This window comes from Oncorhynchus tshawytscha, linkage group LG24, assembly GCF_018296145.1.
Source record: "Oncorhynchus tshawytscha isolate Ot180627B linkage group LG24, Otsh_v2.0, whole genome shotgun sequence".
In the NCBI taxonomy this organism is placed as follows: domain Eukaryota; kingdom Metazoa; phylum Chordata; class Actinopteri; order Salmoniformes; family Salmonidae; genus Oncorhynchus; species Oncorhynchus tshawytscha.
The window spans coordinates 8,095,131-8,228,519 of record NC_056452.1 but is presented as its reverse complement, the minus strand read 5'-3'; the positions used below and the strand labels follow the sequence as shown (position 1 = coordinate 8,228,519).

At 42.8% G+C, this 133,389-nt stretch overlaps 3 protein-coding genes across 6 annotated transcripts; all 3 read right to left on the bottom strand.

Moving 5' to 3' along the window:
- Positions 1-20,813: 20,813 nt before the first annotated feature.
- Positions 20,814-62,677, bottom strand: itgb3b (integrin beta 3b). Of its 4 annotated transcripts, none has more exons than XM_042305274.1 (15): positions 62,499-62,677; positions 58,023-58,108; positions 56,078-56,285; positions 55,411-55,663; positions 42,578-42,740; positions 42,319-42,480; positions 42,122-42,217; positions 41,872-41,961; positions 38,779-38,913; positions 33,456-33,915; positions 30,637-30,859; positions 30,235-30,335; positions 29,609-29,728; positions 23,618-23,784; positions 20,814-22,498 (listed from the first exon to the last, which is right to left on the bottom strand). In XM_042305274.1, exons 1-15 carry the CDS (start codon positions 62,578-62,580, stop codon positions 22,427-22,429), a joined length of 2,418 nt encoding a protein of 805 aa, XP_042161208.1. In that variant the 5' UTR covers positions 62,581-62,677; the 3' UTR covers positions 20,814-22,426. The 4 variants fall into 4 exon arrangements, with proteins under 4 accessions (XP_042161208.1, XP_024242729.1, XP_024242730.1 ...); XM_024386961.2 differs by lacking the exon at positions 62,499-62,677 and adding an exon at positions 60,287-60,450; XM_024386962.1 differs by lacking the exons at positions 56,078-56,285; positions 58,023-58,108; positions 62,499-62,677 and adding an exon at positions 55,928-55,931.
- A 6,518-nt stretch (positions 62,678-69,195) lies between these two features.
- Positions 69,196-73,864, bottom strand: LOC112223306 (phenylethanolamine N-methyltransferase). Its single transcript, XM_024386318.1, has 3 exons — positions 73,471-73,864; positions 71,129-71,339; positions 69,196-70,717 (listed from the first exon to the last, which is right to left on the bottom strand). Exons 1-3 carry the CDS (start codon positions 73,670-73,672, stop codon positions 70,276-70,278), a joined length of 855 nt encoding a protein of 284 aa, XP_024242086.1. The 5' UTR covers positions 73,673-73,864; the 3' UTR covers positions 69,196-70,275.
- A 21,371-nt stretch (positions 73,865-95,235) lies between these two features.
- LOC112223307 (protein phosphatase 1 regulatory subunit 1B-like) lies at positions 95,236-133,013 on the bottom strand. Its single transcript, XM_024386319.1, has 5 exons — positions 132,575-133,013; positions 98,116-98,199; positions 96,750-96,822; positions 96,019-96,150; positions 95,236-95,562 (listed from the first exon to the last, which is right to left on the bottom strand). Exons 1-5 carry the CDS (start codon positions 132,671-132,673, stop codon positions 95,423-95,425), a joined length of 528 nt encoding a protein of 175 aa, XP_024242087.1. The 5' UTR covers positions 132,674-133,013; the 3' UTR covers positions 95,236-95,422.
- Between the last annotated feature and the right edge of the window lie 376 nt (positions 133,014-133,389).

Sequence of the window (133,389 nt, the reverse complement as noted above, 5' to 3'; positions counted from 1 at the left end):
CCTGTGGCGGACTGCAATAGCATCAAATAGTCCCCGCGATATGCAACTGTTCAGGGAAGTCAGGAACCAATACACGCAGTCAGGCAGGAAAGTCAAGGCCAGGTTCTTCAGGCAGAAATTTGCATCCAGTAGTTCTAACTCAAAAAAGTTCTGGGACACTGTAAAGTCCATGGAGAACAAGAGCACCTCCTCCCAGCTGCCCACTGCACTGAGGCTAGGTAACACGGTCACCACCGATAAATTAATTATCGAAAACTTCAACAAGCATTTCTCAACGGCTGGCCATGCCTTCCTCCTGGCTACTCCAAGCTCGGCCAACAGCTCCGCCCCCCGCAGCTACTCGCCCAAGCCTCTCCAGGTTCTCCTTTACCCAAATCCAGATAGCAGATGTTCTGAAAGAGCTGCAAAACCTGGACCCGTACAAATCAGCTGGGCTTGACAATCTGGACCCTCTATTTCTGAAACTATCCGCCGCCATTGTCGCAACCCCTATTACCAGCCTGTTCAACCTCTCTTTCATATCGTCTGAGATCCCCATGGATTGAAAGCTGCCGCAGTCATCCCCCTCTTCAAAGGGGGAGACACCCTGGACCCAAACTGTTACAGACCTATATCCATCCTGCCCTGCCTATCTAAGGTCTTCGAAAGCCAAGTCAACAAACAGGTCACTGACCATCTTGAATCCCACCGTACCTTCTCCGCTGTATAATCTGGTTTCCGAGCCGGTCACGGGTGCACCTCAGCCACGCTCAAGGTACTAAACAATATCATAACCGCCATCGATAAAAGACAGTACTGTGCAGCCGTCTTCATCGACCTGGCAAAGGCTTTCAACTCTGTCAATCACCATATTCTTATCGGCAGACTCAGTAGCCTCGGTTTTTCTAATGACTGCCTTGCCTGGTTCACCAACTACTTTGCAGACAGAGTTCAGTGTGTCAAATCGGAGGGCATGCTGTCCGCTCATCTGGCAGTCTCTATGGGGGTGCCACAAGGTTCAATTCTCGGGCCGACTCTTTTCTCTGTATATATCAATGTTGCTCTTGCTGCGGGCGATTCCCTGATCCACCTCTACGCAGACGACACCATTCTGTATACGTCCGGCCCGTCCTTGGACACTGTGCTATCTAACCTCCAAACGAGCTTCAATGCCATACAACACTCCTTCCGTGGCCTCCAACTGCTCTTAAACGCAAGTAAAACCAAATGCATGCTTTTCAACCGTTCGCTGCCTGCACCCACACGCCCGACTAGCATCACCACCCTGGATGGTTCCGACCTAGAATATGTGGACATCTATAAGTACCTAGATGTCTGGCTAGACTGTAAACTCTCCTTCCAGACTCATATCAAACATCTCCAATCTAAAATCAAATCTAGAGTCGGCTTTCTATTCCGCAACAAAGCTTCCTTCACTCACGCCGCCAAACTTACCCAAGTAAAACTGACTATCGTACCGATCCTCGACTTCGGCGATGTCATCTACAAAATAGCTTCCAATACTCTACTCAGCAAACTGGATGCAGTTTATCACAGTGCCATCCGTTTTGTTACTAAAGCACCTTATACCACTGCGACCTGTATGCTCTAGTCAGCTGGCCCTCGCTACATATTCGTCGCCAGACCCACTGGCTCCAGGTCATCTACAAGTCCATGCTAGGTAAAGCTCCGCCTTATCTCAGTTCACTGGTCACAATGGCAACACCCACCCGTAGCACGCGCTCCAGCAGGTGTATCTCACTGATTATCCCTAAAGCCAACACCTCATTTGGCCGCCTTTCGTTCCAGTTCTCTGCTGCCTGTGACTGGAACGAATTGCAAAAATCGCTGAAGTTGGAGACTTTTATCTCCCTCACCAACTTCAAACATCTGCTATCTGAGCAGCTAACCGATCGCTGCAGCTGTACATCGTCTATCGGTAAATAGCCCACCCAATTTTACCTACCTCATCCCCATACTGTTAATATTTATTTACTTTTCTGACTCTTGCACACCAATATCTCTACCTGTACATGACCATCTGATCATTTATCACTCCAGTGTTAATCTGCAAAATTGTAATCATTCGCCTACCTCATGCCTTTTGCACAGAATGTATATAGAATCTTTTTTTTCTACTGTGTTATTGACTTGTTAATTGTTTACTCCAAGTGTAACTCTGTGTTGTCTGTTCACACTGCTATGCTTTATCTTGGCCAGGTCACAGTTGCAAATGAGAACTTGTTCTCAACTAGCCTACCTGGTTAAATAAAGGTGAAATAAAAAAATAAAAATATGCAGCAGTTTGGGTCGCCTGGCTTGTTGCAAACTGTGTGAAGACCATTTCTTCCTAATGTAGGATTTGGCATTTTGAACATTGAGATATTAAATAAATGATAGGAAAAAAGCATAGAATCAAAGGAGAAAGAGAATGGGCCTCTGTAGAAAGACAGATAGCTGTGGAGTGTTGGAATGTGAGCACCGTGTTGAGTCAGGGGAGACGGATGGACATCTGTGGATTTGATGGAGGGGTTGAGGTCAGGAGGTGAGGACTGATTCCCTTAAGGGAGTAAAAAGGGTTTGGTATCCTGTTACCCTCTTTCTGTTGAACCATAAGATGTAAGGATTGGAGAGAAGGTGTGTCTTAAGTAGGATGTATATAACTGATGGAGATGCACGTTTTGGTGTCTCAATACAGCTGTACTGAACCTTTGGAAAGAATTTAACTTGGTTAAAGCTTCTCTAGTGTCCGTGAGTTATTTACTCTGAAAAATAAGAACCTAACAGATGGTGAGCTTGCCAGGAGTTCAACACGATTTGTAGTCAAACCAAAGAGTCCAGATCAGTGGAGCAGAGCTGGCAACTAACAAGGTAGGCTAATTCCTATATCTGTTTCCACTCATTTTGAAATCTTAGGGAGATGAGAATCGTTGGCTGAACTAATTATGGGATACGGACCTGGAGAGCCAAAGTTAATTCTATAGACCCATTGTGGAAACGACCGGTCGTCGCTTTATAGTAAATGGTCAGTCCCGGAAGGTGAACTCATACAGGCTGGTACCTGTAGGGTAAGTCCTAGGGGGTAACTCCCTAGTAGGTTGGTTCCTGCTAGTACTATAAAGTCAATAGTAAATCCCAGTGGGTTAATACCTGCGATTACTATTAATATAGGGTGAGTCCCGGAAGGTAAGCCCGCACAGGTTAGAACCTGCGAAGGGTAAGTCCCAGGGGGAAAATACCAGCGGGGTTGGTTCCCTGCATAAACTACAAGGGGGTGAGAGCCTAGTTGTAGTAGCCATATAAGTATATAATAAGTCCCGAGCAGGATAGTTCCTGTGGAGGGTAGAATCTCATAAAGTCCCGAGCAGGATAGTTCCTGTGGAGGGTAGAATCTCATAAAGTCCCGAGCATAAAGCCTGTGGAGGGTCAAATCTAATAGAGAGAGGGGATGTCCTGAACAGGGTAATCCTGTGGAGGGTAAAACAATAGTGTAACAGTATATAGACCCGTAAGAAGGGTAAAAGGCCCAGTAACAGTGGCCGTGAGAGCGCAGGGTGTGAGTGTGTGTGTGAAAGAGGTTGGTTTATGCCTTTTCTGTTGATAGAATGCTGACTTCAAAACACTGGTATATTGAGGCTTTGATTCTGGTTTTATGTCCTTGTGCCAAGTCATGGGGAGAGGGCACGATGAGAGATGATGTGGGTTATCAATAATAGTGATATTTGAGGAAGTACTGGAATAAGTCAAAGTCCTGTCAATATTCTCCAGTAATAGATTCGCAGACGCTATGGTATTGGTTATAATACAAGGTATTAAGTGCCCTGACCAATTAATTATTATCCGGGGAAGTGTGTCTTAGAAAATAGTTAATAGAAGGTGTGTATTATAGACGGGAATGAAGAAATCTAAAATAACCTGAACACCGTCGGGAGTGTTCAGGGAATAATAACTATTGATATGGCGACAAACGGACTCGTTGCTCCCTGTAATATAGAGATAGCGGAATTTAATAAAGCCATGGAGGCGCTAAAAGAAGTGCACAAGCATTCTACCAATTCAGCTGGAATATGGGAAAAATTTAGCAAATTAGATTAAATTGGACAACATTTTCCTGCTGACGGTGAATTCAAATCAAATGAAGAATTCAGGGAGTCAATTATGACTTGGCACAAGGACATAAAACCAGAATCAAAACCTCAATATATACCAGTGTTTTGATGACAGCATTCTATCAACAGAAAATGCATAATGATAAACCCAGAAAGTGTAACACCAGTGAACTAACACAGAAGGACTGCGAACAGGAGTGTATTGATAGAATTTGCGCTTCTGCTTTGATGACGGGGTTGAACCCTGTGATCAAAACGATAATTGCGGGGGTAGTAGAGTTAATTCAAGACTATGTTTTTTGAGAGTGGAATATGACTCCGCTCACCTCGCAGATGTGCGAGGGGTTAATAGGGCCATAGAGAAAAGCACTAACTATAGTTGCAATGGCAGAGATAAGACTTAAGAAACGTAGTGAAAAACAGATCGTAAGGAGACAGCTCCCTGTTTTAGATGTGGGACTATCGGACATTGGAAGAATGAGTGTAAGGTGATACTGGAACCTACTGCATTAGCAGGATATGCCGCAATACAAGAGTTTGCATCTTTTTCAAAAGAGCAACAACTAATCGTTTTGAGGTCAGCAAGAATGGAACTTTCACCTAGCGGTGTATAGATTCTGTTCGATCGATAAGTGGTTCATAGAGATTACAGTTTCTATGTGATGGAAGACGTTTTGATCACGTTTTACCGAGTACCGAAGGGATTTACAAATAGTCCCACATGGTATCATTTTGCATTGAAACAATCGTTAAAAAGGTGTCTATTGTAGGTTCCGTGTTGGTACAATACGTGGATGATTTGTTATTAGCGTCGAAAGACGAATACATTTATATGCGAGACCTCACCATGTTGGTAGACTATTTGGCGGAACATGGTCATATAGCATCGTATGTGAAAGCACAACTAGCAAAGCAAGAGGTAACATATTTGGGGTTTTCGATTTTTAAGGGCAAGATACACATGACCTGGGATTGGGTAGAAACCACGCGTTCTTTGGCACGGCCAAACACTCCTCTCACGTTCAGGAGAACGTTAGGAGTTTCAATTTTGTTAGACATTTTATTTTGTCATTCTCTGAAATTGCTGAGCCACTTACAGAGTTGGCGGGAAAGGGGGAAGGGTCCCCAGGAGTGTGAGGAAGCGTTTGTCGAGTTAAATAAGCAATTGGGTCAAGTGCCAGCATAGGGATTGCCAAACTTAAAAGGACATTTTAAAAATGTTGTTCATGAACAAGAGGGACATAGTAGCACGGTGGTTATGCAAAATCATGGGGGTGGAGAGAGACAAGTAATGTACTGGAGTAAATCGCTAGACTCTGTGGCAAAAGGAATGCCACCATGCCTTAAGGTGGTACAGGCGACTGAAATAGTGTTGCATAAGATGGCTTCCATTACGATGGGTAAAAAAGTAGATGTGTATGTTCCACACGCAGTAGCAACCATAGTGAACAGCACGAAAGCACGTGTTACTAGTGCAAGATGGACAAAATGGGAAGTTAACATTAAATGGGGAAAATCTAACATTTTTTAAAAGATTGGTGCTTTGAATACTGCGTCGTTAATGTCGTTGCATGGGGAGGGTGAATCGCATAGATGTGACCCAGATCAGAGTACTCTAAAACCTAGGCCTGTTTTGCAAGAGACAGCATTGGAATTGGGGAAATGATTGTCTACAGATGGCTCTAGTTACATGAACACAGAAGGGAATCGATTAAAAGGGGTACGTTGTGTGTGGTATGCATGTAACGATCGTCGTTGGAATGAGACCAAAGTGCAGCGTGGAAATTGTTCATATTTAATGTTTACAAAAAAAACACTCAAACAAAATGACAAAATGGAGAAAACTAAAGCGCACAGTTCTGTCAGGGAAACAACCTAAACAGAAAACAATCACCCACAAAACACAGGTGGGAAAAGGCTACCTAAGTATGATTCTCAATCAGAGACAACGAAGGACACCTGCCTCTGAGAACCATACCAGGCCAAACACATAAACACAACATAGAAAAAATAACAGACTACCCACCCCAACTCACGCCCTGACCCAACTAAAACAAAGACATAACAAAGGAACTAAGGTCAGAACGTGACAATGCATTTGGAGTAGTTCATGATTTCGGTACATTGTGGTCACCACCAGGCATGTTAACAGTGACAGGAACACCAATAAAAATGGTCTTGAGGTAGAGGTATTATTAGAAGCATAATTTACCCAGTAAATTAGCATTGGTGAAATGTGAAGCTTAGATTAGCAGACTGAATGGCTAAGGCGGCTGCCTTGGGGAGAGAAAGTGTTAGGAAACGACATGTATATATTGCGGATTCCTTACGATGAGAAATTGGCTAAATTTGCCGCACAAAAAAGTATTTTGGGTTGAAGATTCTAGGTGAAATGCCAGGGGAATGGATTCTAAAGGTAACACATTTTAAATGATATGGCCAAACACTCCTTGCAAATGCAGAAGGCCTTAGGATTTGTTTAAATCATTAGACATTTTATGTGGTTTTATTTTTAAATGCATTTACATTTGATGTCGTCTTATTCTGGAATGGGATCCTAGAATGGACGAAAGGGTGGATGGTTCACGAGGAATTAGCATTGGGGTTACCAAACCTAAAATTAACTTGTTTTTTTTATGTGGTATGATGGTTATGGAGAACCAGCAGGAAGATGAAATGTTTTGAAGAGGTATTTAAATGGTTTCTGAAGGACAAGGAAAGAAAGGGAGAGGAAACATTTGAATGGAATCGAAAGCCACTGAATATGAAAAATTCTTAAAGAATGATCAACCTCATTATGAACTAAATAGACGCAACTTCATTATGAATTAAATAGACGGGGGATTTCAGTATCAAATCATGAGAAACACCATTCTCTATCCAAATTGTACCATTACTTTAGGAGATTAGTATTATTTCCGTAGGGAGTTATAAAGAGTAGTAAAATTCTAAGTTGATTAGTTATTCGAATTGGTTTATTTTTGATTTAACATGTTTTTTTTAAAATCACGTGTTTAAAAGGGGAAAATTACCAGTTCCCTGTTGTCCTGGTCTTTGGGGTACTTGTACAGTGGTACTGTGTTCAGGCTGCATATAGGAAGGAAAATATGTTAATAAGGAGTGACAGTTACTTCACATGGATTGTGATATATGTATTGCTGATTTCATGTTGTGTTTTTGTTTTGATACAAATTTCACCAGATTGGGATCGTGTGTGGGAATTCTGTGAGGGGTTCGGGTGTTATCTTCATGATTTGGGAACTCTTCCTAGGTCGCCAGTAGAATAAGGGAGTACAGACAAATTCAGAAAAGGTTTTTTAGCAGTAACATTGTTATGCTCTTTGACATTTGTCTTAGAGATGTTATAAAGAAAAGGTTAATGTCATAATTCGTCATATAGTCAATGTTTGTCTGGTTTCCTGAAACAGAAATTTAACTGTTATGATCTGTGTTTTATTTTAGCTTATCATGGAAGGTGATGTCAGATCGTGTCTTAATGCATGTTAGAAACAATTTGACCATAGACGGTGTGTGTAAACCTCAAAACCCTCCCTAACCGGCTGAAGAAAGAGCGACGAAGGTGTGCAATGAGAGACAGTGACTTACCGCTCCTATCTGAGTCCGAGCCATAAAAGAGGGCCGGGGTGGCGAGAGTGCGTGTGGAGTGAGCGTGTAGAGAGAACAAGTTCAGGTGAGAGACTCGTGTATGTGGGAGAAACGGAAGTATCTACTTGGATATTACAATTGGGACATTATCAAGGGCCATGAAATGTGACAGTCAAAAGTTACATGTGACGTTGGGAAAATGAACTGTAAACGATATCTGAAGAAGACACGCTAGAATGATAAGTGCCGAGTAAAGGAAAGGGAGGGGGGGGTGGTATACGCCCTGCTAACTATTTAAACTAAGAATGCGTTGAGATACTGATCTTTCTTTACCAGGCCACTCAGGACAGGGAAACGGATAAAAGGAGGCTGTAATGAGAAGAGTAATGACCGGCAATAAAAAGTTGGGATGAAGTGTGCGAAATTGATCAACTGGAATTTGAGCCTTAGTCTCAGAGTAAGCACTAAGGTCAGTCATTCTAAATTCGAGTTGGATCATTTATAAAATGTTTTAGTTGTGATTGGGATACAGCGAGAGAGAATTGATAAAGCACGATGAGGGGTGGGGGGCACTGCTAACATTTATGTAGCCGAGAGAGTCTCCAGACTCTTATCTCTTAGTGTTATCCCGAGGGGAGGTGGTTTGTTTGGGGAAATCACTGGATGATACCGTGGGACAACCATGAAAGTTGTTTTTGTTTTACCCTGTATTCAGAGTTTTTTTTTATGTTACATCGCATCAATGAGTGGTGATAAGTTATTAAACATGTACTTTGTCTCTCTTTTCTATTCAAGTCAATATGTTTTTAGGTTTGGTGGAACATGAGGGTGTTCATTGTTCCAGAGGAGGGAATGATGTATATTGACTAACTGATTTGAGAATGTGTTAGTATGTTTATAACTGTAGAAAATGCATTAGGAGTGTAGTGTGTTATGGGTTAGATGTAATGATTGAGGAGTATCATTCCCCAGAGACTGTATATTGTTGCAGGAGATAGCTGCTCTCCCTCTTCTATGAGCTAACTGTACACAATATGGGGATTTAATTGAACATTACACATACCTAGATAATGGTGAGAGTAGAAGAGATAGTGGTGGCATTTCAGACACTATGGTAAACTGCATAGTTTTCACGTGAAGTGAGGTCCAACTGCTAAATGGGTGAGTGAAGACACCAAGACAGAGGAAGCGGAGCGAGAGAGAGACTAGAGTCCACTGTAAGACATACAGATGGGTTGGGTCTGGGAGCTACTATAAACATCATAGTTGGTTTGGGGTTTAGCTGCTTTATTGGTTAATGCATCATATGATGGAGGATAGAGGGGTAATTGTACTGTGAACAGAATGTCGAAGGCATTGATGTGAAAGCATATACAGTGCTGAGTTACCTCAAGAGGATGGAACGTGGATTAGGGATATGCACTTGCATAGCCGGTGATGTGCTTATCAGTTGAAATGGAGGAGATGGGGAACAAAGTGAAAATGACATGACTTGGGAACACCTCTCAGGACCTGGGGCCTAAAGGGGAAGACTGGGTGAAAGCATGAGGAAGCTTTTTAGAGCTTCCCCAAGAACAATTGTATTTTTCATTTGAATTAGATCTGTGATAGTGTAGTTATTTTTTTTTTTGTTTGCCTGTATGTGTTCAATAGACAAATTACTGGTATGTCTTGTCTACACAACCATTAAAATGATCAGAGAGAAAAAAATGAGAAAATCCTTTGTGCCGTAGTAGTTGCTCAGTGAAACATTGTTGACAGTATATTGAGATGTTATTCACACTACACTCAGAAAAAAAAGAGTGCTTTGGGGCACCACTTGTACCTGTAGGGCAACACTCTTAAAAAAAAAAACAGAATAATAATCATTTAAGATGAGATAAAACTCTTTATTTTTGAGAGTGTAGATTATTCATTGTCCCACAGCTCACTGTCTAACCCAGTCTAAGTAGGCTACTCCTCAAGTACGGTCATAGGACAATATTTATAAAAAACTTGCTTTAGGTATAACGGACCTCCTAAATATTTATGTTGAGCACTTTGGCATTACAAGCCAGTTGCTACAAGTACTCCTAGGGTCATTGGAAGTACTATACAGATATCCAGTTTCTGTCTGGTTCTCTACTCAGTCATGACCTCCAGAGAGTCTGGAGTGAAGCCAATAACTAACTCTAATAACTGAATCAGCCTTCTTAATGTAATATCCAAAATAACCCTTACTACCTCAGTCTGGAATTATGATTCACATAATATGACATGATGGTATGAGTATGATATTAAACAATTAGCCTAGGCTTTTGTGCTCATATTGACATATTATAAAGATGCACATTATCTACAATTTCAAAAATGGCGAGATCAACAAAAATAAACGTGTCCAAACTGTGCCCAAACCCTTGGGATGAGGGTAAAAAAAAGTAAGTTCTGTGGGGCCCCACAGCTTGAGGTTTGAAAAAATAGGGGGGGAAATCTAACAAGGGGCCCAGGACTGACTCTAAATTCGTCAGACTGTGGATAATGCGTACCTCCATATAGGGGAAAATATTGTCGTCACAAGCATAGCGGGTGATATTTTCTTCGTTGAGGCAGACTGTAAAAACGTTTTACATCCACAAGCAAGGAGACTTGTGGCTTTCCTTTGAAATTGTACAGAAATAATGACCATTACATACTTTGTGGTTTCAGCTTGTTAGTCTAAAGGCAGCAGGGTATGTCCCCATCCTGCTTCTCTGGAAAAAGAAGATGGGGGCCGGGGGGGTTTAAAGACCAGGCTCTCTCCCCCTCTAGGAACCTGTCAGAGGAGGAGACGGTGGATCACACTGCCTTTAGATTTGTGTTTGAAAAGTTACTCTACTGTTACTCTACTGTACTCATACTTGATTGATATATTCTGAATGTACAAAACATTATGAACACCTGCTCGTTCCATGTCATAGACTGACCAGGTGAAAGCTATGATCCCTTATTGATGTAATTGTATTTATTATGGAACTCTATTATTTCCTTCCAAGGCAGCAGCTACTCTTCCTGTTGGATGGGGAGCATCGCTACACAGCTATTTTCAGGTCTCTCCAGAGATGTTCGATTGGGTTCAAGTCCAGGCTCTGGCTGGGCCACACAAGGACATTCAGACACTTTTCCTGAAGCTACTCCTGCATTGTCTTGGCTGTGTGCTTAGGAAGGTGGACCTTTGCCCCAGTCTGAGGTCCTGAGTGCTCTGGAGCAGGTTTTCATCAAGGATCTCTCTGTACTTTGCTCCGTTCATCTTTAACTCAATCCTGCCAAGTCTCACAGTCCCAGCCGCTGAAAAACTTTCCCACAGCATGACTCTGCCACCACCATGCTTCGTAGGGATGGTGCCAGGTTTCCTTCAGACGTGACACTTGGCATTCAGGCCAAAGAGTTCAATCATAGTTTCATCAGACCAGAGAATCTTGTTTATCATGGTCTGAGTCCTTTAGGTGCCTTTTGGTAAACTCCAAGCGGGCTGTCATGTGACTTTTACTGAGGAGTGGCTTCTGTTTGGCCACTCTACCATAAAGGCCTGATTGGTGGAGGGCTGCAGAGATGGTTGTCTTTCTGGAAGGTTCTCCCATCTCCACAGAGGAACTCTGGAGGTCTGTCAGAGTGACCATCGGGTTATTGGTCACCTCCCTGACCAAGGCCCTTCTCCTCTGATTGCTCAGTTTGGCCAGGCCAGCTCTAGGAAGAGTCTTCTTCCATTTAAGAATGAAGGGGACCTTCAATGCTGCAGGAAATGTTTTGGTACCCTTCCCCAGATCTGTGCCTCTACACAATCCTGTCTCGGGGCTCTACAGACAATTCTTTCGACTTCATGGCTTTAAGTTTTACTCCGTTCAAGTTGTAGAAACTTCTTAAGGATGATCAATGGAAACAGCATACACCTGAGCTCAATTTTGAGTCTCATAGCAAAGGGTGTGAATACTTAAGTAAATAAGGTATTTCTGTTTTTTATTTTTTATAAATTTGCAAAATTCTAAACCTGCTTTTGCTTTGTCATTATGAGGTATTGTGTGTAGATTGATGAGGAAAGAAATGTATTATCCATTTTTAGAATAAGGAGTAATGTAACAAAATGTGGAAAAAGTCAAAGGGTCTGAATACTTTCTGAATGCACTGTATACTTCTGATGCCGTTGACCCTCACAGCCTGTCTGTTTTTCTCTAATTTACTCACATGTATTCTGTTCCCAGCGTAAGCATGCTCATTCACACACTATAAAAAAAAAGGCTTCCCGTGTGATTTGGGCTTTTACCCATAGTGAATCAGCTAATGCCAGTTCACTCCCTAACTCTTTCCCTTGGCCCTAACACTTCAATGTTTGTATATGTGTAAGGTGTAAGCAATATGGTGTCAGTTCCACCACGTTCCTGATTATACCTATCCAGACCCTTCAGAAAAATCTAAAGGTTAGGTCAGGGCCAAGGAAGAGGGGTTGGGAGTGAATTTGGACCAGCAAATGATGTGTATGTGCCACCTAAGAGTTTCAATACCAATCATGTCTGTGTGTTCATTGAGGTTGATGTTCACATTCGAAAAGATGCAGGGGTCCATTGTGACCATGGTGGAGAACACTGGCACTGCAGAGTGCCAGAAAAGACCGAACTGAAGAAGTGCAAAGGTACATGGACCTATCTATTTTCTTTGTCTCCACTGTCCACAATGCGAGTGTAGGCTGTCATCTCTATAGTATAGCACATTATCTTAGTTGTTTGTTATCATACCAGTAATGACCGTGAAAATTGACTAAGTTTTCAACAGCATGTATTGCTATGTTTGAGGCAATTACTAAAATACATGACCATTCTATCAGGTTTAAGAATAAAATGAAGGATGACTGAAATAAAATGTGTCTCTTCCCTCACCCCTCCATTTGTGCATTCACTCGCGCCTCTGTCATATGCACAAGTGTCCCAAAACAGAGGAGTATGTAAGTTATGTATTCAAACATAAAGGTTATTTATTGAATTCTTCCATTTGACCTATCTTGATGTGGTTTGTTCATTTTGTTGTTGTTGGTTTCATTGCAGTGGCAGAAAATGGCGGAGCACCTGGGTCCACCTACTCACTATCACCTAAAACCCCCTCCTGTCGCTACACCTGTGAAGGATCTCTCCCATTTGTGAAGGAGCCCCCGCTTATCTCCATATAATAAATCCACTTCATTGGTCTGTGCTTTTATGAAGACATTGTGAAGAATTAGAATCCTATATTAATGGCATAAACATTTACATGCAGTATGACAGATCTACAAGTTGTACAATGAATCAGGAAAGCAGCAGATACGGCGGTCAGCAGAGCCAGGAGGACACAATGGTAGATGTCAGACATGTAGCCTGTCAATATGCAATGGGACCAGGGAGGACAATGTGTCCCTCCATTACACTGCAATTGTTGAAATCTACCATATTAATATTAGTTTACCAATATATTACCAAAGTATTGGCCTAGTATCAAAATTTGTCTACCATCAGGGTTAGGCATAGTAAAATGTACTTATATTGAAATTGGATTAAATCCCAAGAATATTCTTAGGTCTCTAAACTGCTAAAATATGTATAGGGCCTACATTCATTAGCTGGCAATAAGTCATACTTCATCGGTATGTTTCTTGTCAATTTTGAATTATTGTTATAGTTTGATTGTACCACAGACACGATTGCCTCTACATTTCTACATGACCGTTCTGTAACGTTGTGCCCTGCTGAACAGGTCCTGTATTTTTGGCAACAACGACGTTTGCTAGTAAAGCTCGCAATTATTAAAATGAGAGGAAATTAATGGTACATTTGACAGGTTATGATCATAACTACAACTGACTATCTGACATATAAAGAGGGAGAACGGTAAACATGCATTTCGAATTGTCCTTGTGGTTTGGGTCACTGCCGTGTTTTTTCGAAACGGTTGCGTTGCGTGATGTTGATACTTCCTCTGTAGGAAGGGTATCATGTTATCATGTCACATTTGTTCTATTACTTTTTGATAGTTTTCAGTAGCTGCATCTGTCTTCAATTTGAATCACGTAAACTTTTTCTTATGTAATATCCGTTTTTATTAAATAATTCATTTAAAATTGTACCCCTTTTTCTCCCCAATTTCGTGGTATCCAATTGTTTTTAGTAGCTACTATCTTGTCTCATCGCTACAACTCCCGTACGGGCTCGGGAGAGACGAAGGTTGAAAGTCATGCGATACTCAACCCAACCAAGCCGCACTGCTTCTTAAAACAGCTCGCATCCAACCCGGATGCCAGCCGCACCAATGTGTCGGAGGAAACACTGTGCACCTGGCAACCTTGGTTGGCGTGCACTGCGCCTGGCCTGCCACAGGAGTCGCTGGTGCGCAATGAAAGGATATCCCTACCGGTCAAATGACTCTAGGCTGTGCGTCGCCGGTTACGACAGAGCTTGGGCGCAAACCCAGGGTCTCAGGTGGCACAGCTGGCGCTGCAGTACAGCGCCCTTAACCACTGCGCCACCTGGTAGGCCCTTAAATAATTTATGTTTAAAAAATTACACATTTTCTCCCCACATTTAGGAATGTGTAATGTCAGAATAATAGTAAAGATAATTATTTATTTCAGTTTTATTTCTTTCATCACATTCCCAGTGGGTCAGAAGTTTACATACAGATAGTATTTGGTAGCATTGCCTTTAAATTGTTTAACTTCGGTCAAATGTTGCGGGTAGTCTTCCACAAGCTTCCCACAATAAGTTGGGTGAATTTTGGCCCATTCCTCCTGACAGAGCTGGTGTAACTGAATCAGGTTTGTATGCCCCCTTGCTTGCTTTTTCAGTTCTGCCCACAAATTTTCTAGGGATTGAGGTCAGGGCTTTGTGATGTCCACTCCAATACCTTGACTTTTTTGTCCTTAAGCCATTTGCCACAACTTTGGAAGTATGCTTGGGGTCATTGTCCATTTGCAACCAAGTATTAACTTCCTGACTGATGTCTTGAGATGTTGCGTCAATATATCCACATAATTTTCCGTCTTCATGATGCCATCTATTTTGTGATGTGCACCAGTCCCTCCTGCAGCAAAGCACCCCCACAACATGATACTGCCACCCCCGTGCTTCACGGTTGGGATGGTGTTCTTCGGCTTGCAAGCCGCCCCCTTTTTCCTCTAAACATAACGATGGTCATTATGGCCAAACAGTTTTATTCTTGTTTAATCAGACCAGAGGACATTTCTCAAAAAAGTACAATCTTTGTCCCCATGTGCAGTTGCAAACCGTAGTCTGGCTTTTTTTAATGTTGGTTTTGGAGCAGTGGCAGTGGCCTTTCAGGTTATGTTGATATAGGACTCGTTTTACCCTGGATATAGATACTTTTCTACCTGTTTCCTCCAGCATCTTCACAGGGTCCTTTGCTGTTCTGGGATTGATTTGCACTTTTTAGCACCAAAGTATGTTCATCTCTAGGAGACAGAACGCGTCTCCTTCCTGAGCGGTATGATTGCTGTGTGGTCCCATGGTGTTTATACTTGCATATTATTGTTTGTACAGATGAACGTGGTACCTTCAGGCATTTGGAAATTGCTCGTAAGGATGAACCAGACTTCTGGAGGTCTACATTTTTTTCTGAGGTCTTAGCTGATTTCTTTAGATTTTCCCATGATATCAAGCAAAGAGGCACTGAGTTTGAAGGTAGGCCTTGAAATACATCCACAGGTACACCTCCAATTGACTCAAATGATGTCAATTAGCCTATCAGAAGCGTTTAAAGCCATGGCATAATTTTCTGGAATTTTCCAAGCTGTTTAAAGGCACAGTCAACTTAGTGAAAGTAAACTTCTGACCCACGGGAATTGTGATACAGTGAAATAATCTGTTTGTAAACAATTGTTGGAAAAATGACTTGTGTCATGCACAAAGTAGATGTCCGAACCGACTTGCCAAAACTGTAGTTTGTTAACAAGAAATTTGTGGAGTGGTTGAAAAATTAGTTTTAATGACTCCATATACTCAAAGTATATGTAAGCTTCTGATTTCAACTGTACATAGACATGGAATCACTGGTCACTTTAATAATGTTTACATACTGCTTTACCCATTTTATATGTATATACTATATTCTATTCTACTGCATTTTAGTCAATGCCACTCTGACATTGACTTGTATCTATTGTTGTGAATTGCTGCACTGTTGGAGCTAGGAACACAAGCATTTCGCTACACTGCAATAACATCCGCTAAATATATGTATGTGACCAATACAATTTTATTTTATTTCCTGTGCTCACAGTTAAGTGCATAATGTAAATACAGGTGTGCAGGTCTGTAGGCTACTGGAGCAGGGTTTCGTTCAGGACAGTGCAACTTTACGGAACTTTACAATATATTATTACATAGAACAGATATGCTTGTCTGTCTTGCAGAATAGGGAATCGTGTCAGCTCTATTTGTTACATTTCTAAGTGCAAAGTTAACGTTTCACCTCACAGTGACCATGTCTACATGTGCAAAGAATTCCGGATAGTAGCTCATATCCCGCTAACCCCTAGAGTTGATTTACGCACTGGTGCTAAAAAAATCTCCATCAAAATCCGTCAATTTCATAGTAAGTTCGTGGCTCATTAATTGGGGAGGACGGGTTAGTAGTAATGGCTGGAGTAGATTCAGTGGAATGGTTTATTGAAACTGTGCCACGCCATTTTCTCTACATTTCTCCCTACATAGGCCAGCCAGCCCCCTAGCAATTTGAGTTCTAGCCAATGAGCTTCAGCCCCTCGCATCTGAATGACAGCTAGCACATAACACCTCTAGACATTCCATGGTGTTATGATGTGCTGATGTGCTCATACTTGAGTAAAAGTATAGATACCTTAATAGAAAGTTACTCAAGTAGAAGTAAAAGTCACACAGTAAAATACATTTGAGTAAAAGTCTAAAAGTATTTGGTTCTAAATATACTTAAGTATCAAAAGTAAATGTAATTGCTAAAATATACTTAAGTATCAAAAGTAAAAGTATAAATCATTTCAAATTCCTTCTATAAACAAAGTAGGTGGCACCATTTTCTTGTTTTAAAAATGTATGGATAGCCAGGGGCACACTACAACACTCATTTACAAAAGATGCATTTGTGTTTAGTGAGTCCACCAGATCAGAGGCAGAAGGGATAACCATGTGTTGTCTTGATAAGTGCGTGAATTGGACCATTTTCCTGTCCTGTTAGCATTCAAAATGTAACGAGTGCTTTTGGGTGTCAGGTAAAATGTATGGAGTAAAAAGTACATTATTTTCTCAAAAATAATTGTCAAAAATATAAATAGTAAAGTATAGATACCCCAAAATACTACTTAAGTAGTACTTTAAAGTATTTTTTACTTAAGTACTTTGTACCACTGGTTGTTAGGTGTCTTGGTTGTCTTTGTGAGTGACTAGTAACAGACGAGACCACCGTGAGAGATAACGGCTGTGCATGTTCAAGAGAAGTTTATAATGGCCATGACTGTCAACGCCTGACGATTCTCTGTGTTCAGACCCTCTGCAGCTGTTGTGCTGTGGTCAAGGTCAGGTAGCAACTTTAGTGTTCAACTTCAGGTCAGTCTGGGTTGACTGGTCCTCGTCCAGTTATGGCCTGCAGTAACATCACATAAAATAAGCGTTTGATTGATTTCATTCAGGTGACGTCGAGTCTGAGGCTGTTTAAATATCACATAGACAACATCATTAAATAATAAAATACAATTTTATTGATCTCATACACGTGTTTAGCAGATGTTATTGTGGGTGTAGCGAAATGCTTGTGCTTCTAGTTCCGACAGTGCAGCAATATCTAACAATTTCACAACAAATACCTAATACATACAAATCTAAGTAAAGGAATGGAATTTAAAATATATAAATATATGGATGAGCAATGTCAGAGCGGCATAGACTAAGATAGAGTACATGGTATAGAATACAGTATATACAGTGGGGCAAAAAAGTATTTAGTCAGCCACCAATTGTGCATGTTCTCCCACTTAAAAAGATGAGAGTCCTGTAATTTTCATCATAGGTACACTTCAACTATGACAGACAAACTGAGGAAGAAAATCCAGAAAATCACATTGTAGGATTTTTAATGAATTTATTTGCAAATTATGGTGGAAAATAAGTATTGGGTCACCTACAAACAAGCAAGATTTGGGGGTACAGGGGGGGGGCTGAGCAGGAGATAGGAGATGTTGCTTCCTACCTTCACCACATGGGGGCGGCCCGTTAGGAAGTCCAGGACCCAATTGCACAAGGCGGGGTTCAGAGCTTAATGATGAGTTTGAAGGGTACTGTGGTGTTGAATGCTGAGCTATAGTCAATGAACAGCATTCTTACATAGGTATTCCTCTTGTCCAGATGGGATAGGGCAGTGTGCAGTGTGATGGCGATTGCATCGTCTGTGGACCTATTGGGGTGGTAAGCATATTGAAGTGGGTCTAGGGTGACAGGTAAAGTGGAGGTGATATGATCCTTGACTAGTCTCTCAAAGCGCTTCATGATGACAGTAGTGAGTGCTACGGGGCGAAAGTCATTTAGTTCAGTTACCTTAGGATTCTTGGGAACAGGAACAATGGTGGCCATCTTGAAGCATGTGGGAACAGCAGACTGGGAAAGGGAGAGATTGAAGAGGTCTGTAAACACACCAGCGTTTAAATGTCTTTCGTCGGCCACAGAGAAGGAGAGCCCACAGTCCTTGGTAGCTGGCCGCGTCGGTGGCACTGTGTTAGTCTCAAAGTGGGCAAAGAACGTGTTTAGCTTGTCCGGAAGCAAGACGTCGGTGTCCGCGACGTGGCTGGTTTTCCTTTTGTAGTCCATGATTTTCTATAGACCCTGCCACATGCGTCTCGTGTCTGAGCCGTTGAATTCCGACTCAACTTTGTCTCTATACTGACGTTTTGCCTGTTTGATTGCCTTGCGGAGGGAATGACTACTCTGTTTGTATTCTGCCATATTCCCAGTCACCTTGCCATGGTTAAATCAAATAAAACTTTATTTGTCTCATGCGCCGAATACAATAAGTGTAGACCTTACCATGAAATGCTTACTTACAAGCCCTTAACCAACAGTGTAGTTCAAGAAGGGTTAAGAAAATATTTACCAAATAAACAAAAGTAAAAAGTAAGAAAAGTTATACAATAACGAGGCTATTTACAGGGGGTACTGGTACTGAGTCAGTGTGTGGTGGTACAGGTTAGTTGAGGTAATTTGTACATGTAGGTAGGGATGAAGTGACTATGCATAGATAATAAACAGCGAGTAGCAGCAGTGTACAAAATAAATGGGGGAGGGGTCAATGTAATAGTCTGGTGGCAATTTGATTAATTGTTCAGCATTCTTATGGCTTGGGGATAGAAGCTGTTAAGGAGCCTTTTGGTCCTAGACTTGCCGCTCTGGTACCGCTGGCCATGTGGTAGCAGAGAAAACAGGCTATGAATTGGGTAACTGGAGTCTCTGACAATTTTATGGGCTTTCCTCTGATACCGCCTATTATATAGGTCCTGGATGGCAGGAAGCTTGGACCCAGTGATGTACTGGGCCGTACGCACTACACCCTGTAGCGCCTTACGATCAGATGCCGAGCAGTTGCCATACCAGGCGGTGATGCAACCGGTCAGGATGCTCTCAATGGTGCAGCTGTATAACTTTTTGAGGATCTGGGGACCCTTGCCAAATCTTTTCAGTCTCCTGAGAGGGAAAAGGTTTTTTGTCGTGCCCTCTTCATGGCTGTCTTGGTGTGTTTGGACCATGATAGTTCGTTGGTGATTTGAACACAATATATGCGGGGAATATATGCGGCTGTGACAATAATCGAAGAGAATTCTAATGGGAGATAGTACGATCGGCATTTGATTGTGAGGTATTCTAAGTCGGGTGAACATCAATGTAAGACATTATTCTGGTGAGCACTACTTTATTTAGTCTTCTGGGGCAACAAGTTATGACAGAAGGGAAGCCCCATGTATCTAACTTTAGTTGAAAAACAAATGTCCAACCAAATGTTTTTTTAAGTGATTCTTTTGACAATCAGATGAAAATATCACTACACAACACCCACGATATGCGAAACCGATTCTGCGCAGACCGCGAAAAACAAAAGGAAACGGGATAAGATGTTTACATGCCACAGTATCCCGTAGAAAAAGTTGCATATCTCAAGCCTTTTATTGTAAACGGGATATTATGTTTATGTGTAAACTCAAAAACAGAATACCTGAGTAAGCCTATCCCGAATAATAACGGGATATTAGCGTGCATGTAAATGTGGTCACTAACTAATTACATCGATTTCAGGGGTTGGGACTGAGTACGTCACTAATTCCAGGGTTTGGGGTGGTCATCAGTCATTGCAATTATCTGTCGTGCATGACATGTCTACCAAAAGGCCTGCAATTTGCATACAGGCCAGAAGAGGGAAGCATTGTTCTACACAATATGAATAATATGCTAAACAAACTGGCCCTTGGCCTCCTCGCTTTAGCCCCTGAAACAGAAGCCCAAAGAGGAGGAAAGGCTCTTTGACAAGCCCTTTTCACAAGTAAAAATATTGAGGGGTTTATTTAACCAAAACTGCTAACATGCTTTCAGGGGTAAACTAGACAACAGTCTTCACACACTGCAAGAAACCATAGTCAACCTAATATATTTCTAATATATTAATTTAGTTTTACCCTGTAAACACTATTTTGTTGAGTATTCCAATCATGCACTCTCACAGTGCAATATGAAAGTTGTTTTTAACTTTGAAACCCAGTAGCCAATCATTTTGCATGCAGTGTTCTGCTATATTTAACTTTACAACAATTACTTACTTAAGCAATAATGACCGAGGGGGTGTGGTATATGGCCAATATACTACAGCTAAGGGCTGTTCTACCAAATGATGCAATGCAGAGTGCCTGGCTTACAGCCCTTAGCCATATACCACAAACCCCCGAGGTGCCTTATTGCTATTATAAACTAGTGATAAATGTAATTAGAACAGTAAAAATAAATGGTTTGTCACACCCGTGGTATACGGTCTAATATACCACAGCTTTCAGCTAATCAGCATTCGAGGGCTCGAACGACCCAGTTTATAATAAGAAATACATATCAGACAAAGTCGGTATCCATTTAAACCCATTATTTATGTATTTATTTAAATGTGTCCCTTGCAAAAGTGGATATGAAAAACAATGTAAAAGAATTACAAACTGTTTTTTTTACAATGCAGACCCTGTGAATTTGATATGGAATGATGTCATCATAGTAAGAGTAAGAGCGTACTCTGTGCTTCCTTACTTTTCTGGTAATGGGGCTGTTTTGAGCAAATAAAAACGGTGTCCGGAGTCCGTGAAACCTGTCATCAGTGACATCTTGGCTGGAGGTCGAGTTAAAGTTAAGTCTTACAAATGATTGACAGCTTAACTGGCCCATAATCCACAAAGGGCAGTTGATTTAAAGGAAACAAGTGCAACAATATATACAGTGAGCAAATATCTTAATAACACGTCACATTTATGAATACAAGACACCGACTATGATGCTTCCACTAAAGGAGTGAATGTATTCATGTGATTGAGAGATGATTTGTGGTGTTGTGTCTGAAGAATGGTATACCTGAACATTATATTGACAATAACTGGGAATGTAAGAAGGGAATGCTGGTTTCACATACAAACAAAGACTCCACACCTCTTTACCAATAGGTCATTTCAGAGTTGGAGTCCTGATCTAGGATCAGGTTCCCCATATCCATGTAATCTTACTCATTATGATCTGATCCTAGAGCAGCACTCTTACTCTAATACGCTATGGATATGGGGCAATGTGCGGTACATAGAATCATAATATACAACACGGCTGGCGTAAAAACATTTAAGCATCATTTTTTTGCATTTCTGAGAGATATGTTGCAAGTCAATGCCAACAGCTGAAGGAAACTGTTTATCTGTGAAATGAGAACGTGGGAGAACCCAAAGGCATTTTTTTGTTTTAGCAAAGTGACAGATCGCTAAACCACATGTCTCAGAAATGTTATTTGGACAATGTGCTTATCATGCCAGACTCTTACAAACAGGAAATTACAACACGCTGATGAGTAAGTGATGTCATGCGTATGCTATGAGTATCATTATCAGTCAATCAATCAAATGTATTTATAAAGCCCTTTTTACATCAGCCGATGTCACAAAGTGCTGTACAGAAACCCAGCCTAAAACCCCAAATGGCAAGCAACGCAGATGTAGAAGCACAGTGGCTAGGAAAAACTCCCTAGAAAGGCAGGAACCTAGGAAGAAACCAAGAGAGGAACCAGACTCTGAGGGGTGGCCGTCCTCCTCTATTTGTCCTTCGCTTCTCCTCTGTCACCAAAGAAAGTAATGTGCCTAACTCGAGTCACGTCTACTGTCGTACATTTATCTCTCAATGTAGCCGACTCTACTTTCATTAATGGACAGCCTAAGTTATATTTATGGATTTTGAATGAACTTGTTGGTAGTTAATGTTGAAATGCCTCCGAAAAACACATTTGGTATCGTTTAAATACATATGTACAACAAACCACTACACAAATATTACATCTTCGTCTTGTGACAGTAGAGCCAGCACATGAAATCGTAACATTCCAGAGGAAATTGAAAGAATCCAATGGGATGCAGTTATTGTAATGATCCTTCAAATGATGCAGTCATTTCAGTGATCCTTCAAATGATGCAGTCATTTCGGTGATCCTGGTTGCCATCACTCCTTGTTGCCTCTGTATGTGATGTTTGTGAAGGTTGAGGTGGCTCCTTTGTACAGGGGGTTATGGACCTACAGTTCAAAACAGAGAGTTTCAGAATGAATGTTATGGCGTCAACTACAATTCAGCTCAAGTCAATTCAGTTGATGAACTGAAATTCATTTCAGGAATTTATTAGCGTGCATTAGATTTCAAGATCCACTCATTCCTGAATTGACCTGAATGTGGATTGTGAGGTGAACGTGGGCCTCAATTCAGGAGCTCTATGACGAGTTATGAACAGTAGCCTTACTTCAGACACATGGTACACCTATCACTCATGTGGCTCACATGCCGCCCGGCACTCGAGTTACAACAAATTGAGCAAATTTAAGCAAGGAGGATGATGGGAGTTCTGGCATCCCATGCGCAGGATTAGGGACTCCAGATGAGCTCAGGACGGGATGTCTGATGGGAAGAGTGTGTGTGTGTGTGAGGCAGCCCCTGCCACTGCCTGTAAAAGCTAATTAGCGTTAGCTAATTTCAGTGCCAACCAAGCCACCCCTGGGGAGTGGAGGCTGCTTTTTTTTCTGTATAGGGAGGAACATTGCAGCGAAAAAAAAATCATAAAAAGCATAATGAGAGAGAGAGAGAGAGAGAGAGAGAGAGAGAGAGAGTGAGAGACCCGACCTCTGCTTCCAACCAAACAATAGATGTTTCAACAACACAAATGAACAAATATTTATGATCTTTTTTGCCTTCTTTAATACATTGCTTTGTATGGTAGGGGAGCAGTAGACACCATGGTATACCTGGTAGTTCATAGCCTTGCACTGTGACACCCTCAAATTCAAAATTAAGCATAGAAAGCTGGCTGATTAATCTACTTGTAATCTACTTGTGTTCTAAATGGAAGATTGTGTCCAGTTGAATGGTTGTAGCTCCCCAGGACTGGCGTTGTTGGCCACCCATGGACTACGGGTTGGTTTCAGCCTAGCAAGCCAAGAATGTGTGTGTGCACAAATGTGTGTGTGCCCAGTGCCCTCTTTTTCTTTTTTTTCTTTGAATTGAACCTTTATTTAACTAAGCAAGTCAGTTAAGAACAAATTCTTATTTACAATGACGGCCTACCCCGGCCAAACCCGGACGACGTTGGGCCAATTGTGCGCCGCCCTGTGGGACTCACGGTCGGATGTGATGCAGCCTCTTACCGTATCCCACTTGGCGCGAGCACGCTCCTCCTCAAACTTGGCGAACTCGCGGCGGTCATGAATGGTGACCAGCAGCTTCCAGATGAGCAGGCCGGCCAGACCCAGAACCAAGATGGCCCCGGCTACGGACAGCAGCACCACCAGGATGTCTGGACCCTTAGGGCAGTCTGGGGGAAGAGGGGCAACCAAGGGATGTTTATTTTATTTATCTTTTATTCAGGTGAAATCGAATTGAGATAGGAATCTCCTTTGTGAGAGAGCCCTGTCTACAATAATAAAATGTCAGCAAACTTCCACATAACACAATACAGCAACACATGAGGGCAAGACATCAAACATCAGTTGCCAGAAGCACAGAAAGACACGCTTTTAACATTTGAGCCTTTCACAAAGCCTATTGTCCCTAAGCACTGTTCACAAGTAAGTTTTACGCTTTGCGCATATGGTTAGGATTGGGATTTGGTTAGGAGAAGCTGTTCTTAGATCAGGCTGAAAACAATACCAAATGTCTCCAATAACTCTGTTGGAGTGTGAGAGCTGGTAATAATGATTCTGTTGGTGTATCTGGTCTAAATATGTTTACATTATAAAGGCATTAAGGCATTATAAGGAACAACAAGAGGAACTGTAAGGTATTTTATACCATGGCTTTGTTGAATACTCGTTTATGATACTGAACTAACTGCTAAATAGTTTGTTAAATGGTTAACCAAATAGCTACCCAGACTATCAAATAGCTACCCGGACTACCCCTGGACTTTTCCCACATTTTGTTACATAACAGCCTTATTGTAAAATGGATTAAATTACTTTTTTTCCTCATCAATGTACACACAATAACACATAATGACAAAGCGAAAACAGGTTTTTAGGGAAAAAAACAGAAATACCTTATTTACATAAGTATTCAGACCCTTTGCTATGAGATTTGAAATTGAGCTCAAGTACATCCTCATTAGCTCATTGTTATGGGTGTATCCAAATAAATGTCACTAGAAAACAGCTTAAACAAATGCAAACGCGATACTGTTATTCTGGCTGCACTGTTTGACGTGACTGTAAGTTAGCCATCGTTGGCTAGCTAACATGCAAGGGATAAGATAGTTGCCAGCCAGTATGGCAATGGAACATTTAGAACGAACGACTGGGTCGCGTCCATAGATAAAGAACAAAAAGAATGAACGACTGGGTCGCGTCTCTGGCAACTGAATCAATAGAACAACCAGCAGACTTGGGTAGCACCCCTAGGTTCGTGTCGGGACTATATCTTGTGGAAGGATGAAATAGTATGAATAAATGAATCAAAATAAAGTTTTGAATGAAACTATGTAAATCATCATTTGAATACGTTGGTAACTCATTGTATAAAAGTGATAATGCTCTCGAAGCCGGTGTTAGGTGGATATATTGGCACGGTTTCCCGCAACACCCTTGCCAATACAGTGCATTCGGAAAGTATTGAGACCCTTTCCCTTTTTCCACATTTTGTTACATTACAGCCTTATTCTAATATTCATTACATCTTTTTCCCCTCATCAATCTACACACAATACCTGTGGGATTCTGTGTTTTACATTATAGCCATTACCATATATATATATGATTAAATATGATCTGATGTTGGCTGTGTGAAGTATCTGCATTTTGTGCACTTGAGCATCATCATGAGATTAAACAACTGCTTGCTATATCTACTTCCCTGTTTGTGTGTGTGACAAGAACTGAGTAACATGGTGTGACATGCATGTTGCAAAACTGTAGATAACAGCCCAGAAGATGCTTTGTCCTTGTGTTTGTAGTTAACAATATTGAGCACATGGTGTGACTTGCTGTATCTTACAAAGTTGTGGTTAATCAGGTATAGGGAGGGGTGGTCATCACGAGGTCTAACTGAGATGGAGAAATACTGAACAACACAATAGCAGGAACTGAGCAAGTGTTATAACTAGGCTGCGATACCAGAACAGTAAGAATCTATACATCGATGGAGGGAGGACTCCAAGAAGCGCCAAGAGGCGGGGACCAGCCTGAGTGCCTGCGATAGGCTGAGCAAGTCTAAACCACGCTCAGCCTCTACTGTGATAGGCCAACAGATGGGTTGGAACTATGTCTATCACAGTATAAGAACACTGTTTACGTACATCCTGTCAGTTCCCTGTTCTGCCTTGCGTGGTATTACAGTGAGCCCGTATATACGAAAGTTGCATTTGCCATTTATTGCTTAGTTAATAAAAAATACATAGTATACAATCGGTGACTCATTGTCATATTTATCCTGATACCAGATTCGAATTTACGCAACTCTAACATACCCCGTAATGACAAAGCAAAAACAGGTTTAGAAATGTTTGCAATTTTATAAATAAAAAAATAAATGAAAACCTTATATACATAAGTATTCAAACACTTTGCTATGAGACTCGACATTGAGTTCAGGTGCAACCTGTTTCCATAGATCATCCCTGAGCTCTTTCTACAACTTGATTGGAGTCAACCTGTGGTAAATTCAATTGATTGGATATGATTTGGAAAGGCACACACCTGTCTATATAAAGGTCCAACAGTTGACAGTGCACGCTAGAGCAAAAAGCAAGCCATGAGGTCGAAGGAATTGTCCGTAGAACTCTGAGACAGGATTGTGTCGAGGCACAGATATGGGGAAAGGTACCAAAACAAATCCTGCAGCATTTAAGGTCCCCAAGAACACAGTGGCCTCCATCATTCTTAAATGGAAGAAGTTTGGAACCACCAAGACTATTCCTAGAGCTGTCCACCTGACTAAACTGAGCCATCGGGGGAGAAGGGCCTTGGTCAGGGAGGTTACCAAGAATCCGATGGTCACTCTGACAGAGCTCCAGGGTTCTTTTGTGGAGATGGGAGAACATTCCAGAAGGACAACCATCTCTGCAGCACTCCACCAATCAGGCCGTTATGGTAGAGAAGCCATTCTTCAGTAAAAGGCACATGACAGCCCGCTTAGAGTTTGCCAAAAGGCACCTAAAGGACTCTGACCATGAGAAACAAGATTCTCTGGTCTGATGAAACGAAAACTGAACTCTTTGGCCTGAATTCCAAGCGTCATGCCTGGAGGAATCCTGCCACCATCCCTATGGTGAAGCATGGTGGTGCCAGCATCATGCCGTGGGGATGTTTTTCAGCAGCAGGGACTGGGAGACTAGTGAGGATCGGGGGAAAGATGAATGGAGCAAAGTACAGAAAGATCCTTGATGAAAACCTGCTCCAGAGCACTCAAGACCTCAGACTGGGGTGAAGGTTCATCTTACAACAGGACAACAACCCTAAGCACACAGCTAAGACAACGCAGGAGTGTCTTCGTGACAAGTCTCTGAATGTCCTTGAGTGGCCCAGCCAGAGCCCAGACTTGAACCCAATCATCGAACATCTCTGGAGAGACCTGAAAATAGGTGTGACGCTAGCCATTCAACCTGACAGAGCTTGAGAGGATCTGCAGAGTTGAATGGGAGAAACCGCCCAAATACAAGTGTGCCAAATTTATAGCATCATACCCAAGAAGACCCGAGGCTGTATTTGCTGCTAAAGGTTCTTCAACAAAGTAAATATTTCTGTAAATGTGATATTTCCATATTTTTTTATATATTTTTTTATAAATGTGCAAACATTTCTAAAAACCTGTTTTTGCTTTTTCATTATTCGGTATTGTGTGTAGATTGATGAAAAACACGATTTAATCAATTTTAGAATAAGGCTGTAACGTAACAAAATGTGGAAAAAGTCAAGGGGTCTGAATACTTTTCGAATGCACTGTATATCCTCCAAACACCAGCTTCTCAGGCATTATCACTTAAATAATGCAGGGTCTAATTCAATGGCTATGAAGTTCATTCTTACATGTTCTTTGTTTGAGCTAGGATTTATGGTTTAGTTAGCTAAACTAGCAAGTCTGTTTGTTTGGTTACCAAGGCAACTATTGTAGCGATCTAGTAAACTTGCAGGTTAGCTACTTCAGTGGATGTTGAACACATTTCTACCGGCAACTGAACACATTTCTAGCAGCAAATGTGTTAAATTATACCCGGGGATAATCAACTCGTGGCTCTATGCGTTCTCTGGAAAATAATGCAACTCCGTGGAAGGTCAGTGCCACTACGCTAGCGCCTCGTGGAACACACCTTCCACGTCGTGCATTATATTTCATAGAACGCCCCTCCTTGATTATCCCCTACATAGCGAAACGGCTAGTGATGAACATGAGGAAGGGATGACCTATACCAGATGAGTTATACCTACTCTCATTCTGGTCCCTCGTTTGGGTCCATCCGTGTGTGTGTCTGTGCGTTTGTTTGTGGGTGTGTGTGTGTGTGTGCGTGCGTTTGTTGCGCAACATTCCCGAGGAAGCAGGCAGGGGTGTACTTTTACAGCTACATCAAAGCAACTTCTTTTCTCCCACCTTTCCGATTTCCCTCCCCTCTTATGTATCATTCTTCTCATTCTATACCTCCCTCGCTCTAACTCAATTTCCTGTCGCTCTACCTCTCCTACTCACTTTTCTCATCTTCACGGCTGAATAAGATGAGCCTGGACACTGTTAGGATATGGTTATAGGATATGATTTTAAATATTGGACACACAGTTACACTGGTTAAAAGTTATCTTTTTTTTGGTGCCGCGTCACGACTTAAAGAAGTAAGTCTTACCCCATTCTAGCATTTCAAGTGTCTTTGAATGGGTGATATGATCCCCGTCTCCTCATCAGAATACATTTTGATTCCACAAGTTGGTTTTATTTAGCCTGGTCTCAGATCTGTCTGTGCTGTCTAGCCAACTCCTACGCTATTGACATAGGCGTTGCTACACAGCACAAGCAGATCTGCGACAAGGCTCGGGTTTCATTAGTGTCTGTTGATGAAACGTATGAGTCTGTACCGATTGTGTATGGGATGATGTTTCAGATTGTAAACACACCTTGTTTATGGCAATATGTACCGTATGAGTATACAATCTTAGAAAAAAAGGGTTCCAAAAGGGTTCTTCAGCTGTCCCCATAGGAGAACCCTTTATGGTTACAGGTCGAACTCTTTTGGCTTCCATGTAGAACCCTCTGGGGAAAGGGTTCTACATTGAACCCAATAGGGTTCTATCTGGAACCAAAAGGGTTCTACCGGTAACCAAAAAGGGTTCTTCAAAGGGTTCTCCTATGGGGACAGCTATAGAACCCTTTTCGGTTTTAGATAGCACCTTTTTGAGTGTACACATAGAAAGTGAAGGATATAGTAATTTTGTGCTAACCAAAGGTTTGTTTATTCTACCTCTGCTTATGTGAGTTGGACTTCAGGAATTCCAGTTCTGGCAGGCCCTACACATCAACTAAACCTAATACAACCCAAAATACTTTTGGCGACTATTTGAGGCAGGTTCAACATGGCTGTTTCTGTTTAGTGTTCTCTCTCTCTCTCTCCCTCTCTCTCTCCCTCTCCCCCACCACTACCCCCCCACTTCTCTCTCCCTCATCCCTCCTTCCTCCCCAGAGGATTGTGAAGCGTCAGCGGGTTCCTCGGGAGCCGGGTGCTTGTTTACGAGCGTCTTTTTACAATGTAGGGTCCACACGTGGGTCCACTAAAAGCAGGCCCAGGGACAGGCTTTCTCTGCGGGCGCTGGCTGTTAACAGCTTTTTGCAACCAACGACTCTTTCAACATGGCCGCTTAACAAGCAGATGGATGGATGGGGACGGATGGCGATGGATGGGGGTAGGTGGGATCAAAGGGGAGCACTGATTGAACATGAGGCTCCAAAGAGTGTGGGCCTGGATGTGTTGGTTTGTGGTTATAGTGTCTTGTGGTGACTTTTACATTTGGTAAATAAAATAACAACAGCCATTAGTGTTCAAACACACTTCTACTAAATCTGAAGTTTAGCATTTTGGAAAATACCATTTAGCATTTTGCGGACACAAAAGATGTCCTCAAAAAGGTGTGTGTGCATTTGTGTGCGTGTGTTTGTATGATTCTTACCGGGCTCTTTGACCACAAATAGGATGGACTTGCCACTGGCGTCCTCATAATACTGGAAGCGCTCCACACAGTCATCCTCATCCTTATAGGTGCAGTTCACAGCATTTTTATCATGGAACTCTGGGAGGCAGAGAGAAGGAGTAGGGAATCATCTTTCTCTTATCTTTACACAAAATAGTCCTATCATTTGATACAATGTCAGCCATCTTGACTGTAAATAGTGTCATGCTAATGACAATCTCAAGACAGCGTCATGATGTTCATTTGGGTATTCATGTTGGATATTAAACAGAGGTGGTTTGAAGTGTGTTTTTCAGTCAAATATTTGGTGTCTTATTTGCCTAAATGGACAACCATTTGGCTTTGTTGGTCACATATGCTGTGAACTGTGTGGACTAGCCGGGTCATTTGTACGCCAAACTTCGACCTGGCACAGTCAGAGGAGGATGGGCCCCACCTCCGAGTCTGGTTCCACTCATGGTTTCTTCCTTCTAGGGAGTTTTGCCTTACTACTGTGCTGCTGCTTGCTTTGGGGGTCAAGGTTGGGTTACTGTAAAGTACTTTGTGAATGTAGCTGTAAAAAGGGATACTTAAATCAAATGGGATTTGAAATGGATTTGTCTTACCAAGGTCGTCCACCAGCTGAATCTCGTCTCTGCAGATGCGGGTGCAGGTGTTGTCATCAAACAGCTTCCCTCGCTTGAAATGCTTACATTCCACACACTCTCTGTACCAGTCCAGGCGCGCGCACACACACACACACACACACACACACACACACACACACACACACACACACACACACACACACACGTCAGCATCTATTACTCACGTTCTTCTCAACATGAGGTAATTACATTATTCAATGACTCAACTGTCTGTGAGTCAGTCTAGTCTGAGTTGAACTGTACAGTACTTTTTCTTAGGTACAACACTGTAGACCTTTTCTCTGTGTGAGAGTGTGTGTGTGTGTGTGTGTGTGTGTGTGTGTCTGTCTGTCTGTGAGTGTGTGTGGATACCACACTCACTTCTTCATGGTGCAGGCATCGGGGCAGGTGGGGCACTTGTCGCAGGTGGCCCCATAGGCCCCCGGCTGGGTGCACTCGCAGGCCCCGCACACACACTGGCCCCGGCCACTACACAGCAGGCCAAGGCTGGACATACAGGTGTCAGTACGGCGGGAGCAGTTACAGTTCTCCCCCTGCCAGTCCGAGTCACACTGGCAGAACCCACAGTCACAGGTGCCGTGGCCTGGGGGAGGAGAGAGCGAGAGGGAAGGAAGGAAGTAAGGAAGAGGGGAGGAGGAGAGAAAGGATGCAGAAATATGGGTGATGGGGTGAGGGAAGAATAGAGGGAAGAGGAGAAGAAGAAGAGGGTATAGCAAAGACAGGAAGGTGAGAGAGGAGAGGGAGACGAGGAGAGGGGAGTAAGGTGAGTAGGGTTGAGGGAGAAGGAAGGGTGGAAAGTTGAGAGGGGGCGGAGAAAGTCAAAACATGGGTAATCGTTCAGGTGACTATAGTCTCAAATGTGTTCTTCCTATAATATATTTACAGAAGTTCATAATATTTCGGTGCACTTTTTGATGAATCCCAGTGAATGTGACATTAGAGAATGGTACGAATGAACACTATTTCTGAACCATGTTGAATACAGTCATTTCATCAACAATCTATTTGCATTTCCAATCTCTTGATAACATATTTGATAAATCATTGGTTACATAAGGAGATTTGCCATACATTCCACACACATTGTCTTTTTTCCAAATGGCAGCCTATTCCCTATATAGTGCATGACTTTTCATCAGAGCCCTATGGGCCCCAGTCAAAAGTGGGCACTGGTCAAAAGTAGTGCACTCAATAGGGAATAGGGTACCATTTTGGACGAAGTGCATTGAACCCTATAAAGCATACTTGGGTGTTATCAAAAATTGCTAATCCACCCTAAATCCGTCTGGGAAAAAAACTGGTATTGGAATGGTGAGGAATTCCAGGAATTTTAAGCCAAATACTGGGAAGTAGCAAGTCCTGTTTCTGTAATAGTTGGAGCGCTGGAAGTGGAACTAATTCCATTGTTGTTTCTCTAGAACATAAAGTATGGTGTCAGCGGTGTCTGGGTGCTTTTTTAGCCTGTGTGTGCATGCGTGTGTGTGCGCGTGCATGTGTATGTGTGTGTTGTTTTGGACCCCTTGCCAGTAAGACAGTTACAGTGCAGAACATACATCTGCTGTTGTTGGTTTATCACCACAGACCAGACTCCAGATAAACAATAGGACAGGAAAACAATGGGCGCAAGTGAGTGAACCGCCTGGATGACAAAATTACTTGTCAAAAACAAACATTAAGGAAGCCACAAGCCTTCCAACCACCACTCTCCTGTCATTATGCCATTCTCTAACTGCTTCTCTCTAAAACGGTGTTATGTGGGCATTGTATCCCACCCTGAACAATACATAACACACACACACACACATACACATCAACTGCATTTCCAGCTCGTTACCTCAGGCCCATTTTACCAGACCAGGTTTATTTTTAGCTCTATGACAGCATCAGCCAATGACAAAGCAGAGAGGTATTTTCCTCAATCATCATTGCACTTTGGGGAATAGAGCAAATAAGGTTGTGAGGATTGGATTGGAGAGGGCAAATGTACAACGAAGCAGGCAGGGTACATGTCTTGCAGTGATGGTGTTGGTTATGAGGGGATACAGGAATATGGGATACAAGCTAGTGACATAGTGCTTGTGAGTGGATTTCAGTGAATGCAATGCTTTGAATTAAGCGTTATCAGAGTACTAAGTGACTAGATTTACAGTACCCAAAATCCAGCATTACAGAAGGCCTTAATCCACTATTTGACAGGGGCACAGATAATGCAGGCTTTACATGTGTTCCCTGTGTTCAACAGCCTTGTTGCCTTACCTCACAAGGCACCCACTCTGGCATCGCTTACAGTGAATGACCTCTAGCATTAGAGCTAAACTCTAAGGATGGTCATACACTAGACATTTGCTTTCGCTGAACCACCCAAACTTGAGCTCAAATTCACACCACACTAACTACTTACTGTAAGAACTACTGTTAACACATTTTTTAAAGCTTACTTCAACTTGTGGTGCAGTTATAATGTATACATAAGCATGTAAGACCGCCTGATTGGCCTTATTAGCTAAAACCCAACCCACACTAACTACGTACACACAAACAATAAACCTTTAACTACTTGTTCTTTCTATGTGACATATGCAATGTCGGAGCTTGGTAGGCACTTGTTCTATCATTACCTCAGAAGCTCAGCTCAAACACAAACACACCAGTCAAACGCATGTCTTAGCCCACACAGCCGCAGCTCACAGCACAGAGCCACATGTTTGTTGTGAATGGAGCTAGCCCTTAGCCCTGGGCAGAACAGAGGCAGGCAGACAGAGAGAGAGCGAGAAAGTGAGAGAGAGTCTGGCTGGCTGTTATGGTTGGTAATTCCTCCCATATGAGGTCTTCAGTAAGGTGAGGATTGAGGATGGCTAGTACTGGCCTGGAAAAAGCTCACAGATTTTCCCCCAGAAACTCTGACAGAAACAACTGAATTTGTTTTGAGAATGTCTAAGTTAATCTTGGGATAAAAAGTGTTATAAATTGTCTAAATGTAATTATTAAAGGTCAGATTGTGATGAAAGATTGTAGGCCACAAACACTGAAAAACCTATACATTTATAGAACTTGCCAGAAATAATTTTCCAGCTAACTGAAATGTAAACATGTGGCCAGACTAGACCAGCAACAAGTCTGGGCTGTAGTTATAGGCACTAAGCACTTTGAAACCCCTCCCTCCTTCCCTCTCCTCTCACCTGAGCACAGCTCGCCCTTGTAGCGCAGGCAGTTGAAGTCATCGCACTCGCACAACTTGCCCCACACCTTGCCAAAGTCGCTGCTGTGGCACACGCATTGCCCGCACACGCAGTCGCCCCTCCCAGTGCACACTGCTGCCCCAGGACCCCCTGCACCCCCAATGCCCACGGTGGAGGGGACACTACACCGGTCCTGTTCCGTGGTGCTGTAGTCACCCTCGGCACACTCGCACCGCGGCCCCAGTCGCCCCGGGTGACACAGGCAGATGCCACACTCGTAGGTGCCGTTGCCATTGTTACAGACAGGGCTGAGTGGCTCGGCGCGGGCCTGGCACTTGCACTCGCACTCGAAGGTGACAGTGACGGTCAGAGAGTCCTTGAAGCCCACAGGCTTGATGACGAACGTCTTGCGCTTGTCCTTGGGGCAGCCACGCGCCCGCGCCTCCACGCTGAAGGAGACCTGGGTGGAGGAGTAGAAGGGTGGAGGTGTGGAGGTAGAAGAGGTTAGTGCAGTGAGTAGATGGGTAGCACACAGGAGGAATGTGTAATGTGAATATGTGGTTCTAGAGAAGGGGGATGTAGGTCAGTAAAGTGTGTGTCTTGGGCAGGGTTTTGGTAGGTTACTTTCTAAATGTAATCTGTTACAGTTACTAGTTACCTGTCCAAAATTGTAATCAGTAACATAACTTTTGGATTACCCAAACGCAGTAATGTAATCTGATTACACCGCGGCCTCATGCCCCAGTTACTTTTAGATTACTTTCCCCTTAAGAGGCATTAGAAGAAGTAAAACATGTATGTTATCAATTGAACCACATCTATTGCAGGATGGATCCATTTTTAAGATTACATAGCTGGCCATATATGGATGCTAAATTTGGAAATATGTAAGTATAGATTAGCCAAATTGTTTAACCTGAGCATAACCCCAAAACTAAGGATTTTTTTTATTCAGCCCTACTCTGTTGTTTATGATTTTGTTGTCATGGAGGACAGATTGGGCTCATTGATTCGAGTTGAAAAATAAATGATGTGCTCATGGAATGGCATGCTTTGAGCACTACTGAAAGTGCTATTTACATGTGAAAAATGAATGCCATATGCTACATTTGCAATAAGCATGTTTACCTATTTGTTGGTGACACTTTGATATCTTGATAATATGCAGCTGTTTAAAGGGCAATCCACAGATGAAACAAAAGGACACCCCGCCCCTGTTTTGATAAATGCTGAGGCATGGGCCTGGAGAAATGTAACCACTCTTAGATTAATAGACAGGGCTCTGGATGCAAGGACTGACCATCCATGATATTAAAATGATTGTTTTAACCATGTTATGGGGCTATACAGTGTTTGTTTACATTTACAATGTTTACAAACATTGGAGAAAAACAAGCTTAAATTTTGGGTTCTTATGGAGTGTGACAGTTCAACTAAAATCATGAGGCATTTCTAAGTTATATTCTTCAAGAATCAATGGATATATATATATATATATATATATGTACAGTGCCTTGCGAAAGTATTCGGCCCCCTTGAACTTTGCAACCTTTTGCCACATTTCAGGCTTCAAACATAAAGATATAAAACTGTATTTTTTTGTGAAGAATCAACAACAAGTGGGACACAATCATGAAGTGGAACGACATTTATTGGATATTTCAAAACTTTTTAACAAATCAAAAACTGAAAAATTGGGCGTGCAAAATTATTCAGCCCCTTTACTTTCAGTCCACAGTAAAAACAAGTTTTAATGACTCAATCTACGTGTATGTAAACTTCTGACTTCAACTGTGTATATATATATATATATATATATATATATATATATATATATATATATATTATATATATATATATATATATATACACACAGTTGATCAGATCATTGTCTTGTTGGAAGTTTACATACACGTAGATTGAGTCATTAAAACTTGTTTTTCAACCACTCCACAAATGTCTTGTTAACAAACTATAGTTTTGGCAAGTCGGTTAGGATATCTACTTTGTGCATGACACAAGTAATTTTTCCAACAACTGTTTACAGACAGATTATTTCACTTATAATTCAGTGTATCACAATTCCAGTGGGTCAGAAGATTCCATACACTACGTTAACTGTGCCTTTAAACAGCTTGGAAAATTGACTTTAGAAGCTTCTGATAGGCTAATTGACATCATTTGAGGCAATTGGAAGTGTACCTGTGGATGTATGTCAAGGTCTACCTTCAAACTCGGTGCCTCTTTGCTTGACATCCTGTGAAAATCAAAAGATATCAGCCAAGACCTCAGAAAAAAAATTGTAGACCTCCACAAGTCTGGTTCATCCTTGGGAGCAATTTCCAAATGCCTTTAAGGTACCACGTTCATCTGTACAAAAATAGTATGCAATTATAAACACCATGGGACCACACAGCTCAGGAAGGAGACGCGTTCTGTCTCCTAGAGATGAGCGTACTTTGGTGCGAAAAGTGCAAATCAATCCCAGAACAACAGTAAAGGACCTGGTGAAGATGTTGAAGGAAACATTTACAAAAGTATCTTTATCCACAGTAAAACGAGTCCTATATCGACATAGCTGAAAGGCCGCTCAGCAAGGAAGAAGCCACTGTTCCAAAACCGCCATAAAATATCCAGACTACGGTGTGCACCTGCACATGGGGACAAAGATCATACTTTTTGGAGAAATGTCCTCTGGTCTGATGAAACAAAAATAGAACTGTTTGGCCATAATGACCATCATTATGTTTGGAGGAAAAAGGGGGAGGCTTGCAAGCTGAAGAACACCATCCCAAACGTGAAGCACGGGGGTGGCAGCATCCTGTTGTGGGGGTGCTTTGCTGCAGGAGGGACTGGTGCACTTCACAAAATAGATGGCGTCATGAGGCAGGAAAATTATGTGGATATATTGAAGCAACGTCTCAAGACATCAGTCAGGAAGTTAAAGCTTGGTCGCAAATGGGTCTTCCAAATGGACAATGACCCCAAGCATACTTCCAAAGTTGTGGCTTAAGGACAACAAAGTCAAGGTATTGGAGTGGCCATCACAAAACACTGACCTCAATCCTATAGAACATTTGTGGGCAGAAAAAGCATGTGCGAGCAAGGAGGCCTACAAACCTGACTCAGTTGCACCAGCTCTGTCAGGAGGAATGAGCCACAATTCACCCAACTTATTGTGGAAGCTTGTGGAAGGCTACCCGAAACGTTTGACCCAAGTTAAACAATTTAAAGGCAATGCTACCAAATACTAATTGAGTGTATGTAAACTTCTGACCCACTGGGAATGTGATGAAAGAAATAAAAGCTGAAATAAATCCTTCTCTCCACTATTATTCTGACATTTCTTAAAATAAAGTGGTGATCCTACCTGACCTAAAACAGGGAATTTTTACTTTATATACATTTTTAAAAAGTCAGTAATTGTGAAAAACTGAGTTTAAATGTATTTGGCTAAAGTATATGTAAACTTACGACTTCCACTGTATGTACAAAAATGGATGACGCAACTACAGACTGCCCCTTAAGTGTGTGAGTTTGAGCATGTGTCCGTTAGGCCTATGGATGTCATTTTTTTGTCAGCATGAATTAGATTGAGCAATAAAAGCCACAATTTTATTCCATAGGCTGGGTTCCACACTGTGCATCTGTTGCAAGAGTACATTTTTCACTGGCTGTCCACTGGTTTCAAAAACAATGATTGATAGGCAGGTTAAACCTCTTGAAATCAACCACTATTGGGTTCAAATACACATTTAGATTTGTGAACAGCCATCCACAACAACCACAATCCGTAAGGGGCAAATAGCTAAATGAGAGAGCAGCAGTGTGATTCACATCAATTTGCAATGTAGATTACAATAATAATTGATAACCGTTTCGCCGTAGACTACACCACTGCTGTCATCCTTACCGCCAAGCGTTTATTCAAGTTGGATAATCTTTGGATGCTGACAGCAGTCGCAACATTGGAAGACATAGCTTGGACTGTAGCCTACAAAAACCTATTCCTGCTCTTTTCCCGCGATCGATCAAACCCCTTTGGTGTGTCACTATAGTGGTCTCTGACTTGTGGTCAGACTTGCTCAGGTGGAACAAACTTAAACTTTCACCTTTTTTCAATGCTGATTTGAATGTCATTGAGAAAACAGAGAAGTGTCAAACCTCCTTTCTGAATGTAAAAGTAATCCTCAAAGTAGTCTAGTTTTTCAAAAGTATCTGTAATCTGTTTACAGATTTTTTGTAATCCCTTACATGTTACGGATTACATGTCATCTGTTACTCCCCAACCCTGGTCTTGGGTGTGGGACTGAGGGTGTCTATGAGTATATGAGCAGTGTGTACGCACACATTTCTCTTTTCAGATGTTTTCTTTGTGCATATGACTGACCCCCTCCACATGCGAGTGTGCGTGTGTGACTGTTCCAAGCTAGACAGTTGGACATGGATCATGAGGCTGGCACGAGTGAATCAGAGCACTGGGGAAGTGTACAGGAAACGGGCTGGTGCCCAGACACACACACAGACACACCAGTTCGTAACACACCCATCAAAAGAAAAGGCGAAAGAGAGCAACGTACCCCCTCCCCCATAATAGGAATAAACAAATAAAACAAGTAGAGAGAATAGAAGTGGGAAGGAAGCAAGCTCCCTGGAGGAGCGCATGCAGATCCGAAATGTTCTCTCAAGAAAGTGAAATAATAATAATAAGAAGGACGGAGTGATACAAGAGAGTATAGGGGTCCTTGACCCTATTTGAATACTTACAAAATACACCCTTCCTTCGTCCCTTCCTTGAAGTAATAGTTGATCTGACATTACTAGATAGGTGAAAGTGTTTTAATGGAACCCTACCTAGTCTATCAATTTGGGTTAGATCAGTGAATAGTTCAAGGAAGGAAGGGAGGAAGGAAAGGTGCATTTTTTAAGTATTCAAACAGGTTAGCCCTGGGCAGAACAAAGAAAAGACAGAGACAGAGACAGAGACAGAGACAGAGACAGAGACAGACAGACAGACAGACAGACAGACAGACAGACAGACAGACAGACAGACAGACAGACAGACAGACAGACAGACAGACAGACAGACAGACAGACAGACAGACAGACAGACAGACAGACAGCAATTTCTCCCATATGAGGTCATCAGTAAAGTGGGGATTGAGAATGGCTTAAAAAAACAACATCATTTGATAAGGGCCCCGGTGAATACCGTGTCTCCTGTTTGAAGTCTAGAGCAGGAGCGTATAGGCTAGGGATGACCTCTCAGGAAAAGTAGAAAAAATAAGGAAAGATGAAGTGATCTGAGAAAAAGCCCTCTTACCGTGTCTCCTATTTTGAGTCCAGAGCAGGATTTTATGCCAGGGATGACCTCTCCATTGAGACAGGTGGCGTTGAAGGAGAGAGACAGCTCCTCAGGAACCCCCTGTGTCTCCATGTCAATCACTGAGCGGATTTTCTGTCCACAGAATTGCACACAGATGAAACAAGCCATAAAACACACACATGAAAGATAAAACACTAAATAATCTTCATTGGATAAGAATTCAACCCCCTGAGCCAATACATGTTAGAATCACCTTTGCAGCTATTACAGCTGTGAGTCTTTCTGGGTAAAATTCTAAGAGCTTTCCACACCTGGATTGTGCAACATTTGCCCATTATTCTTTTCACAATTCTTCAAGCTCTGTCAAATTGGTTGTTGATCATTGCTAGACAACCATTGTCATGTCTTGCCATAGATTTTCAAGCAGATTTAAGTCAACACTGTAACGTGGCCAGCCGGAAACATTCACTGTCTTCTTGGTAAGTGACTCCAGTGTAGATTTGACCTTGTGTTTTAGGTTATTGTCCTGCTGAAAGGTGAATTAATCTCCCATTGTCTGATGGAAAGCAGACTGAACCAGGTTTTCTTCTAGGATGTTGCCTCTGCTTAGCTCCTTTCCATTGAATTTTTCTCCTGAAAAACTCTCCAGTCCTTAACGATTACAAGCATACCTACACGTCTCTTGCGCCACTAGGGTCACTAGGGTTTTGCGTCACTAGGGTCGCCCATAGAAACGCGTACAAGGCCCTCCCTTCGGCAAATCTGACCATGACTCCATTCTCCTGCATACTGTTTACAAACAAAAGTTCAAACAAGATTCATCAGATCATTTGTTCTTAACTGACTTGTCTAGTTAAATAAAGGTTAAATAAAAAACATATTAAAAAAATAACATTGAGGAGTTTACCACAACAGTCACGGGTTTCATCAATAACTGCATAGACAATGTCATCCCCACAGTGACTATAAGAACGTGTTCCAACCAAAAACCATGGACTACAGGCAACATCCATTTTTTGGCTAAAGGCTAGAGCTATCCACTTACACTAAACAGGACACTGACATGGACGCATACAAGAAATCCGACTACGATCTCCGACGAGACATCAAACATGCAAAAGGACACTATAGGAGGAAGGTGGAAACCTATTACACCGGCTACGATGCTCACTGTATGTGGCAGGGCTTGCAGACGATAATGGATTATGAAGGGAAACCCAGCCAGGAGCTGACCAGCGACACAGAACTCCCAAACCTGCCATCCAGGACCTCTATATCAGGCGGTGTCAGAGGAAGGCCCGACAAAAGACTCAAGCCACCCAAGCCATAAACGGTTCACTCTGCTACTGTCCGGTAAACAGTACCGGAGCATCGGTGCTCGGAACAACAGGCTCCAAGACAGCGTCTACCCCCAAGCCATAAGACCGTTAAATAGCCAGACTGCTCAATAGTCAATAGTCAATGAGTGGTACCCAAACTATCTTGCACTGACCCTACACACACTCACTAGGCATTATATACATATCATATATACATAGACACTCACACACACTACACTGTCACACCCACACAAATCCCTCACACATTCAAACACTACATACGCATACACGCACACACACACACACACACACACACACACACACACACACACACACACACACACACACACACACACACACACACACACACACACACACACATACCGACACAACACAAACAAACATGCACAGGCACTCATAATTTGCTGCTGCTACTCTGTTCTTTATTTTATTTTACTATTATCTATCCGGATGCGTAGCCACTTTACCCTGCCTTTATGTACATATCTACCTCAGGTACCTCTGTACATTGATCTGGTACTGGTATATAGCTGGTACTATATATAGCTCCATTCTTGTGTATTCTATTTTATTCCTCTTGTGTTGGTTACTATTTTAAAATACTGTATATATTTTTTTCAACTCTGCATCATTGGGAAAGTTTCATAAGCAAGCATTTCACTGTAAAGTCTACGCCAGTTGTATTCAGCGCATGTGATAAATAATTTTTGATTTGATTTTGATTTGATAGCATGATGCAGCCAACACTATGCTTGAAAATATGTAGAGTGGTACTCAGTACTGTGTTTTATTAGATTTTCCCCAAAACATAACATTTTGTATTCAGGACAAAAAGTGAATTGCATTGCCACGTTTTTTTGCAGTATTACTTTAGTGCCTTGCTGCAAACAGGATGCATGTTTTGGAATATTTGTTTTCTGTACAAGCTTCCTTCTTTTCACTCTGTCAATTAGGTTAGTATTATTAACTACAAGGTTACTGATCCATTCTCAGTGTTCTCCTATCACAGCCATTAAACTCTAGAACTGTGTTAAAGTCACCATTGGCCTCATGGCGAATTCCCTGAGCGGTTTCCTTAATCTCCAGCAGCTGAGTTAGGAAGGACGCCTGTATCTGTGATTTGGTGTATTGATACACCATCCAAAGTGTAATTAATAACTTCACCATGCTCAACGGGATATTTAATGCCTGCTTTTTTTTTTAACCATCTACCAATAGGTGCCCTTCTTTGCGAGGCATTGGAAAACCTCCCTGGTCTTTGTGATTGAATCTGTGTTTAAAATTCACTGCTTGACTGAGGGACCTTACAGATAATTGTATGTGTGGTGTACAGAGATGAGGTAGTCATTACAAAATCATGTTAAACACTATTATTGCGCACAGAGTGAGTCCATGCAACTTATGATGTGACTCGTTAAGCACATGTTTACTGAACTTCTTTAGGCTGGCCATAACAAAGGAGTTGAATCCTTATTGACTCAAGACATTTCAGCTTTTCATTTTTTATTAGTTTGTAAAAATGTCTAAAAACATAATTCCATTTCACATTATGGGGTATTGTGTGTAGAAAAACAAATCGAATTTCAGACTGTAACACAACAAAATGTGGAAAAAGTCAATGGGTGTGAATACTTTCTGAAGGCACTATAGATATAAACACACACGGACTCATGCACGCACCTACCCACACGCAGATACACAGACACACACACACAGATAGACACATACACACACACGCAGGTCCACTCACCGCATAGGCATTTAATATGAGCTGGATGACATTGCCTGAGTCATTGGACAGGGTGCCCACAGTGGTCCCAGGAATCAGCTCACTGTAGTTCTGTCAAACAAAGAAATCATTCAATACATTTGAATTCCATTGTAAGTCAAAACATGTGAACGTGAAAATTGGTGCAAACTTTCCAAAGACACTGTAAATCAAATGTAATTGGTTGATTGATTGGTTGGTTGGTTGGATGGCTCAATTAATTGTTACTGACCTGGTAGAGGGGCACCACAGGACTGGTGACGGCAAAGATGAGGTTGATGTTGTTCTCTGACATCTTCTCTGTGATCAGAGCCAGTGACGGGTAGTCCTGGAAGAGGAAGAGTGAGAGTGAGGAGTTTCAAACACATGAGCACACACACACACACACACACACACACAAGCGACACATGATCCGCCCACCCGACTGACCATGATAGTAGACATGCTGTACATGTTCTCTGAGTTGAGGTGGCACTTCCCGTCATTGGGCTGCACGATACCCGCCAGGCGCCCATCAAGCGCCACGTGGGTCTTGGCATCGGTGGTGAAGATCAGGAGGTGAGAGGCACCCTGACGCCAACCGATCTTCTCCTGAGGTTGACCAACAAAGGATGGGTGAGTGAACAAAAATGGTAGAAAGATAAAGAGTAAGACACTGTGTGTGTGCGTGACGTTACACTGGCCTCACATTACACACGGCAGCCTGTATAATGGCGTCGAAGCCTCCCTCGGGGGCATCTCTGTTCCTGGACACAATTTGTTTCTTCACCTCCTCAGTGAAGCGGCCCACCTCCTCAGTCAGAGACAGCACATGCTTGTAGCCAAACTGGGGCAGGCAGGTGGTGTTGATCCTGCCAATCAATGAATTCATTAAATAATCCATCAGTGAATCAATTAATGAATCAATCCATCCATCCATCCATCCATTCACCCCACTGTTCTAGTTATACAAAGAGGGGGAAATGATTTACATTTACATCAGTGGAGGCTCCTCAGAGGATGAAAGGGACGACAATCCTCAGTGATATTCATAAAAAAAATAATAGTGAAACATTAAAAAGTTATCCTTTTTAGATAAAACTATATTAGGTATATTCATGTCACTAAATAATTGAGTAAAACACACTGTTTTGCAATGAAGGTCTACAGTAGCCTCAACCGAACTCTGTAGGGTAGTACCATGGTGTAGACGGAGGACAGCTAGCTTCAGTCCTCCTCTGGGTACAAACCTAGGAGGTTCATGGTTCTCACCCTCTTCCATACACTTACACAGTAATTATGATAACTTCCGGAGGACGTCCTCCAACCTATCAAAGTTCTTGCAGCATGAACTGACATGTTGTCCACCCAATCAAAGAATCAGAGAATGAATCTAGTACTTAGAGCATAAGCTACAGCTAGCTAGTTGTAACGATGTGCAGTGAGAGTAGGAAGGAAGTTTAGGGAGTGAGTGTTTTAATAAATAAACACAACATAATACAAAATAAGAAACACGAACAACGCACAGACATGACACAGGAACAGAAACAATAACGCCTGGGGAAGGAACCAAAGGGAGTGACATATATAGGGAAGGTAGTCAGGGATGTGAGGGAGTCCAGGTGAGTCTGATGAAGTGCAGGTGCGCATAATGATGGTGACAGGTGTGCGCCATAACAAGCAGCCTAGTGATATAGAGGCCTGAGAGGGAGCACACGTGACAGCACACGCCGACCAAAATGACGATCCCAGGATCAGGAGCGGAACGGTCACCTCTTCTGAGGTGTAACCCGTCTGAGCATGGCGCATGGGGAGCATGGCGACCTAGAGTGCCGGAGAGAGAGCATACGTGACGGAACCCCCTCCCCGGCCCGTTCGGCTCCAGCTGCAGGACGCCAACCAAATGGACAATCCCGGAGACCAGGAGCAGACCAGTCACCCCTGCTGATGCGCAGGAACCTGTCGCTGGCTGGAGTGCGGGAACCTGACAAACCGGCTGAGGCAGGAGAGCCTGGTCATCTGGCTGAGGCATGAGAGCCTGACGAGCCGGTGGAAGCAGGGGAGCCTGGTGATCCGGTGAAGGTATGGAAGCCCGACGAGCCAGCTGAGGCAGGGGAGTCTGGCGATCCGGCTGAGGCATGAGAGTCTGACGAACCGGCGGAGGCAGGGGAGCCTGGCGATCTGTCTGAGGCATGAGAGCCTGTAGCAGCTCCCAGACCCGATGTCATTCCCACCGAAAAAACTCCCTGATGCTTCCCTTAGGTGAGACGTTATTCTGTAATGATGTGCGCTGAGAGTCTGGAAGCAAGTTCAGGGAGTGTTTTAATAAATAAACACAACATAATACAAAATAAGAAAGACAAACAATGCATAGACATGATACAGGAACAGAAACAATTAATTAAAAAAAAAATGTATTTCACCTTTATTTAACTAGGTAGGGCCAGTTGAGAACAAGTTCTAATTTACAACTGTGACCTGGCCAAGATAAAGCAAAACAGTGCGACAAAAACAAACATACAGTCAATGACACAACAGAAAATCTGTATACAGTGTGTGCAAATGAAGTAAGGAGGTAAGGCAATAAATAGGTCATAGTGGCAAAGTAATTACAATTTAGCAATTAACACTGGAGTGATAGATGTGCAGATGAGGATGTGTAAGTAGAAATACTGGTTTGCAAAAGAGCAGAGAAAAACCAAAAACAAATATGGGGATGATGTAGGTAGTTGGTAGGATGGGCTTTTACAGATGGGCTGTGTACAGCTGCAGCGATCGGTAAGCTGCTCTGACAGCCAATGCTTGAAGTTAGTGAGGGAGATATAAGTCTCCAACCTCAGTTTTTGCAATTCGTTCCAGTCATTGGCAGCAGAGAAATGGAAGGAAAGGCGGCCAAAGTAAGTGTTGGCTTTGGGGATGACCAGTGAAATATACCTGCTGGAACGTGTGCTACTGGTGGGTGTTGCTATGGTGACCAGTGAGCTGAGATAAGGCGGGGCTTTACCTAGCAAAGACTTATAGATGACCTGGAGCCAGTGGGTTTGGCGACTAATATGTGGCGAGGACCAGCCAACGAGAGCATACAGGTCACAATGATGGGTAGTATATGGGGCTTTGGTGACAAAACGGATGGCATTGTGATAGACTGCATCCAATTTGCTGAGTAGTGTTGGAGGCTATTTTGTAAATGACATCGCTGAAGTCAAGGACTGGCAGGATAGTCAGTTTTATGAGGGTATGTTTGGCAGCATGGGTGAAGGAGGCAAGGAGGCTTTGTTGCAAAATAGGAAGCCGATTATCGATTTAACTTTGGATTGGAGATGCTTAATGTGAGTCTGGAAGGAGAGTTTACAGTCTAGCCATACACCTAGGTATTTGTAGTTGTCCACATATTCTAAGTCAGAACCGTCCAGCGTAGTGATGCTAGGCGGGCGGGTGGGTGCTGGCAGTGATCATTTGAAGAGCATGCATTTAGTTTTTCTGGCAATTAAGAGCAGTTGGAGGCCACGGAAGGAGTGTTGTATGGCATTGAAGCTCGTTTGGAGGTTTGTTAACACTGTGTCCAAAGAAGGGCCAGATGTATACAGAATGGTGTCGTCTGCGTAGAGGTGGATCAAAGAATCACCAGCAGCAAGAGAGACATCATTGATATATACAGAGAAAAGAGTCTGCCCAAGAATTTAACCCTGTGGTACCCCCATAGAGACTGCCAGAGGTCCGGACAACAGGCCCTCCAATTTGACACACTAAACTCTATCTGAGAAGTAGTTAGTGAACCAGGCAAGGCAGTTATTAGAGAAACCAAGGCTGTCGAGTCTGCCGATAAGAATACGGTGATTGACAGAGTCGAAAGCCTTGGCCATGTCGATGAAGATGGCTGCACAGTGCTGTTTTTTATCGATGGTCGTTATGATATCGTTTAGGACCTTGAGCGTGGCTGAGATGCACTTGTGACCAGCTCGGAAGCCAGATTGCATAGCAGAGAAGGTACGGTGGAATTCGAGATGGCCGGTGATCTGTTTGTTCACTTGGCTTTTGAATACTTTAGAAAGGCAGGGCAGTATGGATATAGGTCTGTAACAGTTTGGGTCTAGAGTGTCTCCCCCTTTGAAGAGGGGAATGACCGCAGCCACTTTCCAATCTTTAGGAATCTCAGACGATACGAAAGAGAGGTTGAACAGACTAGTAATAGGGGTTGCGACAATGGCGGCGGATAATTTTAGGAAGAGAGGGTCCAGATTGTCTTGCCCAGCTGATTTGTAGGGATCTAGAATCTGCAGCTCTTTCAGGACATCAACTGTCTGGATTTGGGTGGAGGAGAAGCGGGGGGGGCTTGGGCCAGTTGCTGCCGGGGGTGCAGAGCTGTTGCCCGGGGTAGCCAGGTGGAAAGCATGGCCAGCCGTGGAGAAATGCTTTTGAAATTCTCGAATATCGTGGATTTATTGGTGGTGACAGTGTTTCCTAGCCTCAGTGCAGTGCGGTGCAGTGCGCCACAGGATGTTTTTGTGCTGGTCAAGGGCAGTCAAGTTTGGAGTATACCAAGGGCTATATCGGTCCTTAGTTCTACATTTTTTGAAAGGGGCATGCTTATTTAAGATGGTGAGTAAGGCACTTTTGAAGAACAACCAGGCATCCTCTAACGACAGGATGAGGTCAATATCCTTCCAGGATACCCGGGCCAGGTCGATTAGAAAGGCCTGCTCGCAGAAGTGTTTAGGGAGCGTTTGACAGTGATGAGGGGTGGTCGTTTGACCGCGGACACATACGGATGCAGGCAATGAGGCAGTGATCACTGAGATATTGGATGAAAACAGCAGAGGTGTATTTAGAGGGCAAGTTGGTCAGGATGATATCTATGAGGGTGCCCATGTTTACGGATTTGGGGTTGTACCTGGTAGGTTTCTTGATAATTTGTGTGAGATTGAGGACATTTATCTTAGATTGTAGGACGGCCGGGGTGTTAAGCATATCCCAGTTTAGGTCACCTAACAGTACAAACTCTGACAATAGATGGGGGGCAATCAATTCACATATGGTGTCCAGGGCACAGCTGGGAGCTGAAGGGGTCAATAACACGTGGAAACAGTGAGAGACTTATTTCTGGAGAGATGGATTTTTAAAAGTAGTAGCTCGAACTGTTTGGGCATAGACCTGGATAGTAGGACAGGGACTCTGGAGGCTATCTCTGCAGTAGATTGCAACTCTGCCCCCTTTAGAAGATCTATCTTGTCGGTAAATGTTGTAATTGGGGATGGAAATTTCGGATTTTTTGGAGGCTTTCCTAAGCCAGGATTCAGACACAGCGAGGACATCAGGGTTGGCGGAGTGTGCTAAAGCTGTGAATAAAGCAAACTTAGGAAGGAGGCTTCTGATGTTAACATGTATGAACCCAAGGCTTTTCCGGTTACAGAAGTTAACACATGAGAGCACCTGGGGACACACGGGGCCTGGGTTAAGCTCCACATCACCACAGGAACAGAGGATTAGGATAAGAGTACGGCTAAAGGCTATAATAACTGGTCGTCTAGTGCGTTCGGAACAGAGAGTAAAAGAAGCAGACTTCTGGGCGTGGTAGGATAGATTCAGGGCATAATGCACAGACAAGGGCATGGTAGGGTGCGAGTACAGTGGAGGTAAACCTAGGCATTGAGTGAGGATGAGAGAGGCAATAACGCCTGGGGAAGGAACCAAAGGGAGTGACATATACAGTTGAAGTCGGAAGTTTACATACACTTAGGTTGGAATCATTAACTCATTTTTCAACCATTCCAAAAATGTCTTGATAACAAACTATAGTTTTGGCAAGTTGGTAAGGACATCTACCTTGTGCAAGACACAAGTAATTTTTTAAACAATTGTCAATTGGAGGTGTAACTGTGGATGTATTTCAAGGCCTACATTCAAACTCAGTGCCTCTTTGCTTGACATCATGGCAAAATCAAAAGAAATCAGCCAAGACCTCAGACAAAGTCTGGTTCATCCTTGGAAGCAATTTCCAAATGCCTGAAGGTACCAAGTTCATCTGTAAAAACAATGGTACGCAAGTATAAACACCATGGGACCACACAGCCGTCATACCGCTCAGGAAGGAGACGTGTTCTGTCCCCTAGGGATGAATGTACTTTGGTGCGAAAAGGGAAATCAATCCCAGAACAACAGCAAAGGACCTTGTGAAGATGCTGGAGGAAACAGGTACAAAAGTATCTATATCCACAGTAAAACGAGTCCTATATCGACATAACCTTCCAGGCTGCTCAGCAAGGAAGAAGCCACTGCTCCAAAACGAACATTAAAAAAAGCCGGACTATGGTTTGCAACTGCACATGGGGACAAAGATCGTACTTTTTGGAGAAATGTCCTCTGGTCTGATGAAACAAAAATAAAACTGTTTGGCCATAATGATCATCGTTATGTTTGGAGGAAAAAGGGGGAGGCTTGCAAGCCAAAGAACACCATCCCAACCATGATGCATTAGGCGGCAGCATCATATTGTGGGGGTGCTTTGCTGCAGGAGGGACTGGTGCACTTCACAAAATAGATGGCTTCATGAGGAAAGAAAATTATGTGGACATATTTAAGCAACATCTCAAGACATCAGTCAGGAAGTTACATCTTGGTCGCAAATGGGTCTTCCAAATGGACAATGACCCCAAGCATACTTCCAAAGTTGTGGCAAAATGGCTTAAGGACAACAATGTCAAGGTATTGGAGTGGCCATCACAAAACCCTATAGAACATTTGAGGGTCGAACTGAAAAAATGGGTGCGAGCAAGGATCCCTACAAACCTGACTCAGTTACACCAGCTCTGTCAGGAGGAATGGGCCAAAATTCACCCAACTTATTGTGGGAAGCTTGTGGAAGGCTACCCGAAATGTTTGACCCAAGTTAAACAAATTAAAGGCAATGCTACCAAATACTAATTGAGTGTATGTAAACTTCTGACCCACTGGGAATGTGATGAAAGAAAAAAAAGCTGAAAAAAAAAAAAAAGCTGAAATAAATCATCATTCTCTCTACCATTATTCTGACATTTCATATTCTAAAAATAAAGTTGTGACCCTAACTGACCTAAGACAGGGAATCTTTACGAGGATTAAATGTCAGGAATTGTGAAAAACTGAGTTTCAATGTATTTGGCTGAGGTGTATGTAAACTTCTGACATCAACTGTATAGGGAAGGTAAATCAGGGAAGTGATGGAATCCAGGTAAGTCTAATGAAGTGGAGGTGCACATAGTGATGGTGACAGGTGTGCGCCATAACTTGCAGCCTGGTGACTTAGAGGCCTGAGAGGAAGCACACGTGACCCTGGCCTGCTGTGCAAATGTTATAGAGAGAGACAGAGCTAGCTATATATATATATATTTTTTCACTTTCACTTAGCTAGTGAATCCAGCTAGCTAGTTAAGCCTACTCAAACACCAGGCTCAAATAGAAAGGGATGCTATGTTAGCTAGCTGGCTATGGCTTTCCCACACTGGAAATCTTCCAAATCAAGGTAAGCTAAACTGCTTGCTGACTGCACACTGTACTACATTATTGTAGCCGGTTTCCTAGCTAGTAGCTACAGTGCCTTGAAAAAGTATTTTGTTGCATTACAACCTGTAGTTATAATTCATTTGAATTTCGATTTCATGTAATTTTGCCAGCAGCATGCCACCCTGCATACCACTGCTGGCTTGCTTCTGAAGCTAAGCAGGGTTGGTCCTGGTCAGTCCCTGGATGGGAGACCAGGTCCTGCTGGAAGTGGTGTTGGATGGCCAGTAGGAGGCACTCTTTACTCTGGTCTAAAAAATATCCCAATTCCCCAGGGTAGTGTTTGGGGACACTGCCCTGTGTAGGGTGCCATCTTTTGAATGGGATGTGAAATGGGTGTCCTGACTCTCTGAGGTCATAAAAGATCCCATGGCAGTTGTCATAAGAGTAGGGGTGTTAACCCCAGTGTCCTGGCCAAATTCCCAATCTGCCACTCAAACCATCACCGTCACCTAATAATTCCCAGTTTACAATTGGCTCATTCATCCCCCTCCTCTGTTCTCAGTCAACTTACCTGGTAAAATAACAGATTTTTTAAAAATGGACAAACACAAAATATTCCAAATTTGTGATATGAAAAAAATAACTTGTTTCAAAGAGTTCTATTTTTTTTTTTAAATGAAAGTGGTGCCTGCATATGTATTCACCCCCTTTGCTATGAAGCCCCTAAATAAGATCTGGTGCAACCCATTACCTTCAGAAGTCACATAATTAGTTAAATAAAGTCCACTTGTGTGCAATCTAAGTGTCACATGATCTCAGTATATACAACTGTTCTGAAAGGCCCCAGAGTCTGCAACACCACTAAGAAAGGGGTACCACCAAGCAAGGGGTACCACCAAGCAAGTGGCACCATGAGGTCCAAGGATCTCTCCAAACAAATCAAATCAAATTTTTATTTGTCACATACACATGGTTAGCAGATGTTAATGCGAGTGTAGCGAAATGCTTGTGCTTCTAGTTCCGACAATGCAGTAATAACGAACAAGTAATCTAACTAACAATTCCAAAAAACTACTGTCTTATACACAGTGTAAGGGGATAAAGAATATGTACATAAGGATATATGAATGAGTGATGGTACAGAGCAGCATAGGCAAGATACAGTAGATGATATCGAGTACAGTATATACATATGAGATGAGTATGTAAACCAAGTGGCATAGTTAAAGTGGCTAGTGATACATGTATTACATAAGGATGCAGTCGATGATATAGAGTACAGTATCTACGTATGCATATGAGATGAATAATGTAGGGTAAGTAACATTATATAAGGTAGCATTGTTTAAAGTGGCTAGTGATATATTTACATCATTTCCCATCAATTCCCATTATTAAAGTGGCTGGAGTAGAGTCAGTGTCATTGACAGTGTGTTGGCAGTAGCCACTCAATGTTAGTGGTGGCTGTTTAACAGTCTGATGGCCTTGAGATAGAAGCTGTTTTTCAGTCTCTCGGTCCCAGCTTTGATGCACCTGTACTGACCTCGCCTTCTGGATGACAGCGGGGTGAACAGGCAGTGGCTCGGGTGGTTGATGTCCTTGATGATCTTTATGGCCTTCCTGTAGCATCGGGTGGTGTAGGTGTCCTGGAGGGCAGGTAGTTTGCCCCGGTGATGCGTTGTGCAGACCTCACTACCCTCTGGAGAGCCTTACGGTTGAGGGCGGTGCAGTTGCCATACCAGGCGGTGATACAGCCCGCCAGGATGCTCTCGATTGTGCATCTGTAGAAGTTTGTGAGTGCTTTTGGTGACAAGCCGAATTTCTTCAGCCTCCTGAGGTTGAAGAGGCGCTGCTGCGCCTTCCTCACGATGCTGTCTGTGTGAGTGGACCAATTCAGTTTGTCTGTGATGTGTATGCCGAGAAACTTAAAACTTGCTACCCTCTCCACTACTGTTCCATCGATGTGGATGGGGGGGTGTTCCCTCTGCTGTTTCCTGAAGTCCACAATCATCTCCTTAGTTTTGTTGACGTTGAGTGTGAGGTTATTTTCCTGACACCACACTCCGAGGGCCCTCACCTCCTCCCTGTAGGCCGTCCCGTCGTTGTTGGTAATCAAGCCTACCACTGTTGTGTCGTCCGCAAACTTGATGATTGAGTTGGAGGCGTGCGTGGCCACGCAGTCGTGGGTGAACAGGGAGTACAGGAGAGGGCTCAGAACGCACCCTTGTGGGGCCCCAGTGTTGAGGATCAGCGGGGAGGAGATGTTGTTGCCTACCCTCACCACCTGGGGGCGGCCCGTCAGGAAGTCCAGTACCCAGTTGCACAGGGCGGGGTCGAGAACCAGGGTCTCGAGCTTGATGACGAGCTTGGAGGGTAGTATGGTGTTGAATGCCGAGCTGTAGTCGATGAACAGCATTCTCACATAGGTATCAGGTCAGCAACAAAGTTGTGGAGAAGTACAGATCAGGGTTGGGTTATAAAAAATATCCCAAACTTTGAACATCCCACAGAGCATTATTAAAAAATGGAAAGAATATGGCACGACAACAAACCTGCCAAGAGAGGGCCGTCCACCAAAACTCACGGACCAGGCAAGGAGGGCATTAATCTGAGAGGCAACAAAGAGACCAAAGATAACCCTGAAGGAGCTCCACAGTGGAGATTGGAGTATCTGTCCATAGGACCACTTTAAGCAGTACACTCCACAGAGCTGGGCTTTACGGAAGAGTGGCCAGAAAAAAAACATTGCTTAAAGAAAAAAATAAGCAAACACATTTGGTGTTCACCATAAGGCATGTGGGAGACTCCCCAAACATATGGAAGAAGGTACTCTGGTCAGATGAGACAAATATTGAGCTTTTTGGCCATCAAGGAAAACGCTATGTCTGGCACAAACCCAACACCTCTTATCACCCCAAGAACACCATTCCCACAGGGAAGCATGCTGGTGGTAGCATCATGCTGTGGGGATGTTTTCATTGGCAGGGACTGGGAAACTGGTCAGAATTGAAGGAATGATGGATGGCGCTAAATACAGGGAAATTCTTGTGGGAAACCTGTTTCACTCTTCCAGAGATTTGAGACTGGGACAGATGTTCATCTTCCAGCAGGACAATGACCCTAAGCATACTGCTAAAGCAACACTCAAGTGGTTTAAGGGGAAACATTTAATGTCTTGGAATGGCCTAGTCAAAGCCCAGACCTCAATCCAATTGATAATCTGTAGTATGACTTAAAGATTGCTGTACACCAGCGGAAACAATCCAACTTGAAGGAGCTGGAGCAGTTTTGCCTTGAAGAATGGGCAAAAATCCCAGTGGCTAGATGTGCCTAGCTTATAGAGACATACCCCAAGAGACTTGCAGTTGTAATTGCTACAAAAGGTGGCTCTACAAAGTATTGACTTTGGGGGGGGAGTGAATAGTTATGCAAGCTCAAGTTTTGTTTTTTTGTCTTATTTCTTGTTTGTTTCACAATAAAAAATATTTTGCATCTTCAAAGTGGTAGGCATGTTGTGTAAATTAAATTATACAAACCCCCCCAAAAAAATCTATTTTAATTCCAGGTTGTAAGGCAACAAAATAGGAAAAATGCCAAGGGGGTGAATACTGTCGCAAGCCACTGCATGTGAACTATGACGTTATTATCTAATATGGTGACAACGATGTAGGCTATGCGTAGCAGTTAGAAGTTATATGGTTTGTCTTGAAATGTTTTTTTTAGTCTGGTCACGGACAGATGATTTGTTGTGTACTGAAGTCCACAAGCAAAGGGAGAAGGTGAGAGGAGGAGAGTGTGTAGATGCGAGAAGGAATTATGCAACGAGCAAAATGTTCATGCTGTAAGTATGTGGCTGCTATGAAAGTGAACTGTGTTTCCGTGTGATCAGAGGTGTATTCATTCCGCCAATTCTGTTGATGCAGGCAAGAGTGTGCAAGGCGGTATTAAACGTGTCACTCTCTGTCACCTTAATTACTCACATTTCTCACGACCTGTACACCTACGTTGTAAACGTTCATTGATATGCTAGATTGTAACGACCTCATGATGGGTATAGGGAAAATTTTAGTATCACAAACCTATCAATGTGAATGGAATATGAATGACAGTCATCCAATATGCTACAATAGAAATAAGGCCATGCTCATAAAAAAATGGCGTCCTCTATCATCTCATTGATTTACAGTCTAAATAAAGGTAAATAAAATTAATTGATTTACAGTGCATTCGAAATGTATTCAGACCCCTTGACTTTTTCCACATTTTGTTATGCCTTATTCTAAAATTGATTAAATCGTTTTTTACCCTCATCCAACCAACACACAATAGTCCATATCGACAAAGCAAAAACAGGTTTTTAGGCATTTTAGCAAATTTATTAAACATACAAAACTGAAATCTCACATTTCCTTAAGTATTCAGACCATTTACTCAGTACTTTGTTGAAGCACCTTTGTAAGTGTGCCTCGAGTCTTCTTGGGTATGGTGCTACAAGCATGGGAGACCTGTATTTGGGGAGTTTCTCCCATTCTTCTCTGCAGATCCTCTCAAACTCTGTCAGTTTGGAAGAGCAGTGTTGCTGCACAGCTATTTTCAGGTCTCTCCAGAGATGTTCGATTGGGTTCAGGTCCGTGCTCTGGCTGGGCCACTCAAGGACATTCAGAGACTTGTCCCGAAGCCACTTCGGCGTTGTCTTGGCTGTGTGCTTAGAGTCGTTGTCCTTCAATGGTGCAGAAATGTTTTGGTATCCTTCCCCAGATTTCTGCCTCAACACAATCCTGTCTCGGAGCTCTACGGGCAATCCTTTTGACCTCATGGCTTGGTTTTTGCTCTGAAACGCACTGTCAACTGTGGGACCTTATCATGTCCAATCAATTGAATTTACCACAGGTGGACTCCAATCAAGTTGTAGAACCATCTCCAGGATGATCAATGGATACAGGATGCACCTGAGCTCAATTTCGAGTCTCATAGCAAAGGGTCTTGTGTTTTTTATTTTGAATACATTTGCAAAAAATTATAAAAACCTGTTCTTGCTTTGTCATTATGAGGTATTGTGTGTAGATTGATGACGGAAAAAAAATATTGTATCCATTTTAGAATAAGGCTGTAACGTAACAAAATGTAGAAAAAGCACTGTACATATGCACTATATACAGTACTGTTCTAGTAGAGAGAGAGAGAGAGATGATGTGTGTGAGTGAGTGAGAGAGAAAGATGACGTGTGTGAGTGAGGGAGAGAGAGATGACGTGTGTGAGTGAGGGAGAGCGAAAGAGAGAGATGACGTGTGTGTGAGTGAGGGAGAGAGAGAGACAGATGGTGTGTGTGAGTGAGGGAGAGGGAGAGATGACTTGTGTGAGTGAGGGAGAGAGAGAGAGAGAGATGACTTGTGTGAGTGAGGGAGAGAGAGAGATGACTTGTGTGAGTGAGGGAGTGAGAGAGAGATGACTTGTGTGAGTGAGGGAGAGAGAGAGGAGAGAGAGAGAGATGACGTGTGTGTGTGAGTGAGGGAGAGAGAGATGACGTGAGGGAGGGAGAGAGAGAGAGAGAGAGAGAGTGTGTGAGAGAGAGAGAGAGAAAAAGATAACAGGAGTGTGAGGGAGCAAAACCTCAAACCAGTGAAAAGTTCAGCTAAACCAGGGTGGAGACAGCCAATCTTGTATTCGCTCCTTAAACCCCCGTCGAGATCTCTGGATTACTTGTGTCTGACTCCTACACGCTGACTAAGCATCATCACCCACAGAGTCTCAGAATGACTCAACACCAACAGCTAGCTTGTATACATGACAGTTTAAAGGCACAACCTACAATTTCAATAGCCTGACCTTGCCACTGTTTGGTGAGAAGAAGGACGGGCTGGGGAAACGTGACCACTCTCAAGTTTAAAGAGGAAGTCATACAAGGACTGATAGTTCTTGGTGTTTTATTGATAGAAGGGTGCAAATTTGGTGTCAATGTGGATATACAGGTATATTCCCCATTTTAATGTCATGAACCTGTTCAAATTAAGGATAAACAAAAATTAAAACAAAGTTATCCCTGGTTTAATAACCCTGGCTTACCCGTGACAGGGGTTGAGCAGGGCCTCCTTGGGGGAGATGTACATGTAAGGTGACAGTGGCTTGTCCACGAAGGCTCCGAAGCCCATACGCAGGTTGCTGGTGGTGCGTCCCATTTCCTTGGCCAGGCCTTTCCCCAGGGTGCGGAGGCGGAACAGGTCATCGTTCATGGAGAAGGACAGGTCCATGAGGTAATACAGGTCCACCGGGTAGTCCTCCACCTGGCGCACCTTCACTGTGAACCGCTTGGAGTCATCTGACAGGGGGAGAGGTGGAAATTTGGGATGAGCTGTTTGCATGTAATAACCTCATCGGGTCTCATGTAATAATATCACCTGGTCTGAGGGTGATGTGGTATCAGTCTAATAATCTCACCTGGTCTGAGGTCGACATGAAGTCTCACTTGTTCTGAATGTGTAATAATCTCACCTGTCTTGAGTGCAATAATCCCACCAGTGTAATAATCTCACTTGTTGTCCGTGTAATAATCTCACCTGGTCTGAGGGTATAATAATATCACCTGGTCTGAGTGTAATAATCCCACCTGGTTTCATTGTGTTAGTCCCACTTGGCCTAAATGTAATAGGCATAATCTCTTTTGATCTATGTGTAATAATCTCACCTGGTGTTGGTCTAATAATCTTACCTGGTCTCAGCCTAATAATCTCACCTGGTCTGAGGGTGATGTGGAGTCTCTGAGGTTGGATCTGCGTGGCGTCGGCTGTGTCTCCGGCTGCCTTGTTGCTGAGGGGCCGGTCCTCCTTCACCTGCAGCTTGCTGGTGGGGAACTCAAGGGCGGTCGGAGGAGCACAGCCCGCCACCAATAGGTTACGCTTCAGGTCACAACGAGACGAGCCTGCCACACCCTGCCCAAAGTCCTGATGGAACAATTCAGGAAGTTAGTGAGAGAAACAGGAAGTGTTAATAATCTCTACCATTCCCTTCAAAAAAGCTAGAAGTAGCAGTTCTAACACAGCCTATGTATTGTTTGGGGTAGGCCATCTTGTTTTTGGCCAGGCCATGGAGGTGAAAGGGCAAGTCCTGACATGCCCCATGCCATAGAAGGGTCGTTCCACTTTAATATTTGGATTAGAAATTGTGGACCAATATTGAATTTAAAAGCATGTTATAGTAAATGATTTGCTACTTAATATAATATAGACCATATGGAGAATTCCAAAAATCATATTTTTTATATGAATAAATGCTTGCTAAAGTGCCAAAATTCTTCATTTTGACATGTCCCTAAGTCAACCTGTATCACTTCTAAGAAGATTTTAACCCACTTAATCCCAAAGTGTCTCAAAATTTCACCATCTTTGTAAGTCATTTCTGAAGATGACTATTTATTTCATGTGATTAGTGAATCATTTACTTCTGTTTCTCATTTTAAGGTCAACCCTCTTACATGAACTGAACTCTCGTTTTAAAGGGATATTTTGGGATTTTGGCAATGAAGTTATTTATCTAGTTCCCCAGAGCCAGAAACTCATGAATACATGTTTTATGTTTCTGCATCTGGTATGAAGGAAGTTAGAGGTAGTTTTGTGAGTCAAAACTAACTAGCATGCTAGCAGTTACCATAGACTTCCAGTCATTGTGCTCACGCTAGTTATCAATTGCGCTAACGCTAGTTAGCAACTTCCTCCAAACAGAGAAATAAAAAACGTTATCCATGAGTTCATCTGACTTTGGGGAAGTAGATAAAGGGCTTCATTGCCAAAATCCTGAAGTATCTCTCTGATACAGTGAAACGATTCCTTTTTAAATATTTTGAAATATGAACATCTAATAATCAAAATCATAGAGTAAAAGTGAACTCTTTTTGGCCATTTCTGATTGTTTGTGGTGGAAAACTGAGTGGGCCGAGCATAGCACATCAACCCTGTTACCTAGAAATAGACAGGCTAAAATTGTTTCAACAATTTCACATGTATTTTCTTTTAGCTTGGATTCAATTGCCACTACCTGCTGCACACAACAAGCTTAAATTCCCCCTGTCACAAGTGGATTCATGGTTGATTTAAGAAGAAATCGTTAACCCTATTACGGTCAACCCTGTTACTTTATTTGGCACTTAATAGGCACTTACTATAGTCATTTTTCTATTTAACATCTTGAGATGTGAAAAGGTGTTTTTTATGAGGTTGAACATGTTCTCTTTCTGACACAATGTAAAAAAAAATAGGTCAATTCAGGTCTTTTTGACCAAGTTACACTTCTCAAAAAACACAGAATTAGTGGAGCAACCCAGAAATATAATCATAGGGATGAATACATGGAGAAAATTTATAAACATTTCGGGGAGGAAGGGAGTAACACATGCCAGGGAATTGCCAAAGTGCAGTCCCCATCCATTGCCATTAACTACAATTACAACACTATTCTGTGGCCCAATTTCCTTGATGTCAATCATCAGATTGATTACAACATGTCCAAACAGGAGTCGTCTGCGTGCCACAAGACTGTGTTAGCCTTCTGAGCTAAGCCTAGGCATTAGCTCAGGGGAGCTAGCGCACATATTTAGGTCATAGGCAAACCACCTCTGTTACACGGATCAGTGATCCCTCAGGAAAGGAGAATTGAAGGAGATATCAGGGAGAATTTAGACACACCTCTTGGGAACACCACGCACAGGTAGGATGTACAGCCAGACACTGCTTACATGTGCTGGCCCCTCGGGATGTACAGATGTTGGAACCTGAAATGACAGTAGAGTCACTCACCAAACTCTACGTAAACATAGCATGTAGACACTCATGCGCACACGTGCACCCACATATGCATAGTATACATACAGCAATCGTACATATTTAAATGTGCAAGGGCGCACACGAACAAAAAGTCCTACAGGAATCATGCAGGAATTCTACCCTTTGTGAAGGTGTCCTGCAGGAATCCTGTAGGATTGACAAAATCCCCAATGCTCCTGCAGGACTCCTGCAGGAGCATGACGTCCTACAGAAATGTTGAAATTCCTGCAGGACCATGACAATTCCTGCAAGACTAAGCAATGTGTGGATCTGTTGGGGCGGTATGCAAATTGGAGTGGGTCTAGGGTTTCTGGGATAATGGTGTTGATGTGAGCCATGACCAGCCTTTCAAAGCACTTCAGTAGTCATTTAGGGAGGTTACCTTAGTGTTCTTGGGCACAGTCACTATGGTGGTCTGCTTAAAATATGTTGGTATTACAGACTCGGACAGGGAAAGGTGGAAAATGTCAGTGAAGACACTTGCCAGTTGGTCAGTGCATGCTTGCAGTACACGTCCTGGTAATCCGTCTGTCCCTGCGGCCTTGTGAATGTTGACCTGTTTAAAGGTCTTACTCACATCGGCTGCAGAGAGCGTGATCACACAGTCTTCCGGAACAGCTGGTACTCTCATGCATGTTTCAGTGTTATTTGCCTCGAAGCAAGCATAGAAGTAGTTTAGCTCGTCTGATAGGCTTTTGTCACTGGGCAGCTCTCGGATGTGCTTCCCTTTGTAGTCTGTAATGGTTTGCAAGCCCTGCCACATCCGGCGAGCATCAGAACCTGTGTAGTACGATTCGATCTTAGTCCTGTATTGATGCTTTGCCTGAGTCCCGCACGTTGAAAGCAGCAGCCCAAGCCTTAAGCTCAGCGTGGATGTTGCCTGTAATTCATGGCTTCAGGTTGGGGTATGTACATACGGTCACTGTGGCGGGGATGTCATCGATGCACTTATTGATTAAGCCAATAACTGACTCATTCTTTTACCTATGCTTTTACCATATTTATTCATATTTTATGCAGTGATGGTGAAATGGACAATCAAACACACCCGCTGTTGCTGCATTGAATAATAACATTCCTATGCAATCAGATATCTTATGTTTTATGTCCATTATTTTAAAGGATGAGGAAGAGATCCCACAGGTGTCCTACAGGAAAATGGCCTGAAAATATTTTAGAATTACCTTCAGGAATCATATCTACAGGATATCAAAAGGATTTTGGGGCCATTTTGCTCTAGGACAATTCCTTCTGGTAGTCCTTCAGGAAAAGTTTTCTTGAAAGACTACCTGCATGATTCCTACAGGATCCTGCAGCATTCATGCAGGAATTGTCCTACAGGAAACTGGCCCTGAAAATCGTACAGGAATCCTGCAGGATTCCTGTAGGATTTTACATGCAGGATTCCTGTAAGACTTCTTTGTTAGGGTGTAGATAGCCTACAGTCATTTGGTGTGTGTATGACCTTTTTAATAAATAGTGGTAATTCTTGGCGATCAATTGAATAACTTTTGGCATGCTTATTGAACCTCAAGTAATGGGACACACCTGCACACACACGCACACACACACACACACACACACACACACACACACACACACACACACACACACACGGTACAGCTACTTATGACTTATGGTCCTCTTACTAGCAGAATGCTAAGCCTATAATTCCCCTTTGTCATCTCATCAGGTGATAAGGAGTCATAAGGGGAAAGATGGAAACTAGAGGCCAGTCTCAAACAGTCTGGGGAGAGCACGGGGAGCGATGTGGACAGATTTTGACAGATTACAACAAAACGAGTTTGGAGTTAACATTTTTTATCCATTTATCCAGCTATGTTTGAATTTAGTTTAATTAAAAAGATAATAATTTTCTATAATAAAAACCAAAATGATATTACTGCATGTATTAAATGTCCTTATTTGTAGCGATATTACCATTTCATGCGACCATTAAAGAAACTACAGTGCCTAACGTGTATTTCTAGCTGTAGTCTATTTCCCTGTCTGAACTGCGTTTTGCGCCCTCTTTCAACAATGATTCATTATTACACCGATGTTCAAGATGCAGCAACCGCACACCGCTAGAAGTAGCACATTTCCATCATATAGTTCAAACTTACCCAAAACATCAGTAACTGCAAATAAAACGAAATAACCTATCCAAAGTTGAATCCTTTGCGTTATGTGAGTAGGCCTACCCATCTTGGCGTGGGTACTTTGTCAGGACGCACGGCGCAGACGTTTGGCAAGACATTTCTTTGTGACTAGTTTAAATACCCCCCCTCCCTTCCGCCTTCGCTCAGTCTGCGATCTGACACAACTCCAAATACAGTAAATTCTGTTTTCCTCTGTCCGGAAAGTCATAGTCTACTTTTCAACGAGATGTGGCGTTTATAAGGGCTTTAGAGCAACAAAAAAGCACAAGCATTTTATGCCCTTTTCTTATCCTTAAATAATATTCATCCGAATGTAGTTCTACCAGTCAATATACAGTTAAACACATTTTAGAACACTATGTTTTCATATTTAAGCTTTTAAAATAGTTTTTGTATTGAGTATGTTGAATATTTGTATTAGGCCTATATAATAACAATAATAGCTATAATAAAATAATGTTTCTGTTTCTGAATCTTTGTCTCATTTGCAGCTCCATTAGTCCAGTAGTCTTCTATTTAAAGGTGATACGGTTTCCTTTACTACTACAGTATATCATTTGCACAATTTTGTTGCTGTTTTTCATGTAACACACACACACCACACACCACACACACACACACACACACACACTCACACTCACACTCACACTCACACTCACACACACACACAGTTCTGCAGTTATATTCGGAACTCTCTCGCTCTCATCTCTCTCCTCCCCTCCCCAGTTAAGACAGAGCCTATAAACAAGTGAGACTGACCACCACAGAAAGCAGCACTCGACAGTCCTGCAGGCAAAGGTACCACCACACATAGTTTCAGCCTCTCATTTCTCCCTTTAAAATGGAGCCTAACACACACGCATAGCAGTACTCACAGATGTTGTTGGTACCAGCCATATTAAAACCAACTATCACCAAGTTTACCATTGCAGACATTTGTTTCCCTTTACACCAATACACATAAGCTGTTCATGTGACGTCACCATTACTCTCACTCTTTTACCTATACTTCTGCCATATTTATTCAGAATCTCATTTTCTTTCTCCTAGGAATCATGTTTAATAATGCAGTGCTGGTGAAATGGACAATCAAACACGCCCGCTGTTGCTGCATTGAATAATACAATTCCTATGCAATCAGATATCTTATGATTTATGTCCATTATTTTTAAAGGATGAGGAAGAGATCCCACAGGTTGTCTGTCCTACAGGAAAATGGCCCTGAAAATATTTTAGAATTACCTTCAGGAATCTTATCTACAGGTTATCAAAAGGATTTTGGGGCCATTTTGCTGTAGGACAATTCCTGCGGGTTGTCCTTCAGGAAAATGACTATCTGCAGGATTCTTGCAGGATTATTTACTTGAAGGACTTCCTGCATGATTTCTATAGGAAACTGGTCCCAAAAATCCTGCAGGAATCCTGCAGAATAAATATCCTGCAGGAATCCTGTAGGATTCTTCATGCAGGGTTCCTGTAAGACTTTTTTTGTAAGGGTGTAGATAGCCTACAGTAATTTGGTGTGTACATGTGTGTTTATGACTTAAGTCACCTTTTTAATAAATAGTGATTATTCTTGTCAATCAAACGAATCACTTTTGACATGCTTATTGATCCTCAAGTAATGGGACACACCTGCACACGCGCTCGCATGTACACACAACACACACACACACACACAATTAACATGGTCCTCTTACTAGCAGAATGCTAAGCCTATAATTCCCCTTTGTCATCTCATCAGGTGGTAAGGAGTCATAAGGGGAAAGATGGAAACTGGAGGCCAGTCTCAAACAGTCTGGGGAGAGCACGGGGAGCTACGTGGACAGATTTAGAGAAGTTACAACAAAACGAGTTTGGAGTTAACATTTTTTATCCATTTATCCAGTTATGATTAATTTAGTTTAATAAAAACTACAATGATTTTCTATAATAAAAGCCAAACTGATGATACTGCATCTATTAAATGCCCTTATTTGTAGCGATATTACCATTTCATGCGACCATTAAAGAAACTACAGTGTCTAACGTGTATTTCTAGCTGTAGTCTATTTCCCTGTCTGAACTGCGTTTTGCGCCCTCTTTCAACAATGATTCATTATTACATCGATGTTCAAGATGCAGCAACCGCACACCGCTAGAAGTAGCACATTTCCATCATATAGTTCAAACTTACCCAAAACATCAGTAACTGCAAATAAAACGAAATAACCTATCCAAAGTTGAATCCTTTGCGTTATGTGAGTGGGCCTACCCATCTTGGCGTGGGTACTTTGTCAGGACGCACGGCGCAGACGTTTGGCAAGACATTTCTTTGTGACTAGTTTAAATACCCCCCCTCCCTTCCGCCTTCGCTCAGTCTGCGATCTGACACAACTCCAAATAGAGTAAACTCAAAAGCACTGTTTTCCTCTGTACGGAAAGTCATAGCCTACAACGAGGTGTGGCGTTTATAAGGGGGAGGGGGTCTTTAGAGCAAAAAAAAAATCACAAGAGTTTCATGCCCTTTTCTTATCGTAAAATAATATTAATCCGAATGTAGGCCTATCACTCGAAATATAGTTGTTTAAGCACGTTTTAGAACACTATGTTTTCATGTTTAAGCTTTAAAAAAAAGTTTTGTATTGAATATGTTGAATATTTGTATTAGGCCTATATCAAAGCTATAATAAAATAATAGCTATTATTATGTCTTGTTATATTAAATAAAGTTGTTTAAATACGATTACAATACATGTATGAAACATATAGAGTAACGTGATACTAAGTTAGCTAGGTTTTAAATGGTTGGCTTTGAAGTTGGAGATGGTCACTGACTGTATGACTGTATGACTCTAAAATGTGAATTTTCTTTGGTTTACTCAAGTCAACTAATATTGTAAAGTTATTACCGACAGTGTTGCTACAAATCATCCTAGTATAACAGAGCGCTACCTAGTTAAAAAAGGGCTTAAAAGTTTACAGTCAGAACAATATCCCATAGTGAACACAGTCATCAGTTAATTCTGCTGACATGGTCACATTGAGTCAGTATGAGAAGGTGTTGATTATGAAGCTACTTTATGATATGGCCCATCCAGTTTGGAGCCTGTGGAAAAGGTTGAGACTGAGGAAAATAGGCCCCATCCTCCCTCCAGAATCCCAGTACTGCAGAAGAAGAGGTCGTTCTGCAATGGGAAGAGTCAAGGACTGCATGTAGCTCCAACATCTCAGCAGTCAGGGAAGGCTACTGTTCCTCCCATCCGGAAGCCACTGCAACCCATCCGGACCAAGAGGGATCAAACCTGCGTGGTGAAAGACATCTACCTCCATAGCGCCAAGCCATTGAAGGCAGTTCATGGAGCCAATATGGTCACCAAGATGCCACTGCCTCCCATTAATCAAATCAAATCAAATCAAATCAAATCAAATTTTATTTGTCACATACACATGGTTAGCAGATGTTAATGCGAGTGTAGCGAAATGCTTGTGCTTCTAGTTCCAACAATGCAGTAATAACGAGCAAGTAATCTAACTAACAATTCCAAAAAAACTACTGTCATACACAGTGTAAGGGGATAAAGAATATGTACATAAGGATATATGAATGAGTGATGGTACAGAGCAGCATAGGCAAGATACAGTAGATGATATCGAGTACAGTATATACATATGAGATAAGTATGTAAACCAAGTGGCATAGTTAAAGTGGCTAGTGATACATGTATTACATAAGGATGCAGTCGATGATATAGAGTACAGTATCAACGTATGCATATGAGATGAACAATGTAGGGTAAGTAACATTATATAAGGTAGCATTGTTTAAAGTGGCTAGTGATATATTTACATCATTTCCCATCAATTCCCATGATTAAAGTGGCTGGAGTAGAGTCAGTGTCATTGACAGTGTGTTGGCAGTAGCCACTCAATGTTAGTGGTGGCTGTTTAACAGTCTGATGGCCTTGAGATAGAAGCTGTTTTTCAGTCTCTCGGTCCCAGCTTTGATGCACCTGTACTGACCTCGCCTTCTGGATGGCAGCGGGGTGAACAGGCAGTGGCTCGGGTGGTTGATGTCCTTGATGATCTTTATGGCCTTCCTGTAGCATCGGGTGGTGTAGGTGTCCTGGAGGGCAGGTAGTTTGCCCCCGGTGATGCGTTGTGCAGACCTCACTACCCTCTGGAGAGCCTTACGGTTGAGGGCGGTGCAGTTGCCATACCAGGCGGTGATACAGCCCGCCAGGATGCTCTCGATTGTGCATCTGTAGAAGTTTGTGAGTGCTTTTGGTGACAAGCCGAATTTCTTCAGCCTCCTGAGGTTGAAGAGGCGCTGCTGCGCCTTCCTCATGATGCTGTCTGTGTGAGTGGACCAATTCAGTTTGTCTGTGATGTGTATGCCGAGGAACTTAAAACTTGCTACCCTCTCCACTACTGTTCCATCGATGTGGATGGGGGTGTTCCCTCTGCTGTTTCCTGAAGTCCACAATCATCTCCTTAGTTTTGTTGATGTTGAGTGTGAGGTTATTTTCCTGACACCACACTCCGAGGGCCCTCACCTCCTCCCTGTAGGCCGTCTCGTCGTTGTTGGTAATCAAGCCTACCACTGTTGTGTCGTCCGCAAACTTGATGATTGAGTTGGAGGCGTGCATGGCCACGCAGTCGTGGGTGAACAGGGAGTACAGGAGAGGGCTCAGAACGCACCCTTGTGGGGCCCCAGTGTTGAGGATCAGCGGGGAGGAGATGTTGTTGCCTACCCTCACCACCTGGGGGCGGCCCGTCAGGAAGTCCAGTACCCAGTTGCACAGGGCGGGGTCGAGACCCAGGGTCTCGAGCTTGATGACGAGCTTGGAGGGTACTATGGTGTTGAATGCCGAGCTGTAGTCGATGAACAGCATTCTCACATAGGTATTCCTCTTGTCCAGATGGGTTAGGGCAGTGTGCAGTGTGGTTGAGATTGCATCGTCTGTGGACCTATTTGGGCGGTAAGCAAATTGGAGTGGGTCAAGGGTGTCAGGTAGGGTGGAGGTGATATGGTCCTTGACTAGTCTCTCAAAGCACTTCATGATGACGGATGTGAGTGCTACGGGGTAGTCGTTTAGCTCAGTTACCTTAGCTTTCTTAGGAACAGGAACAATGGTGGCCCTCTTGAAGCATGTGGGAACAGCAGACTGGTATAGGGATTGATTGAATATGTCCGTAAACACACCGGCCAGCTGGTCTGCGCATGCTCTGAGGGCGCGGCTGGGGATGCCGTCTGGGCCTGCAGCCTTGCGAGGGTTAACACGTTTAAATGTCTTACTCACTTCGGCTGCAGTGAAGGAGAGACCGCATGTTTCCGTTGCAGGCCGTGTCAGTGGCACTGTATTGTCCTCAAAGCGGGCAAAAAAGTTATTTAGTCTGCCTGGGAGCAAGACATCCTGGTCCGTGACTGGGCTGGGTTTCTTCCTGTAGTCCGTGATTGACTGTAGACCCTGCCACATACCTCTTGTGTCTGAGCCGTTGAATTGAGATTCTACTTTGTCTCTGTACTGGCGCTTAGCTTGTTTGATAGCCTTGCGGAGGGAATAGCTGCACTGTTTGTATTCAGTCATGTTACCAGACACCTTGCCCTGATTAAAAGCAGTGGTTCGTGCCTTCAGTTTCACACGAATGCTGCCATCAATCCACGGTTTCTGGTTAGGGAATGTTTTAATCGTTGCTATGGGAACGACATCTTCAACGCACGTTCTAATGAACTCGCACACCGTATCAGCGTATTCGTCAATGTTGTTGTCTGACGCAATACGAAACATCTCCCAGTCCACGTGATGGAAGCAGTCTTGGAGTGTGGAGTCAGCTTGGTCGGACCAGCGTTGGACAGACCTCAGCGTGGGAGCTTCTTGTTTTAGTTTCTGTCTGTAGGCAGGGATCAACAAAATGGAGTCGTGGTCAGCTTTTCCGAAAGGGGGCGGGGCAGGGCCTTATATGCGTCGCGGAAGTTAGAGTAACAATGATCCAGGGTCTTTCCACCCCTGGTTGCGCAATCGATATGCTGATAAAATTTAGGGAGTCTTGTTTTCAGATTAGCCTTGTTAAAATCCCCAGCTACAATGAATGCAGCCTCCGGATAAATCGTTTCCAGTTTGCAGAGAGTTAAATAAAGTTCGTTCAGAGCCATCGATGTGTCTGCTTGGGGGGGGATATATACGGCTGTGATTATAATCGAAGAGAATTCTCTTGGTAGATAATGCGGTCTACATTTGATTGTGAGGAATTCTAAATCAGGTGAACAGAAGGATTTGAGTTCCTGTATGTTTCTTTCATCACACCATGTCACGTTGGCCATAAGACATACGCCCCCGCCCCTCTTCTTACCAGAAAGATGTTTGTTTCTGTCGGCGCGATGCGTGGAGAAACCCGCTGGCTGCACCGCTTCGGATTGCGTCTCTCCAGTTAGCCATGTTTCCGTGAGGCAAAGAACGTTACAGTCTCTGATGTCCCTCTGGAATGCTACCCTTGCTCGGATTTCATCAACCTTGTTGTCAAGAGACTGGACATTGGCAAGAAGAATGCTAGGGAGTGGTGCACGATGTGCCCGTCTCCGGAGTCTGACCAGAAGACCGCTTCGTTTCCCTCTTTTTCTGAGTCGGTTTTTTTTTTGGTCGCTGCATGTGATCCACTCGGTTACACTGGTTGTAAGGCAGAACACAGGATCCGCATCGCGAAAAACATATTCTTGGTCGTACTGATGGTGAGTTGACGCTGATCTTATATTCAGTAGTTCTTCTCGGCTGTATGTAAAGAAACCTAAGATGACCTGGGGTACTAGTGTAAGAAATAACACGTAAAAAAACAAAAAACTGCATAGTTTCCTAGGAATGCGAAGCGAGGCGGCCATCTCTGTCGGCGCCGGAAGTAGGCGGCCATCTCTGTCGGCGCCATTAGAGTCAGAGTCACTGTGCCAAACAATGATGCCAAGAAGGAGTCATTACAGACTGTCAGACCAGATTTAAGCCCTCGTCCTGCTTCAAAGTTCAGAAGGCAGGTTGTGAAGAAACACGTCCAGTTCAAGACTCAGACCCTGACTGTACAGGATCTATCGCCATGCCCTGATAAGATGGTATGGGTTGTCTTCAACTTGGAGGCTGAGCAGGTGATGGAATATCTGTGTCACCCAGGAATTAAACCTGATCAAAGGTGGGGCCAACATGGATGCTCAGGCTTTGGAGGAGAGGAAAGCAAAGGAGCAGTTCAAGGTCAAGGTGAAGAAGTTCATCCAGGAGATCTGCCTGATGAAGGTGGATTCTGACCTATGGGAGATGTTAAGAGATAACGAAGAAGAGGAAGAGAGGAAGAAAGAGGTGATGGAAAATGGAGGGGAAGAGGGCAGCATAGCAAGTAAGCCGAAGCAGACAGCAGCCAGGAGACACGCGAGCAAGGACAGGGTCCAAGTCGAGAAGAGTGTGAAAGAGGAGGATGAGACAATGAAGGACAGAGAGGTAAATTAGTGCACTGCTGATCTAGTTCAGTGTTGTGATCATGTTTTAGGCTTATTTGTATTACATACTGTATATTGTATGTATGTTTCCAATTTAATTGTATGTATAGTACCTTTAGAGTGCCCAATATAACATCTGGCATGAGCTGTGCAATCATGTGTCCATCTGATAACGAGGAGTACCACAACGGAAATGTCTTTTGACTTTGTGTTTTTTGTCCTTGAGAATTTTCATGTGAGTAGTGTTGTATTCACAATGGCTGAAGCAACTCAATGTAGCATGTTTTCAATTTGACACATATATAAACAAATGAATTCCTTCATTCAGGTGGACACAAAACTTAGACTTGGGATGAGTGTAGCCAACTCCAAGCTGAAGCAGTGTGAGCACAGTGAGATCTGTGCTAAGCTCTCCTCCAAGAGCTCTAGACGGGGGGGTCTATGACTCCACCAAGCACCGGCTCAAAGGCACTGTACTGGCTGGCTACGTGAAGCGATCCGTGGTGTGATGCACCAAGGGACCTGGGTCTGTCTGGAAATTACCACTCTTTTTGATTGAGCAGACAGGCAGGACAGACAGACAGGCAGGAGGAGCTGGACAGAGCGGATGAGCGGTGGGGCTGGGATTCGAGAGCACGCCAAAACAGACATAGATGTGCTGTGGGCATCGGCGGTGACTGCTATAGACCAATGTCAGACCGACCGCTAGACCACCTGTTGTTCAAAAGATGACCTCTGCCTTGGAATCGGCGACAGCTCCAATAAGAGGCAGTACTACTAGGAGGCAGTATTGTATCCAGAAACGTCTCAGCCAACAGTATTCAGCAGTTCCTCAAATCTACAGAAACACCTGTAGTTCTCCAATAAAATAAAGAATCCCAACAACTCTTTCTAAATGTTTCAGTCAGTGTTGTTCCCGGAAGGTAAAGGAAATTCAATGTTATTGTGCAGTATTCCTTTAATTACTTATGCTCTCCATACTTGTGCATTTTCACTTCCTTGTCACGTGTGACCAGTGACCAGTGACCCATGACCCAACATATAGCGCTCTCTAGTGCAGGGTTTCCTAAACTGTTTTGCTTCGTGACCCAACCAATTTAGGTCTCTATGTAGTCGTGACCCACCGTAAAGGGTTGAGCGGTGAAAACACAAACTAAGACCAAAAATATCATACAAATAATGAACCCTCTTATTCAAAACATCCAACTGAATGTAGATTTGAGTGTTTTGAGCACATTTTTGGTTACAACCCACAACACATTTCATCCCCTGTATCTACCTGGACCTCTGCTGCTACCCACGTGTGGCCCCGAACCCACAGTTTTGGAACCGCTGCTCTGGAGTATAAATTAAGTGGAATATACAAGTTCTTTGTAGTAGTTGAGAACAGACTGGAATGAAATGGGACAGTCAGAAACAGGTTCAACGTTTTTATTTCACTTCAGGCAAAGTCAGTGAAGCCACAAGCCAAGTTAACATTGACCAACAAGCCAAAGGTAGCCAGAGAAAATAACACATAACACAATAAGAGACAACAATAAAAATATATTTTAAACATACAAAAGGATTTGTTAATGGTTTTGAGAGCATAGAACTTTGATGTAAAAAATAAAATAAAATCTAACTAATTTATGACTAAAAGCCTATTTAGTCCTTTCCGTGACAAACTAACACATTTTTTTTTAACACCTAACAATATGGCCAATCGCTGAGTAACCCTAAAAGGCTAACCATAATCCTGATAGAAAATAACTTCACTGTTAGATTTACATGACTTCTCGGGTCGAAGTTCAAGTATGAAAACATACTTGGGTCTTCCACCAAGCTAGTCCAATTCAGGCTCTATGAAGTAATTGCCTTTGAATGCGTTGGGCATACACCCAAATACTCAGTGGCTGCATTTACACAGGCAGTCCAATTCTTTTGACCAATAAGATCAGCTCTTTTGCGAATAATTGGGCAAAAGATCAGAATTGGACTGCCTATGTAAATGCACAACCAGTGGGATCAAGACTAAGATCATGACGCGTCAGAGAGTTCATTTCAACAGTAGGGGGCAGAAGTATGCCTTTTATTCTTTAAGTCAAATGTCAGTGAAGGGCCATAAATGTTATTTGGATTTCTATTGTGGAAATTGTTAGCAATCTTCCTCTCCTACTCTTTCTCCCTTTCACTTCTCCCATTGAAAATACTATTTTCTTTATGTGTTTTTAATCTCATACTATTGTTTACTTCCTCACTGTTCTGTTCCAATCTTTCCCCTTTCTCCTTCTCACTATTCCAACATCCTCTACCTCTTTCTCTCTTTTTGAACTCTGTATCTTCCTCATCATCTATTGTTTACTTTCTGACCTCATCTCTATTAGACTTCTACTCATCCTAGTGTCTTCCAACCTCTCACATCCTCCTCCTACTTCCACTACTCTCCCTCCCCTCCCACCTTCACCCACCTTCCTCCTCCTCTCCTTTCCTCCTCTCCTTTCCTCCTCCTTCTCCTCTATGGCTTCCTGGCCTTCACAAAGAACACGCCCGTCACGTCGTCCACCCCCACCATCATGCCCTGGGGCAGCGTGTACACCTCCAGCCTCACCAACGTGTACCCACTGGCCCTCACGCTGGCACACACCTGAGCCTCATCCAGGGGCACCACAGGGATGCGCACACCGGGCCCCCCCATGTAGTAGCTCTCACCCAGGGCCCCGATGAGGAGCAGGTGGCCCCCGGGCCGGAGAAGGCCCCTGATGTGGCCCAGAGCCCGGGTGAAGGAGGCAAGGTCAGGACTGACGCTTTCCAGGCAGAAGCAGGACACCAGGCAGTCGGCGCCGGCAGTGGGGAGCTGGGAGTCAGGGTGCAGGGGGCGGGGGAGATGCACGTCGATGGGGAGAATGTCGGAGACAACAGAACGCAGGCGCGCGGCTTTCTCGGTCCACGCTGAAGGGCTGATCAGGACAATAAAACAACAAACAATACAAACAATTAAAAACAATAAACATACATTATTTAATGTCTGTCCTCAAAAGTCAGCACTTACTTGACCAATCAATATATGCTAGGAAGTCAGTCCCCGCACCTGATTCCCCAGGTCTAAATCTGTTAGAGAGTTTATAGGCAAGAGTGAAAAGCAGCAGACTCTGTGGATGCGCCCCTCAAGGAGTTGAGTTTAACTCCTCAAATCATATTCATTAGGCACCAAATGGAAGAAAAGTGACTGAAACAGGAAGGGACAACCTGTTCAACCTTTTTAACTTGTCCAATATGAAACGCTTGCCTTTGTTTTCCGTTGCAAAACGTTTTGCGACGGTACGCACTAATGAGTACGACCCTGGTCTAACACTAACATCAGCACCCACCGTCGGCCCTCCAGCTTGCAGACATGCTGCAGGTAGGGGGTCCAGTCCAGGCTGCTGTAGCCCTCACCCTGCAGCCAACGCCTCAGCTCCTGCCTGTTCACCTCCAGGAAGTCTGTGAGAAACACAGTGTCGAACACCTCACAGCCGCTCAACACCTGGTATAGAGTGGGCCCTGAACCCACGTCCACCAACACGTCACCTCCCATGTCACCTGACAGAGAGGGCGGGGAAGTGAGGGGGAAGAGGAAAAGAGATTGAGGATTGGGGGAAGGGGGAGGGGTAGAGAGAAGGAGGGGGAGAAAGGGAGGTAGAGGAGGGGGAGATAGAAAGGGAGGGAGAGGCAGGGAAGGGGGGTAGAGGAGGGTAGAGATAAGAGGGTGGGAGAGAGAGGGAGAGGAGAGTAGGGGAGGAAATAGAGAGAGTAAGGGTGGGAGAGAGAGGGAGATGACCGAAGGAGTCGACAGACAGAGGAGTAGAGAGAGAAGTGATACAACATTAAACATACTCACCCTTCCCATTTACAAATCTACTGTACATAAACAAAAACACAGATATTGTACATATTTCAAATATCACACCCACCCTGAAAAATGTTAGTCATACAGTCGCTCATAGACAGACAGACTGATGCACACAAACGCAAGCACACGCACACACACACACACACACACACACACACACACACACACACACACACACACACACACACACACACACACACACACACACACACACACACACACACACGAGTTGAGTTTAACACCTCAAATTGTATCGGCACCAAATGGAATAAAACTGACTGAAACAGTTTTCTTCCACACACACAATGACGCAAACAAGCACGTTTAAGCTTAAAATGTCGAGGAGCTATCGAATTAGATATTTTTTCTGACAGCTCAAACCATTGCAACGTTGTCAAGGAGAGCGGTCACGTGTGTTTGTGAAGCAGAAGCTCACTGGTTTGAGCCCAGTATGTGGCAGTTGGAACATGTAGGAAGCTGTTAGCAACATGCTGACTGACCCCTGGTACAGACAGTGGTACCGTGGCATGGCTTGGCAGTTGGGCTCATCTCAACGGCTGGAGTAGCTCACTGTGTGGCGAGTTAAGAAGGGGTGAGTGTAACGGAGTTAAGAACGTACCACATCAAGCTTGAAATGTCGCGGATCGAGCCATCGAGATAGATTATTTTTCTGTGGCTCAAGCCTTTGGAACGTTGACAAGGAGGGCGGTCAAGTGTGTTTGTGAAGAAGAGGATCACTGATTCGAGCCCAGTATGGGGCAGTCAGACAGTAGAGTAAGCTAAGCTTACCCATTGGCTCCAGGTCATCTACAAGTCTCTGCTAGGCAAAGCCCCGTCTTATCTCAGCTCACTGGTCACCATAGCAGCACCCACCCGTAGCACGCGCTCCAGCAGGGATATCTCACTGGTCACCCCCAAAGCCAATTCTTACTTTGGCCGCCTTTCCTTCCAGTTCTCTGCTGCCAATGACTGGAAAGAACTGCAAAAATCACTGAAGCTGGAGACTCATATCTCCCTCACTAGCTTTAAGCACCAGCTGTCAGAGCAGCTCACAGATCACTGCACCTGTACATAGCCCATCTGTAAATAGCCCATCCAACTACCTCATCCCCATACTGTATTTATTTATTTATTTTGCTCCTTTGCACCCCAGTATCCCTACTTGCACGTTCATCTTCTGCATATCTACCATTCCAGTGTTTAATTGCTAGATTGTAATTACTTCGCTACCACGGCCTATTTATTGCCTTACCTCCCTTATCCTACCTCATTTGTACACGCTGTATATAGACTTTTTTTTGCCACTTTAACTATGCCACTTTGTTTACATACTCATCTCATATGTATATACTCTACTTGATACCATCTACTGTATCTTGCCTATGCTGCTCTGTACCATCACTCATTCATATGTCCTTATGTACATATTCTTTATCCCCTTACACTGTGTATAAGACAGTAGTTTTGGAATTGTTAGTTAGATTACTTGTTGGTTATTACTGCATTGTCGGAACTAGAAGCACAAGCATTTCGCTACACTCGCATTAACATCTGCTAACCATGTGTATGTGACAAATAAAATTTGATTTGATTTGATTTGATTTTCTACTGTATTATTGACCGCATGTTTGTTTATCCCGTGTGTAACTCTGTGTGTTGTTGCATGTGTCGAACTGCTTTGCTTTATCTTGGCCAGGTCGCATTTGCAAATGAGAACTTGTTCTCAACCTGGACACCTGATTAAATAAAGGTGAAATAAATTCAAATAAAAAAGCTGTTATCAGCACACTGATCCCGTTAGACACACACACTCTCACTCACCCTCGGTAAAAGCTCTGTGCAGACATCCTAGTTTCCAGGGTACGATGCTGTCTTGCCGGTCAAAGTCCGCTCGCGGTGGCATGTAGTTATACTGTAGATAGGCTGCTGGATCAAAGCCTTGGTAACAAGCTACCATCGCCGCCACCCCCTTCTCTCTCTCTCTATCGTTCTCTTCTTTTTCATTTTTTGCCTCCCTGTCCATGCCTTTTTCTCTCTATCAGAACCCCTCTTTCCCACTCGTGCCACTCCTTTCCTGTTCTCCCTTTTCTGCCTTTCTATCAGTGGGTCAGGGAAGGTGGGTGGAAAACGGTCTCTGTCTCCCCCAGTATTAATACCTGTGTGTGTCGTGTTGTGTGTGTGTGGTCAGTCTGTGCGTGTGCTTTGTCTATGTCTGTCTGTGTTCCTATGCTTTGGGGTAGTCTCTCTCTCTCTCTCTCTCTCTCTCTCTCTTATCAGACGAGATAGCGATCCCCTCTGCCTCTTTCTCGGACGGTGTGACCACCTGATACCTTTGGGCCATCCACTATTCCACTTCTCCTAGCACGGGGTACTGATACCATCATACAGAGGGCTTTCTCCCCAAGGAAATCCACTAATGGCTGCCCACACAAGCACTTCAAGGCCAGCAATCCCTGCTCTTATAGACTCTCTTATCTCCCCCATCGTAAAAAAGAGCTCTCAGGCAAAAAACAAACATAGAGGTTTAATCACTGTGAATTATCAGTCAGATGGCCATTTTGTTTTGCTGTACAGGGGGAGACCGAGAGGAAAGTTGGGCTGTTTGGAGAGATATTGAAGTGGAAGGCAAGGATTGTTGTATGGATGAGGTAAGAAATGTCACTTAAGACTTCTTCAACTCAAATGAAAAATGTCTAGAGAAATGTTGTGTCCATTTAACCCTCATCCTACCAACATATTTTACATACATGGATTACCAACGGGGGTCATTTTGACACCAAGAAGAAACTATTAGAAAAAGCAACAATCATAGCAAAATATTACCTTAATTCTGATCAAAACATAAATATTCATGTAATTACTGTAATCTGAAATAAAAACAAATACCCCAAAAGTTAATTTGCATATTCCATAAAACAAAGTTATAAACGTTTCCCTTAAATAATGTGCAGCTTTTTTCAAAGTACAGTCCACATTAGTACTAAAAAGCTGATTTACCATAATTTGTTGTCGTATCACTTAGTTTTGAGAATTTTGACGTACATTTTCAATATTTAATATTTATGTATTAAAAACGACTGCCATATAAAGGGGAGGTACAGTGGGGCAAAAAAGTATTTAGTCAGCCACCAATTGTGCAAGTTCTCCCACTTAAAAAGATGAGAGGCCTGTAATTTTCATCATAGGTACACTTCAACTATTACCGACAATTTTTTTTTTAAATACAGAAAATCACATGGTAGGATTTTTAATGAATTTATTTGCAAATTATGGTGGAAAATAAGTATTTGGTCACCTACAAATAAGCAAGACTTCTGGCTCTCACAGACCTGTAACTTCTTCTTTAAGAGGCTCCTCTGTCCTCCACTCGTTACCTGTATTAATGGCACATGTTTGAACTTGTTACCAGAATAAAAGACACCTGTCCACAACCTCAAACAGTCACACTCCAAACTCCACTATGGCCAAGACCAAAGAGGTGTCAAAGGACACTAGAAACAAAATTGTAGACCTGCACCAGGCTGGGAAGACTGAATCTGCAATAGGTAAGCAGCTTGGTTTGAAGAAATCAACTGTGGGAGCAATAATTAGAAAATGGAAGACATACAAGACTACTGATATTCTCCCTCGATCTGGGGCTCCATGCAAGATCTCACCCCGTGGGGTCAAAATGATCACAAGAACGGGAAGCAAAAATCCCAGAACCACACGGTGGGACCTAGTGAATGACCTGCAGAGAGCTGGGACCAAGTAACAAAGCCTACCATCAGTAACACACTACGCCGCCAGGGACTCAAATCCTGCAGTGCTAGACGTGTCCCCCTGCTTAAGCCAGTACATGTCCAGGCACGTCTGAAGTTTGCTAGAGAGCATTTGGATGATCCAGAAGAAGATTGGGAGAATGTCATATGGTCAGATGAAACCAAAATATAACTTTTTGGTAAAAACTCAACTCGTCGTGTTTGGAGGACAAAGTTGCATCCAAAGAACACCATACCTACTGTGAAGCATGGGGGTGGAAACATCATGCTTTGGGGCTGTTTTTCTGCAAAGGGACCAGGACGACTGATCCGTGTAAAGGAAAGAATGAATGGGGCCATGTATCGTCAGATTTTGAGTGAAAACCTCCTTCCATCAGCAAGGGCATTGAAGATGAAACGTAGCTGGGTCTTTCAGCATGACAATGATCCTAAACACACCGCCCGGGCAACGAAGGAGTGGCTTCGTAAGAAGCACTTCAAGGTCCTGGAGTGGCCTAGCCAGTCTCCGGATCTCAACCCCATAGAAAATCTTTGGAGGGAGTTGAAAGTCTGTGTTGCTCAGCAACAGCCCCAAAACATCACTGCTCTAGAGGAGTTCTGCATGGAGGAATGGGCCAAAATACCAGCAACAGTGTGTGAAAACCTTGAAAACGTTTGACCTCTGTCATTGCCAACAAAGGGTATATAACAAAGTATTGAGATACACTTTTGTTATATTGACCAAATACTTATTTTCCACAATAATTTGCAAATAAATTCATAAAAAATCCTACAATGTGATTTTCTGGATTTCTTTTCTAATTTTGTTTGGCATAGTTGAAGTGTACCTATGATGAAAATTACAGGCCTCTCTCATCTTTTTAAGTGGGAGAACTTGCACAATTGGTGGCTGACTAAATACTTTTTTGCCCCACTGTACATCTAATTTTGAAATATACATAATTTTACTGACAAAAAGTAATTCATCTGTTGATCCTGAGAGACAATGACCAAAAATATTTCTTTGTTTTCTTTATTTACTTACCCCACAGCCAGCATTAGCATCGCTGCTAGTGAAACAATGGGAATGGTAGGGCGGGACCTATCCTCAAAAAAACACTTCAAACCAAATGGTATAGCAACCCAAATACCATAAAAATACGCATATTTAGAATATTTAAGGATATTATAGGAGAATAAACACCAACACAGCACTATGTGTGCATATACCAGGGTAGCTGGTATAATGCTTCCTGTAGTTGTTGATGAATCTCACATCGCTGTGGAGGAATTTTGGCCCACTCTTGCATGCAGAACTGCTTTAATAAGCAACAGGTGTGGGTTTTCAATCATGAACTGCTTGTTTCAAGTCTGTCCATAACATCTCAATTGGGACTTGCCTAGTTAAAATAAAGGTTAAAAAGAAATATATGAAAATAAATTGAGGTCTGAAATTTGACAAGGCCATTCCAAAACTTCAAATTTGTTGCTTTTGAACCTTTTTCATGTAGACTTGATTGTTTGTTTTGGATCATTGTCTTGCTGCATGACCCAGCTGCACTTCAGCTTCAGCTCACAGACGGGTTGCCTGACATTCTCCTGTAGAATTCTATGATACAGAGCAGAATTCATGATTCCTACTAAGGCAAGTCGTCCAGATCCTGAGTCAGCAAAGCATCCCTCATGTTCCCTTTGTCTAATATTAGGTTTTGGTTGAAGATCTGACAATATTCAGTATCAAAAATATGCAAAAACAGGGAAAATTTGAGACAGGGGCAAATACTTTTTCACAGCACTGTAGATTTGCAGTGTATCTGAGTTCTGTATTGCAGTTCTACTCCACTACAGTCCTAAAAATATATATATATAATATATATATATATTTTTACACCATACATATTCCCTGACATCTAAAAGTACTTGTTATATTTTGAATGCTTAGCTGGACACGAAAATGGTCCAATTCACGCACTTATCAAGAGAACATCCCTGATCATTCCTACTGCCTCTGATCTGGTGGACTCACTCAACACACATGCTTCGTTGGTAAATTATTGTTTAAGTGTTGGAGTGTGCTGCTGGCTATCTGTAAAAACTAAAACTGGTTTACTTATATAAGGAATTTTAAATGATTTATACTTTTACTTTTGATACTTAAGTATATTTGAGCAATTACGTTTACTTTTACTTTTGATACTTAAATATATTTCAAACCAAATACTATTTGACTTTTACTCAAGTAGTATTTTACTGGGTGACTTTCCTTTTTACTTGAGTCATTTTCTTTTAAGGTATCTTTACTTTCACTCAAGTATGATATTGAGTCATTTTTCTACCACTTGTTATATCTCTGCAGATTATCTGTCTATCTGGTCTTGGAAGGAATAGAGAACTGCAGCTTTCTATCAAATCATTATGGGCACAATTACATGTTGGGAGCAATTAAGTGCTAGGTGCAAAATTACCCCAAAGGTGATTGGTTGCATCACTGCCTGTTATGGCAACTCTGCTTGGCCTCCGACCTCAAGACACTACAAAGGGTACTGCGTATGGCCCAGTACATCACTTGGGCCAAGCTTCCTGCCATCCAGGACCTCTATACCAAGCGGTGTCAGAGGAAGGCCCTAAAAATTGTCAAAGACTCCAGCCACCCTAGTCATAGACTGTTCTCTCTGCTACTGCATCCGCAAGCGATACCTGAGAACCAAGTCTAGGTCCCAAGGGCTTCTCAACAGCTTCTACCCCCAAGCCATAGGACTCCTGAACAGCTAATGAAATGGCTACCCAGACTGTTTGCATTGCCCCCCACCCCCCACTTTTACTCTGCTGCTATTCTCTGTTTATAATCTATGCATAGTCACTTTAACCTCTACGGGATCGGTGTCCCCCCCCTGAGCTAACGCAGACTAATGTGATTAGCATGAGGTTGTAAGTAACAAAAAAAATACATATTTGACATGGGCAGAACGCTTAAATTCGTGTTAGTCTAACTGCACTGTCCAATTTACAGTAGCTATTACAGTGAAAGAATGCCATGCTATTGTTTGAGGAGAGTGCACAATTAACATTTGGGCAGTCTTGATACAACATTTTGAACAGATATGCAATGGTTCATTGGATCAGTCTAAAACTTTGCACATACACTGCTGCCATCTAGTGGCCAAAATCTAAATTGCGCCTGGGCTGTAAAAATTCATTATGTCCTTTCTCTTGCATTTCAAAGATGATGGTATTATCTTTTACCAGATCTAATGTGTTATATTCTCCTACATCAATTTCACATTTCCACAAGCTTCAAAGTGTATCCTTTCAAATGGTATCAAGAATATCCTTGCTTCAGGATGCATATCCTTGCTTCAGAAATATCAATAGTGAAAAATCTACATTGAAGTAATCTATGTCAAATATGGCGGTGTCCTTGGCAATAAAATGATGTGGTGCATTTGGTATTTGGTGAAAGCAAGGCTACGGTAAAGGCTTCCTTTTATTCTACATATGGTAGAGCTTGGTCAGTCATTATGAGAGAGGGGATGATAAGGTTCTGCAAAAAGATGATTCTGAGATAATTGGTTTTGAAGGTCCAAACCCTCATAACACAATCCCAGTCCCATCCAATAACTACATCATAATAAAGCTACGGTCTGGGTTTTGGGAAGCTGTTCAATCATCCTTGATATTTGCCCATTTATATTTTGAAGGATATACTGTAACTCAACTCATGAGCTTAGTTTAACCGTCTATCTTTATCATAACCCAAAATATAAGGTTTTATTCATTGTTTACAAAGAAGAGGATTGTAAACATAACATATACAGCCTCAAAATATGGTTAAAACTATCATTACTGTGATCTCATGGAAGCCCACACCAGCCCAACACGGGCTAGCTCATCACAGGCTAGCCCACACCAAGCCCACACCAGCCCAACACGGGCTAGCTCATCACAGGCTAGCCCACACCAAGCCAACACCAAGCCCACACCAGCCCAACATGGGCTAGATCATCACAGGCTAGCCCACACCAAGCCCACACCAGCCCAACACGGGCTAGTCCATGCTGGTTCAACGGTTATGGGGCCCTCATTGGACCATGCATGTGCGGGTAGAATAGCATCGTCCCAATGGGGGAAAGTGTTTTATGCTGTTTCATTCAAATTTGGTGGCGTAGTTTGCAAAGAGTTTTTTTGTGCACTAGTTACTAAGAGTGTTCCAGTTAAAGTTTTCTGTTGTATGACGCCAGTAAATGTGGAACGCTTGTACACTGCCATTCTAAAGCTTTAAAAAATAAAATGCTAATATGAACGCATGTGACATATTACAAACGTATGTTGCTAGGTAGTAAAATTCAAAGGCTCGTAAATGTTGCAATTTATGAATTACTGTTACAGTATTTGAATAAACTTGCAATAAATGCATTTAAAGCAATAAATAACACCTGCTTCCCTCTCCAATCTCATCGGCACTGAGACGGTCTGAGATCTCTTTGTCTCACACACACGCCAAACACACATGCACGCACGCACACATGCACGCACACACACACACACACAGGGACTCTATTGACATGAATTTAGCAACGCTATGAAAGACAACAGTGCGAGGGCATCAAAGCACGACAGGAAAAATGTGCATAGCTTCTTCAATTTGCACCACAGTCAACGATGGTACTGTCTCCACATTTTCCCTGTTACTCAGACAATCCCCTCAGTCAGATGCCACAGAGATCCAATTTAAAGGGCTTACTCTGGGCTTCAATGGTATGAGGTCAGATCATAGAGAGGTCAATGCGTGTGCATTCTTTTTTGTGTAGATTGAGTGTCCTGTCAAAACATAAAGCTTACAAAGATCCGGGTATGAAACTAGCCATAAACATACTGTAGACAAGGGGCAGAGTGAAAGGAGTACACATCCACATATGCACATGTACACAAGCACGCAAGCACATTTACTTACTTCTGTTTCATATGAAGGTTTTCACCACCTGAACAGTGGAAAACACAGATAGGCGATTGAATCCAGCCCAAAGTACACAACAGTTGAGAGCCATTAGGCATAAATGCAGGCTTTCTCCAAAATCTGCTTTATATATCAAAGAAGAGATCCAGGGTCGTATTCATTAGGCACCAAAACGGACGAAAACATATTGAAAGAAGGAAGGACTACCTGACCAACTGTCGTATCCCATCACAACCCAAAATATAATCTTGATCTACTCTAATGTTAGTTCACAATGTAAACAAACACTGTATAGCCTGAAAACATGGTTAAAACTATAATGTTGATATCATGGATGGTCAGTCCTTGCATCCAGAGCTCTGTCAATGAAATTGAGAGTGGTTACATTTCTCCAGCCCCATCCCTTGGCTTTCACTAAAACTGTGGTGGGGTGCCCGCTTTGCTATTGTTTCAAGTGCAGATTGCCCCTTTAAGAAACACTTGTTTTCATTTTGCATATATTTTTTCTTCTTCTATGTTTCGCTACGTTGTGCACTAATGAATATGACCCTGGTTAGTTCCTTTAGCTCAGGGATGGCAAAATTAGTAGAATTGCATGAAATTAGTTATATTTTGCACCCCATGGAAAATTTTGTAGAATTTAAGCAAACTTGCTTTTTTTCTCTTCGCTCTCAAGAGGGGACCCGCTAAAATGTTTGGCTCGCAAGGTGGGGTGGGCCCCAACAAAATTTTGCTTAGGGCCCCCAAAAGGCTAGGGCCTGGTCTGACTGCATGTGTGGGTATGGATGCAGACCCACAAACCACAGCGACTCCTCATGAGTTTTTGTGCCCCCCACCCCCTTCAGAACTGCCCATCCCTGATCCTGTACTGTGTCCATTCTAGGACACCCGCAGCATACCGTTTATAGAATGGTAGTTGAATTGGTCATTTATTTTAAACCAGTCTCAGCAAAGTAGTTCTAACACCTCTCTCATCCTTAGTGTCTGACCCAGAATCTGTGCTGGGATAATCTATATGAGATAAGCTTCTATCAAACACACCACTGAGTGTCCCAATGAACACGTCCAAACCTGCCACAGCCAGCGTCCAATCAGGGCATGTCGGGTGGAGTTCGGAACATGATAGATGATATTAGAATATTTAGTGTAGGATCACAATACTATTTGAATGGGAGAGGTAAGGTTTTAATGAGAGCTGTATTATACATTTTGCTTTTGAATCCATATTTACACAGCCACCAATTCAGGGCCGGCCTTAGCCTTTTGGGGACCCTAAGTGAGATTTGGTTGGGCCCCCCCCCCACCTAAGGGGGACTAAAACCTTTTGGTGGCCCCCCTTCATTTCCTGCAATTCCACACATTTAGCTATGGATGTACAGAAATTTTTTGTTTTAAAGCAAGCATTTTACAATTCTACCCATTTTGTCATGGGGGTGGAGAGATATTTTTGCAGTTTTAAATTTTTTTCCTGCAATTCTACACATTTTGCCAAGACTTACACCATGTTGAGCGACTGCCCCTAAAAAGCAACTTCTTGTTTACAAATGACCTATGTCGCATCGATATGAGTCAGAAACATTTATTCTAATGTCAAAAATTTACTACAAAATGTAAATAGTATTATTTTGGTCAGAAAGTCAGTCTGTCACGTAAGGAAGGGCACCGTATGTAACGGCTGTTGTCGGGAGAAGAAGGTGAGGACCAAGGTGCAGCGTGGTAAGTGTTAATCATTTTAATAAACTTTACTGAACACTAAATACAAAGTAACAAACGAGAACAACCGAAACTGCTCCGTCAGGTGCAACACACACTAAACAGAAAATAACCACCCACAAACAAAAGTGGGAAAACAGGCTACCTAAGTATGGTTCTCAATCAGAGACAACAATTGACAGCTGCCTCTGATTGGGAACCATACCAGATCAAACACATAGAAATATAACACACAGAACAAAACATAGAATGCCCATCCCAAATCACGCTCTGACCAAACTAAAATAGAGACATAAAAAAGGATCTAAGGTCAGGACGTGACACCGTAACAGTTTTCCTTGGGTTGGGTTTATTTCAATCCTTCTCACATGCCCACAGTTGGCAGTGGCAGCACCCAAGTAATCGTCAATTCAGAGCACAGCTGCATGCAACCCAAATGTAATGCCCATGGTCAATTTGGTTAGGAATTCAATATCCCTATGGGGCAGGTTAAGGACCATCAGTTAATTACACAATGTACAGTGTGTGGTCTGCATATGGGAAGCAGCGGCTCTGCACACACACACACACACACACACACACACACACACACACACACACACACACTAACAGTGCCAGGTACGAGTTGGGTTACCCTTAGGACAGAGGGAGATGGAGAGATAGACAGCGAGCGGTAGGGAGGTAGAGAAAGGAGGAAGATAAGAAACAAGCAAACAATGAGAATAGAGCAGAAATGGACAGATGAAAAAGAGAGGGCAGATAAAGAAATAATGGACATTAATTAGACTCAATGACCTGAAAGCAGACGTCAAAATCATTTCTCAAAGGGATTGTGCAGCTCAATGACTTTGAAGTTACTTTGAGATGATTTGGGTATGAAATGTAACCCATGCTAACCAGTGGTGTAAAGTACTTAAGTAAAAATACTTTAAAGTACAACTTCAGTAGTTTTTTTGGGTATCTGTACTTTACTATTTATATTTTTGACAACTTTTACTTTTACTTCACTACATTACTAAAGAAAACATATACTTTTTACTCCTTACATTTTCCCTGACACCCAAAAGTACTCGTTACATTTAGAATGCTTAGCAGGACAGGAAAATGGTCCAATTTGCACACTTATCAAAATAATGTCCCTGTTCATTCCTACTGCCTCAGATCTGGCGGACGCAAACAAAATGTTTATGTCGGAGTGTTGGAGTGTGCCCCTGGCTATCCGTAAATTTAAAAAAACAAGAAAATCGTGCTGTCTGGTTTGCTTAATATAAGGAATGTGAAATTATTTATAATTATACTTTTATTTTTGATTCTTAAGTATATTTTAGCAATTACATTTACTTTTGATACTTAAGAATATTTCAAACCAAATACTTTTACTTAAGTAGTATTTTACTTGGTGAGTCTTTTTTATTAAGGTATCTTTACTTTCACTAAAGTATGACATTAAGTCATTTTTCCACCACTGGCTATATCTCTGCAGATTATCTCTGCAGAGTTTCAGGCCCCGGAGTGAACATAATTGTACACTCGTAAAACCGACTAAAAATTAGGGATATGGGGCTGACGTTGCAAACTTCCCTTGCTTGGCTAATCATTTAGACCACCCTCCAAGATGGCGACAGGGATTTCCCCCAAGGGCATATGGCAAGGGTAAGTGGACGAGGGTGTCTTTTAAGTGTTTGGACCGCAGCCCTTGTGGTCAGTCATTTGTCCTGCTACTGTCCTATACTGACATCTAGTGGCCAACAGTGATATTGCACATACTTTGTCCTGTGAATGTTACGCATGCACACGCACACATGCACGCACACACACATATTAGTATCAGAGCAATTGTATTATTAACAAACATGGGAGTATCCATATACTTTTAAAAAATGCAGACAATGCACATGGTTAAACAAAAAACTAACTTTTACTTTTCTTTAGTACCATGCTCAACAAGCTACATGCTAACTGTTTCATCAACGTTACAAAAAAAATAGTACTTCCACATTTCAAAGCAGGCGAAACTAGCCCTCAATGTCGTGGTCACGTTCCAGGCTGTGTTTATTGCATGCACCGTGCAGAATATCAGACCTTTTCCTAGCGAAGACAAGCTTAATTGCTTAACAGTCCTACAGCAAACCATTCTTGAAAAGTGCTTAACGTTAGCTTGTTTATTTGTTTTACGATGGCAGATGAAAGTTGCTATCAAAAGGTTATCACAGTAATACAAAATAAAAGGCCATAACACTGCAAATCAGCTTTTACCCGCCAATGTTGTACATCATAAAAATAAGCTAAACCTTACTATATTAAAGGCTGATTGAAGTGTATTGCAAGTAACTGATACCCAATCGTACAGTAAAACAATATACACTCTTAAAACAGATGCCGGCTTAAAACCTTGAACTAAGTGGTTGGCACAGTACAACTGCATGTCTGCCATTTTTAGCATGGCTGATAAGGCTCTAAAGCTCTATCTGCAGAAACATTCCACTTGCATAACATGGGACAGCTGTGCTAGTAGTGTATTGCCTTTGCTCATGGCGACTGTAAATACAATAAACACACAATAGGCTTTTTTTTAATCACCAACCCACTTTGAGTGTAATGATACGTTCTGCTACATACATGATACTGTACCTTCTAACACAAGAAAATGTCAAATACAGTGGGGCAAAAAAGTATTTAGTCAGACACCAATTGTGCAAGTTCTCCCACTCAAAAAGATGAGAGAGGCCTGTAATTTTCATCATAGGTACACTTCAACTATGACAGACAAAATGAGAAAAAAAAAAAACAGAAAATCACAATGTAGGATTTTTAATGATTTTATTTGCAAATTATGGTGGAAAATAAGTATTTGGTCAATAACAAAAGTTTATCTCAATACTTTGTTATATACCCTTAGTTGGCAATGACAGAGGTCAAACGTTTTCTGTAAGTCTTCACAAGGTTTTCACAAACTGTTGCTGGTATTTCCCCCATTCCTCCATGCACATCTCCTCTAGAGCAGTGATGTTTTGGGGCTGTTGCTGGGCAACACGGACTTTCAACTCCCTCCAAAGATTTTCTATGGGGTTGAGATCTGGAGACTGGCTAGGCCACTCCAGGACCTTGCAATGCTTCTTACGAAGCCACTCCTTCATTGCCCGGGTGGTGTGTTTGGGATCATTGTCATGCTGAAAGACCCAGCTACGTTTCATCTTCAATGCCCTTGCTGATGGAAGGAGGTTTTCACTCACGATTTCTCACGATACATGGCCCATTCATTCTTTCCTTTACACAGATCAGTCGCCCTGGTCCCTTTGCAGAAAAACAGCCCCAAAGCATGATATTTCCACCGCCATGCTTCACAGTAGGTATGGTGTTCTTTGGATGCAACTCAGCATTCTTTGTCCTCCAAACACAACGAGTTGAGTTTTTACCAAAGGTTCTATTTTGGTTTCATCTGACCATATGACATTCTCCCAATCTTCTTCTGGATCATCCAAATGCTCTCTAGCAAACTTCAAATGGGCCTAGACATGTACTGGCTTAAGCAGGGGGACATGTCTGGCACTGCAGGATTTGAGTCCCTGGCGGCGTAGTGTGTTACTGATGGTAGGCTTTGTTACTTTGGTCCCAGCTCTCTGCAGGTCATTCACTAGGTCCCCCCGTGTGGTTCTGGGATTTTTGCTCACCCCCCGTGTGGTTCTGTGATCATTTTGACCCCACGGGGTGAGATCTTGCGTGGAGCCCCAGATTGAGGGAGATTATCAGTGGTCTTGTATGTCTTCCATTTCCTAATAATTGCTCCCACAGTTGATTTCTTCAAACCAAGCTGCTTACCTATTGCAGATTCAGCCTTCCCAGCCTGATGCAGGTCTACAATTTTGTTTCTGGTGTCCTTTGACAGCTCTTTGGTCTTGGCCATAGTGGAGTTTGGAGTGTGACTGTTTGAGGTTGTGGACAGGTGTCTTTTATACTGATAACAAGTTCAAACAGGTGCCAATAATACAGGTAACGAGTGGAGGACAGAGGAGCCTCTTAAAGAAGAAATTACAGGTCTGTGAGAGCCAGAATTCTTGCTTGTTTGTAGGTGACCAAATACTTATTTTCCACCATAATTTGCAAATAAATTAAAAATCCTACAATGTGATTTTCTGGATTTTTTTCTTCTCATTTTGTCTGTCATAGTTGAAGTGTACCTATGATGAAAATTACAGGCCTCTCTCATATTTTTAAGTGGGAGGACTTGCACACTTGGTGACTGACTAAATACTTTTTTGCTCCACTGTATATGTATAAAATTGTGTGTAACATCAACCTTTTATCACTCTCTTCCCCATTACTTCCCATCCTCACCCCCGCTTGATCTCTCTCTCTCTCTCTCTCTCTCTCTTATTCGATCACCCTCCCTTTTCTCACTATTCTGCATTCTGTCTCTTTTTATCTATCATCCATCCACTATCCTCTCTCTGCCTCATTCACCCTCTCTGGGTCACAACCCGACCCGGGGCCATGGGGAGATTGGTGAAGCCCACCACGGTGGACCACACCGGGGTTAGATCTCTCCTGACCCACACCCCAACTATGGCTCTTTTCAGCCCACTGATGAAACACACCTCCTCCTGGGGATGCAGGGGCCCTGGTTGTGTGCAGCCCTTCAGGCAGATCTGTGGGGGCCTGAGATGCATTATGGCCTCCTGTTGCATGGTGCCTGAGAGGCAGTGCTGGAGCAGTCTGCGGGCCTCCCAATGTCTGGAGAGGGAATGGCGAAGGGAGAGATCCTCAGTTTTATTGCTCATCTCATGCTATTCTACACAATTTGCCATGAGGCTGAGTGAACATTTAGCATTTATAAAGCTAATTAAAGCTAAAATATACAGTAGGTGTGTTGACTGCGATACAGGCACTGGATTATGAGCTGTCTTGTTTGCTAAATGAACAAATGAAGTAGTCAGTGGCATGGTGCATATAGCCATAGGAGCACAGTGACATATGCCTTTCAGTTAGTTATTTTTGGCAACCCATCCAGTGAGAGTGAATGTCATTCCAGGTCATCTGTTCCGTTACATTTCATCAAGTCTGACTAACCCAGTGCACTGCTTGCTATGAATTCTATCTGATGGCTTTTAAATGTTTAGGTAAAAATACAAATAATGTCCTATTTGGAAAACTGACAAGTAAAGAGCATAACATTTCTATAGAAAAACATGAGTGGGTGGGCCTTCAGTAGAAAGGATACCTAGTCAGATGTCTAACTGAATGTATTCATTATATTAAATGTGTCTGCTGCATTTAACCCAACCCCTCTGAATCACAGAGGTGCAGGGGGCTGCCTTCCTTGACATCCACAGCACCCAAGGAACAGTGGGTTATGCACCTTGCTCAGGAAAAGAACGACAGATTCTTACCTCGTCAGCTCGGGGATTTGATCCAGCAACCTTCTGGTTACTGGACCAATGCTCTAACCACTAGGCTAGTGTGTGTGCATGGAAGCTGCCACATACCTGTCCTGTGGGTGCGAGATGAGGCTGAGGCTGTGCCAATGAATGCTATAGCTCCGACCTCTCTCCCAGTCCTCCTGAACACTGCAGTCCAGCTTGGTCACCCGCACACTGCCCCCTGCCTTACCCATCAGCATGCTGATGCTCTGCATTCTCCCACTTCGTCTGTCCGTCTGTCTCTGTCTGTCTGTCACAATGTCTGTCTGTCGCTCAGTCTGTTCGTCTGTCCTTCCTTACGTCTGTCTGTCTCTTTGTCTCTGTCTGTCGGTTTTTCCCTAGTTCTTGCTGGCCGGCTGGCTATATACCAATAAAATGCTAATTAATTACTTAAAAATAATACAATGTGATTTTCTGGATTTTTGTTTTAGATTCCGTCTCTCACAGTTGAAGTATACCTATGATAAAAAATTACAGACCTCTACATGCTTTGTAAGTAGGAAAACCTGCAAAATCGTCAGTGTATCAAATACTTGTTCTCCCCACTGTAGATGTGTGGATGGAGAACTTTGTCAGCTGTGTGTGTGTGTGTGCTAGCTATGAGTACTGAGAGGATTATATACCCCACCTGCTGCTATTTTAGAGGGGCACAATGCACACCCTGGGATTGGTGACACTGTACACCAATTTAAAAAGTTGGAACTCACAAACCAGAGATAATAAGAGAGATGTCGGGGAAAGGGGAAACCAGCAAAGACGGAGAACTCGCTGTCATACGCGTACCCACACACACACACACATACACAAGAGATGACAATGGGGGAGACCAAATCCTTCCAAAATACCCTCCAGCCACAGTACATTACAACTCTGCATTAGTGCCCTGTGGTATACGGTCTAATATACCACAGCTGTCAGCCAATCAGCCAACCAACCACCCAGTTTATAACAGATCGTATACCACAAGTATGACAAAGCATGTATTTTTACTGCTCTAATTACATTGGTAACCAGTGTATGAAGCAATAAGGCACTTTGGGGGTTTGTGGTTTATGGCCACTATACCACAGCTAAGGGCTGTTTCCAGGCACTCCGGGTTGCGTTGTTCATAAGAACAGCCTTTAGCCATGGTATATTGACCATATACCACACCTCCTCGGGCCTTATTGCTTAAAAATCCTATATATATATATTTTTTTAAATGGTCTGGCTCCCTAGTGGTTAGGGGCCCTACACACAGCACTTAGTCTGCCTATAGGAAGAGGAGGCTCTGTGCACACGCACACACACACACAGAGCCAGGTACGAGTTGGGTTCCCCTTAGGACAGAGGGAGATGGAGAGATAGACAGCGAGCGGTAGGGAGGTAGAGAAAGGAGGAAGATAAGAAACAGGCAGACAATGATAATAGAACAGAAATGGACAGATGAAAAAGAGAGGACAGATAAAGAAATAATGGACGTTAATTAGACTCCATGACCTGAAAGCAGACGTCAAATTCATTCCCGAAATGTATTGTGCAGCTCAATGACTTTGAAGTTACTTTGAGATGATTTGGGTATGAAACGTAACACATGCTCACTGGTGGGACATTGACTTAGTGGTTTTTGAATATTAGTTTTCCTAAATATTAGCAGTTGCTGGCAGTTACTTGTTTTGCAAAACCAATTGCAGTCTCTCCCTGACTATAGGTAAGGAAAGAAATCTGTAAATGTGTAATTTGGCTGAATTATTCCTTTAATATCACTGATTGGCCAGATTCCAATCACATAGGCTGCTTTATACACGTGCAAGTTCAAGGTAAGGTTTTATTAGTCATACTGTATGAGAGGCAGGCAGCCCAATTATTATATTTTTCCCCACTAACTGGTATTTTGACAAATCATATCAGATCTTTTTCAGAGCTGATCTGATTGGTCAAAAGGCCGATTTGTGAAAAAACATGTCAGAATTGGGCTGCCTGCGTGAATGCAGCCCTGGTGTCCCAGGTCTGAATCAGTCCCTGATTAGAGAGAATAATGTCCCAGGCTGAAGTTTCCCCCAGGTACATATCTAGGATCAGCTTCCCCTCCACTATTCCTAACCTTAACCAATAGTGAAGTAAATGCAAAACCGACCCAAGATCAGTGTATAGGGGCAACATCACCCTACACCGAAAAATCAGATGCACTGACTTGAGAAGAGGGGGAGTATAGTGTCAATTATTTGTCCTACTACTAACGTAGACTGACATCTAGTGGCCAACAGTAATATAATACAGACTGTGCTGGGAACGTAAAGCACCCACACCCACACACATTCTAGTAACATAGAAATTGTATTGTTAACAGACATTGGAGTCTCCATATACTTTAAATATGCAGACATGGTTAAACAAAACATGACTTTCACTTTTCTTCAGTACCATGCACAACACGCTAGGCTACATGCTAACTGTGCACAGAGCATGCACTGTGAGTTCAGTACCCCTTTCAACAAAGTAAAAATAAATAAATACAACTTCTACATACCAAAGCAGATGAAACTAGCCCTCAATGTAATGGTCGCGATCCAGGTTCATGTTTATTGCATATGCACGGTGCAGAAAATCAGACCTCACAAAGACCGGAGAAGGGTCTTTCTTGAATTGCGGCTTTCTTGAATTGCGTCGTGTCCCCCGTGTTTGCAACCATGAAAAACACTTTAAAAATGTAAAATAGTTACATATCATACATGTTTTTTTTGTTTATCACGAGCTGTTTATCAATGATAAACATATACTGCATTCGGAAAGTATTCAGACCCCTTGACTTTTTCCACAGTGTTATATTACAGCCTTATTCTAAAATGGATGAAATAAAAACAATTCCTCTTCAAACTACACACAATACCCCATAATGACACAGCGAAAACAGGTTTTTGAAATTTTTGCAAATGTATAATGTATAATAATTTAAATAAGTATTTGGACTCTGCTATGAGACTCGAAATTGAGCTCAAGTGCATCCTGTTTCCATTGATCATCCTTGAGATGCTCTTGATTGAGTCAACCTGTGGTAAATTCAATTGATTGGACATGATTTGGAAAGGCGCACACTTGTCAATATAAGGTCCCACATTTGATAGTGCATGTCAGAGCAAAACAGATCTGGGGAAGGGTACCAAAATATGTCAGCAGTATTGAAGGTCACTAAGAACATATTGGCCTCCATCATTCTTTTTGTTTTTGCCCTTTTTCTCCCCAATTTCATGGTATCCAATTGTTTTTTTAGTAGCTACTATGTTGTCTCATCGCTACAACTCCCGTACGGGCTCGGGAGAGACGAAGGTTGAAGTCATGCGTCCTCCGATACACAACCCAACCAAGCCGCACTGCTTCTTAACACAGCGCGCATCCAACCCGGAAGCCAGCCACACCAATGTGTCAGAGGAAACACCGTGCACCTGGCAACCTTGGTTAGTGTGCACTGCACCCGGCCCACCACAGGAGTCGCTGGTGCGCGATGAGACAAGGATATCCCTACTGGCCAAACCCTCCCTAACCCGGATGACGCTAGGCCAATTTTGCATCCATGGCCTCCATCAATCTTAAATGAAAGAAGTTTGGAACCACCAAGGCCCTTCCTAGAGCTGGCCGCTCGGCCAAACTGAGTAATCGGGGGAGGAAGGTCTTGGTCAGGGAGGTGACCAAGAACCCGGTGGTCACTCTGACAGAGCTCCAGAGTTCCTCCGTGGAGATGGGAGAACCATCCAGACGGACAACCATCTCTACAGCACTCCACCAATCAGGCCTTTATGGTAGAGTGGCCAGACGGAAGCCACTCCTCAGTAAAAAGCCGATGACAGCCCGCTTGGAGTTGCCAAAAGGCACCTAAAGGACTCTCAGACCATGAGTAGCAAGATTCTCTGCTCTGATGAAACAAGATTGAACTCTTAGGTCTGAATGCCAAGCGTCATGTCTGGAGGAAACCTGCACCATCCGTACGATGAAGCATGGTGATGGCATCATGCTGTGGGGATGTTTTTCAGCGGCTGGGACTGGGAGACTAGTCAGGATCGAGGGAAATATAAACGGAGCAAAGTACAGAGAGATCCTTGATGAAAACCTGCTCCAGAGTACTCAGAACCTCAGACTTTGGCAAAGGTTATCCTTCCAACAGCACAACGACCCTAAGCACACAGCCAAGACAATGCAGGAGTGGCTTCTGGACAAGTCTCTGAATGTCCTTGAGTGGCCCAGCCAGAGCCCGGACTTGAACCCGATCGTTCATCTCTGGAGAGACCTGAAAATAGCTGTGCTGTGACGCTCCCCATCCAACCTGACAGAGCTTGAGAGGATCTGCAGAGAATAATGGGAGAAAATCCACAAATACAGGTGTGCCAAGCTTGTACCCAAGCCGACTCGAGGCTGTAATCACTGCCAAAGGTGCTTCAAAAAAGTACTGAGTAAAGGGTTCGAATACTTATGTAAATGTCATATTTCAGTTCTTTATTTATAATACATTTGCAAAAATTCCTATAAAACAGTTTTTGCATTGTCATTATGGGGTATTGTGTGTAGATTGGTGAGGGGAAAAAACAATTTAATCCATTTTAGAATAAGGCTGTAATGTAACAAAATGTGGAAAAAGTCAAGGGGTCTGAATGCTTTCCCGAATGCCCTGTATGCATTGTTTAAAGTCGTTAGGGCAAGCAAATTGGCTTGTCCCAGTAGCGATGAGTAGAGTAGTAGTGACATGTTTTGTGGATTTAGAGATATCTATCAATTATTTTAAATGCTAGAAAGTAAACAAAATTATTTAAATATTGTATAGATCAATAAAAACAAAGAATGCTATTAGAATACTTTTATAAGAATGATACTAAAACCAATATAATATGTGTCCCTAAGTTTTATTTCATTGGTGTTACTGCCTTGAATATCACTCATTACAAAGATATACAAGAACCTTGAGCATTCCCGCCGGTGGCAAACTGTTATTGGGGGAGGGGTCTATATTAAATCAAATTATTAGTTAATCACACCCTTTTAGTATGTCATACATTTGAAGATTTCATTGATCATTTGGTGTGTCTAAATACCAAGTGTCATTGGTGTTAGTAAATGTAAATAAAAACCTTTAATTGTGAGCCAAATGATTAACCTTACCACTTTAGCAAACAAGAGTGATCTCCAGTGTTCTGCAACAGAACCGATACTTTCATCTCTTGAGAACCGGTTATTATTTTTTGTTCCAAATAGAGTATATTCCTCATGTCTAGAGTAGAATTCGTAAGTCAGTGAAGTGATGATGCCTGTGATAGACTAAACACAATCCTATTCACGTCATGTCATGATGTTCAGTACTTCAAGCAAAACCCCATCCATGTCCACCCTTTTCTCTCGCTCCCTCTCCCCACCCATGAAATATCAGTCACTTCTCGTGCCTGCACTTAACAATCAAACATGTAAACAACTAGTTTACCTGTTCCATAGCAAGCAACTCAATCCCGTGCTTATTGGTGGAGTAAATGAATGAGTAAAATTGAAATGAATTGTGAATTCTGGGCGTAACCCTGCCCCAGATTCAAACCTGTGTTCAGCGACTGTCAAGCCAACACCTTAACTGTTAAATTGTTGGCTTAACAATTGCTGGACCTGGGTTCGAGTCCCGGACTGGGCCACCCCTAAAATTGGCCCCAATATACTTCCACGATTGGTTAAATTGACTACTTCCCTTAACTGACCAATTTTTAGCTACAACTTCTGAGTCCATTTGAGAGGATCAGCTTAAGCAAAGTGAGGTGTAGAATTACTGATCTACAAATTGAGTGATTGAGATTCGCAGAGCCACGCCTCCCCTGGCTCAGGCCATCCCCTGCCAAACACACATGCACAACCAGACATTGATTGGTTGATTGATTCGAGACAGCTTGTGTCAATTACAGAACATTTCCTAGGATTTCCTACCTGCAACAACTAGAGGATAATGCTGGGAATACAGGTCAAATCACAGTGCCTTCATTTCCACAACAAAAAGCATGGACCTAAGCATGAGACGAACAGCGCGCCTGCAGAAAAACCTACAATCTGGAACTCGCTCAATGATAAGCATCGTCTCCCCTCCATGGCTGCACAGCCACCAAGACTGTTCCTCAGACAGCGAAGACTGTTCTTCAGACAGTGACATCTGCAATCTGGAATTCATAAGGAAGTGCTGACTGGAACACTACCATTCAGCTTAAACACTTTAGAACTCTCTCTTTTTCTCTCTCTCGTTTTATTTCTCTCTCACTGTGTCTCTCTCTTTCTCACATGCATACAAACAGACACACAAAGATAGGCATACATACACACACACACCAGTGGCGGTCAGTACCGTTTAAGATGAGGGAGGACAATTTATTTATATCACAGCATATTGGATGACTCTCGTTCATATTCCATTCACCTAGTTCAATGTAACAGCAATAGGTTTAGGCCACTACGTGATACTAGAATACCTTTCCCTATACCCATCATGATGTTGCTACAACCTAGCCTATGAATGAATGTTTATAACGTAGCTGCACACAGGTTGAGAGACAAATTTGAGGCAACAGACAGTGACATCAATACCACCTTGCACAATACCACCTATATCAGCATACCAGCTGATATAGGGTGTAATCATTAGTCCAACAGTTGCAAACGAGAGTTTCTATTGGACAAATTCAAGTATGTCTATCCCCGTTTTTTTCCGTTTGCTTCCGTTTAATAAGCATATTTCAACAGAATCGGCAGAACGAATTACACGCGTAAACACAGTTCACTTTCATAGCAGCCACGTTATAGTCCGCGCTCTCCTCCTCTAATCTTGTCCCTTCGCCTATGGACTTCAATGCACAACAGTAAAAAACCTTTCCAAGCTGAACCGCTACACACAGCCTACATCGTTGTCACCATATTAGCTAAAGTAGCGTCATAGTCAGCATAGTTAATAGAACCAACCCATTAGTAAACCCGCTACAATCACACAGTAACGTTAGTGTACAGGGCCCTGGTGGCAATAAATTAGTAATACCAAAAGCTTACCTTGACTTGGAAGAGTTCCAGTCTTGTATTGGATAGTCATAGCCAGCTAGCTAACATAGCATCCCTCTGTTTGAACAGTGTGTTTCAGTAGGCTAAATTAGCTAGCTGCATTTGCTAACTAAGTGAAATTGAAAGTGAACAAAAAATGACAAAATCTCTCTCTATTTCTCTTTTGCTTCTCCTTCATTTTGGAAGAAATATATTTTTTCATACCTGTTCAACTATTGTCTTTTCTCTCTCTTTGAGTCAACTACTCACCACATTTTATACACTGCAGTCCTAGCTAGCTGTAGCTTATGATTTCAGTACTAGATTAATTATCTGATTATTTTATTGGGTGGACAACATGTCAGTTCATGCTGCAAGAAATCTGATAGGCTGGAGGATGTCCTCCGGAAGTTGTCATAATTACTGTGTAAGTCTATGGGTGGGTTGAGAACCTCGTGCCTCCTGGGTTTTGTATTGAAGTCAATTTACCTAGAGGAGGACTGAAGCTAGATGTCCTCCGGCTACACCATGGTGCTACCCTACAGAGTCATGTTGAGGCTACTGGAGACCTTCTTGGCAAAATAGTGTGTTTTAATCAATTCTTCGGTGACGTGATTGTATTTGGTATTGTTTTATCTAAAAATACTAACTTTTTGAATGTTTTACAATTTACATTTTTATGAAATTCACTGAGGAGGATGGTCCTCCCCTTCCTCCTCTGAGGAGCCTCCACTGACACACACACACACACACACACGAATGCAAGCAAGCACACACATAACTTAACAAACGCACACACGCACGCACACACACGTATTTAGATATTTTCTCCACACTCTTTATATAATAATTAGAAAACATCACTCTGGATCGTCAATCATCTTTTGCCACAGAATCTGAATCTCCTCTCTGTAACACACAGCGCTCTGTTATTCTCCCTTCTTCTTTGTCCTCCTTGGTCCACCTTTTCCCCTCTTCTCCTCATCATCCAGCTCCTCTTCCTCCTCTCCGTGTGGGACTCTCAGGTGAAGAAAGTGGGCAATTCTTCCCTCTGAATTGACCCTTGACCCTGGGAAGAGGAATAGGCTATTGTTAAAGGTGTACTGTCAAATGTTTGTTTTGCTTCTTAGCCAAATGTTTTTGTAGTAACTAACAGATTGCACCTTCAAGAGTGAGTAAATGAGAGAGTGAGTGAGTGAGTGAGTGAGTGAGTGAGTGAGTGAGTGAGTGAGTGAGTGAGTGAGCTAGAGCATGTATTTGTGTGTGAGTGCATGCGTGCAAGCGAGCGATAGAGTATTTCTGCTGATACTCCTCTGCGTTCCAATTCTCTACCCTTCAGCCTTAAGTGTACACTTGTTCACTTGCTGCATTTAAAAATAAAGCACTGGTGTGGAAGTTGTGGAAATTCCCTCTATCCCATGCTTACACCAATCCAATGCTTTGAAATTGGCGAGTGTGGGGAGGGGTGCACATGTGCACACTGCGTGGGACTTGGGACATAACACCCATGTTGTGCTTCTCTCACCAGAGGTGGAGACAGGGGATATATCCAGGCTCTCCTCACAGTCCACGCTTTCCTCCCCAGAGAAGTCATCTGTCTCTTCGGGGCCACAGGTTCCCAGAGACTTCATGCGGGCTTGAGCCATCCTCTGTACAGCTGTGAAACCACACAGACAAACAGGCAGACAGACAGAACGACAGACAGACAGACAGACAAGCACAGAAAAGAGGGTAATAGTTTTTAGAACCAAAACAGTTTTAAGATCAGCTATGCCAAAAATGCCAAATTGTACTTTAGTATGCAGCCACAGAAAGAAATGGACGGACAAACAGATCGGGACATGAGACTTAATGCACGGCTTCAGGTATTGCTAATAGTAAATATACTATATCATAAGGAACGGGTCATGTGAGAGTGTGTGCGATGTTGCCTGTCTGCACTGCAGCTGTGTGCCCCATCCTATAATCCTGGATGATCCAGAGCAGTGGAGACTCACAGCTGTCTCTGCCCCTAATCTCACAACACCCACACGTTCACACACACGTTCACTTACACACACGCACACACACAAACTAACCCAACACACACACACCTCATGATTAAGCCATTTCCACTTAAAACCCTTTCAGTCAAGACAGATATAGACTAATCCCAGGCCAGAAAACATGGCTACAGACAGGAAGTGGTTTCCTCAACTCTCCCAAATGCTTTATGGGTCACTGTTTACATAATAAGATGATGGATAGTCAACCTACCTTTGAGTGTTGGAGGCTGGTACACATGCGCATTGATGTTCTTGGTGAGGACGCCATTTTCCCCAATGACCCACTATGCAGGTAAAGAGAAAAACAATGTCAAATCTACAAAGGCCCACTATTCCCTATGTAAGGCACTACTGGCCAAAAGTAGTGTGCAATATAGGGATCAGGGTGCCATTTAGGCTGCATCAGACTAACTCACTGCACATCCAACACATTGGCCTAAGAAAACGGTGCCTTGCTCTCAAATGAAAACTGAGACAACCACAACAGATTGTCACATCATGCAAGGGTCTTCACACCTGGTTCTTGAGAGCCACAAAGTGTGCAGACATTAGTTACAGTCCAACACCTGATTCAAGTAATCAGTCTTGATAAGACATGTACAGATGTAGGATCTTCATTTGATCGCCCTGTTGCAGTGTATTTGAAGTTTAAAAAGGCTTCTGACGTTTGTAATTTCCACTTTGAAATTTCAGACTTGATTTCAATACGATAAATGTATCAACCACTACAAAAATGTCCATAGAGTCGATGTGCGTGCTCACAGAAATCGAATTAGCATAATACAACAATCCCCATCAAAATCCGTTTTAAGATGCAGATGTCTTTTTGCATGGGCTGCGCCTCAATCCACCACATCCGCCAATGCGGTGGAAGGTGGCCGAACTACAGTGGTGTTTGTCAGACCTTGAGAAATATTCTCACGAAAACAAATGGTTTGGCCTACAAAACTAATATGACCAATATGGAAAGATAAGACTCTCACGAACACGATGGTGTCCATTTTGCTTGTCTGAAGGTAGCCCGGTACTAGTGTCAAACATTTATGGAAGTGTATATGGAAGTAGTTTAGTGCCCAAATGTTTTATTATGTAATATGGGTCAAAAAGTAGCAAAAAATACTTCCCAATCTTTCTTATACCTCTCAGATATAGGAAAGACACTTTAAAACATAACTTCTTTTGATGTATTTTTCCAGTATCTGTTATTCCATGTTTGAATCAGCTATTCAAAGTGTTTCTATGGGCTAAATGGGTCCTAAAATTCATAATCAAATAGCTAAAGGATCTTAAAACAATTCCATATGTTAGTTTAGTAGAACCCCCCCCCCTCCTGTTTTAGATTCAGGATTATTTTCCTGTTGTAGCAAATTAAGATCCTACATCTGTACCAGTTTTAACAGGTGCGATAGAGCTGGGCTTGATCAAAAATCCTGCACAACCCATTGCTCTCCAGGACAAGAATTGGGGGACCACTGCTGACATAATGTAATTGAATGCTGTGGTTAGTACTTCAAGGACTGCATGTAGGTTTAGTGGTGTGATAGTACTTGCACTCATTTAAGGTGGTGCTGTTTTACCTGGTGATTGTCGTTTTCCTCCTCGGGAGACGGTTGGTCTGTCAAACGGAATAGCGTAGCGGGTGTTGGTCTCCGCCTCCGAATCTGAACAAAAGTGAAAGCATTTGTTTGGATTCAATCTCTCAAACTGCTTATGGGTGAATCCTAACTTCCACCTCATTCCAATTTTTATTTAATTGGCAATGCATGACCAAGTGAAAATTTGAGTGACCAACTACTGTAGTTCTGTAGTAGTGAACGAGACAAGGCATGCCAGCCCGTGATGTAACACTATTCAGAAATTTGGGCCCGGGATTGTCCAAAATCAGGATTACATCATGTTGAAAATGTACGTCCTGGTTTATGAGTCTTGCTGGGATCGAGATAGCCGGATTACAGCTCCCTCCACTATTTTGCTTTATTTCCTTATCCTCGGCCTCTGTAATCTTGTGCTTTTTCCACCACAGCCTAATCCTGGCTGTTCCTTCCCTCCTCTGATGCACTTCCAGTTCTCTTCACAAATAGTCTTGGACAATCTTACAGCCCCTCCCCCTGTTCTTTAGTCAGACAGGCAGACAGATAGTCAGTCAACTCTCATCCACTCATTTCAAGTCCAGTCTACATCCATTGCTGTCTCACTTGCCTGCTCCATCTCCCTCCCTCATACATGCTGTATCCACTGACTCTCCTCCTGACCTGGCCCAGGGGAAGAGCTGGTGGAGGAAGGAGAGTACACATAAAAAAATACTTATACTATGGTCTAAATACTCTTTTGTTATTACATTTATATACTATAGTATTAATTGTAGTGATTTTGCAGACATGGCTGTAGTATACTATATTTACCATAGTGTTTTTGCGGACATGACTAATATACTGTAGTATTTACTGTAGTGTTTTTGCAGACATGACTGTAGTTTATGGTAGTGTTTGAAGAAATTAATGTAGTATTTACTGTAGTGTTTTTGCAGACATGACTGTAGTATACTATATTATTTACTGTATTGTTTTTGCAGACATGACTGTAGTATTTACGCAGACATGACTAGAATACTGGAGTGTTTTTGCAGACATGACTGCAGTATTTACTAAAGTGTTTTTGCGGACATGAGTAGTATATTATAGTAACACCTGCCGACTAGGGTTAGCGAAAATGGCACAACTACCAGACTAAGCCTACTGTTAAGTGAGGGAACACCTCAACCAGAATAGAAGACCGTTCGTGATAGACCGTCTATTGAGTTGGGTCAACAGTTCTGAGCAATGCAACGGACCAGACAACACATTAGCAATTTATTTTTATTTTTATTACAATTCTAACATCTAAACGTTACACAGGTTCTAGGCCCATTAAAGGGAAACTGTCATACCCTGATCTGTTTCACCTGTCTTTGTGCTTGTCTCCACCCCCCTCCAGGTGTCGTCCATCTTCCCCATTATCCCCAGTGCATTTATACCTGTGTTCTCTGTTTGTCTGTTGCCAGTTCGTCTTGTCTCATCAAGCCTACCAGCGTGTTTCTTCCGTGCTCCCGTTTTTCCAAGTCTCTGTTTTCTAGCCCTCCCGGTTCCGACCTTTTCTGCCTGCCCTGACACTGAGCCCGCCTGCCGGACCATTCAGCCTGCCCTGACCTCAAGCTTGCCTGCCGCCCTGTACCTTTCGGACTCCGATCTGGTTAATGAACTTTTGACAGTCCTCGACCTGCCTTTTGCCTGTCCCTTGTATTTTAATAAATATCAGAGACTCAAACCATCTCAAACCATCTGCCTCCTGCATCTGGGTCTCGCCCTGTGTCGTTATAGAAACAGCACAGAAGCAGATAAAGAACAAGCAGAGTTTATTAAAGTTTAGAGGATTAGGTTTGTGTGTTTGACAGATAACACACATTAACAAGCGTACACCAAAATTACTTCTTAGATCAGCTACTTCTACTAGATAGCTTTCTGAAAGTGCTTTCACAGAAATGCAGCTGACCAAGCTCACAAGATGACCAAAAGCTATGACAAATATTGTACTTCCGATGGTGGAAAAGAAAGAACAGTTAACCACCACATTTCTTTTTTTACACTGCCGCTACTCTCTGTTTATTGTCTATGCATAGTCATGTACATATGCATGTACATATTACCTCAACTAACCTGTACTCCCATACATTGACTCTGTACCAGCGGTACCCCCTGTATATCGTACTACACTGGCTCTGACGCTCGTCGGATGTGGCAGGGCTTTCAAACCATTACACACTACAAAGGGAAGCACAGTCGAGAGCTGCCCAGTGACACAAGCCTACCAGACGAGGTAAACTCTTTCTATGCTCGCTTCGAGGCAAATAACACTGAAACATGCATGAGAGCATCAGTTGTTCTGGAAGACGGTGTGATCACGCTTTCCGCAGCTGATGTGAGTAAGACCTTCAAACAGGCCACAGGGCCAGATGGATTACCAGGACGTGTACTGCAAGCATGCGCTGACCAACTGGCAAGTGTCTTCAATACATGTTCAACCTCTCCCTGTCCGAGTCTGTAATACCAACATGTTTCAAGCAGACCACCATAGTCCCTGTGCCCAGGCACACTAAGGTAACCTGCCTAAATGACTACTGACCCATAGCACTCACGTCTGTAGCCATGAAGTGCTTTGAAAGGCTGGTCACGGCTCACATCAACACCATCATTCCAGAAACCCTAGACCCACTCCAATTTGCATACAGCCCCAACAGATCTCAGATGATGCAATCTCTATTGCACTCCACACTGCCCTTTCCCACCTGGACAAAAGGAACACCTATGTGAGAATGCTATTCATTGACTACAACTCAGCGTTCAACACCATAGTGCCCTCAAAGCTCATAAATAAGCTAAGGACCCTAGGACTAAACACCTCCCTCTGCAACTGGATCCTGGACTTCCTGATGGGCTGCCCCCAGGTGGTAAGGGTAGGTAACAACACATCCGTCACACCGATCCTCAACACAGGGACCCCTGTGGGGTGTGTGCTCAGCCCCCTCCTGCACTCCCTGTTCACTCATGACTGCACGGCTAGGCACGACTCCAACACCCTCATTAAGTTTGCCGATGACACAACAGTGGTAGGCCTGATCACTGACAACAACAAGACAGCCTATAGGGAGGAGGTCAGAGACCTGGCCGTGTGGTGCCAGGATAACATCCTCTCCCTCAGCGTGATCAAGACAAAGGAGATGATTGTGGACTACAGGAAAAAGGAAGACCGAGCACGCCCCCATTCTCATCGACGTGGAGCAGGTTGAGAGCTTCAAGTTGCTTGGTCATCACCAACAAAGGAAGAAGAACTATGCACACCAATACAGTCGTGAAGAGGGCACGAAACCTATTCCCCCTCAGGAGACTGAAAAGATTTGGCATGGGTCCTCAGATCCTCAAAAGGTTTTACAGCTGCACCATCGACTGGTTGTATTAGTGCCAGGAATGGCAACTGCTCGGCCTCCAACCACAAGGCACTAGGACCCCCAAGCTATAAGACTCGTGAACACCTAATCAAATGGCTACACAGACTACTTGCATGCCCCCCTCGCTACACTGTTATGACAATTGCTCGGCCTCCGACCTCAAGGCGCTACAGAGGGTAGTGCGAACGACCCAGTACATCACTGGGGCCAAGCTTCCTGCCATCCAGGACTTCTATACCAGCCAGTGTCAGAGGAAGGCCCTAAAAATTGTCAAAGCCTCCAGCCACCCTAGTCATAGACTGTTCTCTCTGCTACCGCACGGCAAGCGGTACAGGAGCGCCAAGTCTAGGTCCAAGAGGCTTCTAAACAGCTTCTTCCCCCAAGTCATATGTCTCCTGAACATCTAGTCAAATGGCTACCCAGACTATTTGCAGTGCCCCCCCCTCTCACCCCCTCTTTAAACCGTTGCTACTCTCTGTTGTCATCTATGCATAGTCACTTTAATAACTCTACCTACATGTACATACTACCTCAACTAACCAGTGCCCAAGCACATTGACTCTGTATTGGTTCCCCCCTGTATATAGTCTCGCTACTGTTATTTTACTGCCGCTCTTTAATTACTTGTTATTTTTATCTCTTATTCTTATCTGTATTTTTTTTCAACTGCACTGTTGGTTAGGGGCTCGTAAGTAAGCATTTCACTGTAAGGTCTACGTCTACACCTGTTGTATTCAGCATGTGACTAATAAAATGAGATTTGAAATAGGCTCGTTGTTGTTTTATTGTGTTACTTTTTCTACTTTAGTTTATTTATTTATTAAATATTTTCTTAAAACTGCATTGTTGGTTAAGGGCTTGTAAGTAAACATTTCATAAACATTTCACACACACACACACACACACACACACACACACACACACACACACACACACACACACACACACACACACACACGGCCTTCCATGTACAAAGCCCTCACTTGAACATGACAAACAGGTGCTTTTATCCATTTCCTGCATGTCCTCCCCTAATAAGTGTGCCCAGGGAAACACTGACCAAAAGTTTGTTTCCTAGCCTGTCACACAATATTTTTCAATTACAAGATTGTAACTGATTGAGGTTTAGGTTATGGTGATGCCCATCTACTGTGGGAATCCAGTTAAAGTGCAGGCGGAGTCTTTATAGATTCAGGTAATGGAGATGATACATAGCAGGGAATGATTGACAGTTGACATGAAACTTGTCTTGAATTGAAACTTGATTGGCTTTGTATGGAGTAGGGTTTATCTAAAAGGAGACACAGAAAGGTGAAGATAACAGTCAAAAACAGCAATGAATATATTTAATGGAAATATTCCATGTCAAAATGCAAATTAAATAAGCATATAAAAAAAAGCTATATAGCAGGTGTTACTACAATACACTAGTCATGTCCACAAAAAACGTAGTTTACTACAGTCATGTCCGGAAAAATAGTACAATTGTCACGTTCACTGTCTTCAAACTTCCTGTAATAGATGAGCCAAGGCGCAGCGTGCATGTAATTCCATATTTTTTTATAAAGTGAAACCTTCACAAAAAAAACTGGTAAACAGAAACCGACCGTGACGCAACCGTGGCGCATACAAACGCACACAGAAAATAATTACCCACAACATTTGGTGGGAAAAAGGCTGCCTAAGTATGATTCCCAATCAGAGACAACGATAGACAGCTGCCTCTGTTTGGGAACCACACTCGTCCAAAACCAAAGAAATAGAAAACATAGAATGCCCACCCAAATCACACCCTGACCTAACCAAATAGAGCAATAAAACGTCTCTCTAAGGTCAGGGCGTGACAACAATGAATACTACCGTATACTAGACATGCCCGCAAAAACAATGAATGAGTATATAGTATGTTAGACACGTCTGCAAAAACACTACAGTGAACACTACAATAAAGTCAGCAGAAACACTACAATGATTACTAGTAGTATATACATTTACTTTGACCATAGTATACGTTTGTATTTCTTCATGTGGGTTAGCTGTAAATGTGTAACATGTTTAAACTAGGACCACAATGGCAATTATTCTCAACAAATGTCTAAATGCATTGTATCCACATTTGTGGTTGTACTGTGTTTTTAAATAGTCAAATAAAATAAATCAAGGGATACTACAGTGTGGAGTATACTTTAACATTCTATAGTAAGCACTTCACAATTGAAGGGGAACGTCTGGAAATCCTTGGCAGGAGCTCCCCAAGGACAGTACATTACAATCAAAACAGCATTGACAGTCCAATCGATCAAAAAAAAATCTAAAGTAAGCATTACAGTGTGTAGTATAGTATTCTACACAGTATACTTTCTAAAGTAAACACTACATGATCAAGGGATATTACAGTGTAGTATAGTATTCTACAGTATACTCAAAAATATTATAGTAAGCACTACACGATCAAGTGATATAAAGTGTGTGGTGTATAAGTATCCAATATACTACAAAATTCTATAGCAAGCACGACATGATTTAAGGATATTACAGTGTAGTATAGAATTCTCCAGTATACTACAAAATTCTATAGCAAGCACGACATGATCGAGGGGGATATTACAGTGTGTAATATAGTTGAGGACAATACAATACAATACAATACAATACAGTAGTTTAATACAGTAGTTTGAGGACAATACAGTGCCACTGACACGGCCTGCAACGGAAACATGCGGTCTCTCCTTCACTGCAGCCGAAGTGAGTAAGACATTTAAACGTGTTAACCCTCGCAAGGCTGCAGGCCCAGACGGCATCCCCAGCCGCGCCCTCAGAGCATGCGCAGACCAGCTGGCCGGTGTGTTTACGGACATATTCAATCAATCCCTATACCAGTCTGCTGTTCCCACATGCTTCAAGAGGGCCACCATTGTTCCTGTTCCCAAGAAAGCTAAGGTAACTGAGCTAAACGACTACCGCCCCGTAGCACTCACATCCGTCATCATGAAGTGCTTTGAGAGACTAGTCAAGGACCATATCACCTCCACCCTACCTGACACCCTTGACCCACTCCAATTTGCTTACCGCCCAAATAGGTCCACAGACGATGCAATCTCAACCACACTGCACACTGCCCTAACCCATCTGGACAAGAGGAATACCTATGTGAGAATGCTGTTCATCGACTACAGCTCGGCATTCAACACCATAGTACCCACCAAGCTCGTCATCAAGCTCGAGACCCTGGGTCTCGACCCCGCCCTGTGCAACTGGGTACTGGACTTCCTGACGGGCCGCCCCCAGGTGGTGAGGGTAGGCAACAACATCTCCTCCCCGCTGATCCTCAACACTGGGGCCCCACAAGGGTGCGTTCTGAGCCCTCTCCTGTACTCCCTGTTCACCCACGACTGCGTGGCCATGCACGCCTCCAACTCAATCATCAAGTTTGCGGACGACACAACAGTGGTAGGCTTGATTACCAACAACGACGAGACGGCCTACAGGGAGGAGGTGAGGGCCCTCGGAGTGTGGTGTCAGGAAAATAACCTCACACTCAACGTCAACAAAACTAAGGAGATGATTGTGGACTTCAGGAAACAGCAGAGGGAACACCCCCATCCACATCGATGGAACAGTAGTAGAGAGGGTAGCAAGTTTTAAGTTCCTCGGCATACACATCACAGACAAACTGAATTGGTCCACTCACACAGACAGCATCGTGAGGAAGGCGCAGCAGCGCCTCTTCAACCTCAGGAGGCTGAAGAAATTCGGCTTGTCACCAAAAGCACTCACAAACTTCTACAGATGCACAATCGAGAGCATCCTGGCGGGCTGTATCACCGCCTGGTATGGCAACTGCACCGCCCTCAACCGTAAGGCTCTCCAGAGGGTAGTGAGGTCTGCACAACGCATCACCGGGGGCAAACTACCTGCCCTCCAGGACACCTACACCACCCGATGCTACAGGAAGGCCATAAAGATCATCAAGGACATCAACCACCCGAGCCACTGCCTGTTCACCCCGCTGCCATCCAGAAGGCGAGGTCAGTACAGGTGCATCAAAGCTGGGACCGAGAGACTGAAAAACAGCTTCTATCTCAAGGCCATCAGACTGTTAAACAGCCACCACTAACATTGAGTGGCTACTGCCAACACACTGTCAATGACACTGACTCTACTCCAGCCACTTTAATCATGGGAATCGATGGGAAATGATGTAAATATATCACTAGCCACTTTAAACAATGCTACCTTATATAATGTTACTTACCCTACATTGTTCATCTCATATGCATACGTTGATACTGTACTCTATATCATCGACTGCATCCTTATGTAATACATGTATCACTAGCCACTTTAACTATGCCACTTGGTTTACATACTTATCTCATATGTATATACTGTACTCGATATCATCTACTGTATCTTGCCTATGCTGCTCTGTACCATCACTCATTCATATATCCTTATGTACATATTCTTTATCCCCTTACACTGTGTATGACAGTAGTTTTTTTGGAATTGTTAGTTAGATTACTTGCTCGTTATTACTGCATTGTCGGAACAAGAAGCACAAGCATTTCGCTACACTCGCATTAACATCTGCTAACCATGTGTATGTGACAAATAAAAATTTGATTTGATTTGTAACGATGTACGCTGACAAACACAAACAACGCACTGGCATGAAACAGTCAATAACACCTGAGGAAAGAACCAAGGGGAGTGACAGATATAGGGTAGATTATCAAGGAGGTGATGGAGTCCAGGTGTGTGTGACAGGTGTGCACAATAATCAGCAGCCTGGTGACCTGGAGGCCAGAGAGGGAACACACGTGACAGTACTCCCTCCCTGACGTGCGGCTCCAGCCGCAGGACGCCGACCAAAGGGACGATCCCGGGGACCAGGAGCGGACCGGTCGCTTCCACCGAGGCTCAGAAACTTGACCGGGCGTGAGAGGCGTCTCACGAACCTGGCCGGGGCGTGAGAGGTGTCTCACGAACCTGGCCGGGCGTGAGAGCCGGACGTACATAAAAACAAGAAACACAAACAATGAAACAGAGCACTGAGGAAAGAACCAAGACGAAGCGAACCTGGCCCGGGGCGTGAGAGCTGGACGAACCTGGCCTGGGGCGTGAGAGCCCGACGAACCTGCCCTGGGGCGTGAGAGCCCGACGAACCTGCCCTGGGGCATGAGAGCCCGACGAACCTGGCCTGGGGCGTGAGAGCCCGACGAGCCGGCTGAGGCCTCCCTGGTAGCTCTGGTACTGACACCTGGACCAGACATACCTTCCAACACAAAAAAAACACTCCCTGATGCTTCCCTTAGGTGAGGTGTTATTCTGTAACGATGTACACTGAGAGTTGGGAAGCAAGTTCAGGAAGTGAGTGTTTAATAAATGGTACATAAAAACAAGAAACACAAACAATGCACTGACATGAAACAGAGTCAATAACACGTGAGGAAAGAACCAAGACGAGCGACAAATATAGGGAAGGTAATCAAGGAGGTGATGGAGTCCAGGTGAGTGTCATGAGGCGCAGGTGCGCGTGACGATGGTGACAGGTGTGCTTAATGATCAGCAGCCTGGTGACCTAGAGGCCGGAGAGGGAGCACACGTGACAATAGTATTTTACATTATACTACAAAATTCTAAAGTTAGAATGATCAAGGGATAGTACAGTGTGTAGTATGGTATTCTACAGTATACTTCAAAAGTCTATAGTAAGCACTACACGATAGAGGGTTCTATCGGTATAAGACTCTACAGTTTACTACAGAATTCTATATCATTCTATGGTAAGTACTATAGTAATCTATGGTAAACTGTAGTATTCTTTTTATATGGGTAGGAGGCCAGAACTGAAGGGCATCAATTTAAACTCCCCTCCTTCTCCTCACAACTAGTCTGCAGTCTACAGTCATGGTAGCCTCGAGAGCCCAGGTTTCAGATGGCCACGCAAGACAACTGTCAAGATGATGTACAATTCCACCAATATTGCTACGTCGATATGTGTTAAGTGGTAGTAATATAATATACTGCAGCGGGCTTATTGAAGCTAATTGGAGTTACTTTGAAGTTACTCAAATGATACAGATGTTATTCAGTTATTGGATTGACGATACAATTCCTATTGGTTAATTGACAGAGCATGTGACTTTATTTTAGCATATTTAAACCCCCTGTTTTTGTGTTCCAGGTGGCCAACCACAGGAAGTGAATGCAGTAAGGTGGCATGGTGGTGCCTTGTGTGAGAGAGAGTGTGTAGCCGATATGTTTGGTGAGCGCACATGGTTAATGGAGTTGTGCTGTAGTGAATACATTCTGAGAAAATAAAAGGATACATGCCTGCTGGACTAAGTTGCTTCCTGTACCCCTTTGTTTGGTTTGTATATTTGTCCTGTAATTTTAAGTAGCATGGGTTTAAGAGTAAAAAAAAAATCAAGAAATTGATATGGGGATGAAGCGTAACAATTGTGGAACTGAATTGAGAAATGGCTGAAACGAAATGCGCTGATGCTATGATGTAAACCATGCCTTACAAAATAAATGTTAAATGGTCTTTTGTGCATTGCCTCTGCTTCATGCTGCCTGCTCAATCACAAACCTATAACCTGTCCTTATCCACCTTGTGACACTTGCATTCAGCAACATTTCCAAGGGAACACATTCACTACCCACGCGTCAATGAAACATTGGCCTAATATAATAGAGATAACGATAGAATGGTTATCCACTGTTCATGTCTATAAATGCCATTTTAGTGTATTTTTGTAAGGTTTTATTTATTCCTCACCAAAAGAAAACAAGTGAAATACTAAACAGTACTTTGTTTTTTTTAAATGCTAAAACATTGCAGGTGAGTTGGAAACCCTAAAGGGATTAAATGAAAACCACACAAAAAGTTTTAAAGTGTTCAAACAGATTTACCTCACATACTCAGTATACATAAAATAAAACACATTTGATTATGTGTGTGGAGACTTGGAGACTACTGGGTAGTTTGGTTTATCAGGATGACCCCTAGTCTACGTATGAAGTTGAGGGATGTTTTGGCCATGTGAAGATAGGAATTCCAGAGTATGGAACCTCATATCTGAAAGAGAATTGACTATGTGGCAATGGGGAGGGTGAAGGTTATCACAGTGTCTTGATTTTTTTCGCGTTATTTGTAACTTGTTTTGGACATGTTTCTGCCACCGTCTCTTAGGACCGAAAAGAGCTTCTGGATCTCAGGATAGCGATTACTTACCTCGTAGTGGACAAAGATTTTTCCCTATCATTCGCATGAAGAAGAGACGGAGATATCGGGGGCGTAGGTTGGGGTGCCTTGTAAGGATCCGACTGCGAGTGAGTAATCCCCCTCTACCATCAGTCCTATTAGCCAACGTGGAATCATTGGATAACACAATGGATGAGCTCCGTTCACGACTATCCTACCAACGGGTCATTAAAAATGGTAATATCTTATGTTTCACTGAGTCATGGCTAAACAACTTGGATAATATACAGCTGGCGGGGTTTTCGGTCCATTGTCAAGATAGAACATCTGCCTCGAGGTGGCAGTGGCAGTCTGTGTCTATTTGTAAATTCCAGCTGGTGCACGAAATCTAATACTAAGGAAGTCTCTAGGTTTTGCTCGCCTAAGGTAGAGTATCTCATGATAAGCTGTAGACCACACTATTTATCAAGAGAGTTTTCATCTATATTTTTCGTAGCTGTCTATTTACCTCCACAAACCGATTCTGGCAATAAGACGGGACTCAACGAGCTGTATAGGAGGCGGGGCTCCTACTGGCCGGGGTCTTTAATGCAGGGAAACTGAAATCTGTTTTACTTCATTTCTACCAGCATGTTAAATGTGTAACCAGAGGGAAAAAAACTCTAGACCACTTTTACTCCACACACAGAGTACAAAGCTCTCACTCGCCCTCCATTTGGCAAATCTGACCATAACTCTATCGTCCTGATTCCTGCCTACAAGCTAAAACTAAAGCAGGAAGTACCAGTGACTTGCTTGATAAGGAAGTGGTCAGATGACACAGATGCTAAGCTACAGGACTGTTTTACTAGCACAGACTGGAATAAGTGAATCGATTACATTGTCTCCATAGTGACCGTACGTACATACCCCAACCAGAAGTCATGGATTACAGGCAACATCCGCACTGAGCAAAAAGGTTAGAGCTGCCGCTTTCAAGGTGCGGGATGCTAACCCGGACACTTATTAGAAATCCTGCTATGCCCTCTGATGAACCATCCAACAGGCAAAGCGTCAATACAGGACTAAGATTGAATCGTACTACACAGGCTCCGACGCTCATCGGATGTGGCAGGGCTTGCAAACTATTACAGACTACAAAGGGAATCACAGCATCGAGCTATCCAGTGACACAAGCCTACCAGATGAGCTAAATTACTTCTATGATCGCCTTGAGGCAAGCAACACTGACGCATGCATGAGAGCATCAGCTGTTCCGGGTGACTGTGTGATCACGCTCTCCGTAGCTGATGTGAGTCAGACCTTTAAACAGGTCAACATTCACAAGGCGGACGGATTAGACGGATTACTAGGACGTGTACTCCGAGCATGCACTAACCAACTGGCAAGTGTCTTCAATTACATTTTCAACCTATCCCTGACCGAGTCTTATAATACCAACATGTTTCAAGCAGACCACCATAGTCCCTGTGCCCAATAACACTAAGGTAACCTGCCTAAATGACTACCGACCCGTAGCACTCACATCTGTAGCCATGAAGTGCTTTGAAAGGCTGGTCATGGCTCACAACACCATCATCCCAGAAACCCTAGACCCACTCCAATTTCCATACCACCTCAACGGATCCACAGATGACTCCACACTGCCCTTTCCCACCTGGACAAAAGGAACACCCACGTAAGAATGCTATTCATTGACCACAGCTCAGAGTTCAACACCATAGTGCTCTTAAAGCTCATAAGAACCCTGGGACAAAACACTTCCCTGTGCAACTGGATCAACGACGGGCTGCCCCCAGGTGGTAAGGGTAGATAACAACACATCTGTCACGCTGATCCTCAACATAGGGGCCCCTCAGGGGTGCATGCTCAGTCCCCTCCTGTACTCCCTGTTCACCCATCACTGCATGGCCAGGCATGACTCCAACACCACTGTTAAGTTTGCCGACGACACAACATAGCTTGATCACCGACAACGATGAAACAGCCTACAGGGAGGAGGTCAGAGACCTGGCAGTGTGTTGCCAGGATAACAACCTCTCCCTCAATGTGATCAAGATAGAGGAGATGATTGTGGACTACAGAAAAAGGAGGACAGAGCACACCCCCATTCTCATCACAAACAAACTATCATGGTCCAAACACACCAAGACAGTCATGAAGAGGGCATGACAACACCTATTCCCCCTCAGGAGACTAAAAAGATTTGGCATGGGTCCTCAGATCCTCAAAAACATCTACAGCTGCACCATTGAGAGCATGCTGACTGGTACCATCACAGCCTGGTATTGCAACTGCTCGGCCTCCGACTGCAAGGCACTACAGAGGGTAGTGCGTAGTGGGCCAAGATTCCTGCCATCCAGGACCTCTATACCAAGCGGTGTCAGAGGAAGGCCCAAAAAATTGCCAAAGACTCCAGCCACCCTAGTCATAGACTGTTCTCTCTGCTATCACACGTCAAGCGGTACTGGAGCGCCAAGTCTAGGTCCAAAAGGCTTCTTAACAGCTTCTAGCCCCAATCCATAAGACTCCTGGACAGCTAATCAAATGGCTACCTGGACTATTTGCATTGTCCCCACCCCACCCCCCATTTTCATGCTGCTGCTACTCTCTGTTTATTATTCATGCATATTCACTTTACCTCTACCTAAATGTACATATTACCTCAATTACCTCGATTAACCGGTGCCCCCGCACATTGTCTCTGTACCGGTACCCCCTGTATATAGCCTCGCTACTGTTACTATTGTTGCTCCTTAATTATTATTATTTTTAAATATTTTTTATTAATATTTTTTTACTTCAGTTCATATTAGGAAATACTTTCTAAACACTTTTTCTTAAAACTGCATTGCTGGTTAAGGCCTTGTAAGTAAGCATTTCAGTGTAAGGTGAACACCTGTTGTGTTTTCGGAGCATGTGACAAATACAATTTGATTTGATTTGATTTTGCCTTTTGTTGTATGCATGGATTTGAGAATTAACCAGGAGGAATCCATTGAAGGGTTTAGGTGGGTTATCTGGGAGGTTTTGTGTGTATATTTGAAGATAAAGGTGCATAATTGGAGTATATTAATGTTGTAGATAGACAGTATATTGAGTTTCTTAAACAGAGGGGAAGATGGAGCCAAGAAGTTAGAGAAGGTGTAGATGAGTCATTTGTGTAGGTAGGAAGAATACTGTGTGTACTGTCCCAGACAGTATTGCAGTAAATGAGATATGGCTAAATTACGCTGTAGTATAGTGTTAGGAACCAAAGCAATAATCTTTCTGATGATACCAACGGACTTCATCACTTTGCTGCAGACAAAGTGAATATGTTCTTTCCAGGACAACTTTTCATCAACTAGAACACCACGGTGTCTGATGGATGAAACCTGGTCCATTTCATTCCCACCAATTGAGATTCTGGCTGTTTTCCCCCCTTCTTATTCTTACCACTTACCTTTCATCTTCTGCAAATTCTACCATTCAAGTGTTTAATTGCAATATTGTAATTACTTCGCCACCATGGCCTATTTATTGCCTTACCTCTCTTCTCCTACCTCATTTGCACACACTGTATATTGATTTTTCTACTGTGTTATTGACCGTGTGTTAGTTTATTCCGTGTGTAACTCTGTGTTGTTGTATGTGTCACACTGCTTTGCTTTATCTTGGCCAGGTCGCAGTTGCAAATGAGAACTTGTTCTCAACTAGCCTACCTGGTTAAATAAAAGTTGAAATAAATTAAATAAATAAAACCATCAGGGTAAGTTGACTAGCTTATTTACAGATATCGACACTAGCGCATCAGCCATCACCAGTGGGAAGCCTATTCTTCATCTTCATCATTGAGTGAGTCAGTGTCCCTGGAACGTTTATTTTGTAGCCAACTGTAGCCGATACGATACACTGAGTGTGTACAAAACATTAGGAACACGTTCTGAAAATGTAGTTGCACCCCCTTTTGCCTTCTGAAGAGCCTCAATTTGTCGGGGCGTGGACTCTACAAGGTGTCGAAAGTGTTCCACAGCGGCGCAGCATGTTGACTCCAATGCTTCCCACGGTTGTGTCAAGTTGGCTGGATGTCCCTTGGGTGGTGGACCATTGTTGATGCACACGGGAAACTGTAGAGCATGAAAAACCCAGCGGCGTTGCAGTTCTTTACACATTCAAACCAGTGCACCTGGCACCTACTACCATATTATGAATGGCACACATACACAATTAATGTCTCAATTGTCTCAAGGCTTGAAAATCCTTCTTTAACCTGTCTCCTCCCCTACATCTACATTGATTAAAGAGAATTTAACAAGTGACATCAATAAGGGATCATAGCTTTCACCTGGATTCACCTGGCTAGTCCATGTCATGGAAAGAGCAGGTGTTCCTAATGTCTTGTACACTCAGTGTATACTATATAACAGGGTTTCTGTCAGGAAAATTTGGCACCGGACAAGTGACTGGGAAGATTGACATTTATCGGACATTTGAGAAATGCACCAGTCATCCATATGTATTGGGGCAGCCATGCAGCCAGCACCATAAATAAATGAGGGATATTGGCCAAATGAGCCACAAGAAGAAGCTTAGGCCTAACCCCAGAGAGAGTGAAAGAGAAGAGAGAGAGAGAGAGAGAGAGAGAGAGAAGAGAAAGAGAGAGAGAGAGAGAGATATGTCGGTGGCATGCAATTACACCAACATGTATTTCTTTATTCCTATCAGATAGGCTACTGAGTCTGCTATACAGCAGTGGCAGTCGGTGCCATTTAAGATGAGGGAGGACGATAATTTATTTTTATTGCCTTATTTCTATTACAACATTATTGGATGGCGGTCATTCATATTCCATTCTCCCAGCTCAATGTAACGTTGATAAGTTTAGGCTACTACATGATACTCAAATCTTCCCTACACCCATCATGAGGTTGCTACAACCTGGCCTTCGAATGAAAGTTTACCACGTAGGTGCACAGGTCAAGAGAAATTTGAGTGATCAACCTGACAGACATTGACGCATTCAATACCACCTTGCACAATCTTACCTGCATCTAGCGGATCTAGAGTGTACTCATTAGTCCAACAGTTGCAAACGAGAGTTTCTATTGGACAAATTCAGATATGTTTATCCCCGTTTCGTTCCGTTTGCTCCCGTTTAAGAAATGTTTTTCAACAGAATTGGCGGAATGAGTACACCTCTGCTCACTGGCAACACAGTTCACTTTCATAGCAGTCACATTGAAACAGCACGATCCCTATGACCGTTGTATAATACCTCCTCTCACCTTTTTCCCTTTGCTTGTGGACTTTAGTGCACAACACATCAGCTGTCTGTGACCTACCAAAAAAAACTTTCCAAGCCAAACCTTCATATTATAACTGCTAACCGCTTCATACAGCCTTCATCATTGTCACCATATTAGCTAGAGTCAAGTCAACATAGCTACTAGAACTAATGCGTCAGTAAACCCGCTACAGTCATGTAGTACAGTGTACAGTTAGCAAGCAATTTTGCAGTTACATCGGCGGGCCCAGGTCAGGTGGCAATAATCTCATAAAACCAAAAGCACACCTTGACTTGGGAGTTCCAGTGTTGGGTAGCGATAGCCTGCTTGGTAGCACAGCATCCCTCTCTGTTTAAGGCGTGTGCTTGAGTAGGCTAAATTGGCTAGCTGCATTGGCAAGCTAAGTAAGTGAAAGTGAAAACAATACAAACATATAGCTTTCTCTCTTTCTTGCTTTGCCTTCATTTTTGAAGAAATTAATTTGTTAAAAACTGTTCAACTATTGTCTTTCTCTCTCTTTGAGTCAACTACTTACCACATTTTATGCACTGCAGCGCTAGCTAGCTGTAGCTTATGCTTCAGTGCTGGATTCATTTTCAGATCCATTCATTGGGTGGAAAACATGTCAGTTCATGCTGCAATAGCTCTGATAGGTTGGAGGTGGTCCTCCGGAAGTCTATGGAAGGGAATGAGAACCTCGAGCCTCCTGGGTTTGTATTGAAGTCAAAGTACCCAGAGGAGGACAGAAACTAGCTGTCCTCTGGCTACACCATGGTGCTACCCTATAGAGTGCTGTTGAGGCTACTGTAGATCTTCATTGCAAAACAGTGTATTGTTCTTTCAGAATCTTTTTAAATAAAGATAAGTATTATAATGTTAGATTGTAAGAGTAACTCCGGTAGGCCTAAAACATTCTTCCTCACCTCAAGTTCAACTGCAAGAGTCAGCTGGAGCACTGGTGCGCACTGCCTTCATAACATAGGCAGTATAAAAGGCTAACAGCCACACCACACGAAGCCTTCATAAAAGTTTCCAAACTTTATTAGGTTCATATCAAAAGTATCAAGCCATTGTTGATAAGGAAAATACAAGCAGGATATTATGTCGCAGCAAACACAACATTATAGTTGGAATTTAATTTGGCTAAATACTCCAACACCATCGGTAAGTTTGCCGACGACACAACATAGCCTGATCACCGACAACGATGAAACGGCCTACAGGGAGGAGGTCAGAGACCTGGCAGTGTGTTGCCAGGATATCAACCTCTCCCTCAATGTGATCAAGATAGAGGAGATGATTGTGGACTACAGAAAAAGGAGGACAGAGCACACCCCCATTCTCATCACCAACAAACTATCATGGTCCAAACACACCAAGACAGTCGTGAAGAGGGCATGACAACACCTATTCCCCCTCAGGAGACTGAAAAGATTTGGCATGGGTCCTCAGATCCTCAAAAACATCTACACCTGCACCATCGAGAGCATGTTGGTTGCATCACAGCCTGGTATTGCAACTGCTCTGCCTCCGACTGCAAGGCACTACAGATGGTAGTAGGTAGTGGGCCAAGATTCCTGCCATGCAGGACCTCTATACCAGGCGGTGTCAGAGGAAGGCCCAAAAAATAGCCAAAGACTCCAGCCAACCTAGTCATAGACTGTTCTCCTTGCTATCGCACGTCAAGCGGTACTGAAGCGCCAAGTCTAGGTCCAAAAGGCTTCTTAACAGCTTCTAGCCCCAATCCATAAGACTCCTGAACAGCTAATCAAATGGCTACCTGGACTATTTGGATTGTCCCTCCCCCCATTTTCATGCTGCTGCTACTCTCTGTTTATTATCCATGCATATTCACTTTACCTCTACCTAAATGTACATATTACCTCAATTACCTCGATTATCCGGTGCCCCCGCACATTGTCTCTGTACCGGAACCCCCTGTATATAGCCTCGCTACTGTTACTATTGTTGCTCCTTAATTATTTTTTATATAAATATGTTTTACTTCAGTTTATATTAGGAAATACTTTCTAAACACTTTTTCTTAAAACTGCATTGCTGGTTAAGGGCGTGTAAGTAAGCATTTCACTGTAAGGTGAAAACCTATTGTGTTCGGAGCATGTGACAAATACAATTTGATTTGATTTGATTTTGCCTTTTGTTGTATGCATGGATTTGAGAATTAACCAGGAGTAATCCATTGAAGGGTTTAGGTGGGCTATCTGGGAGGTATTGTATGTATATTTGTAGATAAAGGTGCATAATTGGAGTATATTAATGTTGTAGATAGACAGTATATTGAGTTTCTTAAACAGAGGGGAAGATGGAGCCAAGAAGTTAGAGAAGGTGTAGCCACCTCTCATTTATTCTGTGTGATGAGTCATTTGTGTAGGTAGGAAGAATACTGTGTGTACTGTCCCAGACAGTATTGCAGTAAATGAGATATGGCTAAATTACGCTGTAGTATAGTGTTAGGAACCAAAGCAATAATCTTTCTGATGATACCAACGGACTTCATCACTTTGCTGCAGACAAAGTGAATATGTTCTTTCCAGGACAACTTTTCATCAACTAGAACACCACGGTGTCTGATGGATGAAACCTGGTCCATTTCATTCCCACCAATTGAGATTCTGGCTGTTTTCCCCCCTTCTTATTCTTACCACTTACCTTTCATCTTCTGCAAATTCTACCATTCAAGTGTTTAATTGCTATATTGTAATTAATTCGCCACCACGTCCTATTTATTGCCTTACCTCTCTTATCCTACCTCATTTGCACACGCTGTATATCGATTTTTCTACTGTATTATTGACCATATGTTTCTTTACTCCATGTGTAACTCTGTGTTGTTGTATGTGTCAAACTGCTTTGCTTTATCTTGGCCAGGGCGCAGTTGCAAATGAGAACTTGTTCTCAACTAAATAAAAGTTTAAATAAATCAAATAAATAAAACCAGCAGGGTAAGTTGACTAGCTTATTTACAGATATCGACACAAGCGCATCAGCCATCACCCGTGGGAAGCCTATTCTTCATCTTCATCATTGAGTGAGTCAGTGTCCCTGGAATGTTTATTTTGTAGCCAACTGTAGCCGATACGATACACTGAGTGTGTACAAAACATTAGGAACACGTTCTGAAAATGTAGTTGCACCCCCTTTTGCCTTCAGAAGAGCCTCAATTTGTCGGGGCGTGGACTCTACAAGGTGTCGAAAGTGTTCCACAGCGGCGCAGCATGTTGACTCCAATGCTTCCCACGGTTGTGTCAAGTTGGCTGGATGTCCCTTGGGTGGTAGACCATTATCGATGCACACGGGAAACTGTTGAGCATGAAAAACCCAGCAGCTTTGCAGTTCTTGACACATTCAAACCAGTGCGCCTGGCACCTACTACCATATCCTGAATGGCACACATACACAATTAATGTCTCAATTGTCTCAAGGCTTGAACATCCTTCTTTAACCTGTCTCCTCCCCTTCATCTACACTGATTAAAGAGAATTTAACAAGTGACATCAATAAGGGATCATAGCTTTCACCTGGATTCACCTGGCTAGTCCATGTCATGGAAAGAGCAGGTGTTCCTAATGTCTTGTACACTCAATGTATACTATATAACAGGGTTTCTGTCAGGAAAATTTGGCACCGGACAAGTGACTGGGAAGATTGACATTTATCGGACATTTGAGAAATGCACCAGTCATCCATATGTATTGGGGCAGCCATGCAGCCAGCACCATAAATAAATGAGGGATATTGGCCAAATGAGCCACAAGAAGAAGCTTAGGCCTAACCCCAGAGAGAGTGAAGAGAGAGAGAGAGAGAGAGAGAGAGAGAGAGAGAGAGAGAGAGATATGTCGGTGGCATGCAATTACACCAACATGTATTTCTTTATTCCTATCAGATAGGCTACTGAGTCTGCTATACAGCAGTGGCAGTCGGTGCCATTTAAGATGAGGGAGGACGATAATTTATTTTTATTGCCTTATTTCTATTACAGCATTATTGGATGGCGGTCATTCATATTCCATTCTCCCAGCTCAATGTAACGTTGATAAGTTTAGGCTACTACATGATACTCAAATCTTCCCTACACCCATCATGAGGTTGCTACAACCTGGCCTTCGAATGAAAGTTTACCACGTAGGTGCACAGGTCAAGAGAAATTTGAGTGATCAACCTGACAGACATTGACACATTCAATACCACCTTGCACAATCTTACCTGCATCTATCTGATCTAGAGTGTAATCATTAGTCCAACAGTTGCAAACGAGAGTTTCTATTGGACAAATCTAGGTATGTTTATCACCGTTTCGTTCCATTTGCTTCCGTTTAAGAAATGTTTTTCAACAGAATTGGCGGAATGAGTACACCTCTGCTCACAGGCAACACAGTTCACTTTCATAGCAGTCACATAGAAACAGCACGATCCCTATGACCGTTGGATAATTCCTCCTCTCACCTTTTCCCTTTGCTTGTGGACTTTAGTGCACAACACATCAGCTGTCTGTGACCTACCAAAAAAAACTTTACAAGCCAAACCTTCATATTATAACTGCTAACCGCTACATACAGCCTTCATCATTGTCACCATATTAGCTAGAGTCAAGTCAACATAGCTAGTAGAACTAACGCGTCAGTAAACCCGCTACAGTCATGTAGTACAGTGTACAGTTAGCAAGCAATTTTGCAGTTACATCGGCGGGCCCAGGTCAGGTGGCAATAATCTCATAAAACCAAAAGCACACCTTGACTTGGGAGTTCCAGTGTTGGGTAGCGATAGCCTGCTTGGTAGCACAGCATCCCTCTCTGTTTAAGGCGTGTGCTTTGAGTAGGCTAAATTGGCTAGCTGCATTGGCAAGCTAAGTAAGTGAAAGTGAAAACAATACAAACATATAGCTTTCTCTCTCTCTCTTGCTTCACATTCATTTTTGAATAAATGAATTTGTTAAAAACTGTTCAACTATTGTCTTTCTCTCTCTTTGAGTCAACTACTTACCACATTTTATGCACTGCAGCGCTAGCTAGCTGTAGCTTATGCTTCAGTGCTGGATTCATTTTCAGATCCATTCATTGGGTGGAAAACATGTCAGTTCATGCTGCAATAGCTCTGATAGGTTGGAGGTGGTCCTCCGGAAGTCTATGGAAGGGGGTGAGAACCTCGAGCCTCCTGGGTTTGTATTGAAGTCAAAGTACCCAGAGGAGGACAGAAACTAGCTGTCCTCTGGCTACACCATGGTGCTACCCTATAGAGTGCTGTTGAGGCTACTGTAGATCTTCATTGCAAAACAGTGTATTGTTCTATCAGAATCTTTTTAAATAAAGATAAGTATTATAATGTTAGATTATAAGAGTAACTCCGGTAGGCCTAAAACATTCTTCCTCACCTCAAGTTCAACTGAAAGAGTCAGCTGGATCACTGGTGCGCACTGCCTTCATAACATAGGCCTGCAGTATAAAAGGCTAACAGCCACACCACACCAAGCCTTCACAAAAGTTTCCAAACTTTATTAGGTTCATATCAAAAGTATCAAGCCATTGTTGATAAGGAAAATACAAGCAGGATATTATGTCGCAGCAAACACAACATTATAGTTGGAATTTAATTTGGCCAAATATTTTTTTTATAAATAATTGTTCTACCTGAATAGCTAGTTGCACTTTGTGTGATATTAAACATATTCTGCTAATGTCTTCTATCATGTAAATTACATAGCATTGCATGAAATCTGTTTATAAAAGGCTCATTTTCCCCCAAGACCCTGCTAAAAAAACATCCCCATGTGTGGAAATCCTAAAAACGTGTCTGCTCAACTGTATGCCACTTCACAAATGCGATAATAGATGCTTGCAATTCTTAATTATAAAGGGGACTCCCCCCAACTCAAAACATCTTACCAGTGAATACAATGATGTTGGATTTTAACATTTAGGATAGTTTGTTTATCTTGAACCATTCAGAACACTTGGCCATTCCTGAGTTCGCTCCATTGATTAGTGAATCGAAATTATTGTGTAATAAAATCAAGTTGGTATCATCAGCAAAAAGAATGGGAAGTATGGTAGAAGATACAGCAGCAAGGTCATTGAAATACTGTAGATCAGGAAAAACAAAGGTCCAAGGATCGAACCCTGCGGTATGCCACAGGATATCTTGGCCCTGGTAGATGCACAACCATTTGCATATACAAATTGTTCTCTATCATAAACATAATTATATAAGCATTTATATGTATAATAATGAAAACCATAATAATGCAATTTAGCAAGTAATATTTCATCATCAACCACATTGAACGCTTTGTATAAATCTAGAAAGATGCCAAGAGCGTTGATTGATGACTTTATTTTGTTTGAAGTTTCTTGGAATTTGTTAGTAAAATATACAGTATATTTTTTGATATCCGAAATAGATGGGCAAATTTGTTTGTACTGTATACAGTGATACAACAGCCATAAAAACATAAATATTACATCTCACAACATATCAGAATAGCTCCAAATAAAATGTCAGCCTGAATGAAGGGTAATATTGAAGACAGAAATAGAGCTGACAACTCTGTGGAATAGAATAACAGGTTCAATGTTGACACTCTATGATACACCCGTAGAGGCCTCTAGAGGCCAAAAGGCCATAGTAGCATAGGCAGCGCTATTAATTGGCTTCCACCATTTTAATGTAGTCAACTGGGTGGGACATCCAACTTCATTGGCTGATCCCTCCTGGTGACCCTGTCAGAGTCATGTCCAACCGTGTCATCAGGAGGGATCAACCAATCATGAAGAAGAAAATGTATTACTTCAAAATGGAGATGCCTCAATGGCGCTGCCCATGCTATCACATACACTATAATGGCACAGATACAAAGATGAGTCCTTTATCTACACTACACGACCAAAAGTATGTGACCTAATCGTCAAACATCTCATTCCAAAATCATGGGCATTAATATGAAGTTGGTCCCCCCTTTGCTGCTATAACAGCCTCCGCTCTTCTGGGAATGCTTTCCACTAGATGTAGGAACATTGCTGCGGGGACTTGCTTCCATTCAGCCACAAAAGCATTAGTGAGGTCGGGCATGAATGTTGGGTGATTAGGCCTGGCTCGCAGTCGGCATTCCAATTCATCCCAAAGGTGTTTGATGGAGTTGAGGTCAGGGCTCTGTGCAGGCCAGTCAAGTTCTTCCACACTCATTCCTGCAAATCATTTCTGTATGGACCTCGCTTTGTGCTCGGGGGCATTGTCATGCTGAAACAGGAAAGGGCCTTCCCCAAACTTTTGCCACAAAGTTGAATGCACAGAATCATCTAGAAGGTCATTGTATGCTGTAGCATTAAGATTTCACTTCACAGGAACTAAGGAGCCTAGCCCGAACCATGAAAAACAGCCCAGACCATTATTCCTCCTCTACCAAACTTTACAGTTAGAAATATGCATTTGAGCAGATTCTTCTCCTGGCATCCACCAAACCCATATTGGTCCGTCGTACTGCCAGACGGTGAAGTGTGATTCATCACTCCAGAGAACGTTTCCACTGCTCCAGAGTTCAATGGAGGCGAGCTTTACATCACTCCAGCAGACGCTTGGCATTGCTCATGGTGATCTTAGGCTTGTGTGTGACTGCTCGGCTATGAAAACCCATTTCATGAAGTTCCCGATGAACAGTTCTTGTGCTGACGTTGCTTCCAGAGGCAGCTTGGAACTCTGTAGTGAGTGATGCAACCAAGGATAGGCAATTTTTACGTGCTTCAGCACTCGCGGTCACATTCTGTGAGCTTGTGTGGCCTACCACTTTGCAGCTTAGCCGTTGATGCTCCTAGATGTTTCCACTTCACAATAACAGCACTTGCAGTTGAGAAGGGCAGCTCTAGCAGGGCAGAAATCTTACAAAATGAATTGTTGGGAAGGTGGCATCCTATGACAGTGCCACGCTGAATATCACTGAGCTCTTCCGTAAGGCCAATGTATTGCCAGTGTTTGTCTATGGAGATTGCATGGCTGTGTGCTCAATTTTATACACCTATCAGCAACAGGTGTGGATGAAATATCAAAATCCACTAATTTGAAGGTGTGTCCATATACTTTTGTATATATAGTGTATGTCTATGGATATACCTGAGCAACTCTCTGAGTTTGCAAGGTCCCCAAAAAGTGATGGAGACAAGACATGCATCATCTGATCATTGATCTTAATGATCCATATACATAATTACCCTATAAAACAAGGGTTGTGTTCATTAGGGCACACAACGGAAAACCTTTTCAAGCATTCTGCAACAGAAAATGGAAATGAGTGTTTCTAGTTGAACAAAGTCCAAGGTAGTCCCTCCCTGTTTCAGCATATTTGAACACGGTTCGTTTGGTGCACAATGAACACGGCCCTGCATTTTAACAACCTTTTTGAAAGATTTTTTATGGATTACTTGTACATCATACAGAGGACAATATACATGTGTAAGTGATGAAAAACGGGTACGACATCGATGTTGTGTAGCCCTCCTTTTCTTGAGGCGGCGGTGGCTTGCTGTAGTCACCAATCAGCCAGAGTGGCCAGGGAGCCATTACATGAGGATGATTGATTGGGTAGATGGAATCTGGAGGGCCAGATTAGGTAACCCATGCGTCACGATGGAGAGGATCGGAGACGGTGTATAAGAGATGTAAGAACAGATTAAACTTTTATTCAAGCGACCAAGATTGTCATGAGAGGTCATGCCAGGTCGGAGACCACCGACTGAGTCCATAGTCCAAAACAAACAGTGAACATCTGTAGCCTGGTGCCAGATCTGTTTGTGCTCTATAATTAACTCCTATGGTTGTTGCCAAGACTGCAAAAATATATCTGGCAGGGGATTGATTGGGATTAAAAGGGGATGGACAACCTGCCAGGAAATAACTAAGAAAACTACAAATGATGTGTTCAAAAAAAAGAGGAAATAGCAAGCAAATTACCACTTTTTTCCTCAGTGCCCTGACTTTTGGGATCTGTTTGGGTTGCTGTGGCGTTCATTTGTTTGCATAAAAGTCATTTGTTTGCATATAACTTGTACTTATCATACTATTGAACTCCAGAAATATAGAACTTCAAAGTAATCTTCTGGCTTTGATCATAAGTAGTACAATAGGTGGCATTTCTTAAAATGCCAAAGATAATTTAATTAGGACAAGATGCTATTTGTTTTGCTTTTGCTGGTGACATTTTCCCAAAAGGGTAAAGTATAGACTCAACCCTGTACTAAAATGGAGTTCTTTGGACTGCCATTTACAGTTATCATACCTCACATCAGATGAACTGATTCAATCAAGATGTGAATGTAGATGTCAGAACATGATGGTGTGCAGTAGCAAATGAAACAGGGTGGCTTTTGTTGAAACACAGTATACTGTTGTGTGTACATGTTTATTCCATTTAGATATATTTATATCATAACTTCTGCCCCTCACAGTGTTGAGAAGGACCCGCACACTCTCTCATACACTACACACTTATTTGCAATGTCGGCCTACCGGGGAACAGTGGTTTAACTGCCTTGTTCAGGGGCAGAATAACATATTTTTACCTTGTCAGATCTGGGATTCAATCCAGCAACCTTTCGGTTACAGGCCCAACGCTCTAACCGCTAGGCTACCTACCGCCTCAATAATGTCTCCACCCACTTGTTCACTAGTAACAACAGGTTGGCGAGCAACATGTTGAATGTATACATGATAATTACACCGGTCTGTTTCCTATCCCCCCATGTTTCTATCGTATGCTTGCGAGGCCTGTGTGAGAGAGAGAAGTGCTTGCCAATCCAATCACGCACAGAACTGTAGGCGTGCGATGTGGGTGGCATTTACGCTAGAGGAGCTCTTATCTGTTCAGGAACACACTGTGGATGGCATCTTAACACATACATTCAAATGACAGTCGTTCATACAGTGTCTATCTGAATGTGTAATGAGCGAGTCGCGCAAATTGAGGATGAATTCGGTATTCTCTGGCTGCAATTAATGGAGTATCTCAGCAATGGAATTGTTGTAGTCGCATGACTAAATGATCATAAAATCAGAATGTTTATCGACAACCAGGCTGTGGTAATCGTCACAATTGACCACACGATGACCCCTTCACTTGTTAAATATGTGTGTTCATTTCATTCATTTAAGGGTCCATATATTGTATAGCGCATATAATACTAACGTGAGCATGACATAACCCTTGACAGTGGCTTTTTCCCTCATAATCCCCTTATACGGTACATACAATCCCAACATAAAAAAATCTATAGGTCTGAAGCTAAATCTATTGTCTGTAGTTTAGGGTCGGGGTCTTTTGTTTTCTCCTTATGTGTTTGTCAGTACCCAATAACCTCTCTTCTCTCTTTTATAATTTCCCACCGCCACACTATAAAGGTCATGCTTCTCTATCTACCTCAATCCCTCTCTCCTTCCCCTCTCTCCCTCACCTCCCTCCAAAATAGCAGACCACATCTCTATGCTAATGAGATGTGGCCGTGTTTTTTTCGTATAGTTGTACATAGGCCTTGGATACTCCTCATGTGCATATTTTATACATGTAGCTTTCAGATGGGTGTTCTGTGGTTTGGAGTGTTCCCATTGAAATTCATGAAGGGACTCTTCCCAAACGTTATGGTCCATTACAGTGCCACTATACATCAGGGTATAACCATCGTACGTCATCCTAAAAGAGGTGACCACCGCCTTTTGACATCCTTTGCAGAGTTACACAGAACACCCCATTCATATGCTAATGGTTATTCTCCACACTGGACATTGCCTCGACAACAAACTACGTGCTAGACTCCAGATAAACAGCTCTCAAGCATTTCTGATGGGGGGGGCAGAGATGCCAACAGGCAGCTAGTTGTTTTGTAAAGCCTCGGGCAATCTGAACCGTAAACAGCAGATGTGTACAAATTTTCATGTTCCGGGTGTTAGCTTAGCATTTGAGAAGGGGGAATTTCTGTTCCTGACATCATACCTAGTTAGTCATGCATGTCTACCCAGTGGATTCCCCACACAGCATAGACCAAATGGACATCTCTCACTGAACATCTGGGTGTAAATTAGTTCCGAAAATGACCCTTCGCTCAGAGCGAGAGGGCATCCAAGGAGAGGTGGAGAAGATTGGAGGAATACGTCTTCTCCCTTGACTCCCGTATGTCAAAGGTAGAACAGGTTTTATTTATTCCCGTAATACTCCTAGCTGATGGTGAGAACTGGATTCTGAACGCTCTCTTAACTCTCTCTTCTTAACTCTCTCTCTTCTCCAACCATTTACTCCTAACGTCACGAGTCATCCTACATTTCGATGGTGTCATCTTTGACCTTTTCCCTTTCTCTTTCTCTCCCTCCCTCTCTTTCTCTTTTGTCTCTTCAACATTTTTCGGGGACATAGTTGCCTCGTCAGTTTCTGGGCACTGAACCTGCAGCTGTCAGCTAAAGTAGCAGCAGCACCTCAGTACCCCTCTGCCCAGCTGAAAAATATGCACACAATGAAAACAAAAAGTCATGCTCGCTCAGTTATATAACTGTCTGTCAACACACTGATATTATGATGGGGTATCTAGTAGCTAGACTGCAGATACCAGGGGAAGAGGGACGGTGAAATGTGTGTATTGAGGAAGGCATTGAGTGAGTATTGTGCTCTTGGTGTAAGGTACCCTGTTGTGGGTAAACAAACTAAGACAAATATGACTTGCTTTGATTAACTCTTTTGAACTTGAACAGCTCTCTCTCCCTCTCACTAGTCTAGCACATGTCATAAAGTGGAAAATCCCACTCTAGTGAAAGACACAACACTTGTACAACACTTGTGCATACTTGTTTGCACATGCACATACACACAGTGATGTAAAGTACTGAAGTAAAATACTTTAAATACTAATTAAGTCGTTTTTGGGGGGTACAGTGCCTTCAGAAAGTATTCACGCCCCTTGACTTTTTCCACATTTTGTTGTGTTACAGCCTGAATTGAAAGTGTATTAAATTGAGATGTTTGGTTACTGGCCTACACACAATACCCCATCTAGTCAAAGTGGAATTATGTTTTTCTAAATGTTTACACATTAATAAAAAATGTCTTGAGTCAATAAGTATTCAACCCATTGTTACGGCAAGCTGAAATAAGTTCAGGAGTAAAAATGTGATTGTATAATAAGTTGCATGGACTCACTCTGTGTGCAATAATAGTTTTTAACATGATTTTTCATTGACTACCTCCTCTCTATGCCCCACACATACAGTGCATTCGGAAAGTACTCAGACCCATTAACTTTTCCCACATTTTGTTAAGTTACAGCCTTATTCTAAAATGGATTACTTTTGAAATGGATTAAATTGTCCCCCCCCTCCCAGCATCAATCTACACGCAATACTACATAATGGCAAAGAAAAAAACAGTTTTTTAGACAATTTTGCACATTTATTCAAAATAAAAAATGGAAATATTACATTTACATAAGTATTCAGACCCTTTTACTCTGTACGTTGTTGAAGCACCTTTGGCAGCAATTACAGCCTCAAGTCTTCTTGGGTATGACGCTACAAACTTGGCACACCTGTATTTGAGGAATTTCTCCCATTCTTCTCTTCAGATCCTCTCAAGCTCTGTCAGGTTGGATGGGGAGCGTTGCTGCACAGATATCTTCAGGTTTCTCCAGGGATGTATGATGGGTTCAAGTCTGGGCTCCTACTGCATTGTCTTGGCTGTGTGCCTAAGGGAGTTGCCCCATATTCATGGTCTCTAAACCTTCAAGCTGCATACTGGACCCTATTCCAACTAAACTACTGAAAGAGCTGCTTCCTGTGCTTGGCCCTCCTATGTTGAACATTATAAACGGCTCTCTATCCACTAGATGTGTACCAAACTCACTAAAAGTGGTAGTAATAAAGCCTCTCTTGAAAAAGCCAAACCTTGACCCAGAAAATATAAAAAACTATCGGCCTATATCGAATCTTCCATTCCTCTCAACATTTTTAGAAAAGGCTGTTGCGCAGCAACTCACTGCCTTCCTGAAGACAAACAATGTATACGAAATGCTTCAGTCTGGTTTTAGACCCCATCATAGCACTGAGACTGCACTTGTGAAGGTGGTAAATTACCTTTTAATGGCATCAGACCGAGGCTCTGCATCTGTCCTCGTGCTCCTAGACCTTAGTGCTGCTTTTGATACCATCGATCACCACATTCTTTTGGAGAGATTGGAAACCCAAATTGGTCTACACGGACAAGTTCTGGCCTGGTTTAGATCTTATCTGTCGGAAATATATCAGTTTGTCTCTGTGAATGGCTTGTCCTCTGACAAATCAACTGTAAATTTCGGTGTTCCTCAAGGTTCCGTTTTAGGACCACTATTGTTTTCACTATATATTTTACCTCTTGGGGTTGTCATTCGAAAACATAATGTTAACTTTCACTGCTATGCGGATGACACACATTTCAATGAAACATGGTGAAACCCCAAAATTGCCCTCGCTAGAAGCCTGTGTTTCAGACATAAGGAAGTGGATGGCTGCAAACTTTCTACTTTTAAAATCGGACAAAACAGAGATGCTTGTTCTAGGTCCCAAGAAACAAAGAGATCTTCTGTTGAATCTGACAATTAATCTTAATGGATGGAACAGATGTCTCAACTAAAAATGTGAAGGACCTCGGCGTAACTTTGGACCTTGATCTCTCTTTTGACGAACATATCAAGACTGTTTCAAGGACAGCTTTTTCCATCTACGTAACATTGCAAAAATCAGAAACTTTCTGTCCAAAAATGATGCAGAAAAATGTATTCATGCTTTTGATACTTCTAGGTTCGACTACTGCAATGCTCTACTTTCCGGCTACCCAGATAAAGCACTAAATAAACTTCAGTTAGTGCTAAATACAGCTGCTAGAATCCTGACTAGAACCAACATTTTTCATCATATTACTCCAGTGCTAGCCTCCCTACACTGGCTTCCTGTCAAGGCAAGGGCTGATTTCAAGGTTTTACTGCTAACCTACAAAGTATTACAGGGGCTTGCTCCTACCTATCTCTCTGATTTGGTCCTGCAGTACATACCTACACATACGCTACGGTCACAAGACGCAGGCCTCCTAATTGTCCCTAGAATTTCTAAGCAAACAGCTGGAGGCAGGGCTTTCTCCTATAGAGCTCAATTTTTATGGAATGGTCTGCATACCCATGTGAGAGACCCAAACTCGGTCTCAACCTTTAAGTCTTTCCTGAAGACTCATCTCTTCAGTGGGTCATATGATTGAGTGTAGTCTGGCCCAGGAGTGTGAAGGTGAACGGAAAGGCTCTGAAGCAACGAACCGCAATTGCTGTCTCTGCCTGGCCGGTTCCCCTCTTTCCACTGGGATTCTCTGCCTCTAACCCTATTACAGGGGCTGAGTCACTGGCTTACTGGTGCTCTTTCATGCCGTCCCTAGGAGGGGTGCGTCACTTGAGTGGGTTGAGTCACTGATGTGATTTTCCTGTCTGGGTTGGCGCCCCCCCTTGGGTTGTGCCGTGGCGGAGATCTTTGTGGGCTATACTCGGCCTTGTCTCAGGATGGTAAGTTGGTGGTTGAAGATATCTCTCTAGTGGTGTGGGGGCTGTGCTTTGGCAAAGTGGGTGGGGTTATATCCTTCCTGTTTGGCCCTGTCTGGGTGTATCATCGGATGGGGCCATAGTGTCTCCTGACCCTTCCTGTCTCAGCCTCCAGTATTTATGTTGCAGTAGTTTATGTGTCGGGGGGCTAGGGTCAGTTTGTTATATCTGGAGTACTTCTGTCTTATCCAGTGTCCTGTGTGAATTTAAGTATGCTCTCTCTAATTCTATCTTTCTTTCTCTCTCTTGAAGGACCTGAGCCCTAGGACCATGCCTCAGGACTTCCTGGCATGATGACTCCTTGCTGTCCCCAGTCCACCTGGCCGTGCTGCTGCTCCAGTTTCAACTGTTCTGCCTGCGGTTATAGAATCCTGACATGTTCACCGGACGTGCTACCTGTCCCAGACCTATTATTTGACCATGCTGGTCATTTATGAACATTTGAACATCTTGGCCATGTTCTGTTATCATCTCCACCCGGCACAGCCAGAAGAGGACTGGCCACCCCTCATAGCCTGGTTCCTCTCTAGGTTTCTTCCTAGGTTTTGGCCTTTCTAGGGAGTTTTTCCTAGCCAACGTGCTTCAACACCTGCATTGCTTGCTGTTTGGGGTTTTAGGCTGGGTTTCTGTACAGCACTTTGAGATATCATTTGATGTACGAAGGGCTATATAAATAAATTTGATTTGATTTGATTTGTCCTGTTGGAAGGTGAACCTTCTCCCCAAGCGCTCTGGAGCAGGTTTTCATCAAGCATCTCTCTGTACTTTGCTCCGTTCATCTTTCCTTCAATCCTGACTAGACTTCCAATCCCTGCCGCTGAAAAATCTCCACAGTATGATGCTGCCACCATCATGATCACAGTAGGGATGGTGCCAGATTTCCTCCAGATGTGATGATTGGCATTCAGGCCAAAGAGTTCACTCTTGGTTTCATCAGACCAGAGAATCTTGTTTTTCATGGTCTGAGAGTCCTTTAGGTGCCTTTTGGCAAACCCCAAATGGGCTGTCGTCGGCCTTTTACTAGGGAGTGGCTTCCATCTGGCCACTCTACCATAAAGGCCTGATTGATGAAGTGCTGCAGAGATGGTTGTCCTTCTGGAAGGATCTCCACAGAAGAACTCTGGAGCTCTGTCAGAGTGACCATCGGGTTCTTGGTAACCTCCCTCACCAAGGCCCTTCTCCCCCAATTGCTCAGTTTGGCCAGGCGGCCAGCCCTAGGAAGAGTCTTGGTGGTTCCAAACTTCTCCCATTTAAGTATGATGGAGGCCACTGTGTTCTTGGGGACCTTCAATACTGCAGACATTTTTTGTTACCCTTCCCCAGATCTGTGCCTCGACACAATCCTGTCTCGGAGCTCTACGGACAATTCCTTAAACCTAATGCCCTGGTTTTTTCTCTGACATGCACTGTCAACTGTGGGACCTTATATAGACAGGTGTGTACCTTTCCAAAATGTATGTGTTATGGCTTTACTCCCCCTGCTATATTGTGGATAAAGAGTTGCCTGTCTAACAGAACACAGAGGATGTTCTTTAATGGAAGCCTCTCCAACATAATCCAGGTAGAATCAGGAATTCCCCAGGGCAGCTGTCTAGGGCCCTTTGATTTTTTCAATCTTTACTAATGACATGCCACTTGCTTTGATTAAAGCCAGTGTGTCTATGTATGCGGATAACTCAACCCTATACACATCAGCTACTACAGTGACTGAAATAGCTGCAACACTTAACAAAGAGCTGCAGATAGTTTCAGAGTGGGTGACAAGGAATAAGTTCATCCTAAATATTTCTTCAACTAATAGCATTGTATTTAAGACAAATCATTCACTAAAGCCTAAACCTCAACTAAATCTTGTAATAAATCATGTGGAAAGTGAGCACGTTGAGGTGACTAAACTGCTTGGAGTAACCCTGGATTGTAAATTGTCATCTGTAATAAATACAAATACAAATGTCCAATTAATTGAATTTCCCGCAGCTAGACTCCAATCGAATTGTAGAAAGATCTCAAGGATGAACAATGGAAACTGTCACACCCTGACCATAGTTTGCTTTGTATGTTTCTATGTTTTTGTTGGTCAGGGTGTGAGCTGAGTGGGCATTCTATGTTACATGTCTAGTTTGTCTAGTTCTATGTTTGGCCTGATATGGTTCTCAATCAGAGGCAGGTGTTCGTCATTGTCTCTGATTGGGAACCATATTTAGGTAGCCTGTTTGGTGTTGGGTTTTGGTGGGTGATTGTCCTTGTTCCTGTCTCTGTGTTTTGCACCAGATAGGGCTGTTTTTGGTTTTCCACATTTATTGTTTTTGTTAGTTTATTCATGTCTAGTGTCTTTATTAAAAAACATGAATAACCACCACGCTGCGTTTTGGTCCGCCTCTCCTTCACCTAAAGAAAACCGTGACAGAAACAGGATGCACCTGAGCTCAATTTTGAGTCTCATAGCAAAGGGTCTGAATACTTATGTAAAGAAGCTATTTATTGTTTTAATACATTTGCAAACATTTGAATATACTTTTAAGCATGGTGAAGCTATTAATTAATATTGATCAATACAACCAGTCACTACAAATATATGGGTGTCCTTCCTAACTCAGTTGCCGGAGAGGAAGGAAACCACTCAGGGATTTAACCATGAGGCCAATGGTGACTTTAAAACAGTTACAGAGTTTAATGGCTGCGACAGCAGAAAACTGAGGATCGATTAACAACATTGCAGTTACTCCACAATGCTAACCTAATTGACAGTGAAAAGAAGGAAGCTTGTACAGAAAAAAAATGTTCCAAAACATGCATCCTGTTTGCAACAAGTCACTTAAGTAATACCGCACATAATGTAGCAAAGCAATTCACTTTTGGTCCTGAATACAAAGTATTATGTTTGGAGCAAATCCAATACAACACATTACTGAGTACCACTCTCCATATTTTCAAGCATAGTGTTGGCTGCATCATGGTATGGGTATGCTTGTAATCGTGAAGAATTGTTGATTTTTTTCAGAATAAAAAAAAGTAACGGAATGGAGCTGAGCACAGGCAAAATCCTAGAGGAAAATCTGGTTCAGTCTGCTTTCCACCAGACACTGGGAGATGAATTCACCTTTCAGCAGGACAATAACCTTAAACACAAGGCCAAATATACACTGGAGTTGCATAAAAAGACGACATTGAATCTTCCTGAGTGGCTTAGATCCTAACATGTATTGACTCGGGGGGTGTGAATACTTACATAAATTACATATTCCTCTATTTCATTTTAAATAAATTTGCAAAATGTCTAAAACATGTTTTCACTTTGCCATTATGGGGAATTGTGTGTAGATGGGTGAGAATAAAATATATTTAATAAATGTTCAATTCAGTCTGTAACACAACAAAATCAAGGGGTCAAGGAGTAGGAATACCTACTCAAGGCACTATATCTTAACTTTACTATTTTTATTTTAGAAAATGTTTACTTATACTTCACTACATTCCTAAAGAAAATAATGTACTTTTTACTGCATACATTTTCACAGACATCCAAAAGTACTCGTTACAGGAAAATGGTCCAATTCACACACTTATCAAGAGGACATCCCTTGTTATTCCTACCGCCTCTGATCTTACGGACTCACTAAACGCAAATGATTCATTTTTAAATTATGCTGAGTGTTGGAGTGTGCCCCTGGGTATCCGTTTTTTGTTTTTAAACATGACAATTGTACCTTCTGGTTTGCTTAATCTAAGGAATTTGAAATTACTTTTACTTCTGATACTTAAGTATAACTGAGTAATTACATTTACTTTTGATGCTCAAGTAGGCTATGTTAAAAACCAAATACTTTTAGACTTTTCCTCAAGTTGCATTTCACTGGGTGACTTTCACTTTTACTTCTATTACGGTATCTTTAATTGAATTAAGTATGACAATTGGGTACTTTTTCCCCTCACACACACACACACATACATACATACACACACACACACACACACACTCACCATCTCCACCTGTCGCGGGTCCAGCTGAAGGGGCACAGCGGACGGGACTGAGAACTGGATCTTGGTTTTCCTCTCCTTGTCCTTGGCATCTGCGTCCATCTCTGCAGGCAGCACCGGGTCTTTTGCAGCTCTGACAGTCTGACCGTTTCGACAAGGAGCCAAGCCACAGATGGCAAAAGTAGAACAACTTGGATGGCTGCTCGCTTGTTCACTCCACTGGCAATTCACTGAAGCCTGATGGTATCCCTTGAGAAAACAAACGCAGGACTGCTAGTTAAATTGATCTCATTGACCATGCACTGGGCTTTGACTTTGAATTTTCCCTCCTCTCCTCTGCAACCGTTTTTCTCTTTTATTTGGGCGTGTGGTCTTTGGTGCTCCTTCGTTCGCGCTCCTTCCTGACTCGTGCTCACACGCTCTCTCTATTTGTCTGCCTGTGTTGAGGCTGTCAACTAGGTCTGCCTCTCTGTGAGTGGTTGGAGAGAGAGGAGGAGGGGGGGGGATTGAGTGTGTGAGTGCGCGATGTTGAACTGAAGATGATTGGAGCTCAGTATAAAACATAATCTCGCCATGTGCTGCTGTAGTGTTTTGTGTCCTTGACCCTTGCTATTCAGTCTGTGTCTGTGTATGTGTGTGTGCGTGTGCTTGTCACTAAATGACTAAGTTCAAATCCTGATGCTGTTCAACATGCTACAGAATAACAGAATGTTGCCACTGGCTGATACAACATTGATGGATTTAGATTTAGTCTAAAGGTTTGAAATGTTCACATTGCATGCATGTTGTGATAATGAAAATGTGAGCAGGGCACCTCA

Bases quoted from the DNA above. Each gene is read 5' to 3' on its own strand.
- itgb3b (XM_042305274.1), bottom strand. From the start codon at position 62,580: ATGGGTAGGCCCACTCACATAACGCAAAGGATTCAACTTTGGATAGGT. The intron at 38,914-41,871 runs GTGAGTGGACCT...TTCTGTGGACAG, and splicing joins TCATATTAAATGCCTATGCG to AAAATCCGCTCAGTGATTGA. The intron at 29,729-30,234 runs GTAAGACAAATC...TCTGCCTCCCAG, and splicing joins TCAGCTGGTGGACGACCTTG to AGTTCCATGATAAAAATGCT.
- LOC112223306 (XM_024386318.1), bottom strand. From the start codon at position 73,672: ATGGACAGGGAGGCAAAAAATGAAAAAGAAGAGAACGATAGAGAGAGA. The intron at 71,340-73,470 runs GTGAGTGAGAGT...CCTCTCTGTCAG, and splicing joins GCACAGAGCTTTTACCGAGG to GTGACATGGGAGGTGACGTG. The intron at 70,718-71,128 runs GTGGGTGCTGAT...TGTCCTGATCAG, and splicing joins TGCAAGCTGGAGGGCCGACG to CCCTTCAGCGTGGACCGAGA.
- LOC112223307 (XM_024386319.1), bottom strand. From the start codon at position 132,673: ATGGACGCAGATGCCAAGGACAAGGAGAGGAAAACCAAGATCCAGTTC. The intron at 98,200-132,574 runs GTGAGTGTGTGT...ACTTTTGTTCAG, and splicing joins ACCCGCGACAGGTGGAGATG to ATTCGGAGGCGGAGACCAAC. The intron at 96,823-98,115 runs GTAAAACAGCAC...TTACCTGCATAG, and splicing joins AGGAAAACGACAATCACCAG to TGGGTCATTGGGGAAAATGG.